Here is a 144,179-nt window from a genome sequence, read left to right as displayed (position 1 = left end):
TCTCAATAAAAATGACACAAACAAATCAGCTGGTCTAGATGGAATTCACCCCAAAACTCTGAAAATGTCGGCTTCATCGATCTCAGAGTCGTTGAAAGAAATATCTGTAGTATCACTTCCTGCAAATTTCCAGACTCATTGAAGTTAGCAAAAGTATTCGCAATTTATAAGATAAATGAAAAGAACGACCCATCCAACTAGTGACCTATATCTGTTATATCCGTTCTTTCAAAAAATATTGACAAACCTGTCAGCAAGCATATTTTCAGATATCTTGACAAGTACCAACTCATCCATAGATCACAATAGGAGGTCGTCGACAGAATTGTTCATGTTAAACTGCATTGACAAAATTTATAAACCAATGGTTACTAGCAATCAAATCAGGCGAACTTACTTGCGCAATCTTCGTTGATTTCAATAAAACATTACATCTGGTTAACCCTTCGGTGCTCATTAAAAATACTTTCAACCTACAAGTTTCCTTCAAATTCAGTTGCCTGGTTCACGTCGTATCTCATACCAGGTTGTTTGCACGGGTAAATATACTTATGAACCAAGTCATATCGCAAGTGGTGTTCCTCAAGGATTTATATTAGGGCCTCTTTTTTCCCTACTGTTTATCAATGACTTAGCCTTGTATTGAGCGTACTCTAACAAAGATAGTTTCGCTGACAACTCGACATTGCATTTATCTGGCAAATCTCTAGACTACGTTAAAATAAACTTCAAATCGACCTCAGCAATATATCAGTTTGGTGTCATCAAAACAAAATGCATATTAATACCTCTAAAACGAAACATATGACAATCAGAACAAGACAGCATATATCTGCTAGTATGGAATTACTTCTAGCTCAAAATGGCTTAGACGTGTCTATTGTTAAAAATAGCAAATTTCTTGGTATCTACATTGATCCACGTCTCAGAGAGAATGCATATATCGATCACCGTTGCGCAATGGTAGTAGATTTCTATATCCAAAGTCAAATGAACTTACTTTTCGTGATATATACAACCATACTACGGCTATATCACATAGAGAAACATATCCAATTATAATCTTCCAGAATTGATAAATTCCAGAAAAGGGCAGCCCTAATAATATTGAAACTTCCTGTTATGACTCCCTCGAATGTTTTTTTTTTTCACGCTTGCAATGCCTACCCATAAAAAAGTATTATTTATCTTAAAAGCATCATGGCATATAAGTCTTCGAACGATCTTTCTCCAGATTATATCTCTAACCCAATTTAGCTATGATCATCAAATACTGAGCCTAATCTCCGATCGACGACTAACAACGATCTCCAGATTCCGTGGTCGAAAACCAATCATTACAAAAGCTCATTTACTGTATCAGCACCTACTGTATGGAATTCAGTGTATGTATGTATATACATAGGTAATGGATGTACATATGTATATAACACAGTTCATATATGTACATGTTTCCCAGTATAGTCACACAAATTAATTCATGTTAAATATGTATGAATGATTCTGCGACGTTATCTGAGTATGTGCATGATTTATTTTCTTTTATTTCTTTAACATAACCAATTGTAAAAATTGAGGACCGCATGGCAGATGGGTCAGTCATGATCAAATATGTTATCCTCTATACAGAATGTTTATTATTATTATTATTATTATTATTATTATTATTATTCCCTTTTAATTTTGTCTATTCTAAACAAGATTTAAGTCAGTAAATGACAATTTTACTCCTCATAAAAGAGGAATAACTAATAACCAATTCGAAATATGACACTTGATCATTTTTCAAAAGAAAATGTAGATAGTACCTTATACTGTTCAACACTCGACAGGAAGGTGAGAGAAGTTTGCATGTTAACTGTCACTGTTTCTCGACTAGTATTATTTCAGTCATTATATCCTTCGTCGCAAGCATGCTTTCTACAAGCGAAACAACTCTTCAAACACATTATGTAAATCATGCAAGGTTTCTTTCCCTTGACCTACTAATTGCGGATTGGAATTTTACATCTCGAGGACTGCAGATCAGTAAATCTAGTTAGCGGACGGTGAAGCCCCACCCCACCCCGCCCCGCCCCGCCTAAAATAATTGATACTATGTTACACAATTAATGCATAACGTATACACGCATCAATTTCTCCAACACGGATTGCTGCCTACAGACATTTGCCAGAGGGCATAAGTATTCCCGTAAACGTTTTCCAGAAAACATAACAGCCTTTCTCTAGTGTTCCGGCAAATGTATGTCGAAGGCCTTAAAGCCTTTCCCGAGTGTTCCAGCAAATATAACAAAGGCCTAAAAGCGTTTCCCGAGTGTTCCAGCAAATGTAACGAAGGCCTAAAAGCCTTTCCCGAGTGTTCCAACAAATGTAACGAAGGCCTAAAAGCCTTTCCCGAGTGTTGCAGCAAATGTAACGAAGGCCTAAAAGCCTTTCCCGAGTGTTGCAGCAAATGTAACGAAGGCCTAAAAGCCTTTCCCGAGTGTTCCAGCAAATGTAACGAAGGCCTAAAAGCCTTTCTCGAGTGTTCCAGCAAATCTATGTCGCAGGCTTAAAAGCCTTCCTCGAGTGTTCCAGCAGATGTAACGAAGGCCTAAAAGCCTTCCCCGAGTGTTACAGCAAGCAAATGTATGTCGAAGGCCTAAAAGCCTTCCCCGAGTGTTCTAGCAAATGTATGTCGAAGGCCTAAAAGCCTTTCCCGAGTGTTCCAGCAAATGTAACGAAGGCCTACAAGCCTTCCCCGAGTGTTACAGCAAATGTATGTCGAAGGCCTAAAAGCCTTCCCCGGCTGTTCTAGCAAATGTATGTGGAAGGCCTAAAAGCCTTCCCCGGCTGTTCTAGCAAATGTATGTCGAAGGCCTAAAAGCCTTTCCCGAGTGTTGCAGCAAATGTTTGCATACAGCTGTGTGTGGTCATTATTCTCACATGACCAATTACCTAGTTGTTGTTGTTGATGTTGTTGTTGTTGTTGTTGTAATGGGATTTAACGCCATTTTTCACAAGATAGGTTATACATGGCGGCCATTTTAAATGGTGGAGGAAAAACCCGGGTAAACTCCGGATAGAACTACTGACCCAAGAGAAGCAACTGGCAAGCTGTCTCAGGTATCCACATTGGCCGAGCCTCTAATTACGTAGCAAGTAGTACATATATACGTTCGTATTAGGTTCATATTTTGGTGCGTTTACATCTCGTATAATATACACGAGAACATTAAAAATTAGTATACATATACTAAAGCTGGTGAAGTCATATTTTCTGTATCACCATTAGGTCTAAGAGCACTAAACATGAAATTTAAAAGTTACTAGACCATCAAGACCTAGTATGCGTCTTGGAAAAAATCTCATTTAGACCACTCATACATTTTGGAGTAACCGTCGCGTGGCTCTGACTAGGATGTCCTTGGGCTTTTTGGTCTTCCGTAGACGAATACAGGTTTGTTAGGGAGGATTAACTTCAGTGCGTCCGACGATTCTACGATGGGCCAGTGTTTCCCGATTAGTTTACCTACTTTGGGGTTGCCTGGACAAATGGTATCCTATCAGCCTTTTCCTTCTTTCCATATTTTAGTAGCTCATCGCGGTTTCTATGTTTAACCCTTTGGGTTGCCTCCGCAATCATGTCTTGGTCGTAGCCTCGGTAAATTCAATGTTTAGATAGCTCTTCAGACCTTTTAAGAAATGTTTCGTCGTCGGAGCAAATTATGCGTATCCTCAGTGCCTGACTATATGGGATGTTCCTACTGCAGTATTTTGGAGGAGATCTGGTTGGGAGGAGATGCTGGTGATTGTCGGTTGGTTTGAAGTAGATGTCTGTATGGAGTTTGTTTTCTACCAGTCTGGTAGTTATGTCCAAGAAGACGTACTTGAGCTGGAGATTTCTGCCGTGAATTTTATTGAGGGATGGAAGTTGTTTGCCTTTGATATGAAATCATCCAGACTTTCTCTTCCATGTTGCCACTTCATTTCTATATCATCGATAAAACGTACCCACTGGTATAGTGTAAGTTCAACCGATGCTAAAAGTTGACCGTCCAGTTTTCCCATAAAAATATTAGCATACGAAGGGGCCATTTTTGTACCCACTGCAGTTCCATTAATTTGGAGGTAGTTTAGTATTCAATGTCTATGTCAATACAAATATTTTCCAGTATCAGCAACAAGCTGAAATAAACTATTTGACACATAATATAGCTATAATGTTGAATTCCTGTAGAAACAGCCATGTAAAGTTTCGCAAACATAACCGTTTTTCTGTTTTATGTGGTTGTCTTGTTTATATTTCGTATTTGCCTTTGAAAAAGACTCATTAAAGAGTCGAAGACGCTCAGGCTAGCTAGATACTAGTTTCGCACTGTCAGTTGTCAGTTTATTGCGTTTATCTTAATCAATCCCTGACACACATGATCCCTTGCTGGATCCAGTGCATTTGAAAGGATTGTTATTAGCCGTATGATTTGTATTCTTTATATATATATATATATATATATATATATATATATATATATATATATATATATATATATATATATATATATATATATATATATATATATATTCATATATATATATATATAATTCTCCATTCATAATATGTTCATCAATACTATCGCTAAAAATGATCCAGAAAAGATATAAGATGAAAGTCAAACAAAATAACGACGAAAGATACACGTCATTTTGCAAGAATTTCATGGTTGAGAGGTTCATGAAAGAGGGAAAGAAATAACACTGCAGGTTTACGCCAAAAATTCGATCTAGAGGGCTGTCAGTAGAACAGCTATCAAAACAATTAAGGAAGATAATTTACATAAACATTGAAACGATTTAGAAAAATGACACATTTGAGGAAGCACATTTACCTATATCATCAGACCGATTCATGTACCCAGTACATAGAAGGACATTGACCTATGTGATCAGACCGACTGCTTTACACAGTACATAGAAGGACATTTACCTATGTGATCAGACCGAATGCTTTACACAGTACAAAGAAGGACATTTACCTATATGATCAGACTGACTGCTTTACACAGTACAAAGAAGGACATTTACCTATACAATGAGACAGAATGTTTTACACAATACAAAGAAGAACATTTACCTATGTGATCAGACTGACTGCTTTACACAGTACAAAGAAGGACATTTACCTATGTGATCAGACCGACTGCTTTGCACAGTACAAAGGACATTTACCTATGTGATCAGACAGACTGCTTTACACAGTACAAAGAAGGACAAATTACCTATGTGATCAGACCGAATGCTTTACACAGTACAAAGAAGGACATTTACCTATGTGATCAGACCGACTGCTTTACACAGTACAAAGAAGGACATTTACCTATGTGATCAGACCGAAAACTTTACACAGTACAAAGAAGGACAAATTACCTATGTGATCAGACCGACTGCTTTACACAGTACAAAAAAGGACATTTACTTATGTGATCAGACCGAATGCTTTACACAGTACAAAGAATGACATTTACATATGTGATCAGCAAAATTGCTTTACACAGTACAAAGAAGCAGCTGTACCACCAGTACTTGATTTACTGGAGTCAACCTGGCTTGGAAACGTGTATTCTAGCCAAGAAGTTCCGATGTCGCTTTCCATGACGTTGAAGTTGAGGTGTGCGACGCAGTATTATTTCTGGAAATCGGCAAAGTTTTTCACAGCTATTACCACCAGTTCGAAGTCTGAGTTGTTACCTTGAAATTATTAGCAAATATTCCCTTTGATCATACATCATGATTTAGGAAGGCAATATATTCTTATAAAATTTTTTATTCTGAAGGATTGTAATATGAAACCCTGTCCTTTCATAAGTCAAATTCAACAAATGTAGTTGCATCTCTGGGAAACTTATTGCAAATATTAAAATGTACAGTATCGAATACCTTATGAAGAAACGGGAGTATATTAGATCCCCGTCAGAATATGTTTATTTGTAGTGCATTAATTAAACAAGTTACTACTCCATAACCGTTTAGACTAGAGTCTTCGTACTCAGATATAGTATACTCCTAAACCAGTGGTCCTGAAAGTGGACGGTACCGTCCCCTTAGGGGCGGTCGGATTACCGGGGGTGGGGGGGGGGGGCGCTAATGCTGAAGAATGTTTGTTACGGGGTAAGGTAGAAGGGCGCTGAGGATAACCATGGGGACGGTGGCCCGAAAAAAGGTTGGGAACTACTGCCCTCAACCGTTTAGAATTGAGTCTTCGTACTCAGATATGATATACAGTATACTCGTAAACTGTCTTCATACCCAGATATAAAATACTGAGCTGGGTAGAACATGTAAGCGACAGTCTAAGAATTTCAGCAGCAGAGGGGGCGAACAGACCGACTTTGGAAGCGTCCAAAAACCGAAATAAGGCTTCTAACTAAAAATATTTCGAGCTGAATATTTGCTTGAAATAAATGATTGAGGATTCTCCGGTTAATTAGACCATTTATTTTCGTAAATTGCTTTTCTGATCTGAAAACTCGTGAAATTAAAATTACTATTACAAAAAACGAACTAACTTGAGGTCATGCCCTATTCTGCTGCTATAATTAAATCATTATGTTATAATAAAATGGTACATCCGGAATCTCATACTGCAAGGATAGCTCGAGAACGATTAGAAGCAATCAAAAAATTTCTTCCTGTTAGAGATTCATTCAGAAAAAAACTACAAGCGCAGCAGGAAGCACAAGTTGAGTACGAAGAAGACACTAAAAAACTATTTAAACCCGTCACTACAGCTACTGAAAAAGCTTCAGCGGCTGTTGAAAAAACTATATGGGGAGATATTGAGGATGATGAGAAGAGGAAAAGGGGTATTTTTCCAGTATTAGAACAAACTGCAGCGCAGACTGAAAAAATAGCAGCGAGAACCAAGAAAACAAAAAAGATTTTACGAGACCTTCCAACTGACATAGCTGCAGCTCAGCCTCCACCTGTCGATGAAGAAATACTTGAAAATATTGAAAAACTTCGTACTGAAGTCGCCGACGTGAGAAAAGAACTTGCACCTGAACCCAAACCAGTAGAAGAAAACGTAGAATTGATTGCAAGATTTAAGAAGGGGTTTGTTGAAGATATTAGAAATACTGAAAGAGAAAAATTACCCGAAGCAATATTATCTGGTATATTTAATAAATCTGGTATTTTAAAACCCCGTTATGAAAAAGTAATTGATGATAATCTTATTAAATGGATATATCGTGCATATTACAACAAAAAACAAGCCAGAGATAGTTATTTAAAATACAAAAATCTTGATAAAGAAGTAAAAAGACTTTATATAGAGAGACTGAAACAAAAACAACTCTCCCAGCAGGTACCTTCATATCAACTTCCTCCACCTCTGCAACAAATAGAACAACAACAATCTTCTTCACCGCAGAAAGAGATGATGTTGAAACCACCTAGAGAGAAAATAAAACAGGTGACAAAAAAAAAGTGAGGCAAAGAATAGAAGAAGAAATGAAGCAAAAAGCAAAAGAAGAATTGAAACAACAGGAGGAATTACGTTCACTGGGTGAAGAAAGAGATCCTGGTGATGATCCTCCTGGCGCTACTGGAAGTGGCTTAGGAGGTTGTCTTATTGCCTGTCCTAACAGTGTTCTTTCTGACGTGCAACGACTAGAAATACTAACTGGAGGAAAACGAGCTGGAAACAATTCTTCAGAAATTGTTAATGAAATATCTGATATTTGTCGAAGATTATTTCAAGGTGGCATTATGGATCTCAGCATTTATCGTTCCCTTATTTATGAAATTGCTGATGATTATCTCAGCGACTAAACAATTAATTAATCAGTATATAAAAATGATTATACACACTGCTCAACGTGGACCGATCATGGTCAGGGTAGTAAACTCACGACTGCCAAATTACAAAGTAATTTACGGAGATGGACTTGGTGATGTTGTTCAGGGTCTATTTAGAAGGATGGCTCCAAAAGCAATACCGATTGCAAAACAATTATGGATGAAGGCTATTGAGGTTGTTCGTGATAAAATTCCTGGCGCAATCGGTAAGCTTGCCAGTAAAGCGTTCTCGACTGTCAAGGACAGACTAGCTCGATTAGTACGAAGAAAACAGCAGCAACCAATGAAACTGGCCAGCACTGAGGTTATGCCAGCAAATGTCAGTAAAATAATAAATCAAGCCGCAAATCAAAAACTAGCGGAATTATCTGAAGAAGCAGAAAGAAATATAACAGCAAATTTAATAGCAGGAAGCGGTCTTCGTCGACGATGATAATTTTAGATCACGATTTGGAAAAATGATAATTACAATAAAATGTTTAAACGTATGTCCGACCCAGCATTTGACATGGATGCACCGGTCCTCAAAGATGAATCGGTACGTGATTATCAATTTTATTCCTATGACGCAAGACAACCAAATCAGCGGGGGAGAATCGAATTACAGGTTCAGGATACAAGTAGATATTTTTTACCCGCTGAGGCGCTTATTGAAGTAGAAGGTGGACTTTTAAAGGTGGATGATACTAACTACGACGTCAATGACCGAGTTGGTTTTGTCAACAACGGGATTATGGCACTGTTTGATAGCGCCACATACATGATTGATGGAAAAAATATTGAATCAATTCAGAAGGATGTCGATGTTGCTACAACAATAATTGGTCTAGCGAGATAATCTGATGATTACATAAGATCAGCCGGTCCAACAATGATGTTTGCTAAGGATATTATTGACAGCGCTGATAATGTTCAGTATATTAAGGTACGGTCACCAGTAGCTATTTCATCTGATCCACAACCAGATGATTTTGAACATGAAGCTAGACCAGGTGCTGCTTTTGATATTATAAAAAGTGTTAATGCGAATTACAACTTAGGATTTGCATTACACCGAGCAGTGTTGTCAGGAAATAATAGAAATTTTTCATGCGCAATTTCACTGTCTCACATCTTTGGATTTTGCAGAAATGTTAGAAAGGTCATCTTTGGAGCTAAACACACAGTTGTGCTCGTAAGAAAAGGTGATGATAATGATGCAGTCTGGCGAGGTGCTGGTGTTGCTGATGCTGGTAAAGTAAATATAACAAAACTTTCATTGTGGATGCCAGTAATGATTCCATCTATTGATGAACAACAAAAATTAATCTCTTTTATGGATCAAGGAGGTAAATCATTGCTATCATGGTTAACAGTAACTACAGATGCTACTCAAAGTTTTGTTAATGGTTTATTTACATGGAATATAGCATCACAGCAAGGTGTTTCTGCGCCACGACATATTTTTATTGCGCTACAAAATAATGTTCGGACGAATGATCAAGTACGTTTACATATGATATTTGACAACCTTGGAGTTAATGAAGTTTCCTTGCGGATAAATTGACATCAAGAACCAGCTGAGGATATATTGTTAAATTTTGGTCAAAATCACCTAGCGTGTGCATATCATAGTTTGATGTCATTCATGGGACGTGATCAAAACGTGGATACTGGGCTGCAAATATCACAGTTAGATTTTACAAAACCGTATCAGATTAATTATGTTTCACTGGAACATCTTGATTTATCCAAACAATCTGTCGTTGATATACACTTTTGAGCTCGTGTTACTAACCCTCCTCCTGATATACCTGGTCCACCCCTTATTCGCGGCGCCTACAGAGCAATCGCGTTTATACTCAGTGACAAAGCCATGTTACTTGAAGGTGGTAGTGGTCGAATGAGGGTCGTTGATGCACCAGTAGAAAATCTTTAATCATTATTTGGAGCGTAGCAAGTATTTATCATAAAATGCCATATCATCCCGTTAGTGTCAGTCTGACTCCTGGTCAGACTGAAAACCTTCAATCAAATTCAGCAAAAAACTGCGGAATGAAAATATCACTAAAGCGAGATCAGATCACGGGTGGTCAAAATATCATTATCAGAACGCCAGCTTAAACATTTCAACGGCGCTAAACAATCAAAAACAGGCGTCAAACTTAATCTCTCTGCGGGTGCGGTTAAAGACTCAATTAAAACCGGTGGTATTTTTCCACTTCTTGCGGCTATTCCAGCGTTAATAGCTGCTGCCGCTCCAGCCGCGTTAGGTGCTATTGGAACAGCTGCTGGAATGGCTCTAAAGAAAGCAACAGGAAATGGATATAAGAAAAAGCTTCCAGGATCACTTCGTTAGATGCTCCAGCATCAAATTTTGATTTGCTTGATGCTGCTAAACGATTAAAAATAAAAATCTTCAGAGGCGTTTATATGCGAGATCAATTACCGAAACAACCAAACAAACTAGAAACAGGTATTATTAATCTTGACTCGAATTCAGGACCTGGTACTCATTGGGTATCATACGCGGTTGATCCACGTGGAATCGTTTATTTTGATTCATATGGGTTAGCTCCACCCAGTGAATTTATCAAGTATGTTGCACCACATCACGCGCAAGTTTGGTATTCAACGCTACCCACACAAACAATGACAAATCCGCCAATATGCGGCCGTGAAGTAATTAATGTACTTAACGCTATATCAAAATCATCCAAACCGCCACATAAGGTCGTGCATGATTATACAAGAAACCGCTTAGTTTTAAACAGATCTTAGATTATAATGGTTGATATTTACGGAAGATCTTCTTCACGCGTTAAGAAAAAGTTCGGCGACTTTGATCTGTCGAAGTACGCGACTAAAGATGAACTCGCTGATATTATGAATCTTGCTAGAGTTGACCCAGATGATGTAGTTATTTTTCAGGATCGACATGGTAAAATAAAATCGAGCAATATCAAGTGGAATGATATAGCTCGACGAGTATTCGGTGCGGTCTCGGATAATATCCCTGTGTTTACTGACAGCGGCAGAATTAGGGATTCAAGTATATAGTTTACAACCATCAGAAATCAAATTACAACAAGTGTTGCTAATCGCGTGAAAAATACCGGTGACACAATGACGGGAGAACTCAGCATGAACGGGAATAAGATAGTACTTTTAAGAGATCCAACATCCGACGAAGACGCAGCAACAAAAAAATACGTCGACGTCAACTATGGCACCGTTGACGGTAAATTATCCACGTTGCGGGCCGAGTATGACGTTCACGTATGCGCTTTTGGAAGATTTCGAAGAAATTTTCAAAAAACCGATGAATCCATAGATAAATTCTTCGGCACTCCGCACGCCATTGACATAAAACTCGTTGATATCAAGACGAACATCGACACGATTAAACACAGCAAAACATCGTAGCGGGGATTCCTGAGATCGTTAATAAAACCAGTCTGATTAAAATTCCAGCCGGAATAACTCCCGGGTATATTACCAACATCGTATACACGGTATCATCGGGATTTGCAACCTGGTCGCAGCAAAATAAAACTATCAAATATACCGCAACAGTCACAGGCGTGTACAGGCTGTCTGTGTTTAGTGCTGCAAAATTTGAAATATTTACAACGTATCCATGGCGTCATTCAACTGATAAGTTTTCCGGGGTTGTATCTGTTATATTAAATAACGGAAACGAGGAAATATTTATTCTGGAAGCAGCTGATAAGAAATTAACCGCAACATCTTTCTGGTGGTGTTTGGAATTTGTAGCTGAAACACCTCAACTGGTTACTGCATAAAATATAATGGGTACCTCAATCGACGTTCAAAAATTTAGGTACAATCAAGCGCGTGAATGGCAGGCAGCGTTGAAAGATCGAGTCGAACAATATACAGTAAAAATAAAAAATTATCAACGACGATTAGTTATCATCAACGTTGTTGTTTCTTCGGTATCCGCTGTTGTTGCTGTAGCTGGAATAATATTATCCGCGGCAACAATGTTGGCACCAGTAGCTGTGACTATTTGTATTTCAGCTGCAACAACGATTGCAGGTGTGCTTAATATCATTGCCAAAAAATATGTACTTGCACGAATGAAAAATTATCCGATTACATGATAAAATTACACATAGCAACTGTCGCATACTTGAAGTTATCTTCGTTGTTATCAGCGAGTCTCAGTGATGGAATTATATCTGATTTTAAGTTTTCAGAGATGATTAAAATATACAACTGCGCTGGTATTAAAGGTACGGGTATTAATAATGACGGAATTACTCCAGCAGATCGTGACGAACACAACCCCGCACAAGACCACGATGATCTCGGTAAGCTCGATTAATCCTGAATTTAACATCAATTTTCCAACTGCAATTCGCGCAAATGAAATTGCACTAGCGCAATTACGAGTATACCATAGCTGGCCAAACATCAGATCGAGATCATTTAATGGTACACCAGCAAATAATTCACTTGTATTTGCTAATAAAAACAAACCAGATGGAACACCTGACTGGGTTGTTGTTGCAATACCAACTGGTAGTTATGAGATCGAACAAATCAATCATGAATTTGCTCGTAGAATAAAATCAATAACAGGAAAAGAAGCAAAAATATCGATTAATTTTCATGAGCCGACGCTATCTTCTGCAATCAAAATAAACTCGCCTGATTATGCCGTTGATATTTATCAGTCCACGATAAGATCCGTACTAGGTTGGCCGGATGTTCCCCCAGTGCATGAAGGACCACCAGAACCAAAATTAATTGAATTTCTCACGGACGAAGCCAAGTTTATAATAACTCCAAAATATCAAAGCAAACACCCATGGATCTAATAAATTACCATATAGATGGTGTTAGAGCTGTATTTACTGCACCTGATGGCACACAACTTCCTATGATGGTAGGAAGTAGCATGTACTATGTTAGTAATGAAAAAGCGTTTGTCAATGAAGAATTTATTGGTTTATTTTCCAGTACAATTAAGTCCGAGTATGAACGTGTATTCGGTAATCTACGAAATTTATTTTTTGATATAACACATCTTTATTCAGAAAATGCAAGACAACAGATTATTAAAACAATACAACATTTAAACCATGTTATATCAGATCTTAATTATATTAATAAAATTATTACTCTATCACTTACTATCAGCACTCCAAGAATGTCTGCGTTTACTGGTGGTGATGTTATTTATAGTGCTGAACCTCATATAACAGTTAAAAAATTATTTACTGATCATTATAAGATAACTGACGCGGATATACCAACGTTCATATTGCCAGGATTTTCCACAGACGAATTAAAAAGATCACTCAATGATCTTATCGCGAGAAACTTTCCTGAAATACTTGAAGCGTGGAGAAAAATAGTTCCACCAGCAACTGTTCTTAGATATAATAATGATCCACACGGCGGTGGCAGACACGTATCTCCGGGAATCGTTAATATAACATCGACAATCGCGGTTAATCTAGTTTTTGACGTAATCGAAGGCAGTTATCAAATAGATCTTGGAAAATCAAATCAGGCTCAACAAGGATACATCCTATACACGTTCACACCACAAGTTCCTCTTGGGGATTTGATCGTGCAAGTACCAACCAATCCTGTTTATCTACGCACACATAATTAGTATTTGTCACGAATAAATTTCAAACTCACAGACCACATAGGACGATTAATTGACCTGCGTGGGGAGGAAATGATTGCCAATCTACATGTAAAATCATAGATTTCTGATCGTAGAAAGACTTTTATCGTAATGATTTCTGTCTTAAATACTTTTATCGTAATGATTTTTGATCATAGATCTTTGATCAGAAATATTTTATTTTATTTTATTGTATCATAGCTCTTTGATCATAATATTTTATTTTATTTTATCAAAGATCTTTGATCTTAACATTCCAACATTTGTTATTTTTAGTCGATTTGTCAAATTACAATTTTTCGTCAGGTCAAACCTCGAGCGGTTCTCTAATTGATTTATCGATAAATCGTTAAAAATCCTCATTTTTTCGAAAATTACCAGAAAAATTAACAAAATCGCATGAAAAATCTCATTTTTTGAGCTAATTTTACTGATTTGACCTGATGATATTGGAAAATTCATCAATTTTCCTTAACAAATCGACTAGAAATAAAAAATGTTGAAATATTTTATTTTTTTCTGAAAATTTGATCATTTTACATAGTTCTGAGTACCAACTAGCCCATCAAAATTACGAAATTGATTGGTTTGCATGATTCTGAGTACCAACTAGCCCATCAATTTCAGAAAAAATAAAATATTTCAAAATAAATATATAATATTTCAGAAAAAATAAAATATAATTTCAGAAAAATAAAATATTTCAGAATAAATATAATTTCAGAAAAAATAAGATGTTTCAGAATAAATATAATTTCAGAATAAATATAATCTTACAATAAATATAATCTCAGAATAAATATAATATTTCTGATCAAAGATCTACACGTGGTCAGCGTTGACAGGGGCCCCAGTTACCGAAACTTTCATTTTCATTTTCACCAGAATTATTTTGTACTACTTCGTCAACTAGGTTACTCGTTAACATAATTTTTCTTAATAGTCTTATGCGAGTACTAATTGTTTTTATGCCTCGTACTCGTGGGATAACTCCAATCTAATTTTTTCTGCGGCAGAGAAAGGAACGAATTCATTCACCTGATTATCTTCTACAGTAGCTAGCGACCGGAACATCGCCGCCAGAATCCGTTTCATGAACTTGCATTCAGATGATAGTGTGTGTATTCCTTGGTTTTTACGTTCTTGTAAAATTTCAAAATCAGAAACTATTTTTTCAGGATTTAGTTCATCGGATATATTAATTCCATCTTTTTCCAATTTTTTAATAGCAACAATTACATCATTAATATTTTCGTAGTTCATTATTTAGTATATATATATATTAAAAATAAAAAAATATTTCCCCTATGAACATCTATTCGAGACTTTTAGCAAGTTCAGGAAGGGGTACAATATGAATGAATGAACCTATATTTGAGTCTTTTAGCAGGTTCAGTAAGTATGCAATGAATGAAATCTTAATTAAGGACAGTACAACCCAGAACTCGTAGCTTGCCATCGCATTCTACCAAGTTCAACGGGCACACGAAAAACAACCCCCATGAGAGCCCCTAACCCGTCAAACAACGGTCTAAAGGCCCAAGAGGGAGGACGGCACAAACATATATTCAATGAATGAACCTCTATTCGAGTCTTTTAGCAGGTTCAGTATCCAATGAAATGAATGAATGAAATGAAATGAATGAATGAATGAAATGAAATGAATGAAATGAGGCCATTTTCTACGCTCAACAGAACACCCCCCAATAATCGGCCCGTAGGTGATACAAAACATGTATCAACCACCAGTGATATGTGGTTGGAGGGTTCTTTTGAGCGTAGGGGGGCTGGCGGCGCCCCAATTCATTATAAAAATCGCTAATATGCGCAACCACCGACGGTTGTCAGTCATGGGATTCGATCCTGCGGCCTTGAGCATCACGGCCAGATGCGTTACCAAGTGAGCTATCGAATTCATCTAACCATATATGTTTCAAATGTTATTATATAGCTACAGATCGGTTTAAATATTTCTGCATTAAAACAGCGGTTCTGAATAGAATGTAAATTTCTGTATTATAAACAGCGGTTCTGAATAGATTGTAAATTTCTGTATTAAAACAGCGGTTCTGAATAGATTGTAAATTTCTGTATTATAAACAGCGGTTCAGAATAGATTGTAAATTTCTGTATTATAAACAGCGTGTTCTGAATAGATTGTAAATACTTGTGCATTAAAAACAGCGTGTTCTGCCAAGATTTCTTGTAATATCTTGCACTAACAGCGTGTTCTGTACTACCACGGCACCATCAAACGTTTTACCACCTACAGATCGGTTTAAATATTTCTGTATTTCTGAACAGATTGTAAATATCTGCATTAAAAACAGCGTGTTGTGCCTCGATTTCTCATAACAGGTTTAAAAATAGCTCGCTATATTGTATGATGTGAAATACGTTTATTTTTCTATTTTGTAAGTTAGAAACCATAAATATCTTTCTTTGGTATAATTAATTACGACATAGATGATTAATTAACCAATTACGACCATAAAAAATCGGAAATCTACGAAGAAAACTATATATTACAAAAGTAATCTCCCTTTTGCATAATCAAAAATTCAGTAGTATAACAATGAGGCTTTCTGACAAAAAAGGATAAATGGTCACAAAATGGTTAATAAATATAGTTCGAGGTAGTGATGATAGTTTATCTCATTAACAATATTGGAAGGTGATTTTCGGCTTATATTTCTTGGAAAAAGTGGATTTATATATATATTTTCCGCGACAAATTGTACTGAAGGCGGATTAATATCAAAATATTTCGCAGCCGCGTTCATCGATTGAAATATAATTTCTTCGCCAGTTTCTATGTTTGTAGATTTTACCGCCCTCCTTACAATTGTTTTACATTTCCCAGTATTACCACGTGTATTATTCTCGCTCTGTGTAACAGCTCGAAGATTGGATAAACTATTGCCAATCACAAGACAGTCTTTGATCAACCCGTTGTGACACTCGTATGTGAAACGATGACAGAGATAAGTTTTCTTTCCAACAGTAAACAATAGATAACCATGATTATTATATAACCAACTGGTATTTTTTTCTGACAATTTCTGATCATACCATTAATATTTGATTCGTAGTTTGTTATTATAGGATGTGGAATAAATTTATTTTGCTCCATTATACAACAATATTATTTGTTTAAATGATAATTTGTCTGAAAACTTAGTTAGATAATCCTCCACGGATTTTATAGCTCCGTCACTGACGTTATTTTTTTTGTCATAATATCTTTTAAGCTCTCTGTATCGTTTACCACCACAACACGCACACAACTGTGTTTTCCCTCGCACTCCAGCACCACATCGCAGACATGGTATTGGTCCTAATCTTCCACGGTGAACGTTTTGTATGTGTTGTCCACAAACTTCCTTTTTACAGGATTTATTACAACGAGTCAATGAACCCACCATGAGCCATTTGCATTGAGACATTGTATACATAATATTTTAATTTAGATATTTGCTTGAAATATAATATGAAAGAATTCGATAGATTATCCCGAATAAAGCCCCTGAGCGGAGATAAATTTAATCTCGACAGAATATCTCCTAACCTGCCGATGCAAGATCTGGTTGATCCGAAAAACAAAGGTTTGATTAATAAAATTCACGACACCAAGAAAGAATTTCACACAGATGGTGCATCTCATGTCTGGTCAACGTTCAAGATTATACGCAACAACGATATCATCGACGCTGTGATGAACGACAAACGAGCAGCAATTATCATTAACTATCTTGATAATCGCAAATATCTTTTCAGAATAAAATTTGTCGTGTTGACAGAAACAGATGATTGGATTATCCGTGACAAATATGATCCTGTCCACGGCAATAAAAAACTGTCGTACTAAGTAGAGATTCCAAACCAGGTCTATTGACAGGTATTGACAAACCGTATTATGAACGAGCATATCCTGTGACAGCGGTTATTTATGGAATCTATGTGATAAATGAAAAACCCAGCGTTGATAAACTGGCGCCGATGAAATTTTCAAAAATAAATTGTGTAACTGAACGAGTAACAGAACATTTTACCGTTTCGACTCGTGGAAACGGTCTAACGGATAAAAGACGTAAAATAATAAACACATGGGGAGAAATGGTTAAAGATACCGGTGCGTCTATCAAAGATATCGCTGAGTTAGAAAAAAGATTAAAATTTCCAATAACCTTAGCGACGATAACAGGAGAGATTTTGTATGAATCAAAATATAGATCAAAAGGAGCTTCGATCGAAATTATTGGTCATAACGCACACGCGTGGACTAACGCAGTAACAATATTTCCAAGAGATCGAACTGTTAAAATTTACCGCGGAGACATGTTTGATTTTATTAACGAAATAAGTAAAAACGATGCTGTGTCAGTATGGTTATTTCAGTCTTGCGTGGAAGAAAAAAATCAATTTGATCAGTTTGTGAGACCAAATGGTGTTATTTATCGAACAGATCTTCTTCACGAGAAAATGAAAAATCTTGCACTGCAATATACTGATGATACTGACGAACTATTGAGCAACTGTTTTACTGTTCGTGGAAACCAACTCGGTTCGACTTTCTCAATGACATAATACTGAGTTGTGTCGAATATGGACACGGCGGACTATGGAATACTAAATACAATCACAGAGATGTTATTTCAGTTGACATGGTCGCGTGTTATCCCGGAAGTTTTCTTGGATACGGAGATTGTTCTGTGTATTTTGAGCGATTCGGTCATCCGACGCACGAAATGACGCGAGTATCGATAAATGGACCATTACCGGATTTTGACCTGACTGGATTTGCTCGTATCGAGTCATTCGAAATGTTTAAAGGACGTCATCCAATTTGTTATGTTTGGTTTGGAAAACATTTTTCAGAAAAAAATGTGGACACCAATAGTGTTATTACGGTATATGCTTGATTGTGCGATATTAATATCGCTGACGATCAGCGAAGCAATTATATCATATCGAAAACAAACCAAAGCTGGGTTACCACAACAAAAGGAGTATTCTGATGAAACTGATTCAAAAGATCTTGGTAGAAAAAATAATCGGCAAGTTTACCCAAGGAGGAGCATATGATCACAGACGACATTGTACAAGATTGATTATGGATGATGCTGAGTTAGATTTTATAATAGCTGATACAACGAATAGAAATACGTTTATAAGTCGAGAAACAGCTTTCTTGTCAAATGGAAATAAACTAGGTACAATTGTGAGCTACATGGACGGTGAGTCACCGCAGTATACTCATTTAAGATCTTCAATGTTAGCGTACGTTTCAATAAACCTATTATCGGTGATAAATAAGGTTTCTACACTCGCTGTCAGAGTCGCTACTGATTCGTTTTATATAAGTAAAAAATATTCAATACTGTTAGAAAGATTAAACATAGGCACTTATGCATCGTGGGGTTAATGGAGAATAAAAAGGGAATATATGCTCGATTATTCCGAATCCGCTGATGTTGCGGTTAAAGATATTTACTGTAAAAAATATCAAACATTAAAACTATCGTCGACAACTTCGTTGTTACCATCGATATACGATCCAATAACTAGACACAAAACGGTTTATCTAAATGGACCTGACGGTTCTGGTAAAACCACTCGAGCTATCGAACTATTTCAGAATTCAGATATGATTGTGCTAACACCTACACACAGACTCGCGCAAGAAATGAAACAACGCGGAGTACAATCATGTACTTATCACAGCTTTTTCCGATGGAAGGGTGATGCATGGACATCTTTAAGGATGGGCGAGAAATATATTCCAAGGATTATAATATGGGATGAAATATGCACTGTACCGCTAGAAACATTAAAAATATTTCTTGATTGGTTATTAACAAGAAATACTGCTGTGATAATGTGCGGCGATCACGGTCAAACACCACCCGTACCTGGACCATCTCCACATGAGAGGCTGAAAAATGTTGTTGACCACTTCGAAGAAGTATCTGATGATCATAGAGCAATGATGCAACGTTGAAGGAATTAAAAAAATTAATCAGACTACAACCGAATAAAATTCAGTGTGAAGTAATGCGCGAGATAATTTCAGAAACACCCATGAAAGACTTTTTGCGCGCGTGGAGACCAAACGATTTGATAGTTGCAAGTAGAAAGATAGTTCGTGATACACTTCAACGGGAGTTGTTTCAGTTACAATGAGAAAAGTTTCCAATGTTGCCAGTTCCGTTATGTTATCCACCAGCAGATACGGGACGGCAAAATATTGACGTAGATATACCAGGACAGGGGAAACAGAATCTTGTATTGAATGATATTGTTGCAGTTGATGTTGATGTTGTTGAAGATGCTCTACGTGCTGATAAATCCCCGTGGACGCTTGGATACGCGATGACGATTCATTCATCTCGGGGATTAACTATTACTGATACAGTTGTTTGGATCGTTGATGATCGTATCGAATGGTCGAACTTAGTTTATCTTGCAGTGTCTCGAGTTAGAAAAATATCTCAATTGAGACGAATCGTCATGGACTCGTCAGTGATTAGTGATGATATTGACGAATGTCAAAGCGATATAATAAGAAAAAAATTATCTGGTTATAAACAGTGTGATAAAAAAAACACACGCGATTTTGATCTTGATGCTGATTTTATTAATGCGCTGAAACAACAACAGAATAATCATTGTGCAAGTTGTAATTGTATAATGTTATGGCGGTATCTAAAAAATGATTCAAGACAATTTACCGTAGATAGAAAAATAATAATCTTGGTCATACACGAGAAAATATCATGTTGACCTGTCTTGAATGTAATCAACGTAACGGAGCTAGTTAAGTGATTTGGATGGTAATTGTGTGTTATCGGGAATTACTTGTAATTGTTCACGTACAAATCCACGTTGAGGAGCAGTTGAATCCAGTCTGTAGATTGCGGGTCTACCTGAGGATCTTGTCACGGTGGATATCTTATGTGTGGTAATACTCCAAATCGGATCAGTCGCTCTTTTTTCACAGCCTTCAAGTTCACCGGGCTCATATAAATACCTGCCAGTGATACTACCTAATAATGGTTGCGCTGAAAAATCACGTCTTTGTATTGGTATGTGCGCGCTTGCAATTGCATTAATAGGTTTCATGTTGGTTGTTCGAGTAATCTCATTATTTAATGCAGTTATCACATTTGGTAATCTTGCCACCCATTCACGAGATCTTTTATCCTGAATCAATTCCTTCGCGTATTGATATCCAAATAACCGCTCAGCAAGTGTTCGATTAAATCGTTCAACAATTGTCTGATCACGATGAATTGCAGTATGTCCTCGTCGTATTTTGGTATTATGTTGCTTCATTAACGATGATACTGAACCAAAAAATTCCTTGCCAGGATCAACTTGTAGCAGCTGTGGCCTTCGCAGACCACCTCGTTGATAAATTCGTTTCAACGCATCGGCTACCTCAGTTGCTGTCTTTGTTGACAGCGGTTCTGCATCTTTATATCTACTTGCAACATCAACAACAGTTAGCGCGTATTTATACGTTTTTCTACGTACAGTATCATGTGGCAAAAGCAGAATATCAGCTTGATGAACTTCATTAGGAACACTGACACTGAAATGTGCAAATCGAATTTGCTTAGGTGGTGGTAGGTAAATTTGCCATATTGCCTGTTTGGATAGCCACGCTTTAGCAGTAGAATGTTTAACCGCTGCTGCATCAGCAAGTTCACTAATTGCTGCTTTACCCTTCCAGTATCCAATTGGTGAATAATAAATCGATTCCATTTATATATTACCAGCCCCTAGTGCTAATTTACCTTTCATCGCGGATCTTACTAACCAATTAGCTAATTTTTCTTTGATATTTTTATTTTTTTATAGAATCTAGCGCATGAATTAATTTCACATCTGCAATATGCGTATGTTGTAGATCATTGCTTTTATATGCAACATCATGAGCATGACATGCTTTATCAATAGCGTTTATTGGTTCCTCGCCTGGTTTTGGTTGATCCTGATTATCAAGTCTAATATCGAGTCGAGTACCAGGACCGCAATAATTATATCCTGGTAGGTGTTTTTCTCCTGGGTATTTAGCCCACGGAGTCCCGGGTAATTTTGTTAATTTTGCTGCAATATCACCCCCGTGTTGCTATTTTTTTAACGCTGACTTTGTCCCTGAATTATCACTGGGAATAAATTTAAATTTCTTTGTACCACACCGCGTACACTTACCCGTAACCGCTGATCTGTTATTTTTTGTGGTAATAGTTGTTAGTGTATCCGTCGGGGTACGCATCCTGCACTTCACACAATATAAATCCATGGATATTTTATACAGCATGGATATAATTGATTTCTCAGCCACAAGAAAACGAGAACCTGTCAAGCACCATCCTGGGTTACCAAATTCAATTAGAATGATAATAATAGGACCATCTGGAAGTGGAAAGACACAGTTGTTATTCAATCTTATAATGAGATGGTTACAGTGGGATAAATTGTATTTGGTAGCCCCGTCAGTTGATGATCAACGATGTTATAATGTGCTCAAGGATTTTAATGAAAACGCGCAAATAGATAAAGATAACGATGTTATCGAGTTTATAACCGATATTGATGAAGCACCATCAGTTGATTCCATAGACGGATATATTAATAATTTGATTGTATACGACGATGTGATGCTGGATAAACAATCAAATCCAGCTAGAATATTTTCTCGAGGTAGACATAAAAACACCGATGTCATTTATGTTACTCAACGATACACACAAATACCAAAAGTGATCAGAGATAACTGTAATATTTTAGTTGTGTTTAATGGAGTTGATACACATACGTTGCGAAATATTCATCAAACCTGGTGCAGCGGTGACATGGATATAATTAAATTCAGAAATTTCTTTTCACGAGCGCAAGCTACTCCGCACGGGTTTATAACAATAAATTTGCACGATCCTAGAACAAGATATCGTATTGGACTTGATAAAATATTTGGATAAATTAATAGCAGCAGAGGATGACATGACCTCAAGTTGGTTCGTTTTTTGTAATAGTAATTTTAATTTCACGAGTTTTCAGATTAGAAAAGCAATTTACGAAAATAAATGGTCTAATTAACCGGAGAATCCTCAATCATTTATTTCAAGTAAATATTCAGGCTCGAAATATTTTTAGTTAGAAGCCTTATTTCGGTTTTTGGACGCTTCCAAAGTCGGTCTGTTCGCCCCCTCTGCTGCTATTTCTATCCATCGTATAAGCGATGACTTGGAGACTAGGCAGGTGGGAGAAGTTTGATATTAATTAGTGTAATTAGTGATTCCATGCTTGATATTAATTAGTGTAATTAGTGATTCCAATCTTGATATTAGTTAGTGTAATTAGTGATTCCATGCTTGACATTGATTAGTGTAATCAGTGATTCCAAACTTGACATTGATTAGTGTAATTAGTGATTCCAAGCTTGACATTGATTAGTGTAATTAGTGAGTCCAAGCTTGACATTGATTAGTGTAATTAGTGATTCCAAGCTTGACATTGATTAGTGTAATTAGTGATTCCATGCTTGACATTGATTAGTGTAATTAGTGATTCCATGCTTGACATTGATTAGTGTAATTAGTGATTCCGCGCTTGACATTGATTAGTGTAATTAGTGATTCCAAGCTTGAAATTGATTAGTGTAATTAGTGATTCCAAGCTGGACATTGATTAGTTTAATTAGTGATTCCAAAGTGTAATTAGAGATTCTAAGCTTAACATTATTTAGTGTAATTAGTGAATCCATGCTTGAAATTGATTAGTGTAATTAGCGATTCCAAAGTGTAATTAGAGATTCTAAGCTTAACATTATTTAGTGTAATTAGCGATTCCAAAGTGTAATTAGAGATTCTAAGCTTAACATTATTTAGTGTAATTAGCGATTCCAAAGTGTAATTAGAGATTCTAAGCTTAACATTATTTAGTGTAATTAGCGATTCCAAAGTGTAATTAGAGATTCTAAGCTTAACATTATTTAGTGTAATTAGCGATTCCAAAGTGTAATTAGAGATTCTAAGCTTAACATTATTTAGTGTAATTAGCGATTCCAAAGTGTAATTAGTGATTCCAAGCTTGACATTGATTAGCGTAATTAATGATTCCGCGCTTGACATTGATTAGTGTAATTAGTGATTCCAAGCTTGAAATTGATTAGTGTAATTAGTGATTCCAAGCTGGACATTGATTAGTTTAATTAGTGATTCCAAAGTGTAATTAGAGATTCTAAGCTTAACATTATTTAGTGTAATTAGTGAATCCATGCTTGAAATTGATTAGTGTAATTAGCGATTCCAAAGTGTAATTAGAGATTCTAAGCTTAACATTATTTAGTGTAATTAGCGATTCCAAAGTGTAATTAGTGATTCCAAGCTTGACATTGATTAGCGTAATTAATGATTCCGCGCTTGACATTGATTAGTGTAATTAGTGATTCCAAGCTTGAAATTGATTAGTGTAATTAGTGATTCCAAGCTGGACATTGATTAGTTTAATTAGTGATTCCAAAGTGTAATTAGAGATTCTAAGCTTAACATTATTTAGTGTAATTAGTGAATCCATGCTTGAAATTGATTAGTGTAATTAGCGATTCCAAAGTGTAATTAGAGATTCTAAGCTTAACATTATTTAGTATAATTAGTGAGTCCATGCTTGACATTGATTAGTGTAATTAGTGATTCCAAGCTTAACATTAATTAGTGTAATTAGTGATTAAAAGCTTGACATTAATTAGTGTAATTAGTGATTCCAAGTTTAACATTAATTAGTGTAATTAGTGATTCCAAACTTGATTTTGGTTTCGAGATATTAACATATAGGAAACTAAGACAACATGTTTATTTGAGAACCTGTCCTGAAATTGATAAAAGAATGCAGTATGGAAATACAACTGTTAATCTAGAATGACACTTAGATGTTATTTTCGTCCATAAATCGGGACTGTTGTAATTCGGCATCTTACTTGTACTCTCTTAAATTATGATTTAGCTGTAGTTGATCAAATCATTGAATACTTTGAAACTGAGTATGGATCTTACGATAACTATTTCCACGTCCTAATATCTTGCTCCCACAAGATATATAAATCACAGACTTTGCTGGTTCCAACGAAATGTGTTTGCACAAGAATACATTCCCAGACGCTCTATGTGGGAAAGATTGGAAACCTGTTCGCATTCACTTGTTGCGTTTTTATATTTACAATCCCCAGTTGATATGCATTTTCTGAAAATCAATCGTTTATCGTTCGACTTCATATGTTTCCGCAATTTAATTTTACGTCCTGTCAACCCATGATGATATGAGTACAACAGTTTGCAGGGAAAACGTAAAGACATACCGCATAAAAGTGTCGCCTTTATTATTATTCTAGCATTGTACCCGTTTTATCCAGAAGAAATACAAATAAAGTTGAGAAGGTGTACATGAAGTTTTATAGTCGTTAGAAACAACAGATCGTTCGCGAAATGATACTGTTACACGCACACGGGTATTTACTTGACCGAGCGGTTGTCAAACCCTGGCGCGATTCTCGCTAGAAGTCATAAGTTTCCCCGACTTTCCAAAGACTTCCATACAACCTCAGTTGTAAATCAGAAAGCCCGACGTGTCCATTCTATACCTAAATTTTCCTCTAATTATTGCAAGACCACAGATAAACTAAACTGCCAACTATCTATCAACCGTACATCTGCGTGTTTTGGCTTCATTATGTTTCCGTACCACCAACCGTTTACGCCTTAGAACATGTATGAGTACTCCTTAACAATGGGAACTATTTTAACTCCGCCACCTTAGGCCAGTCAATGTATGCTTTCCAGGCACATTTCGCCGATATAACTGCACCATATTCGCCCACATGGCGACATAAACGGTGTCTGTCAAGTCCCTTTTTATTTATTCCCTTGTGTAATTTACCGGTTTAATACCGTAAGTACTGTCCTTGCAGTCACGCTACCAATGTATACCACTAGATTTTAATATGTACTATTTTACGACAGGGACATTCATTCGGTTTTGGTCGGAATTCACTACTAGTGAACCTGGACATCATGGAAACACACTAACACTTCACTCCGTGACGTTTGCTCCTATTCATTAGCTCATTAGTTCGGGCCAGGAATATTTCCATGGCGCCGAATTCCAATAATCAAACAAGTAATCACACAAATCTAAGAATTGCTTAAAACGGGGCACTACAACCAAGTGCACATACTCTAAATTTACTACAATACATATTCGGACAAAATTAAAATCTATTCTGTCACCAATAAAACTATATTCGGACAAAAATACAAATATATTCGGACAGCAGAACAAATCTTTCTCGACAAAACGTTTTTCAAATCATAGCCGTATACTTTTAACGTAAAATTTCATTTAACTTGCAATCTTATAACTCATCAATAATTTAACATGACAGTTTCAACATCAACTAAACAAGTATCAGGAGATATTTTTCAAACACTGGAACACACAGCAAAATTTGACAGTTTTAGCTCATCTCTACGAAATAGAGAGTAAAACTAATATATTATCTCCCGCGTCTGTTTCTGCTTCGGTGTATAAACAAGTATAGCTTTGCTAAATATCAACCGTTCTTTCTTCATAGGACGAAGGCAACAGTTTGCAGTGGATTTTATAGCCCCCTCCCCATGGTGGAGGAGGCTAAAGGTGTTTACTTTGAACATGCGCATGCATTATTTGTTTATTCTATGTTAAATATTTGTGTTTAGCATAGCTTTTTCATCCCGTATAGATACCTGTTATACCCGAAATGATGAAACTTGGCGTGTGGATGCATTTTAATGAGTACTAGAGTCTCATCACAAAAATTAGTCACTATGACCTATATTTTATGCTTCTATGACTGATCAAATGTTGTGTATTAAGTTTATTTCTTAGATTCTGTTCAAGCCAAAATCAACAAACTTGATGATTTTATGTATATCTATTAATAAAACATCCTTACAACGCTTAGAAAAAAAACAAGTTCTCTGTGACCTATTTTTAACATTATATCTGGTTAAGTTAATTTGGTGTACTTAGCTCATGATCAAATAGATTTTGTAAACGTACGTTTATACTTGGAACCATGAACCATGATGAGGAGGTGCATGCTTACGACTACTACACCCTGTATACGTACATTTATACCTGGAATCATGAACCATGGGGGGGGGGGGTTGCATACTTACGACTACAACACCCTGTATACGTACGTTTTTAATTGGAACCATGAACCAAAGTGAGAGGGTGCATACTTGGACTACTTCACCCTGTATACATGCGTTTATACATGGAACCATGAACCATGGTGAGGGGGTGCATACTTACGACTACAACACCCTGTATAGGTACGTTGATGCTTGGAACTATGAACCATGGTGAGGGGTTGCATACTTACGACAACAACACCCTGTATACATGCGTTTATACATGGAACCATGAACCATGGTGAGGGGGTGCATACTTACGACTACTACACCCTGTATACGTATGTTTTACTTGGAACCATGGACCATGATGAGGGAGTGCATACTTACGACTACTACACCTTGTATACGTACGTTTATACTTGGAACCATGGGCCATAGTGAGGGGGTCCAGACTTATGACTACCACACCCTGTATACATACGTTTATACTTCGAACCATGAACCATGGTGAGAGGGTGCATATTTACGACTACTACACCCTGTATACATACGTTTATACTTGGAATCATGAACCATGATGTGGGGGTGCATACTTAACGACTACTACACCCTGTATACGTACGTTTATACTTGGAACCATGGGCCATAGTGAGGGAGTCCAGACTTATGACTACCACACCCTGTACACATACGTTTATACTTCGAACCATGAACCATGGTGAGAGGGTGCATATTTACGACTACTACACCCTGTATACGTACATTTATACTTGGAATCATGAACCATGATGTGGGGGAGCAGCAGAGAGGGTGAACAGACCATAGAATTCCGACAAAACAAATAAAACAAACAAATAAATCATCTCGTAGAAAGGTCCAGATTTTACAAATGAACTTTCCTTGAGATGTTTATTTTTGCAATGACTGATTGTGCTAATAAAACCTCAGTTTGAAATAGTAGCTGAAAAAATAAAGTACTCTACGTGTTTATTTATTTCTTGTTTATTTTTTTGACGACCAACGTTGGTAGGTACCCTCTCTGCTGCTCCTCTTTTGCTGATATTAATTAAATTATTATGTTATAATAAAAATGGTACATCCAGAATCTCATACTGCAAGAACAGCACGAGAACGATTAGAAACAATTAAAAAATTTCTTCCTGTCAAAGACTCATTTAGAAAAAATCTGCAAGCGCAGCAAGAAGCAAAAGTTGAGTATGAAGAGGACACTAAAAAACTATTTAAACCCGTCACTGCAGCTACTGAACAAGTTACAACTGTCATCAAAGAAGATCTTCTTCCGGTATCAAAAAAAATAGCAAGAAGAACTAAACAGACGAGGGAGATTTTACGAGACCTTCCAACTGGCATAGCTGCAGCTCAGCCTCCACCTGTTGGTGAGGAAATACTTGAACGTATTGGAGAACTTCGTACTGAAGTCGCCGATGTGAGAAAAAAACTTGCATCTGAACCCAAAACAGCAGAAGAAAGCTTAAGATTAATTGCAAGATTTAACGAAGGAGTTGTTGAGGAAATTAGAAAAACTGAAAGAGAGAAATTACCTGAGATGATATCAAAAAATATATCTAATAAATCTAATTTTTTAAAACCCTTTTATGGAAAAACAAATGATGATGATTTCATTAAATGGATATATCGCGTATATTACAATAAAAAACAAGCTAGAGGTCAAGAATTTAAAAGACTTAAAGAAGAAGTAGAAAGACTTAGAGGGAGACGGGAACAACCAGAACAAGGAGAGTCCTCCCAGTATCAGCTTCCTCCACCTCTGCAACAAATAGAACAACAACAACAATCTTCTTCGCCACAGCAAGGGTTGATGTCGAAAATTAAAAAGGCTAAAGAGTCACTTAAATCACCTTTCTCGAAGAAAATTTCTGCACCGAAAATGACATTTACACCGACAGGTTCACCACATGGATTTCAAGAAGGTGACTCACCCCCGGCCACCACTGAAGTACTTGCTCCGGTAATGCAACCACCAGTATTTAAAACACCTCAAGATGAACCTAAAACAGGACGTGGTTTATGTCCTGATAATATCATCAATGACGTATCACGGTTAGAAGTTCTCATAGGAGGAAAACGAGCTGGAAATAATTCACCAGAAATAACCAATGAAGCAGCTGATATTTGTCGGCGACTATTTCAAGGTGGTATCATGGATATCGGCGTTTACCGAGAACTTATTGATGAGCTCGTTGATGACTAGTTGTTAGATAAATGGTAAATAAAATAAGATGATTGTGCATGATAATCATCGTAAACCCACACAGGTTAGAGCGGTAAACTCACGATTACCAATCTATAGTGTTATTTACGGAGATGGACTTGGTGATGTCATTCGAGGATTATTCACGAGGATAGCTCCAAAAGTAGCACCTGTAGCAAAACAATTATCGATGAAGGCTATTGATATTGTTCGTGATAAAGCTCCGAGTGCAATTGTCAATGTTGCTGGTAAGGCGTTCTCGGCGATCAAAGAAAGATTATCACGATTATTGCGACGAAAACAACAACCACCGGTGAAACTGGCAAGTACTGAGGTGATGCCCTCAGACGTAAGTAAAATAATAAATCAGGCTGCAAATCAAAAACTAGCGGCGATATCTGAAGAGGCGGAAAAAAATATAACATCAAATTTAATAGCAGGAAGTGGTCTTCGTCGACGATGATCATCATTTGGAAAAATGGTAACTATAATAAAATGTTCAGGCGCGAATCAGACCCAGCATTTGATATGGAGGCACCTGTCCTTAAGTACGAGTCAGTACGTGATTATCAGTTTTATTCTTATGACGCAAGACAACCAAATCATCCGGGGAGAATCGAATTACAGGTTCATGATACAAGTAGATATTTCTTGCCCGCTGAAGCGTTTATTGAAGTAGAAGGTACACTTGTAAAGGATGATGATACGGCATATGGTGCCAATCTGCGTGTTGGTTTTGTCAACAACGGAATTATGGCGTTGTTTGATAGCGCCACATACATGATTGATGGAAAAAATATTGAATCAATTCAGAAGGATGTTGATGTTGCTACAACAATAATTGGTCTGGCGAGATATTCTGACGACTTTACAAGATCAGCTGGTCCAACAATGATGTTTGCTAAAGATATCACCGACAACGCCAACCATAATCAGTATATCAAGTTACTTTCAATACGGGATACTGCTGTTGTTAATCAGGCAGAAGGTGCCAACCCCGATCGTGAAGGTAGACCAGCTGCTGAATTTGAAATCATAAAAGATATTGCCCCGACTTACAACTTAGGGTTTGCAGCACGCCGGGCGGCGCTGTCGGGAGATAATAGAAATTTTTCGTGTGCAATTCCATTATCTCACATCTTTGGGTTTTGCAGAAATGTTAGAAAAGTCATCTTTGGAGCTAAACACACAATTGTGCTCGTAAGAAAAGGTAATGATAATGATGCAATCTGGCGAGGTGCTGGTGTTGCTGATGCTGGTAAAGTAGATATAACAAAACTTTCATTGTGGATGCCAGTAATGACTCCATCTATTACTGAGGAACAAAAATTACTATCTTTTATGGATCAAGGCGGTAAATCATTGCTATCATGGTTAACAGTAACCACAGATGCTGCTCAAAGCAATATTAATGGTTTATTTACATGGCATATAGCATCACAACAGGGTGTTTCTGCACCACGACATATTTTTATTGCACTACAAGATAATGCTCGGACGAATAATCAACAACGTTCACATATGATATTTGACAACCTTGGAGTTAGTGAAGTTTCTTTACGGATAAATGGACATCAAGAACCATCCGAGGATATACAACTAAATTATGCACAAAATCATGTAGCGCGCGCATATCATCGTTTAATGTCATTCATGGGACGTGATCAAAATATAGATACCGGGTTGCAAATATCACAACTAGATTTTAGAGGTCTATATCCGATTTATTATTTTTCACTAGAACATCTTGATTTATCCAAACAATCTGTCGTTGATATACACTTTCGAGCTCGTGTTAATGCCCTGCCAGAAATCGCGGCTGGTCCACCAATTGTTTATGGTCCTTACAAAGCGATCGCGGTCATACTTAGCGACAAGGCCATGTTACTTGAAGGTGGCAGTGGTCGAATGAGGGTTGTTGATGCACCGGTGGAAAATCTTTAATCGTGTTATTTAGAAAAATATATTTTATATAAAAATGTCGTATGGTCATGTTAATGTTACTCTGACCCCGGGTCAGGTAAAAAAGCTTCAATCAAAAACCGCCAACAAATGCGGAACTAAAATATCACTAAAACGAGATCAGATTGGTGGTGGTCCAAACAAATTATCGTTGACAAATAATCAGATTAAACATTTCAATAAAGCTCTGGAATCAAAAACTGGAGTTCAATTCCATCTCTCCCCGAGCGCCATCAAAGACATGGTTAAAACGGGTGGTATATTCCCATTTCTTGCGGCCATTCCGGCATTACTAGCTGCGGCTGCTCCAGCCTTAGCAAAAGCGGCCGCGTTAGGTGTTGCTGGAGGTGTTGCTGGAGCGGCGGGTAAAAAAATTTTCGAAAAAGTTACTGGTGGACGATATAACAAAAAAAAGAGACGCGGTCTAAGATTACCGGGATCTCGTTGGGGGAGAGGCCTAAGGCTTCCAGGGTCATTTCGTTAAACGTTCCATCATCAAATTTTGATTTACTTGATGCTGCTAAAAAATTAAAAATATCCGCCTTTAGAGGTGTTTTTATGCGAGATCAATTACCGAAACAACCAAACAAACTAGAAACAGGTATTATTAATCTTGACAAACGTTCCGGACCCGGTACTCATTGGGTATCATACGCGGTTGACCCGCGTGGAATTGTTTATTTTGATTCGTACGGGTTAGCTCCACCTGTTGAATTTATCAAGTATGTCGCACCACTCCATGCAACAACTAGAGGTTCCAAAGTTTGGTATTCAACGCTACCCACACAAACAATGACAGATCCGCCAATATGCGGCCGTGAAGTAATTAATGTACTCGACGCTATATCAAAATCATCCAGGCCGCCACATAAAGTCGTGCACGATTATACAAGCAACCGATTTGTTGCGCGTAAAGCATTTTAAACAACGGATCTTATTATAATGGTTGACATTTACGGAAGATCTTCTACTAGTAAGAAAATAAAATCCGACGTTGATCTGTCAAAGTATGCGACTAAAGATGACCTCGCTGATATTATGAACCTTGTTGGAGTTGACCCAGATGAAGTTGTTATTTTTCAAGATCGATATGGTAAACTAAAAACCAGCAATATCAAATGGAATGATATAGTCCGGCGAGTACTTGGTGCAGTTACGGATAATATTCCCGTGTTTACTGACGGTGGTAGAATCAGAGATTCAAGTATGTCACTTAAAACCATCAGAGATGAAATTGCAAAAAGTGTTGCTAATCGCGTGAGAAACACCGGTGACACGATGACAGGTGAACTCAACATGAGCGGGAACAAAATAGTAGCTGTAACAGCTCCAAAATCTGACAACGACGTCGCAAACAAACTATACGTCGACGACGTGGATGGAAAACTATCCACGCTACGGGCCGAATATGATGTTCACACGGGCGCGTTTACAAGGCTTCGAAGAAATTTTCAGAAAACCGATGATGCCATAAATAAGTTCTTTGGAAATCCTTCCGTCATCGATATAAAACTCGTTGATATCAAAAGTAACCTAGACACGATCAAACGAACACAACTAGACATCGTAGCGGGAATTCCTGAGATTATCAATAAAACCAATCTGATTAAAATTCAAGCTGAAATAACTCCCGGGCATATCACAAACATCGTATGCACGGTATCATCGGGATTTGCAACATGGTCAAAACAAAATAATACTATCAAATATACCGCAACAGTCACTGGCGTGTACAGGTTGTCCGTGTTCAGTGCTGCAAAATTTGAAATATTTACAACGTTTCCATGGCGTCATTCCACAGACAGGTTTTCTGGGGTTGTATCTGTTGTATTAAATAGCGGAGCCGAGGAAATATTTATTCTGGAAGCAGCTGATAAGAAATTAACCGCAACATCCTTCTGGTGGTGTTTGGAATTTGTAGCTGAAACACCTCAATTGGTTACTGCATAAAAATATATATGGACGGTGCACAATACAGATACAATCAAGCGCGTGAATGGCAGGCTGCGCTAAAAGATCAAGTCGATCAATATACAGTAAAAGTAAAAAAATATCGACGACGATTGGTTATCGTTGATGTGATTGTTTATTCAGTATCCGCTGTTGTTGCTGGAACCGGTGTAATATTATCAGCGTTGACAACGATGGCACCAGTAGCTGTAACTATCTGTATTTCAGCAGCAACAACTATTGCAGGTGTGCTTGGTATCATCACAAAAAAAATATGTACTTGTACGAACGAAAAATTATCCGATTACAAAATAAAATTACATACAGCGACGGTAGCATACTCGAAATTATCCTCGTTGTTATCAGCGAGTCTCAGTGATGGAATTATATCTGATTTCGAATTTTCAATGATGACCAAAATATACGATGAAGGTATCGGTATTAAAGATACAAGTATCAATAATGACAGAATTACTCCAGCAGATCGTGACCAACACAACTCCGCCAAAGATAACGATGATCTCGGTAAGTTCAATTAATCCTGAATTTAGTGTTAATTTTCCTATTGCAATTCCAGTAAAAGAAATAGCACTAGCACAATTACGAGTATATTACAGCTGGCCAAATATCAGATCAAAATCATTTAATGGTACACCAGCAAATAATTCGCTCGTATTTACTAACAAGAACAAACCCGATGGAACACCTGACTGGGTTGTTGTTGGAATACCAACCGGCAGTTACCAGATTGAAGAGATCGGTGAGGAATTTGCGCGTAGAATAAAATCAATAACGGGAAAGGAATCAAAAATATCAATAAACGTTCATGAGCCGACGTTGTCCTCGACGGTTGAAATAAACTCGCCTGATTATGCAGTTGATATTTATCAATCTTCAATCAGATCAGTGCTAGGATGGCCTGAAATATCACCACCGATAACACCGATACCATCTGAACCAACGAGGGGTGATTTTATCACAGATGAAGCAAAATTTATGATAGTTCCTGAATATAGAGGTAAATATCCATGGATCCAGACCGGTGGTCTTTCCGTGTTTACAATTACTCCTGATGGTGACGTTCCTAAAATAATAAATAATGTACGTAATGTTCATTCAGGTGCTAGAGTATATCCACTCGTAGATGAAGAATTTATTAAATCATATTCTGATCCTGTTAATTTTGAATTTAAACAATCAATCAACAAACTACGAAATTTCTTTACTGATAGCTACAGCGATGACGTAAAACAAAAAATCATTGAGACGATAAAACATCTAAATCAGGTCATATCAGATATTAGATACGTTAATAAAACTATCATTGTGAACATGGTTAGACACGGTGATGAAATTATTGATAATTATAAAGCTAAACCATGGTTTCTCAATCATTACAAAATAACTGAACAACAATTACCAACATTTGTAATACCGGGGATTGATGCTGGAGAACTAGTAAAATTATTAAACGATCTTATCGACGAAAACTTCCCTAAAATACTCGATGCATGGAAAAAACTAGCACCACCTCCAACTGTTCTTAGACATGATAATGATCCACACGGCGGCGGAAGGCACGTATCCCCGCGGATCGTTAATATAACACCGACGGTCGCGGTCAATCTGGTTTGTGACGTAATCGATGGCAGCTATCAAATAGATCTCGGAAGATCAAATCAGGCTCAACAAGGATACATCCTGTACACGTTCACACCACAAGTTCCCCCTGGAAATTTAATCGTGCAAGAACCAACTAATCCCGTGTATTTGCGGTGTCACAATAATATGTTAACACGAATCAATTTTAAACTCACAGACCACCTTAATCGCTTGATTGACATACGTGAAGAAGAGCTTGTAATAAATCTGTATGTGAAATCTTAAGGATTTCTGTCTAAGGACTTCCGTCGTAAGGACTTCCGTCGTAAGGATTTCTGTCGTAGATCTTCAGAATCAAATTCGATCAACTTAAAAAAATATTTTATTATTACTGGCACAAATTTGTGTTTGGTACAAATTAATCGGCCTAGGCAACTAAAAAAGCTAGTCGATGAAAGTAAAATTAAAATTTCTATCACAAAAAAAATAATATTTATTAATTTTCCTGATTTTTACTGAAATTGTACAAATTACTTGATTTTGACTACCAACTACCCCCTCAGAAACATAAAAATGCACGATCTACTTGATTTTGACTAAATAACTACCCCCTCAGAAACATAAAAATGCACGAACTACTTGATTTTGACTACCAACTACCCCGTCAAAATCAAGAAAGTTCTAACCTTGTCAAATTGTTCCTAACAAATTTTATTTATTATAAATTAATTTTATTTATTAATAATATTATTTTTACTGAGATTTTTTTTTTTTTTTACTAAAATACAACGAAATTGCTCAATTTTCCTGATTTTGACTACCAACTACCCCGTCAGAAATCAAGTAGTTCGTGCATTTTTCTTTGATTTTGACTACCAACTACCCCGTCAGAATCAAGTAGTTCGTGCATTTTTCTTGATTTTAGTTAAAAAAAATAAATTAATTCAGTAAATAAATAAATTAATTCAGAAATAAATAATTTGTAAAATTAAGAAATTTGCACAATTTTATGTTTTTGATGGGTAAATGGTAGTCAAAATTAAGAAATTTGTACAATTTTATGCTTTTGATGGGGTAAATGGTACTCAAATTAAGAAATTTGTACAATTTTATGCTTTTGATGGGGTAAATGGTAGTCAAAATTAAGAAATTTGTACAAATTTGTTAAATTTCAGTAAAAAAAAACAAATTACTAACCCATCAAATTCAGAATAATATTTCTGATCAAAGATCTCAGTCATCTTCAAAATCACTACTTTGGATCGTTTCACCAGTAACGAAGTTACCTTGGATCGTTTCACGATCTAACATTATTTTTCTTAATAGTCTTATGCGAGTACTAATCGTTTTCTTTGCCTCATACTCGTGGGATAATAACGACTTAATTCTTTCTACGGCGGTAGAAAGAGGAACGAACTCCTTCACATGATCATCTTCTACGGTAGCTAGCGACTGAAACATTGCCGATTGAATCCGTTTCATGAGCCTGTATTCAGATGATAGTGTGTGTGTCCCCATGGTTTTACGTTCTTGTAAAATCTCAAAATCAGAAACTATTTTTTCAGGATTAAGTTCATCAGATATATTAATTCCATCTTTTTTTAATTTTTTAATAGCGACAATTACATCATTGATATTTTCATGGTTCATTATATAATATATAAATCTTTAAAATAAAAAAAATATCCCAGAACACCTATCGAGTGTATTAGCGAGTTCGTCGGGATGTTTCAGGGACAGCACAGCCAAGAACTCGTAGCTTGCCACCGCAATCTACCAAGTTCATTAGGCAAATATTCCCTCTACGAGAGCCCCTAACCCGCCAAACAACGGTCTAGAGGCCCAAGAGGGAGGACGGCACAACCCTCATTAAACTCGTAGCTTGCCACCGCAATCTACCAAGTTTATAGGATATACATATAACATATAACTAACTAAGGACAGCACAGTCCTCATTAAACTCGTAGCTTGCCACCGCAATCTACCAAGTTTATCGGACATACATATAACATATATACAATGAAATGGTTATATACAATGAAATGGTTATATACAATGAAATGGTTATATACAATGAATGAAAAGCCCCTATCGAGTGTATTAGCGAGCTCAGATTATGAATGAAACGGTACTAACTAAGGACAGTACAAACATATACGCTCAGCAAAATCACACCCACAATAATTAATCCAGTGGGTGATACGAAAATATGTATCAACCACAAGTCAATATTGTGGTTGTGAATTTGCTGAGCGGAGGGGTTCTTGCGGTTCCCCCCACTATTATAAAAATCGCAATTATGCGCACCACCGACAAATTGTCAGCCATGGGGGTTTGATCCTGGACCGCGAGCGCCACAGTCCAATACCATACTGATCGAGCTATCAAACATTGTTACGAACATATGTTTCGGAAGTTAATATATAGCTAAGGAACCAATATTTACACTAAACAGCGGTTTCTGAATAATAACGGTTTCTGTATTTAACAGTTTCTGTATTTGTAGCGGTTTCTGTATTTATAACAGTTTCTGAATAATAACAGTTTCTGTATTTATAACAGTTTCTGAATAATAGTTTCTGTATTTATAACAGTTTCTGAATAATAGTTTCTGTATTTGTAGCTAGTTTCCTAAGCAGACCGAAAATCAATAATAACAGTGGCATTAATGCACCAGTCAAAGAACTTTCCAGAATTGTAAGTTCAGTGAACACACAACTGCAGGTCAATTACAATGAGTAACGGTTTCTGTTTACACACAGCTTCCTACGGATCAATAATATTATCATGTGTTGTATGATGGGGAAATATTTAAAAACCATAAATAATACTTATGAGTCTAATGAGTTAGGTTCGTCGGCACTATACGATGTAATTAGTTAAACTGACTAATTACGATCATAAAAAAACAACCATCTACGAAGAAAACTATATATTACAAAGTAATCTCCCTTATGTAATCAAAAATTCAGTAGTGTATGGAGGACCTACTGTGACATAAATTAAAAAATTAATTCAATGTGGTGATGATAGTTAATAATGTGGTGATGATAGTTAATAATGTGGTGATGATAGTTATTGATACTGAAATGTAATTTTCTGCTTATATTTTTTCGAAAAAGCTGTTTTATATATATTTTCTGCGACTTTTTGCACTGAAGACGAGTTAATATCAAAATATGTCGCAGCCGCGTTCATAGACTGAAACATAATTTCTTTACCGGTTTCTATGTTTGTAGAAATTACCGCCCTCTTTCCGATTGTCTTACATCTTCCTGTATTTCCACGTGTATTATTCTCGCTGTATGTGACAACACGAAGGTTGGATAAATTATTGTTTTGAGTGTCCCCGTCAATATGATCAATAACAAGACCGTCATTGATCATCCCATTATGACATTCATACGTAAATCTATGACAGAAATAATGTTTTTTCCCAACTGTAAATCTAAGATAACCATGATTATTAATATGACCAACTTGTCTCTTCAACTTGCAGTGTCTGATGATACCATTAATATTTGATTCATAGTTTGTTATGACAGGATGTGGGACAAATATATTTTGCTCCATTATAATAATATTATACGTTTAAATCATTGTTTGTCTGAAATCTTGATATATAATCCCTCACGGATTTTATAGCGTTTTCACCGCTATTATTTTTTTTGTCATAATATCTTTTAAGCTCTCTGAACCGTTTCCCGCCGCACTTCCTACATAATTCTGTCTTTCCTCGCACTCCAATACCACACCGTAGACATGGTATTGGTCCTAGACTTCCTCGTCGTATGTTTTGTGAGTGCATCCAACAAAATTCCTTTCTACAGGATTTGTTGCATCGATTTACTGAGCCGATCATCAACCATCTACATTGGGACATTGTATATATATATATATAATTTTCTTTATTTAAATATTTGTTTTAATTATATGAACGAGTTTGAGAGATTATCCCAAACTAGGCCTGTTAAGTATAAATTCAACCTTGACAGATTATCTCAATTGCCAGTACGAGATCTGGTTGATCCGAAAAATAAAAGTTTGATCTCGAAAATTCATGACGCCAAGAAAGAATTTTACACGGATGGTGCATCTCATACATGGTCAACGTTCAAGATTATACGCAACACTGTCACGGACGCCACAATGAACGACAAGCGAGCGGCAACTATCATTAACTACATCGCTGAATACGAGGGCAATCAAAAATATTTCTTCAGAGTAAAATTTATTGTATTAACAGAAACAGATAGTTGGATTATCCGTGACAAATATGATCCTGTCCTTGGTAATAATAAAACTATCATATTAAGTAAAAATTCCAGACCGGGTCTATTGACTGGTATTGATAAACCGTATTATGAACGAGCATATCCTGTAACGGCGGTTATTTATGGAATCTATGAGATAAATAAAAAACCCAACGTTGATAAACTAGCGCCGATGAAATTTTCAAGGTTAAATTGTGTGGCTGAACGAGTAATAGAACACTTTACAAACGCGATGCGTGGAAATGGATTAACTGATTTAAGGCGTGAAAAAATAAACTCGTGGGCTGATTCAGTTAAGGATACTGGTGCTACAATAAAAGATGTTGCTGAGTTAGGAAAAATATTAAAATTTCCAATAACTGTGGCGACAATAACGGGAGAAGTACTGTACCAGTCGAAATATAAATCGAAGGGAGCTCCAATAAATATTATCGATCATAACGCGCACGCATGGACTAACGCAGTAACAATATTTCCACGTGATCGAACTGTTAGATTTTACCCCACAGATATGTTTGATTTTATCAACGAAATAAGTAAAACCGATCCTGTATCGGTATGGTTATTCAAAAGTAATGAGGAGGGTGAATTTGATCAGTTTGTCAAACCGAACGGTGAAATATATCGCACAGAATCCCTCCATGACGAGATGAAAAATCTTGCGACGTTTTTACAGTGCAAGCACGCGGAAAATACTGACAAATTACTAACTAATTGTTTTACCGTTCCATCTGTTGCGGCTCATTTCGCCAGAGAACGAAATTCATGGAAACCAACACGATTTGATTTACTCGAGGACGTACGCGCAAGCTGCGTCGAATATGGACATGGCGGATTATGGAATACCAAATACAATTACAATGATGTTATTTCGGTTGATATGGTTGCATGTTATCCAGGAAGTTTTCTGGGATACGGAGATTGTTCTACGTACTTTGAAAGATTTGGTCACCCTACAAACGAGATGACGCGAGTGGCAATTAATGGACCATTACCTGATTTTGATCTGACTGGATTCGCCTGTATTGAGTCGTTCGAGTTTAACGAAAATCTTCACAAGATTTGTTATGTTTGGTTTGGCAGACATTTTTGTGAAAAACGTTGGGCACCTATAGTTTTGTTGCGATATATGCTAGATTGTATGATACTGACATCGTTGGTGGTCAGTGAGGCAATTATATCATATCATGCACAGACCAAAGTTTGGTTGCCCATGTCAGATTCTGAAGTTATCAGCGAGTTTAAGGATGATATTCCTAATAAACTCAAAACCGCAAAAGATCTCGGTAGAAAAATTATAGGTAAATTTACTCAAGGTGGTGCATATGATTATAAAAGACATCACGCACGATTAATTTTAGATGATGCCGAGTACGATTTTATAATCGCTGATACAACGGCGAAAAATATATTTGTAAATCGAGAGAGTGTTTATTTATCCGACGGAACAAAATTAGGTACGATCGTTAGTTACATAAATGACGTATCCCCGCAATATACTCATCTAAGATCTTCCATGTTGGCTTATGTTTCCATAAATTTATTATCGATGATTAATAGATTTCCTGAGACCGCAGTCAGAGTCGCAACGGACTCGTTTTATATTTCAAGTAAATATTTAGAACCTGTTATGAAATTTACAAGTAATGATGAACGATGGGGTTCGTGGAGAATAAAAAAGGAACTATTACACAATTACACAGAATCAGCAGATGTTCCAGTGAGAGATTTTTATCGTGAGGGTAATAAAATATCAGAAATGTCGAAGGCACCATCGTTGAGTGATCCAATAACCAGATATAAGACAGTATATCTCAATGGACCTGGTGGATGCGGCAAAACAACTCGAACGATTAATGTTTTTAGAAATTCAGATATAATCGTGCTGACACCCACACATAGACTCGCACGTGAGATGAAACAGCGGCAAGTACAATCGTGTACGTATCATAGTTTCTTCCGATGGCGCGGGGATACATGGACTCCTGAACGGATGGGAGAAAAATATATACCTAAAATAATTATTTGGGATGAGATATGCACGGTGTCATTGGATACATTAAAAATGTTTCTTGATTGGTTGTTGACGAAAAATACCGCCATAATAATGTGTGGCGATCATGGTCAACCTCCGCCTTTTGTTGGACCATCTCCACATGATTGGTTAAAAAATATCGTTGATTATTACGAAGAAATAGATGATGATCATAGAGCTCTTGATGCAAATTTGAAGGAGTTTAAAAAATTAATCAGATTACAATCAAACAAAATTCAGTGTGAAATATTACGTGGAGTGATCTCAGAGACATCAATGAGTGATTTTTTGAACTCATGGAGACCCACCGATTTGATCGTAGCAAGTAGAAAAATAATCAGAGACGCTTTACAACAACAGTTATTTCAGCTACATAAAGAACAATATTCAGAACTACCCGTACCGTTGTGTTATAGACCATCAGATACACGAAAACAGAATATTAATGTTGATATTCCAGGACAGACTGAGAATCAAAATCTCGTATTAAATGATATTGTCGCCGTTGATATCAGTGTGGTCGAAGATGCATTACGCGCTGACAAATCTCCATGGGTGTTGGGATACGCTATGACGATCCACTCGTCACAGGGATTAACTATTTCTGATACACGAGTCTGGATTGTAGACGATCGCATCGAGTGGTCAAATTTAGTTTATTTAGCGGTATCGAGGGTCAGAAATATATCTCAATTACGTAGAATCATAATTCCTGAAATCGTTGATAAATTTAACATCATCGATGATGATATATTAAGAAAAAAATTAATCGGATACAAACAATCTGACAAAAAAAATAAACGCGACTTTGATCTTGATGTTGAATTTATTATTGAGTTAAAACAGCAGCAGAACAATCATTGCGCATGTTGTAATTGTATAATGTTATGGCGGTATTCGAGTAATGATTCAAGACAATTTACCGTAGATAGAAAAGATAATAGTCGCGGTCATACACGAGAAAATACCATGTTAACCTGTCTTGAGTGTAATCGACGTCGGGGTACAGGCACCCTTGGCGCTAGCGCCTTGAGTGCTAGTTAAGTGATCGAAATCACCGAAGTGATCGCGGCGGTAGTTGTGTATCCGCGGAAATTATTTGTAGTTGTTCACGCGTAAATCCACGTTGAGGAGCAGCAGAATCTAATCTGTAGATTGCAGGTCTGGAAAAGCCTACATTTCTTCCAGTGGATCTTGTCACGGTAGATATTTTGTGTGTGGTAACACTCCAAATAGGATCAGTTGCTCTCGCGCTACCACCTTCAAGTTCACCAGGCTCATATAAATATCTGACTGTAACATCACCTAATATTTTTTGTTTTCCAGCATCTTTTCGTTGTGTTGGTATATTTTTTTTTGTGACCGCGCTAATGGGTTTCATGTTGGTTGTTCGTGTGATCTCATTATTTAATGCAGCTATCACGATTGGTAATCTTGCCACCCATTCGCGAGATCTTTTATCCTGAATAAATTCCCTCGCGTATTGATATCCAAATAACCGTTCAGCAAGTGTTCGATTAAATCGCTCAACAATTGCCTGATCACGGTGAATTGCAGTATGACCTCGTCGTATTTTGGTATTATGTTGTTTCATCAGCGATGATACTGGACCAAGAAATTCCTTACCAGGATCAACCTGTAGCAGCTGTGGCCATCGCAGACCACCTCGTGGTCCAAGTCTTCGTTGATAAATTCGTTCAAACGCATCGGCTACTTCAGATGATGTTTTCGCTGATAGCGGCTCTGCTTCTTTATATCTACTTGCAACATCAACTACGGTTAGCGCGTACTTGTACGTTTTTCCACGCACAGTATCATGCGGTAAAAACAGAATATCAGCTTGATGAACTTCATTAGGAACACTGACATCGAAATACGAGTACTGAATTTGTTTAGGACGTGGTAGATAAATTTGCCATATTGCTTGTTTAGATAACCACGTTTTAGCAGTAGAATGTTTAACCGATGCTGCATCAGCGAGTTTACCAATTGCTGCTTTGCCTCTCCAGTATCCTCTCGGTGAATAATAAATTGATTCCATTATTAATTACCAGCCCCAATCGCTAATTTACCTTTCATCGAGGATCTTACTAACCAATTAGCTAATGATTCTCTAATATTTTTATTTTTTATAGAATTTAATGAATGAATTAATTTTACATCTGCAATATGCCTATCTTGTAGATTTTTACTTTTATAAGCTACATCATGAACATGACAAGCTCGATCAATAGCATTTATTGGTTCCTCGCCTGGTTTTGGTTGATCTTGATCATCGAGCCTGATATCAAGTCTGGTACCAGGACCGCAATAATTATATCCTGGTAGATGTTTTTCTCCGCTGTATTTAGCCCATGGAGCACCTGGAAACTTTGACATCAAATTAGCAATATCACCACCGCGCTTATTAGGTAAAAACGAAAATTTCTTTCTACCGCATATAGAACATTTTCCACCGTACGCTATTTTTTTGTTTTTTGTTGTAACTGTAGCTAAATCAATAGTTGGAGTTTTAACTTTACAGCGTAAACAATATAAATTCATGTTATAATATATATGGATATAATTGATTTCTCAGCAACTCGGCAGCGAGAGCCAGTTAAGCATCATCCTGCGCTACCGAACTCCATCAGAATGATTATCATAGGACCATCTGGATCGGGTAAGACGCAATTATTACTTAATCTGATAATGAGATGGTTGAAATGGGATAAGTTGTATTTAGTAGCACCATCCGTTGATGATCAACGATGTTATGATGTACTTAAAGATTTCAATGAAAACGCGCGATTACTGGATGAGGATAATGATGTTATAGAGTTTATAACCGATATTGATGAAGCACCATCCGTAGATTCCATAGACGGATTTATTAATAATTTAGTTGTATACGACGATGTGATGCTAGATAAACAATCAAATCCAGCCAGAATATTTTCCCGAGGTAGACACAAAAATACAGACGTGATCTATGTTACTCAACGATATACACAAATACCAAAAGTGATCAGAGACAACTGCAACATTTTAGTTGTGTTTAATGGCGTAGACACACACACGTTGCGAAATATTCATCAAACTTGGTGTGGTGGTGACATGGATATAATTAAATTCAAAAATTTCTTCTCACGAGCGCAAGCTACCCCGCATGGATTTATAACAATAAATTTACATGATCCAAGAACAAGATATCGTGTGGGTATTGATAAAATATTTGGGTAACAGGGGTGATGATAAAATTAAATTGAATTAAACAGATATCATTAATATAATGAACAACTGTGCGTGGCTGCGTCAAGGAACAACAGATAAATGCAACAAAAGGTGCCGTGGAGAATATTGCAAGAAACATAATTATCTTATAAAGAAAAACCCTCATGCTGGTCCACGAAGATGTGTTGGATGTAACAACGGCGTTAGAGGATTATATCAGATTTGCAAAAATTGCGGTGGAGATCGATATCGAAGTTTGATGAACTATTACGGAAAAAGAAAGAACATAAATCCCAAAATAGAAAAACCACCATCAGAACTTGAATATTACTTGAAACATAGAACAAATTCCGAAGATTCAGATGAAGATGAAACAGATGAGGAAAAACGACAGCGAGAACGCGTTGAAAAATATTCATCAAACTTAGTATGGTGGTAAATTAATAGCAGCAGAGAGGGTACCTACCAACGTTGGTCGTCAAAAAAATAAACAAGAAATAAATAAACACGTAGAGTACTTTATTTTTTCAGCTACTATTTCAAACTGAGGTTTTATTAGCACAATCAGTCATTGCAAAAATAAACATCTCAAGGAAAGTTCATTTGTAAAATCTGGACCTTTCTACGAGATGATTTATTTGTTTGTTTTATTTGTTTTGTCGGAATTCTATGGTCTGTTCACCCTCTCTGCTGCTGGGGGTGCATACTTAAGACTACTACACCTTCAATGCAAAGTTACCCACTACGACTCAGAATGTTCAACCATAATGTCTTTTATTAAATTTTGTGTTTTAAGTTCTATTCTCGAACTCCGATCATGCTATAGTCATCAAATTATATGATTGTATAAATTTATATTAGTACCACATTCTTAGGACAACAAAAGACGTTCCAGTGATCAACAAGTCGCATCATATTGAAAGTTTACATTCACTTCACTTCCTAGTGTATTGTACATTCGGTACAAATACTTTTATGCTTGAAAACATGTCCGAGTGTCCTAAACGCTTCCACTCCGTGTGTATTGTTACACGCACACGGGTATTTACTTGACCGAGCGGTTGTCAAACCCTGGCGCGATTCTCGCTAGAAGTCATAAGTTTACCCCGACTTTCCAAAGACTTCCATACAATCTCAGTTGTAAATTAGAAAGCCCGACGTGTCCATTCTATACCTAAATTTTCCTCTAATTAATGTAAGACCACAGATAAACCAAACTGCCAACTATCTATCAACCGTACATCTGCGTGTTTTGGCTTCATTATATTTCCGTACCACCAACCGTTCACGCCTTAGAACATATATGAGTACTCCTTAACAATGGGAACTATTTTAACTCCGCCACCTTAGGCCAGTCAATGTATGCTTTCCAGGCACATTTCGCCGATACAACTGCACCATATTCGCCCGCATGGCGACATAAACGGTGTCTGCCAAGTCCCTTTTTATTTATTCCTTTTTATTTATTCCTTTGTGCAATTTACCGGTTTAATAACGTAAATACTGTCCTTGCAGTCACGCTACCAATGTATACCACTAGATTTTAATATGTACTATTTTACGACAGGGACATTCATTCGGTTTTGGTCGGAATTCACTACTAGTGAACCTGGACATCATGGAAACACACTAACACTTCACTCCGTGACGTTTGCTCCTATTAATTAGCTCATTAGTTCGGGCCAGGAATATTTCCATGGCGCCGAATTCCAATAATCAAACAAGTAATCACACAAATCTAAGAACTGCTTAAAACGGGGCGCTAGAACCAAGTGCACATACTCTAAATTTACTACAGTATATTAAGCAACGCCTTCTTTGAGACAGTATTGTTTAGCGATCCCTAGGTACTGGCTCGTGTTGGGGTTGAATGACATAAAATTATTGTTTCGTTAATAACCGAGATGGTACGAAAGGACCTCGGAATATTGGATCAGATCTGACTATGGGTGGTAATATTTTATAGGCTCAATGCCGACAATCCAAGTAGACAAAACATTGCTATATTTATAAAAACAACGAGACTCTCAGACTCTCTAATAGCCTAAAATAGTGAGAAAACATTTTTATTTCACTGCATAATAAACATGGCTGAAATGTACTGTTTTTAAATTATTGAGCTTAATGCATCACAGTACATCACACATTTCCCCGATCATTTGACGTTAGATGAAGTAAGGCTTTGAGGTCATCTAATTCAATTGTGAAAACTGTGTTAGTTAAATATTTGTTTTGTTAACTTTTTGATCTTTTGCAATAAGATTCCTGTTAATATGTCTGATTTTTAAAAAAAGAATATTATGATTATTGTGCATAAAGTACTTAAACGTTGATGTTATAAATCAGATTCTTGTATACCACGGATTCTTGTATACCACGGATTCTTCTATACCACAGAGCCTGTGTTATGTGGCTATACTATAGTCCCTGAGCAGGACTTAAATGTTTGGCCGATGGTACCACCCGGGGTGGGGTGGGGTGGGGGTGGAGTTGGGGGAATGAAGGCTTATTATGATTCTTGCTAATGCCTGAATCCATGGAGATGCAAAATAGGGGATAGTAGTGCACAACTCTTTGCTTTTTCTATGTTGCTTTTTCTATGTTACCATAACATTTTCAAACATATCCCCTGATTTCGCCGGTAGTTACATTTCTTACATTTCAACAACTGTGATGCTGAGTCTTTACATCAATCTCCTATCAAATATTGATTAGTTAAGTCAGAGTATTAAAATTATGGGCAGCGCTAGTTACAAAAAATGTGCGCTTACCAATGTAACAAATAGCCTTTTGAACTCTATTGCTATTGGTAGCTTTCTGAACTCGTTTGCTATTTGTAGCTTTCTGAACGCGTTTGCTTCTGTTAGCTTATTTTGCTATTGCTATTGGTATCTTATTTTGCTGTTGGTATTGGTATCTTATTTTGCTATTGGTATCTTATTTTATCTTATTTTGCTATTGGTATCTTATTCTGCTATTGGTATCTTATTTTGCTATTGCTATTGGTATCTCATGTTGCTATTGCTATTGGTATCATATTTTGCTTACTTTATCTTAACACAAAATTTGCAAGCTCTGACTGGTACTCAAATATTACTTGACGGTATTTTATTCACCATTTAAGCTCTGACTGGTACTAAACTATTACTTGGCAGGGTATTTTATTCCCCATTTACGCAATCTCATATGCTGATACCTTTTTCGTAAGGAATGGACTTATGGTCATCTAAACGTGTTTCTGGTGCTTCATCACACCAGTTACGTTGCATATTAGAGGAACAAATAATAATTGACTGGCCCCAACCATTTTCTTGCAATGAAGTGTACATTTATGTAATAAGTTTTACCCTTTTATAATATTGCCTTTCTTAAAGGAGATATCTAGACAGTGACTGACAGAAAGAATATTAATAAAAATATTGATGGGCTTGTATATTTGCTCAGAAATGAAATCTTTTTGCAGATTAAATATTTACCTGAAAATACAATGCAAAGGTAGAACAAAGAAAAGCCCTAGAATGAGCAGTAATGATGGAATGAATCTTGCAATGTGTAATACAACCATAATCACCATAATCATCATCATCATCATCATCATCATCATCATCTGACTCATTACCAGATGAAACGTCATCACCGTCTACTCCTGCTGCACCATTATCAGAGTAAAAAATGATATATTAGTGTACCTTTGTATCTTTGAAGGCCTGCAGTTCCTGTCCTTCCATCCAGTCTACTGTCAACTGTACTTCACATCCTGTCTTGTCCACTTGCCTTTCCAAGTTGGGCTAGGTCCTTCTACAGACACCTCTTTCATATGGTAGCCTGGCAATTGGCCCGTAGGGCATGTTTCTGTAAACATTCACTCCATGGAGGGTGGGGATAGCTGATATATCTCAACCTTACCTTTCTTTGAACAGAATCGGTGATAACTCAAATTTAGCTACATAGAGAATGTGCAGGTTTCATACGCCTCTATGTTGTCACTCAGGATTTTGAGGGCACTTGCTTTTACTCTGCATAAAGTTTGATGAGTTTGTTGCATTCGGAATATGCAAGCATGCCTATGAGTGCTCTACAAACTTGTGTGCCCAGTTTAGCTGCTATGTCCTAAATGTCAATGACTCTTGAGCTTGTTTTAGTGTCGGATTTTGGGACTCTGATGCAGTCATGAACACTACTGCTTGGTAGCAATCTTCCGCAGCATGTAGGAACAAAAGGGCCATCTGCATTCTCTTGTGTACTAATGCGATCATGTATTTATTCTCACAGGTTTAAAAGAGTACCTTATAATGATGTGTGTTTCTCAGTGTAATCTGCTTACTTCTGCTCATTCACCAATAATGAGACTTTGCTTGTTTTGTTTCTGACTTGGCTCAGAATGTTCTCTTCTTTTAGATCGTGAGGCTGTGGTGCTCTGCAGCTGAAGTCGAGGCGTTTCACCTAAGACTGTCCTTTCACTGTTATTTATAGATGTTTCCTGGTATGTGTCATACACCACATTAATTTTGGACTTAAACTTCCTACTTTCAGAGCCGTACCGAATAGACATGGCCACTTCACCAAATATAGATTGATCACCTCTCACTCTCTGAACAAGATTCATTCCATCAAACACAGTTACAGAATTTCTGGCAATTTTTCAGTTTGTGCTACATTGTCTTACGAGTATGTATCTAAAGCTAAAGTACATCCACTTACTGAAAGTTGCGGTCCTGTTCCATGATGCGAGCAAAGAGTAGTGTGGCTGCACACAGTTATGGTTCTCTCACTGCATTTGACCTCCTTCTTTTTACACATATTGCTGTTGGTTTTCAGATTGTTCCTTTTCAACGGGGTCAAGCAATTTCCTCATTCTTGGGTTGCTCTCAATCCTCTCAGATACGAGGTTTGCATGACTTTTCTACTTCGCTCATATGCATTCATGATATCATAGGCTATGTCCCGAGGAGCTGGTTTTGCAGTGGAGATAACAATGAGAGTATGTGTCCTAGGTTGATCCAGCTTTCGCATTTTCAATCTTTTTAACTCTTGCTTTGTGCAGATCTGCACGGTTTAAATTGACCATAATACATTACTTAATATACAGGTGTATCAAGAACATCTTACAAAAGTGAGTTGAGATATTTTGCTTTGCTGTAGTGTAAAAATCGAGTGTTTGGAAAATAATTTTAAGATACTGTCAAATTCAGAGGTTGCACATAGCAAACAAGTAAATATAACTGCATGTTGTTTGTCCACTGGCCAGTGCAGGTGCTTGACTAGCTAAGCTCTTAATTGGAATACCCTGACTTAACCAATACAGATGTTTTATGAGATTTACATGAAGTCCAGGCAATAGTTGTATAAAGCTAGCTACTGACAAATTCGGGGCCCCGAGTGGGCGAGTGGTCTAAAGCGCTCTCCATCACGGATCACTACCATCTCACCTCTGTCTGCGTAAGTTCGAGTCTCGGACTCGGCCAATGTGGATATTTGAGAAAGCTTGCCAGTATTTTCTCTTTGGTCGGTGGTTCTTTCCGGGCTTTTCCGGGTTTTTTCTCCGCCATTAATACTGGCCGCCATGTATAGCCTATATTGTGCTGAAAAATGGCGTTAAACCCTATAACAACAACAACTGACAAATTCTGGAATATAGCTCGAAATGTTGTGACAATACATGCAAGGCAGAAAGTTATGCACTGTTATCACCTATTTTTTATCCCTATGAATCTCGATCATGCAAAACATCATAATGAGCCTTCGTCCGCCCAGGTGGGGCCGACCACTTGATGTGGCTATTGTGCTATTATAATCCTTTACTAAATAGAGGAATCCTTTTAGTTAGAAGTACTTCATACTTAAATCTCTCTCTCTCTCTCTCTCTGCCGCGTTGGCTTGGTGGTTAGCAATCAGACTCGCAACCGAACGTGTGCGAGTTCAAATACAAAAAGTCACCTTTTAAAATCGGTTCTGAATATGCTTTCGATAGTATGAAAGCTACAAAATATGTCAAACGTTTCATTTTGGATGGAATTGTAACTAAATTTGGAAACCCATTGCAAACTTTCAAAAAGTACACAAACAAACAAGCAAAACCAACCTCCCAAATAATTCCAACATTTATAATCGAAATCATATTGAAAATCAGCTCTCTCTATCGTTTTATGATGGCTTCACAGTCCCGAGCTAATGATACTACTACTACTACTACTACTACTACTAATAATAATAATAATAATAATAACGTAATATCTAGCATACATTTAACATTGTATTATGACAGAAATAATCCGTGTTCAATATCAGCACGATAACAATAACGACTCTGTATTAGACACAAGCATTTTCAGTACAATGCTCACGTTTGTATCGGGTTTCTTCGCACCATTATATATCTTCATGACCCAAGTTACAGATTTATAACCTCTTCACCGTCATGTTAATGTCGGAACTCAAAATAGCTTCAACTGGATGATATCTAGTTTCAATATCGACATGAGACTCTGACAGTTCGTAAAAGTTAGACTGTATCATTCGTTTGATTGTTGGTTTTCTATTGCCCCCCCCCCCCCGGCCCCCCCCCCGGCCCCCCCCCCCCGGCCCGCCTTGTTTTTTTCGTTTGCCCAAAAGTTGATATATCTGAACAGAAAGAAAGAAGGGAGATCGATTATGTAAGGATTGTACCTGCATATCTGTCTAACTTGACGCTGGCGTTAAATTTCTTGAACAGGTTGCGATGAAACTGAACGTATTGTAAGATCACCCACTCTGTACTACAGCGTATATTCTGCCGTAAATCAAACTCTGCCAGGCAGACACTTAAAAAAGAAGTTAGGTTCTCAAAGAAAGGTGGTTGATTTACATACAAATAATGTATTTATACAAGCATTGGCTCCAAGTAATCGACGAAACTACTGTGTTTGTGGATGGATTATCTATATCTTGGTTTAACGAGGATAAAGGGGGGGGGGCATGGTAAATTAAATAAGTAAAACATGTTGAGAACGCTATTTAGCTTTTAAATTCTTGCACGTTATATGTTGAACAGCGCATGACAGAGAAAACTATCCAGCGATTAATTCTCTCTCTCTCTCTCTCTCAGAAAGGTGAAGAAACAATTAAGGATTGATGACAATCTAAGATACACAATTTGCGAAAGTTCATGAAATTTGTAAGAAACCAGCACTTATTTATTTAAGGTAAGAGTTTTGATATCTTTGGATTCGGTGTTTTAAAATAAAAATTGAGGCAGTCTTATTTTGATTGCTCCATGGGCGGATCACAATTTGATATACCAATAGTATTGGTATATCAATTTGATTAATGCCAAAACTTTAACTGCCGTGTGTTTTTTTTAATGTATGTGATAAGTGTTGCTTTATGTGTATGAGTATGTATGTGTGTCAAGAAGATAAATATGCATATTTTAAATGAAAGCGCAAAAATTAAACTGACCAGAAAGACTATAAGGAAGCTACCTAAAACATAATTCCACCATAACGAAAACTCAAAGATGGTTTTTCCCTTAAACGTTATTCATTTGCGAGACAGTGTCCGCAATTATAAAAAAACGTTTAAAGTAGATGAAAATAAATAATAATAATAATAATAATAATAATAATAAATAATAATAATAATAATAATATTATTATTATTATTATTATTATTATTATTATTATTATTGGCGCAGTTGATTGGCTTTGACTCAGTTTACAAAAATCTGGAATTTACCACATGAATGACTTTCTTAACAGATTCTCGCCAGCTGAGACCAATGGTGATTTTATTGAGTTTACGTATTCAAACTGTTTACATGTCAGATAAAACTAGAGAAGTGTCAATAAAGAAATTTGAGTGTGGACTTGACAGCCAAAATTGCCTGTGTTATCTCCAGAGAAGTCCCGATTAAAACTTCCTTGATTTTCTTCAATGTCAATAGAAGAAGTTTAACAAATTGGTTTATGAGTTGCTAAACATGCGCGTATAAAAAGGTTATGAAAGTAAAAAGACATTTATTTTTTGTATCCCAGTGTCAACTTTGTCACAAACTTAAATTCGTAGTTGGACTTATAAAACTAAATCTATCAGCGCATATAGGATACTATAGATTTAACTAGTTATTCAATTTAAAGTAGAATCGTCGGTCTTTGAAACCTTAAAGTCGAACCGAAAATCAACAGATCAATGATGAATTTCTACTCATTCATTAATCATAAATGACATATTAAAATAAAGATAAAAGTATTAATAGTCCCTGTTTTATAAATGTTATTAAAATAGTACACATTTTCATCGGAATCTTTTTTTTTTTTTTCCATTCCCCTCTCCCCCTGTCGTGCGTAAGCGACAAACTAAGCAAAAATCTGGAGTGAGAGGAAAACATTGCGTTGGACGAAAAGATTACAACTGAACTTGTACCAAGTAACCTACATTAATCTGGTTCGTGGTAACGGTATGTTTACGCTTTCCTTGGGATCTATATATAGTGTTCATAATATCAATTATACATAGTTTCAATAGCCAGTCGACATTAGGCCTACATGTTAAATTTGTCGGTTACGAGGCACACATACTGTAGCGTATTTAATAGTTTGTTCTTGTTGTTTCTTAATACTATTATAATGTTCTAAAAATCGATTAATAATTATTAAATATAAAAATGTCCAAATGGTCGCCCTCCCCGCTTTCTCTCTCTTTCTGGATTATTGGAGAGAGAGAGAGAGAGAGACAGAGACAGAGAGAGAACTTTATAGTCTTTAGAAATGTTAATTAAAGCAGAATAAAGACTTATATGAACTGTCAATATATTAAAATATTTTATTACATCTTGTTGGATTCGTCATTTCGCTTAGTTTCTATTCCACGCTAATTTCCATACGCCAGTACGTGAATTCCTGACAATTTAGATTCAGTGTACAAGAAGCTAACCGTGTTTGTAGTGCCATACTTTCTTCATAAAAGCCATATTTTATTTTTAAATCATGAGTGTGTCTTACATTGATTTAATAAATGTGAATAAAAATAGAAACTCAAAATGAAACCAATCAGCTTATCAATTTGCATATGTGATTGTGAACAACAAAAAAAAGGCGAAGAACTACATTTTGTAGATGACACACTCGCAGGGATGTGAGGAGTTCATTCATATGGTCAATACACAGTTGCTCAGAGCATAACGTAACTCCATTCAAAGGGCAAATATGTGTGTTTGTATGTGATATAAATAAAATATATGTATCGTATGTACGCTGTATCAATGATATACTCGTTATATAATTTTTTTATTGAAAGGAAACACGGCAAGCCTCGTTTTCTTTTAAAGAAAAATTTATATATCGCGTGGTATATCATTGATACAGCGTACATACTATATATATATATATATATATATATATATATATATATATATATATATATATATATATATATATATATATATATATATATATATATATATAATGTATAGAATATATAAATAATAATAATAATAATTAAAAAAAATATGGTAATACTATATTTTATTTTATTTATAAATAAATTCTTTACTCAAGCGAGAGCTATTAGTTTACCATCATTTCTTATAAATTCTTAAACGTTACTGATGTTTTCCTTATTCCATATCACGATTCTCATAAACGAGGCTGAAGTCCTTTTCCCCCGCGGTATCCTGGTTACAACTACTGAACAAGGAAGTTCAATAACAGTATTGACGGGTCTGGGTGTAGACAGTGATTGCCTGTACTCTGTTCCTTGTACACTATTGGAATCAGACAAAAATTTATTTGTATCATAGCGTTTGTGAAATATACTTACCACACGTGTCACCGTCATTCAAAAATACATATGGGATGGAAATAGGGATGTTGAATTTCGGACTAATCATTAGTTGGCTATTGAGCCAGACAGGTGAGTGGCCAAGTTTACATGTATGTAATGAGTGTTACTCAAACGTTGGCTGAAAAGTAGCAAGTTTTTAATATAAAATATTTAAGACATTTTGTTATATTATTTTATGACCAAAAGGTGTAAGTTTGATTTAGCCTTTGCAACAGCTCCATTGTTACTAAAGTTTGTCATTGTCTGCGAGTAATGTCCAATCTAAATGTCCAATCTAAATACGTCCCTTTGTGTCATTAGGAAAACATAAAGTAAAGAAACTCTTTTCTCACATTGGCCTTCTATTGCTAGCATAGTGCACGCAAAGTCGAAAAACTCCTCGATTTCCATCATCACTTTAACATTCGATCCCTGTAATTAAAATAATCGTTAACTGAAACACGTTTACGTACAAAAACAAGCAGTCGTTTAAGTTCATTGTACCACAAACAGGCCGTTTCGCACTGATCGACCTAGCCGAATATACGGCTTCTTTAGTCCAATATAAAAGTCGAAAAAAAAAAACGTTGTTGTAATTGCAAGTGTTTCAGTTGATCATCAACTAGAAGAGCTTATGGTCTTTCGTCCGTTGCCGTGATCGGTTAGCACAAATGTCTTATCGTTAATCCTCCTAAATTACTTCGGAGATTGCCTTGAGACTTTACACACACGTTCATCACACGGTCTAGTTCGTGCTAAATGGAAATAACATTCAATAAAGCTGCCAGTTGTTGTTGTTGTTGTTGTTGTTGTTTTGGGGCTTAACGCCATTTTTCAGCACACGATAGGCTATACATGGCGGCCAGTATTAATGGTGGAGGAAGAACCCGGGAAAACCCATAAAGCTGCCAGAGCGGCCATGTTGAGAATCTTGCTGATACTCCACTTGAATGGGTGGTCATATCAAATGGGGATTTTCGTTAAAAGCACTTTTTATTAAGCCTAATTGGTTCTAAATGAAAATGGAGCAGGATCCGACGTCCAACATGGCCGCCAAAGCAGCCATTTTACTACTCCTCCTCAAAGGAGAGTCATATTTGACGCGATGTTTTTCATCAGAAAACTTTTGTATGCTGTCTGGTTGGTCTGAAATGAAAATGATGCCCCTCGCACATCCAATATGACTGTCACTGTGGCCATGCTGATAATCTTTTTTTTTTGCCACTCATCCTAAATGGATGGTTGTATCAACAAGCGAGAGTGACGTCTTGTGATGTCCTGAATTAAAATCGTGCCAATAAGACTTCAAATATGGCCACCACAACGGCCATTTCGAATTCTTGATATTACTAATTCTCCTAAACGAATCATCATATCGGCATGGGGTTTTCACTGAAATATTTCTTTTGATATCTAGTCGGTGGTAAATGAAAATGGTCACAATCGGAATTACAATATGGCCAGCACAATGACCATCTGGAAAATCTTGTTATCGCTCCCAGATGTCTGGTCATATCTGACATCTTACTTTCAACAGAAGACATCTTGGATTGTCTAGTTGGTACTAACCCAGAATGGTGCGCATCTGATATCCAATATGGCCACTATCGCAGTCATGTTAAACATCTTGCTATTGTTATTCCTGTAAAATGAAAGCTGAGATTAACGTTGGGTCAGATCAACTAGGGCCAGATCAACTAGGGGTCAAATCAACGTGGGGTTTGCACCAGAAGTCATGTCTTATCGAGTCTTATAATGTACTCTTGGCCATGAATTAAAATAGTGCCTTTTTGAAAGTCTTGTTATTGATATTCATTTTAATTGGAAAGTCATTCTGAACTGTTGTCTTTTTAATTTTCATCAGAAAAGTAGTTATGGTGTCAAGTTATTCGTAAATTAAACTGACACAAATCGACTCTTAATAGAGACAGCATGGTAACAATTGTAAAAATATTGTTATTTTACTCGTCCAAAATGGATGGCTATATCAATATGAGGTTTTCAACAATAACCGCCTAATGATATTCAGTTAGATTTCAATTAATTTGGTGCCAATTGTAAATCCAGTATGGCTGCAACAAAGGATACCTTAAACATCTTGCTATCATTTCTTCACCTGCATGTGTGGTCATATTCATATCAGGTTTTCATCAAAAGATCTCTTATCATCCATGTTTAGTCCTGCGTGAAAATGGTGCCAATCGGACATCTGGTTTTCATCAAAAGATCTCTTATGATACATGTTTAGTCCTGCGTGAAAATGGTGGAAATCTGACATCCGGCATATCCACCACAGCAGCTAATTTGAAGATCTTACTACGGAAGGAAAGTTTTTACCATGAATTCAAGGAAATGCTATTCGCGCAGTAGAGCTTCAGTCTCGTCGAGGGACTCTTGTTTAAAGTTCATAATCTCATTTATATTTCTGAAGAACAAATGGATTCTAGATCAAAGCGCTGGATCGAGGGTTTTTGTTTTCTTCATTTTTGTGTCTGTATATAGTAATCTTATGGATATGAGTAGACGTTAATTTAAGCCTGTTCACATTTTTGTTATTACTGCGGCACACAATTCAGACGCTGTTTTTGTCCCATTACTATAGCCGTTTCAACCACTGTTCTTTAAAAATTAAAATGTGTTTAAGCGTCATAAACAGTTAACAATTTTTCAGCGTGAACCTAACATTTTACGTTCGGGAATCTTTCAGTGGGTGTTACATCAGAATTCGCTATACACTATTTTGAGTTCTCGTTTTTTTTTGTTTTTTTTTGTTAAATGTGAGACAAAGCATCTTTCATTATGAGTCAGTATAGAGGAGGGGATTCCACTTTCAGGCTTATATATGAGTGTCTGACGCAAAAGTTTGATCTCGAGGGTGGAACTATCCTATTCTACAGCGATGTATATGAAGGAATCTGTTATTCCCAAATTCCTTGCTTATACCGTACTTAAAGTAGCATGACATCATCATAAACTCTATTATTTAACAAGAGCATACAAGCTCGTTTTGCCATGACAACAGTGTCTTCGCGGAGCTGGGTTGAACTGCTCCTATAGGCTTTGTATTATGAGGGGCCTTGTGTAAAGTTGTACTTTCAAGCATCGTTATATGTATCCTCCATAGTTATAGTAACATTCAGGAGGTTTAATGGAATTACTAGTTTTATTTTTTTTTTAAACTAGTAACTCTTAAGGAATCTCAGATTACTGTCTTTCTGATTCTGATTATTTATTTGTTTTCATCTAGTTGTTCAGACTCATTACAATCGCAAACAGCTGTCGAACGAGATTCGCATGGCCGAGACAGAAGCCAAGTTTTTCCTTAGTCATGGAAACCGTGTGAAACGTAGCACAACGCCCTCATTTTGCTACGACATGTCAAAAGAGTCAACGTGTGAGTTGCGATCTTCCGAGTGCCGTGTAAGTATATGGCAAATATATTCGATGTCCACCGAATCGATGATAGCTGAGTGCTAAAACATTAATTTTCCCTTATTCCGTGCAATTACAAAGCAGTTTCCTATTGTTTCCAACTAATTAAGCTCGTCGTTAGGCGAAGAGACAACATAACAGACACAAAACAAATGTTAAACACAAACTTGGACTTTTAGATGCTTGAATTACAAGATAATCTACAACGAAGAATTTGATAATGGGGAGAAAAAAGTCAAATGAGAAAGTGTCTTGCAATTAGTAAACTGCATGTCTGTTTTGTGTCGTTGTTAGATTAGCAAACCTGTGAAACAATAATACAAAATATGGGGTGATTTCTGTAATTGCGCGTTAAACATACGGATAATTAAATTGTTTTGACCTTACAGGACCAGGACAAAAACGGAAACAATGTGTGGCGAAAATCATTACAATCAAACACCAGATACTGCAATATATACTAAATATATTTTATCTCGCTAAAGTTATGCGCGTAAGAGATAGTAAAGGAAATTTGCCATCAGAATGTTGCAGCGGGATATTACTGCTAATAATGTTATTACTAACTACTAATAATTCATATAACATGTTATGGAATGTGTACATGAGTAAATATTGTCGTAATAAATGTTTGCGGATGATGAACTGATATTTGATTGGAAGTTTGATACAACTGCATTGGGAAGGTTACATTTGTTTCATTTAGGCCATTATTCAGCGTGCATTTTCAGATAAAGACTCCAGTACTCTTCTTCACGTGTTTGTTCTACATTTATTCACGCAGCTATAGACTTAACTGAACTTACGCGATGTAATAGATCACTCCGCTTACCGAATTAGGTAATATGACGACCTGTTAACCTCTGACAAATATTCAGCATTTGACAAAGACCTATGTTTCAATTTCAGTGATAGTTTTATGTAAAATGATTCTCTTTATTCTTAGAAATGTAAAATCACCAAGTTAAGTGATACTGCAGTAGACAATACTTGCATATAGTGATAACTTATTTTATTTCAGTAAATCATTAAGATCAGTTTTAAGGCGGCTTGAGAAGATATTCATATTAATGAAAATTCACTTCAAAAGATGTTATTGTCTTTATTATACATTCGTATCTTTCTTAATAATAACTAACTCTTGTTTCGAGGTAAATGAATTAAAAATATAAATTGAATGTAGTTACTGTTTGAACTGTTGAACATAACCATTGTAAAGATCTACTATTCATGACATGAAGTTTTGATAAGCGATTTATGTCAGTGCAAACAACATGTAAATACATGCTTAATATATCTAAAAATATATAAACCACTGTTTTCGTATTACTCACCCTTATGTTGGTATGTAACAAAACTGACAGTAACTTTCCTTGGGTCGGTGGTTCTTACCGGGGCTATCCCGTGTTGTTCCTCTGCTAGTTAGATTGGCCGCCACGTATAGCCTGTCGGGTGCTGAAAAATGGCGTTAAACCCCGAACAGCAATGACAACAGGTTTAGTCCCTTTCTTCAGCTCAGTGACGAAAAGTAGTCACTCGAGTATCTGAAAGATCGAGAGAATGATATATTATTTTTGGCACAAACCAACATTAAAATGTACATTTTCAAACTTTAAAATGATGCAGACTCGGGTACAGTGCATCCTATAGAAGAACAAAAACGCACAAGGGCATATCTTAGCAGATAAGGCAGGGCTTCTTTTGGCAGTTGTATGTGTCTGAATCTGTAACCTCCTTTGAAGGTAACTAGGCAAGTAAAAGATTGTCTTTGCAAATTCTAGGTCAACGGTACCCAACCATAAGAACTTCTTGGAATACGCCCTTCAGAAGTTTGAAAGCTTCTATCTGGTGCCAATGTTTCTGAATGATCTGGATCATTGGGATAGAAAGTAACCATGCATTTGTTGGCCTTCTTGGTTTTATATTTCGAAAGGACTTTTCTATCGATGAGTTTACTTTTGTTGAATATCCATGTAGACATACTCTGCTGTAGTAGTTTTATGCTTTTGTTCATAGCCTATTCAATGTAGTCCGCTCTTCATCATCTCCTTCTAAGATGCACCATGAGATGTCCGATTATCTTTTAGAAATAGTTGGATTGGAGCATTTACATTTGGTCCAAATGCATAGTCTGTAATGTAAATTTTAATTACGTGATGGGGTGACAGCTGGTTGGGAGTAGATATTAGTGATGGTTAGTTGTTTTGCAATTCAGATTGGTTTCTACGTCAAACGCATAGAGGTTAGCTTGAGTATCTAAGAAGATACTGTACAGGTTTGATGACTCTGACTTCAATCTAATCGCAATATGAAATTCATTGGTGAATTCAAGGAATATTTTTAAATTGTCGCCTAAGGTGACCCAGTTTGAGTATATGTCGTCAATTAATCAGTACAAGTTTAGAAGTATGTTGGGTTTTTGGGTAGGTCTTTTTTAACCTTCCCATTAAGCTATTGGCGTACACATCCACCAAAATTGTAGATATATCATCTGTTTGTACTCGCCTACCTAGCTAACGTTTACTCTACCTTAATATTGACTTTAAAGCGGTTTTGTTCGTTGGCGTTTTATTAGACGTTCCGGCCTAATTTGATAACCTACTTCATAGTCTCGAAGCAGATCGCACTCAAGGTCGTCATGTCATCTGCGATGGAATATCATCCAGGACCGCAGTCTGATTTGTGTCTATGAAGGAGATTTTCCAGTGAACGGACTGATTCCTTACTACTAGCACATCATTAACTTCCTGTTACTATTTTATGTTTCTAAATGGAAATAAATATTTGCTTACCAACTCTAGGGAGTTGACTCGTTTTATTTTGCTTTTATTGTAACAATACTAGTGCACTAGTATAATTAACGATTATATGAACGCACATCGTCCAGTGATCGCGCATTACATGCTAACTAACTACAGAGAAGCTTTTACTTCATTTTTTTTATAGCTAGAAGGGTTCTTGGTGTTGATACAAAGACAATTAATGAGATCTGCAACGCAAGGCTGATAGAAAATAAGACAGGATGGATATTTGTCTCTGCGACTCCAGCTCCAGAACGATAACAGATTGTCTCTGACTATTACGACTCCGATAATAGTAGATATGCATTATTATAACCCGAGATCAACTAGGAAATAATTAACATCTGCCACTTGGTTACCAGAGATTTATACGATATATACTAGTCTATGTGCGAGTGTAGTAATGCCATCTTCCGGAGGGGGGGGGGGGCGAGTGGCTGATTGGTCTAAAGCGCTCACCGTTACGGATCACTGCCATCTAACCTCTGTCTGCGTGGGTTCGAGTCTCGGGCTCGGCCAATATGGTATCTGAGAAAGCTTGCCAGTAGCTTCTCGTGATACGGTGGTTCTTTCTGGGTTTTCCCGTATTCTTCCTCCACCCTTTATACTGGCCGCCATGTATAGCCTACCTTGTGCTGAAAAATGGCGTTAAACCATATCGCAACAACCATCTTCCGGCACAAATCGTTTAACATCATATCATCTCATTCCGATTTTGTTGACATTGAACGTATACAGTGTATGATTTGTTAATCGCGATGTCCATTCTCTGGTGTCTTTCCAAACATGCTTTCGTTCTTCTGCTTAAAAATGCCTTTTTGAAATCAGTCTTTGCTTCTGTACATCTGGCAGTATTGAAAACTATATACATTTCGACCCAAGGGCTCTGTTTAAACTTTATACAAAATGAAGCTCAATCAATCGCACTACGAGTTCAGTATAATACCTCAGACTTTTGTAGTGCATTGTATAACGACGTTCAATAAGATCTGGCACAAGTTTTTGGCACAGGAGTTCTTACTTCCATGTGTTCACGTATTATTTTGCTAGTTGGTTTCAGTATACCATCGCTGACCGTAATATTCTCAGGTGCTCGTTGATAATTGTTCTGCAGAGCATGAAGCTTTGCAGGGTACTCGATGTCTACTTCTAGTATGTATCCAGTGTGATCATCAGAATTTGGTGTTCGTTGTGTAAAACACTCGGGATTTATCCACGGGAATTCATCAAATGGCACTGACTGCGACATCTCCCAGCCATACAGGTTGTTATTTTCGAGAAAAACGATGTACTTTGACTCTTCGCATATACTATATTCAGGAAATGATTATTATGTGGTTTTGAGTTACTACTGCAATAACACCCGGGATACCTTTCTCGATAAATTCGAACATGTCCGCGTCTGTTAATAGCTCGAGTGTCATTCCACAGATTTTTAAAGCAGCTGCGTCCAATGACAATCCTACTGATAAATAAACTCACGTTGGGTCTAGCTCATAATGTTGCATACACACGTCTCGAACATTTTCTAGGATATTTGCAAGTAATAATATATCTGTGTCTTGTGGTAGAGATCGTGATACTTGGCAATGTTTTTCTTTTAAGCTTAAAATGTTTTGTCATGCGATATGCATGCTCGTAAACGGCGTCAGAATTTTTTTTCGCCGTCTGAGTACTGTAGAACAATTCTTGACCTAGTAGTTGTGTCTCTGAGAACGTGTCCCAGTCAGTGAACTACTCGTACAGATAAATGCCATTGCGAGTAATGTTATCAACTCTGTCATTGAACTCCTCTTTGGCATGCGGAAACTCTCTCGTGTTTATCACAAATTTATCCAGACTGGCGTTCATGAACTATAGGTTTTCAGAAAATCGCAAGTACACTAACGAAAATGACTTTTCCATGTTTTTTAAACACACTTCATCCTAAAAACACGTGATGATGAGATGACTATCACATCCTCTCAGATTGTGTAATACAACAGGAATAAACTCTGATCGTTGCAGTTTTAAACTACAGCCTCATGCGCAGTACCTCGGTATTTACCGGTGGAGAGATCGTGTTATATGACTCTTTCTGTACCATGACCTTGTCTCCATATGTGACACTTGACTGCGTTTGTATAATCGATATCGTCCTGTTTGGTCATTATACGCTTCTTCCAGCAACATGTCGATAAATCGTGTCAAATCCAGATGGGACATGCTTCTGGTATAGTCGTATTTAGGACTGTTTCTGATTGTAATCAGTCCCGGCTAATGTACTAGCAACGACTCGAAGTCTGTGTAAATGACACCAAGCACACGCGCTCTCCGTTTAACTTTTGTGAATTTGAGCTATGCACTCACCCTCTTCTGGTAGTAGAAGCATGTTTTGCATATAGTCATGTCTGTGTTGTTTTAAACGTATATGACCTGAATATCCATGTAGACACAGTCTGCTGTAGTAGTGTCTGTTCGTTAACCCTAAAAAGTTGGTAATCCAGCTGTATTGACCATTATTGGCTTCTCCGATACTAAGTAAATTGACATTACGATCAAATGCTTGTTTAGATGTTAAGAAATGATAGACTTTACCGAAGACATTCACTGAAATGTTAATGAGATTTTCAAACGCTTTTATGTGATTAAGCTGCACTGGAATAAACCTATTCCGGTGAAGTTTCAGGGATTAGAATATACTTAATCGGTTAGGACATTTTTGTTTTAGAATGATAAAACACTGATAATACTGCCCACGTGAAGCATTTATGTTCATTGTTTACACATTCGCACAGCTTGGGCTGTTTTTTATTCTCATTCGTCGGCAACTCAATACATTATTTACCGCGCCAATAATACCAACCACCACCCAACCCGATCTTTCTCTGGTATAATTCTCAATGTTTTCTTCGAGTACTCAGAACATGTTTTTAGCGCTATAATTCTTGTGCATGATTCTCTTCGCTTTGCTGACAAAAGAAGGTTCTCTTTCTACGCCATAAATTTTTGTAAGCAACACAGTGATCGCGATCATGTACTTGATTCGTGTATGCGCGTAGATGAGCATCAATAATTTGCCTTAGCCGTCACTGGAGCAAATACAGGAATAGCAACATCACATTGAAACTGACTGACTATCGATGAAACGCAGCTAATCATCAGGGACATAAAATCCACGTCTGTACATCCACACCTATCTATGTGAAACACCAAGAAGTCGAGTTTGGTTGGAGCCGCGTCGGGATACGCTTTCTTAAACTCAGATGCAGCTATTTCTCTGCAATCATCTCTTGTGCTCGAATCAATTTCCCTATTATCAATTTCCCCAGAAAACACATCAAAACGATCAGTGTTGAGCCTCTTGTTCTCGGGCACATCATAATTCTACTATATGCGATAATCACGTTTCACATTTTATTCATGTACAGTGAAAAATACTCACTGACCTTGTTCGTATTCTGCATGTCTAGCTTGATATTATCAACTATTTTATCTTGATCTCCCTCTAGCTACTCCAAAGGAAAAATATCATCCGGGTCCGCAGTTGTAATCATATCTCCACCAAGAGCTTCATCAAACTCAGACAGCGTTCGGTACTTGTCCAAATCCCCGTTACCTTGTCATAGCTTAGCCCAAAGCTGGCTTTGCTTCCTGCTTGACCAATGATCATGAAATGACAATCCGGAATACAACCCCATAAAGCAAACCGAAACGTGGTTTACTCACATGATCCAAGTCGAAGTAAACCATTGCATTCATTGCTTTAATTATATACAAAAACTATTATAGACATGAGTTCCTCAGCATTTGGCATTCTCAGTGTTGGTGAGTATGATACTGAAACAACATATACTGGTCACAAAGTAGACAGAACTGGTGACACGATGACATGCGATATCAACATAAGCAGAACGAACCATTAACATGTTAACTGCTGATGTTACTGATTTCACTACTGCCGCTACGTTGCATAACGTAAACGCTGCTGTTGCTACCAAGCTGTCGTTGTCTGGCGGAACAATGACAGGTGATCTCAACAGGAGCTTACAACGAGTCGTTAACATGTCAGCTGAAGATACCAGTGATGATACTGTTTATCTGCATCATGTAAAACCTGAAAGGTTGGCTGGCGGAACTACAATGGGTGATATCAACATGACAGGAAAAAATATTATAAATATTGTCGGAGATAGAAACTCACCAAATAATGGAGTTGAAATGTGCATAACAGCAAAATTATATGCGGATAACAAAATAACAAAGTCTGGTTGAAAATGATCTTAGGATGGGCGGATATTTTCTCTCTGGTTACAAAAAACAGTGTTGGTTGAAGGAACATCCTCAAAACAAGCCGTGAGTAATGCATAGCTTGATATCTCTGATATCTCTTGATAAACATAACAAGATATCAGATCTTGGTATAGGAGGGCACGTGTCATTGGCTGGGAATATTACATCAAATATGATCATGAGATCTCACCAGCTGACAAAGTAGGAAATGTGACATCAAGAACAATAGGCGTCGAAGAACATCTAAACTAAGAACGTTCAATTGCATTACGGTTAGTGTCTATGTATAGAAATCTTTATATCTACAAACTCAAGCGGGTACTTATTGTTCTTTTGGAGCTGCTGTCTACTGGGCTCATGTTCTGAGTGTTGACCAGGGTCAGATGATGCACGCTGTACTAGAAGGCATTAATATGAATGAGAGTATGTTAACTAACAACAACTGGATCACAGGCTTGCATACCAGAGACTCCTCTTGATTATTACGCTCCAAGTTAAAAACACGTAAAAGTCTACGCGATAAATAAAACTGGCGATATCATCTTTTGTAGTCTATGTCTCGGTCAGAATAAAACGATTGACTTTACAACAATCGTGTTCTGGCCACCGAGGCTGTTACAAAAGGATACGTAGATGCCAAGGGAGTAAGAAAGAATGTTGGTGTGATTCCAATTGTAACTGTCAGTAGCGGAAACAGCATTCCTTTTTTTAGTATCACCATCTTTTGTTTACTGCGGTAATTGTCGTAATTAGTGTTGTAAAGTCAATCGTTTATCTGGCTTTAACATATCTTACTGCATCAAACCCAGAAAACTAGTGGGCTACTTTAGGACAGAGCAATGATGTTTGGATTCAGATCCATACTCTTCATTCTGGAAGTCTCAACTACTAGCAACATTTCCTGAATTAGCAGGCTGGTGGTTGGTGGCATAAAACAAGCGTGTCAACGTGGACAACGTTATATGTAAACACAACACCAGTAGAATTTTTCTTACCAACACCACTTACAGCAGAAAAGTATAACGTCTACAGTCTTTTCTGTGTGACTGATACACCAACGAATGTTGGACTATCTTATTTTCACTTCCTCTCGCTGCATGACCTCGCGTGGCTTTAATCCTCTTGATTGTTATAACATGATAGAAATAGTGAGCAACGGACGTGGTATTGTGAAACTATTATTTGTTCATGAACATAGTGACGTACCAGAATCTTACGAAAACGCTAAACTGAAATCGGAACATTAAAAAAGCACGTTCGCTGGCAAAAAGAGATCTGGTCTAGTTTGAGGAAAATCCTGGTGAGGTCATCAAACGTTTTGTGTCAGTCGCGGTAAAATTAAGGCATGAGCAGCTACAGGATGCAATAGACAAGTTCACATCAATATCGGCAAGCAATACAGATCAAAGACATCATTAACTTCAGTGCACGAAGCAATAATTGCCAGAAAATGCTTTAAAAATTTCAGTGGGTTGCATAAACAGATAGCCAAGCGTGAGCGTGTATTCTTTGAGGAGACCGGGATCTAATATGAGACCATTGTTACGATCATGGAAGATAAAAGAAGAAACCCTGGTGTTGCTGCTTCTCACATGTCTTTTTCTACATGCTGAACTATCTATTGTACCACGATTGGCAATTTAGTTTTCTAAACTTCATTAACTAATAAATTTTGAGTTTAAATCTCTAACCACTTTCTTGGTATCCTAATAATAAATTCAAAGTAAAATGTACAAAATCTAAGACTTTGGTCTAATATTTTCCCTTGATATAGACCACCAGCCGCATAAAACTGTTTCATTGTATTCTGGTTTCAGAGGACCCATGTCTCTGCAAATGACTACACAAGTAGTGAAGTGGGTCACCCTATTTATCTATCTATCTATCTAAAGGCTTACCTTGCTGCTACATTATACTTAATGCAAATTGTTTTTAAATGAAAAAAAAATTGCTGCAACTTTGCATCTTAATTCAGTTTGCATCTAAATGTTAACCTTGGCTGTTTCGTTACACATAATACAGCCTATACGTTACACATAATACAGCCTATACGATACACATAATACAGCCTATACGTTACACATAATACAATCTATACGTTACATACAATACAGCCTATACGTTACGCATAATACAATCTATACGTTACACATAATACAATCTATACGTTACACACAATACAGCCTATACGTTACACATAATACAGCATATAGGTTACACATATTACAGCCTATACGTTACACATTATACAGCCTATAAGTTACACATAATACAGCCTATACGTTACACATAATACAGCCTATACGGACAAGTAAAATCTTAATACAAAATTCTTAGGTCCTGGGCCACTCATTCTGTTTTACTCAGATTAAACCGATTAACCAATTTCCATAGGGTTAGGGTTAGGGTTAACCCTTACCCTAACCCTAACCTCTAAACAGTTAACCCTGTTCTTATTCTCTGAGTTACTGGCCCTGAAAAACAGTTACAGCGAAATACAAGACCACAGACCTTCAAAAATTGCTGTTATGAAATATATCTTGGGTACTCATCTTACATTTTGTTTAGAAATCCTAGGCCAATGGACTTGGAATTTTATATTAAAAAAATCTAGACCATTGGGTATTAGGAAATTAGTTTCTAGCCTGCTTATTTAATGTGAATGTAGATTATTCAGTTACTTGGGTTATAAGTTCAAAATGTTATATCCTCTTCCTTAATATAAACTTTGTCATGCTTATTTTGTGCACACGATTGATTTGTATTTGTTATGATACTGGAGTTTTAGGGTGGCAATATAGATTCATTAAATACTCTTTTTGCTAGTGTAAATAGGCTTTTCTTTATTGGTTATAATTTATTTAAGAACTTATCTAGGTGTTTATTTTACAAATTGTTTCTTTAAACACCTACTTTGGTCTATCAATTCCTTAAGACAAAAAACCTAAAGTTTAATTGTCAAGTAACTTTTACAAATATTAATATGTCGTTGAAATAAGTTAAATAATAATAATAATAATAATAATAATAATAATAATAATAATAGTACTTTATTCAGTAATTTAGGCCACCGGACCATATTACAAAATGCAATACAAATAAATATAATGTGTGCCATGGTTTAAATAATTTAAATATGGTGTTCATCATTACTATAGATACATAATTTCCAATAATTCGCATTATTTTATAGATACTACTACCTCTGAGTATATTATTCACCATTCCTTTGAGTTATCAAAGACTGTCGAAGACAAAAAGCCAAATTGATACAGTAAAACAGATTTCTTATAATTAATAGTGTTATGACTCATGAGGTATACACATTATTACACAGACAGAAAGAGATAATAAATTTCATTGAAGTATTTCTTTCTTATATGGTCTTACGCTGGACACACACAAACAAAATGGAATTCATCTTCTACCAAATAAACATTTTTTCCCCCGGAATAATTCACAATGCCTATTATTTCTCTCAATCCTGCCATGCCTACCTGTTTCTATTTTTAGCGTATGCGATGAGCATCTAAATTTAGCATGTAATTTCCTAAGTAAATACGTTAATCCACATGGGAGGTATTTTCCGGTCCTAGTTCGGTTTTACACATGCTATAATACCCACATTTATGTGAGTTGTTAATATCAATTCGCCAGTTTTGAAGTGGTGAATCCTTAATTCTTTGCAAAAATAGTGAGAAAAATTATTTTTCGTCTCCAACATATTGATTTAGCCAAACATACCCAAAACCGAAACGAAATAAGTAAGAGTTTAACGTTGTTTTTTCTGAGTTTATCGTGATATAAACTGTCAATTGCCGATTCACACAGAAAATAATGCCCGGAGGGCGTTATGTAAGCTGTGTGAGTCGGCAACTGACAGTTTATACCACGATAAACTCAGAAAAAAACAACGTTAAACTCTTATAATTGAAATTTCAATTATTCGTTATGTTATTTTGTTTGCATCATTATAAAATAGAAATCTTAATTGAGCGTAGTAATAAATGTTTGGGGTTTTTCTGTTACGTAGCTGTATTTAGCACTTGGGATTGTCCTGCTTGATCGTAATAAGGTCATCATAATACCAGTCCTTCAAACCATGGAAGCCAAATTTATTCATTTTTTTTTTTTAAATATGTAAGAATGTTGTATCCCTTTAATGCTTACTTCGTGTCTGCCTTCACTGGCAGTGTTTATCTTTTGCTGTACACGTGGCTATAAGTGGGTATTCTTAGAAAAGTAGTTCTCCTTACAGTTCATACAGAAATGAACGCAAATCATTTTGATCACGTGGTAACATTCTGACCAGTGGAAATGTTACTTTCCTGTACCAGCTACTGCCATTGCAATTATCATATCTTTAACTTTGGTAACCCAGGTGACATGGTTAGTTTCATCTAATCTTTTCAACAAAAAATAACACAGAACTAAATTAAACTGGAAAAGAAAAATAAAGAGTAAAAACCTCTGAGATATTCTAAACTTAAAGCACTATTTGACACAACAGTCTGTTACACTTTATACAAACTGACCCTACAAAAAGTTTTCCACGCGGAAGGGTTGATGTTACTCGGATAACCAGACAGTCATATTATATTTGCAAGCATTTAAAAATGTAATAATGTTCACCTATATAAGATCTAAATCATATAAATATAGTAATTTGCAATGCAGGCCTCAGTGAAGAATTGTAAAAGTTATAACATGTCAAAGAAACACAAAAAACATTTTTAGTTGTACAGTACTCAATGTAACAATTTAATGGATATTTTCAACTAATCCCTTCACCTGAGTGCAATTAAACTACACAATTATAATAACTACTATAATCTATTAGATATACATCGATTGTACATACAACTGAAACGAGTGAAAAATGCAGGACAAAACTAAAACTGCAAGTTTTAAAATTCCATTAAAAATATATTCTTTATTTTCATTAGTTTTATATGCATCAAGACCAATACAACCTGTTGTCCGTGCGGAGAGAGCTGAATTGAACAGTATCATATTGCCAACCTTGTGATTTATGTGGAATAGCTACCTATTGTATCACTGTAATCCCATGAACATCATGTTAGGACATCCTAAACGACAACCAATAATATCATCGAGGGCTATCAAACATTCCGTATTGAAAGAACATTAATGGTCGATACTGATAATACCAAAGAGAATTACACAACATTCCTGAAATACATATTATGAAATTACTTATTTGCTTGTTAACATTTTACAATTTTTCCTCACATCTTTCACGGCATCTGCTTCTGTAAGTATTAATCCGCCAAAGTTTATATCGTCGTGTATCGTCACTGTCGTTCTTAATATCCATCTTAAGATAATAAAAATATTTGCAATTAACTGCTTATCCTAAATGAATCTTATAAGTATGCATAGATGAGATGAATATTGAATTTGATTGCAAGTAAGAGAACTATTCTAGTTGTGATGTGCGTTTCCGGCAGTGTGTGCGAACGCACAAGAGCATGAATCAAATTAAGAAAAGACAAATTTTAACGAAGTTACAAACTGATCCGGTATTAACAGTTGCATACTTTACAAGAGAGTACTTCGTTCAGTTCTAGTGACAGTCATGATTGCCCATAATCTAGAATATTAAAATAAATATAGCGCAACATGCGTAGTGACTGTGAATATGACACTTATTCATGTATAAATGTATGTTCTTTTCTATATTGAATTTTACGGTGTGTCGAATAGAGTTCATACTTTTAAGTACAATTGGTTATGCGCACATTGGTGGTTATTTATTGACATTTGTATGAATTTGTGATGATTTGCCATTTGTGTTGGTTTTTGTATGACATTTGAACAATGAACTGAATAAATTAGTAGTTATCGGTGGACTGTGTAAGTAGTGAAGTGGGTCACCCTAGGGACAATGGGAATTACCATACAGACACCTCTGGGTCACTCTGGGGACTATATAAATTTAACATGGAGAAAAATCGTGGGTCACTCTAGGGACAAGGGGAATTAGCATTACATGGGAATAGAGTTTGGGTCTGTCTAGGGACAAGGGGGATTGAACATGGGGAATAGAGTTTGGGTCTGTCTAGGGACAATGGGAATTGAACATGGGAATAGAGTTTGGGTCTGTCTAGGGACAATGGAATTTAACATGGGGAATAGAGTTTGGGCTTGTCTAGGGACAAGGGGAATTGAACATGGGGAATAGAGTTTGGGTTTGTCTAGGGACAAGGGGAATTGAACAGGGGAATAGATCGTGGGACTGTCTAGGGACAATGGGAAATTGAACATGGGGAATAGATCGTGGGACTGTCTAGGGACAATGGGAAATTTAACATTACGGAAACCCCTGGGGGATATAGCCTCAAGAGAATTTAACATATGGAAATTGAACATGGTGGGTCTGAATAGCGTCAAGGGGAATTGAACATGGTGGGACTGTCGAGGGACAATGATGGTAGAGGGTCAAACACAACAGAGACAGAGACATACACTAGTACAAGCCTGAGATTTATATATAAAGCATTACCAAGACCTGAAATCTTGCTGGGGTGTTCAAAAATTTGCATAATTGTAATGATGCTATAAATAGCTATAATCAAGGAAATGCTCAACGACAAAATGGATGTGACTAAAAGTAATGCTAAAATGACGAAATTGTCCCAGAATTTAAAGGAAAATAAACATATCCCCGAAAATTAAGTTACAATGGTTTAGACTAAAATGGATAAAATTAGTAACAACTTACAATATCAGCTTGTGTGACGATCGTGGATAAATACCTTTGTATCTATAATCAGCTGAAATTCCTATGAAATCCCACTATCTATTTATAGCTCCAACTTGTGGGTTTTTCCTTTGGAACTGTAGGTAGGTAGGTAGAGTGTATCTGATAGGGATAAAGTGAGTTTTATAGGGACAAACAGAGACCAATACACACACACACACACACACAACATACGCGCGCAGACACACGCACACTCACACGCACACACACACACAGAGGGAAGAGGAAAAACAAACCCCAAATATACTATCAACACAGAGGGGAGATAATAAAAACCCCAAATAAACTATCCACACAAACGTACGCGAACGCATACAAACCCCAAATATACTATCCACACTCGGGAGGAACAAAAAAGAAAACAACCAAAAATACGATCTACACAACGTACGCGAACACACACACACACACACACACACACACACACACACACTATAAAATGGATAAAATTAGTAACTACTTACAATATCAACTTCGGTGACGATCGTAGATAAATACCTATGTATCTATAATCAGCTGAAATTCCTATGAAATCCCACTATCTATTTATAGCTCCAACTTGTGGGTTATTCCTTTGGAAAATCCCACTATCTTTTTATAGCCTCAGCTTGAGTGACGTTCCTGTTTATGAATTCTAGTATATATGTATAGCTACAAAATGTGGAAATCCCCAAGTCGATATTTATAGTCTCGAAATTTCCAGCGTCAGTGAGGTCACTGTAATGAACACTAGGGGATAAATGGCAACAGTATTGCAAGTGGCTGACCTGAATACGCGCTACTGTAGGTAGGTAGGTAGAGTGTATCTGATAGGGATAAAGTGAGTTTTATAGGGACAAACAGAGACCAATACACACACACACACACACACACACACACACACACACACACACACACACGCACACACACACACACAGAGGGAAGAGGAAAAACAAACCCCAAATATACTATCAACACAGAAGGGAGATAATAAAAACCCCAAATAAACTATCCACACAAACGTACGCGAACGCATACAAACCCCAAATAAACTATCCACACAAACGTACGCGAACGCATACAAAGCCCAAACATACTATCAACACAAACGCACGCGAACGCATACAAACCCCAAATATACTATCCACACTCGGGAGGAAGAAGAAAAAAACAACCAAATATACGATCTACACAACGTACGCTAACACACACTCGCACACACACACACACACACACACACACACACACACACACATACACACACACACGCAGAACACAGAGGGAAGAAGAAAACCATTATACACTATCCACACGGAGTGAAGAAATAACCCTTTATATATATACTATCAACAGAGAGTGAAGAAAATAACCCATTATATTCCATGAACACAGAGTGAAGAAGAAAAAGTTTTTTGAAAGCACCTAAGCCCTCACCTGCAATGACCAACTCTGCCAAACACCTACACCCCACCCACCCCACTCCCAACACTGCAAAACCCATTTAATCCGTTATTTTATGGCATCAGTGTGTGCTTTAGAAAACATCAAGACACAAAATGATGGATGAATAGACTGATTATTGTTTACGGACTTGCATGCCTAAAGAGCGTGCGTGAAGGAAAACATCCTTCCATTTCAATTCTAACTAAAACATGATCCAGAGGGATAGAGAGGTGAAAGAGAACAATTTCATAAAGTGTGAGTAAAAACAAAACACGCCATCCTTATTATACAATGTCAAGACCAAGAGACACTTACGTTTTCTTTCTGGTCTATTCTCTTTTAGAAGGTAGTATGAAATTTCACATCAGGGCCAAAGCATCGGCTCACATTGTCAATTTTTCCATTTCCATGTCTTTACTGGCACAAGTTCTTCATCATCTTCAATTTCTTTTTCTTCTTCTGAATCCCTCTTCTCTGTTTCGTCTTGTTTTTGTTTCTTCTCTTTTTTCGTAGGGCACTCTGAATTCCAGTGTCCTTTCTCCTGACAACGATATTAGGTATCTTGACTTTTGTCTCTCTTTCTTAGACGAAGCAGGTATTCTGGAGACAAATACCCATTTACCTTTGCAGATATAGCAAACTTCATTAGCACACACTTTCGTATGACTCTCATCAAATCAACGACCAAAAGAGTAAGTTTTGTTGCCACTTTCGCCTGTGAATTATGCTTTCGTATGACTTTTAGCAAATATTTGACCAGCAAGTCGATCTGTGCTGACTCTTCCATCTTCTTGATCGTTTGAGAGTTAAATGAATACTCTGACGCTAAGACACTCTCCTTATATACATGGACCTGCTGCGTATGAAACCTAGTCAAATGTAATTTTGCAATAAGATGAAACGATTTCATTGAGGAAGTAAAAGGCAATGATGTACCGTATCGCCTCACACAAAACCTGAAGTGTTAGCTCAGATCCGTGTCAGCGATTTCGAAGACGACAGAGCTTTCATCAATGCTCTCCAATTATGCCACAAAACCACGAGTCCTGATTCACGCCAAAAGAAATTTCGTTCGGTCCATAAAAAATAGTGTCACATCTGAGAAACGCAAAAACGAACTTCCAGAAAACTGAGAACGACGGCTTACACCTACAACGTGAAATGTATGAGTTCAAGTAGTGCGTAAAACTTAGTCAAATTAAATTTTTATAGTCAAGACGAAACGATCTCTTTTCGAAGAAGAAAGCAGACACCAAGCGACAATGGCGATCCGTGTCACACAACACTTTTCAAAATGTATATGATCAGAGGTTTGTTCTAGCGATCTGCACGGTTAAATTAAATGCTGATGTATTTTGTAATAAGACGGACACAATTTCCATGGGATCGCCCATGGAACCATTGTTCGTGCATTAGTTTAATTTTTTAAACTATTTTTTTTATATAAATCGCCTATAGGATAGACCCAGTAAAGCATGGCCATTCTCGTCACTGTGTGAATAGCTACTCAAGTCAATTCGAAGTGAACGCGGTAAGAAAATAAGTATAGCCAATGAAATGGCTTACAACGGGTGATGCATTGTTTTGTTCTAGGACTGTGTGGCATAATAATCCCTATGTTCTTGCGTTGTTACCATTACAGTGCAGACAGACTGAAATGTGAACTTACAAGCCCTCTTTGTGTGTGTTGTACCATTTCTTCTTATCACATCAAAATACTGAGCGTCACAGTATTGGTTCGCGTTTTCAAGCTGACCATTTTTTTTATATCTCACTTAAACATTTTAACATAAACACTCACACTCACATCGGTAGAGTCAGAACAGATGTGTTACAGTATTGAGGGGCATGTTATCTTTTTTTTTCAAACTAATAAATTTGGGGTTTGTATGAAGTAAATAACCGAAAGTACAGAGAAACTCAAGGATGATGACCCAATATGTCTGTCTATTGATGCGTGTATTTACTTAAGAAGAAATATGACCTCTAAAACACAAAGAGATACGGCAAGCATGATTAGAATGAACATAACGATGTTTTCCTTCACGCCCGTGTAATTTAGAGCTTCAATCCTCTTTGAAGACAAACTTGGTCTCCTTTTGTAGGGCTTGAAATAATAAAAAACCTGAAGAAAGCTTAAGCACTTTGCTATAGATAATTTCATCAACAGACTAAACAACATAAATACCGTTACAACACTAGAAAGCTTTAAATCTTCTATCAAAAAGAAATGCATCAAAAAATTAAAGATTAACGATAACTAACCAATGAACCGAATTTAACAAAGGCAGTGACATGTGAAGAAATGGCTCTCACTTTGGAAAGGTAGGCGAATGTACTCTGTCATGCACCATCAACTTGAAAAAAAATTATAAACAGAGAGAAACCTGAATTCAAAATTCAGTTGTTTTTTTTTCTTCAAAATTGTTTCGTTTCTTTTTTCTTTTTTTGGAACAAATCTAAGCACTAATATAGAGTGGAAAAGGGAAAATGCACATACAAGCTTTGATATTTCTGAAAAAATGAGGGGATATTCCTAACGTTCATAACCACCTATGGACTTGGACTTGTCTGTGACTTATCCACAAAACAAGATGTACATATTTCTGGTCAAGCTGCAAGTGTGTGCGTGTTTTTGAAAATGGTAAAAATTGGATATACAATTTTCTCGTGACATTTATAATGTGAAGAGTCTGTGCAAGTGTCAAAAGCCAAAGTCATATAAGTTTTGTATTTTGTACGGCTTGTAAAGATTTCCACTTTAGAAAATGTGAAGTATCACAAGTTATTATCACAAACAGAAGTGGAACATAGGGGCTTGCAAGAAAGAAAATAACCCAGACAGTTGGTGTCATCAAAAGTGCTAGAGACGGTACCCGAACTTGCTTGCTTGCTTACTTGAATTAAAGTGATTTTCGCTCTAATGGAGCATATATCACTGGTTTAATAACGCACCGCGTGATTTTTAATTACTCCTGGGGAAGGAAAGAGAGCCTCATCTCCGAGGCTTTTATGTACTCACAGACTACTTTTAAATTTAGCCACTCAGGTGTAGGACTAACTAGTCCTTAACAACCTGACTGAAAGGCTTTAAACATGAGTGGGAATAGTCTCACCACACACTCATTTTTCTGTCCGAGCGTGGTAAAGGAGGAAAAAAGGTGCTCAAAAAGACAGCCATGGGTGTTAAGTACTCAACAAAACGCTAGCCCGTACTTATTTCAAATCAAGTCGTGTCACCAAAAAAAACGACGTTTACGACATCAAAGGCATTGTCAAACGCAGAAACCGTAAAGTGGGCAAACGACGTGTCAAAGAAGTCAAAGTACGTTGGAAAGGATATCCACTCAGTTTTGATTCTTGCATCGACGCTTCGCACTATAAAAAGAAGTGACCATCATGCCCTTTCACACAGATTCAGCTACTGCGATCACTCCTTCACCCAATTCTTCTCTGCAAGATTTACAAACACAACCCTTGTGGGTGTGGTATGGAAAACGTGTGCCTAAAACGCAAATCGTCTTTTTCTGCCAAACCTTCGTGGTGTATTGTGTCATCGGTGCAGCCATTGCCAATTTGAGTTTGCATCAAGGAGACAAACACTTGTGGACCATTGTATTGAGCAGTTACATCGGTTACCTGCTTCCTAATCCCTCCCTGAAATTCTCCTCGAACGGGAACAACGGGAACCTTGTGTCCAGTGTCAGTGCCAGTCACCACTCCAACAACAACCCCATTTTGGGCGGAGACACTCCTCTAACTTCCAGTATCGCCTCGGAGAGCCACAAAACTCTGGAATTATGAGCAATAACAACCAATTTTACTTAACCTTACCCAGTGACAGTTCCATGGAGGTGTTTCCCAAGAACACGTTGTGCTGTTACACGGCCAAATTACCTCAGACCATCCAGTTAGATCACGAAGCCCATTGGGAAGTGGCTTTAGTGGAAATAATTTACCCTACACAAATCAAAAACATCACTGAAAAGCAAAACATTTTTGAGGTGGAAATCCTGAATGCCCAATTGGAGGAAGAAATCAACAAAATCGGGTTTTTAGGGGACACAAGACCAGCCAACAATCCAGCCTTCATTATCTACACCTTGGAAATTCCTTCAGGTTATTATTTTAGTGGTGAACATTTGGTGGACACTATTGCGGACAGGTTCAACTTAGCCTTTGGCAAAGCACTGAACAGAGCCAAAAAAAGTGTGAAGATTGAGTACCATAAAGTGGCTCATCGTCTCGTGATCAAATTTCAAGATACGGACACATTGTCCCTCAGGTTCAATGGTAGTTTGTTTGAAATTTTGGGTGGACATCCAACAATGGTCGCAAACAATATGAGCCCCAAGATCAAAAGTAATATGGATTTTTACAGAGCTTTTGGAAACCCGGTAGAACTGAACCAAGGACTTAATTTGATCTTTGTATATTCCGATGTGGTGGAGTACAACGTGGTGGGACACACCTCTGTTCCGTTACTGCGTGTCATTCCTTTCAAAGTGGATAGTACCACAAACAATGACCAGGAAGGTGCAAACACTTATCACGTACACCGTGAATTTGTACACTATTTGCCCGTCAGTAAGTCGTATTTAGACACTGTCAACATTGCTATAAAAGGAGATCTGGAACAAAATATTCCATTCTCCAAAGGGAAAGTTACAGTGAAACTCGAAAACGGTTCTCTAACGAATTGTAAGTCAAGACAGCGAGGAGGGACATTTTCACCCTATAAAATCTGGCCAGATGCGTGTGGAATTTCAGTTTGCAGAAAATCTACGCGCAGATAATACGGTGAACGTCATCCTGTATGCTGAATTGGACAATACGATATAAACCAACAGTTTGAGAGAAGTCATTCTAGACTATTAGAAGTCATGGAAGACTTTTATCAATGTTTGTATAGTAGGGATTCTTTGGACATGGAATGTGAAGATCCTGAGGAAGGAGAACCCCAAGACAAAGACGAAGAAGTCATCATGATGAAGTCTAGATGGCCAGAACAAGAATCACATTTAGTTTTCTGTTATGCTATAGTCTTGACAGAAAAAAAATTAAGGAATTGATCAAGAAAGATGGCTATGGATGTCATAACGATCATCCCAGTGAAATTCAACACGATAAATGCCTGATGCTGAGTCAAGAAGAAAAATTGGACGAATATCTGGACGAAGCTTGGAGTCTCATCTCGGAAGAAGACGTGTTCAACAGTGGTATAAAGGCTTGCGTGAACATTATTGTCCTCCATTAACAACTCAAGAGATCCATCGCATCGAAGCTCTGTTGTATCAGAGTTGGGAGACAAGGCGAAGAAACGGTTACTTGTCGGACATTTTCAAGCAAAAAGTCAGGATCGAATTGATCACTTATCATTACCTGTGAAGAAGAAAAAAAACAAAAAATGGATACCTGAGAAGTTTATTACCTTTTGAACCAGTTTGTACACTGCTTCTTGGAATCCTGTCGTCTGTGCTAAAGATGAACTCCCTCATTGCACACCTCAAAACCATCAAGCTTATGTGATCAACACGGACGACAGTCATCTCCGAGGAACCCACTGGGTAGCCGTCTACTTTCCTCAAGAAGGATGTGTGGAATATTTTGATTCCTATGGACTGCCCCCTTTGGAAGACGATATCATTGACTTTATGAGAAGAAATGCTCAGACCACACGATTCAATAATGTGAAATAACAAGGCACATATTCCTTGGTGTGTGGACAGTACTGTGTGTATTTTCTGCATCATTGCAGCCTGGGCTATTCTTTAGAACATTTAGTGACTCATTTTGATCCTCGTCATTCTTCTAGAAACGATGTGAAAGTACATCGCTGGTTTTGTGACCAGTATGCTGATCTTTTGTCTCTAACTAGGAAACGTAGTGTCCATCAATGGCCTAATAACTTCCAACAGTGGAAATCACAATTTCATTCACAACGTTGTCAGCCCTGTTTAAAGTAGAGTGTGAATTGAAAAAAAATGTTTGGTATTTGAAAAAAATGTTTGATGTTATAGTGTTGGATTATTGTTAAAAAAATGTTAGAGTTCTTTGTTAGTATGAATTAAAAAAAATGTTGTGTTTTGAAGAAAAAAATGCCTTTGTGGTTTGTTTGGCTATAGGAATCTTGATTCATGCTCTTTGACTTCTCTCTATCCCTCCCATAACACTATTTGAACGTTCGGGCTCGAAAACCGTGTAGTAATGTTTTCCTTCACGTCCGCGCTTTGACTTTAAGAACCTGGGAAATTTCCAGTCTGCCCATCCATTGTTAACTCATCCTCCTACGAAGATGTCCTCCAAACTAGCTAAGCTAAACGAAGCCTACGTGAATTTGCATAGGGTCAGACACAGTCTGATACCGAAGCCACAAGAGATAGAAAATGTGAGAATGCTAAAAGTCACTGAAGACCTGAAAGAAGAGCTCTTCAAGGAGGAATTCAAGAAGGAGAAAGAAGATTGGATGGAGAAGTACAGACTTCATAAACGGCAGAGAGAGAGAAGCAACAGCAGCAGCATGAACCTGACAGAGGCTTTGTCAACAGTTGTATCGACACCAAAGAGTTCTTCTTCTCTTTTCCGAAGAAGCAGACCTTATCCTGTGAGAAAGCCTGTCGTCAGAGGAGGCCGCCATCTTATAACCTAAGCGACCGCCATAGCTTCAAGATCCAAACAAAAAAATTCAGGGCTACCCCATACTCTAGAAAAGAAATAACATTCCATTGCCTATGATATGTTAGTCAGTTAGAAGAAAAAATACAGAAGTGAGTCTATCAGCACATGATTTCTTTATCTTGGTTAGAAAGTGCGACTCTAAGTCCTTCGTTTCCGTCGCTTATCAAAATTTTAAAAATGGTAATGTTCTGTAAAAAAGTGAGTGAGTGTTTCTTTTAGGTCTGTGCGTTTTTGTTTTTTTGTTGGTGATAATATTGATAATGTAAGTTCGGGTACAACGAAATTAAAAGAATTAGGCGCAGAACTCGGTGTGGAGGGAAGAAATATACGCAACAGTAGCGGGAGCAAGAAATGCAGACCTAGCCAGTTAGCACTCCACCCACCTCGAGAACACAAATAACATCTAGTCAACAGCCGACTATACCTAACAAACAACCTGCCCCGGAAAGAGTGGTGGCAAAAACAAAGGGCCAATTATGTTAGACAAACGGTATGGCAAACTCAAATATAATTATCGGAGGCACTACGTTCTTTTCTGGGGCCCCGAGTGGCCGAGTGGTCTAAAGCGCTCTCCGTTACGGATCACTGTCATCTCACCTTTGTCTGCGTGGGTTCGAGTCTCGGATTCGGCTAATGTGGGTATGTGAGAAAGCTTGCCAGTAGCGTCTCGTGGGTCGGTGGTTCTTTCCGGGTTTTTCCTGGGTTCTTCCTCCACCATTAATACTGGCCGCCATGTATAGCCTATCGCGTGCTGAAAAATGGCGTCAAACCCTACAACAACAACAACGTTCTTTTCTCACTCCGATACTACAGGCAATCTCAGCTGAAAGAACAACCACAACAACAATAACAGCGACAGACACCATAGCATCGGATTTGAAACTATCTACCTCAACTAAAGAATTAGTATCAGAACCAGAAGAGGAAATTGAGGCGGTTGAGGAGGAGGAGGGGGACGCTGACACTCGTTGAGAAGTACACCGAAATGGGTCTAGATCAAGCATTGTATGACGTCAACAAAGCAGGGTAGTTTATTAGAGCCATACAATACGTTGCCTACAAATCTCTAGACACCTTTAAACCAAGACCTTCTCAATGAGGATTAGGGTCAGAGTTCTTCCCCAATTCTACAGACAAACCTACACTGGATACCCCCTCAGTCAGCTGGTAGAAGCCGCTGCTTACATTGCCGCCCATCATGGCTACGCATTTCCTGATATCAAGAATCATGAGACTAGGAGTGCGGGAAAGAACGTGAAAGCAAAAGAGAGACGTGTTACCTTCTAACAGAAAAAAACAGCCGTTTTTAGGGTTCCAAAAGATTGCTTTTTATTAACTAGGGAACCATATTTGGCTTGGTATCCCTCCTTGACTAAACTATTCTCGAAACAAACTTGACCCATTGGAACACCGCAACAAACTTAACTTTTTAAACCTAACAGTGACCAAACTGGTGTATGTCTCTTAGACATAATAATTTAAATAAGATCAGTATGGCTATTTTTATGTACACTAAGTACTAATATTAGATAGATATGTTAGGAAGTAGGAAATTTAACAGACTCATTAGATTTGAACTAATTGCACAAGTGGTTAACACATTATTGGTACTTTTTACTGTCCATTAGCAAAAACGGGACTTTATTTGAAATAAGTACGGGCTAGCGTTTTGTTGAGTACTTAACACCCATGGCTGTCTTTTTGAGCACCTTTTTTCCTCCTTTACCACGCTCGGACAGAAAAATGAGTGTGTGGTGAGACTATTCCCACTCATGTTTAAAGCCTTTCAGTCAGGTTGTTAAGGACTAGTTAGTCCTACACCTGAGTGGCTAAATTTAAAAGTAGTCTGTGAGTACATAAAAGCCTCGGAGATGAGGCTCTCTTTCCTTCCCCAGGAGTAATTAAAAATCACGCGGTGCGTTATTAAACAAGTGATATATGCTCCATTAGAGCGAAAATCACTTTAATTCAAGTAAGCAAGCAAGCAAGTTCGGGTACCGTCTCTAGCACTTTTGATGACACCAACTGTCTGGGTTATTTTCTTTCTTGCAAGCCCCTATGTTCCACTTCTGTTTGTGATAATAACTTGTGATACTTCACATTTTCTAAAGTGGAAATCTTTACAAGCCGTACAAAATACAAAACTTATATGACTTTGGCTTTTGACACTTGCACAGACTCTTCACATTATAAATGTCACGAGAAAATTGTATATCCAATTTTTACCATTTTCAAAAACACGCACACACTTGCAGCTTGACCAGAAATATGTACATCTTGTTTTGTGGATAAGTCACAGACAAGTCCAAGTCCATAGGTGGTTATGAACGTTAGGAATATCCCCTCATTTTTTCAGAAATATCAAAGCTTGTATGTGCATTTTCCCTTTTCCACTCTATATTAGTGCTTAGATTTGTTCCAAAAAAAGAAAAAAGAAACGAAACAATTTTGAAGAAAAAAAAACAACTGAATTTTGAATTCAGGTTTCTCTCTGTTTATAATTTTTTTTCAAGTTGATGGTGCATGACAGAGTACATTCGCCTACCTTTCCAAAGTGAGAGCCATTTCTTCACATGTCACTGCCTTTGTTAAATTCGGTTCATTGGTTAGTTATCGTTAATCTTTAATTTTTTGATGCATTTCTTTTTGATAGAAGATTTAAAGCTTTCTAGTGTTGTAACGGTATTTATGTTGTTTAGTCTGTTGATGAAATTATCTATAGCAAAGTGCTTAAGCTTTTTTCAGGTTTTTTATTATTTCAAGCCCTACAAAAGGAGACCAAGTTTGTCTTCAAAGAGGATTGAAGCTCTAAATTACACGGGCGTGAAGGAAAACATCGTTATGTTCATTCTAATCATGCTTGCCGTATCTCTTTGTGTTTTAGAGGTCATATTTCTTCTTAAGTAAATACACGCATCAATAGACAGACATATTGGGTCATCATCCTTGAGTTTCTCTGTACTTTCGGTTATTTACTTCATACAAACCCCAAATTTATTAGTTTGAAAAAAAAAGATAACATGCCCCTCAATACTGTAACACATCTGTTCTGACTCTACCGATGTGAGTGTGAGTGTTTATGTTAAAATGTTTAAGTGAGATATAAAAAAAATGGTCAGCTTGAAAACGCGAACCAATACTGTGACGCTCAGTATTTTGATGTGATAAGAAGAAATGGTACAACACACACAAAGAGGGCTTGTAAGTTCACATTTCAGTCTGTCTGCACTGTAATGGTAACAACGCAAGAACATAGGGATTATTATGCCACACAGTCCTAGAACAAAACAATGCATCACCCGTTGTAAGCCATTTCATTGGCTATACTTATTTTCTTACCGCGTTCACTTCGAATTGACTTGAGTAGCTATTCACACAGTGACGAGAATGGCCATGCTTTACTGGGTCTATCCTATAGGCGATTTATATAAAAAAAATAGTTTAAAAAATTAAACTAATGCACGAACAATGGTTCCATGGGCGATCCCATGGAAATTGTGTCCGTCTTATTACAAAATACATCAACATTTAATTTAACCGTGCAGATCGCTAGAACAAACCTCTGATCATATACATTTTGAAAAGTGTTGTGTGACACGGATCGCCATTGTCGCTTGGTGTCTGCTTTCTTCTTCGAAAAGAGATCGTTTCGTCTTGACTATAAAAATTTAATTTGACTAAGTTTTACGCACTACTTGAACTCATACATTTCACGTTGTAGGTGTAAGCCGTCGTTCTCAGTTTTCTGGAAGTTCGTTTTTGCGTTTCTCAGATGTGACACTATTTTTTATGGACCGAACGAAATTTCTTTTGGCGTGAATCAGGACTCATGGTTTTGTGGATTAATTGGAGAGCATTGATGAAAGCTCAGTTATGTCGTCTTCGAAATCGCTGACACGGATCTGAGCTAACACTTCAGGTTTTGTGTGAGGCGATACGGTACATCATTGCCTTTTACTTCCTCAATGAAATCGTTTCATCTTATTGCAAAATTACATTTGACTAGGTTTCATACGCAGCAGGTCCATGTATATAAGGAGAGTGTCTTAGCGTCAGAGTATTCATTCAACTCTCAAACGATCAAGAAGATGGAAGAGTCAGCACAGATCGACTTGCTGGTCAAATATTTGCTAAAAGTCATACGAAAGCATAATTCACAGGCGAAAGTGGCAACAAAACTTACTCTTTTGGTCGTTGATTTGATGAGAGTCATACGAAAGTGTGTGCTAATGAAGTTTGCTATATCTGCAAAGGTAAATGGGTATTTGTCTCCAGAATACCTGCTTCGTCTAAGAAAGAGAGAAAAGTCAAGATACCTAATATCGTTGTCAGGAGAAAGGACACTGGAATTCAGAGTGCCCTACGAAAAAAGAGAAGAAACAAAAACAAGACGAAACAGAGAAGAGGGATTCAGAAGAAGAAAAAGAAATTGAAGATGATGAAGAACTTGTGCCAGTAAAGACATGGAAATGGAAAAATTGACAATGTGAGCCGATGCTTTGGCCCTGATGTGAAATTTCATACTACCTTCTAAAAGAGAATAGACCAGAAAGAAAACGTAAGTGTCTCTTGGTCTTGACATTGTATAATAAGGATGGCGTGTTTTGTTTTTACTCACACTTTATGAAATTGTGCTCTTTCACCTCTCTATCCCTCTGGATCATGTTTTAGTTAGAATTGAAATGGAAGGATGTTTTCCTTCACGCACGCTCTTTAGGCATGCAAGTCCGTAAACAATAATCAGTCTATTCATCCATCATTTTGTGTCTTGATGTTTTCTAAAGCACACACTGATGCCATAAAATAACGGGTTAAATGGGTTTTGCAGTGTTGGGAGTGGGGTGGGTGGGGTGTAGGTGTTTGGCAGAGTTGGTCATTGCAGGTGAGGGCTTAGGTGCTTTCAAAAAACTTTTTCTTCTTCACTCTGTGTTGATGGAATATAATGGGTTATTTTCTTCACTCTCTGTTGATAGTATATATATAAAGGGTTATTTCTTCACTCCGTGTGGATAGTGTATAATGGTTTTCTTCTTCTTCCCTCTGTGGTGTGCGTGTGTGTGTGTGTGTGTGTGTGTGTGTGTGTGTGTGTGTGTTAGCGTACGTTGTGTAGATCGTATATTTGGTTGTTTTCTTCTTCCTCCTCCCGAGTGTGGATAGTATATTTGGGGTTTGTATGCGTTCGCGTACGTTTGTATGGATAGTATATTTGGGGTTTGTATGCGTATTCAGGTCAGCCACTTGCAACACTGTTGCCATTTATCCCCTAGTGTTCACTACAGTGTCGTCACTGACGCTGGAAATTTCGAGACTATAAATATCGACTTGGGGATTTCCACATTTTGTAGCTATACATATATACTAGAATTCATAAACAGGAACGTCACTCAAGCTGAGGCTATAAAAAGATAGTGGGATTTTCCAAAGGAATAACCCACAAGTTGGAGCTATAAATAGATAGTGGGATTTCATAGGAATTTCAGCTGATTATAGATACATAGGTATTTATCCACGATCGTCACCGAAGTTGATATTGTAAGTAATTACTAATTTTATCCATTTTATAGTGTGTGTGTGTGTGTGTGTGTGTGTGTGTTCGCGTACGTTGTGTAGATCGTATTTTTGGTTGTTTTCTTTTTTGTTCCTCCCGAGTGTGGATAGTATATTTGGGGTTTGTATGCGTTCGCGTACGTTTGTGTGGATAGTTTATTTGGGGTTTTTATTATCTCCCCTCTGTGTTGATAGTATATTTGGGGTTTGTTTTTCCTCTTCCCTCTGTGTGTGTGTGTGCGTGTGAGTGTGCGTGTGTCTGCGCGCGTATGTTGTGTGTGTGTGTGTGTGTGTGTGTGTGTATTGGTCTCTGTTTGTCCCTATAAAACTCACTTTATCCCTATCAGATACACTCTACCTACCTACCTACAGTAGCGCGTATTCAGGTCAGCCACTTGCAACACTGTTGCCATTTATCCCCTAGTGTTCACTACAGTGACGTCACTGACGCTGGAAATTTTGAGACTATAAATATCGACTTGGGGATTTTCACATTTTGTAGCTATACATATATACTAGAATTCATAAACAGGAACGTCACTCAAGCTGAGGCTATAAAAAGATAGTGGGATTTTCCAAAGGAATAACCCACAAGTTGGAGCTATAAATAGATAGTGGGATTTCATAGGAATTTCAGCTGATTATAGATACAAAGGTATTTATCCACGATCGTCACACAAGCTGATATTGTAAGTAGTTACTAATTTTATCCATTTTAGTCTAAACCATTGTAACTTAATTTTCGGGGATATGTTTATTTTCCTTTAACTTCTGGGACAATTTCGTCATTTTAGCGTTACTTTTAGTCACATCCATTTTGTCGTTGAGCATTTCCTTGATTATAGCTATTTATAGCATCATTACAATTATGCAAATTTTTGAACACCCCAGCTAGATTTCAGGTCTTGGTAATGCTTTATATATAAATCTCAGGCTTGTACTAGTGTATGTATGTCTCTGTCTCTGTTGTGTTTGACCCTCTACCATCATTGTCCCTCGACAGTCCCACCATGTTCAATTCCCCTTGATGCTATTCAGACCCACCATGTTCAATTTCCATATGTTAAATTCTCTTGAGGCTATATCCCCCAGGGGTTTCCGTAATGTTAAATTTCCCATTGTCCCTAGACAGTCCCACGATCTATTCCCCATGTTCAATTTCCCATTGTCCCTAGACAGTCCCACGATCTATTCCCCTGTTCAATTCCCCTTGTCCCTAGACAAACCCAAACTCTATTCCCCATGTTCAATTCCCTTTGTCCCTAGACAAGCCCAAACTCTATTCCCCATGTTAAATTCCATTGTCCCTAGACAGACCCAAACCCTATTCCCATGTTCAATTCCCATTGTCCCTAGACAGACCCAAACTCTATTCCCCATGTTCAATTCCCTTTGTCCCTAGACAGACCCAAACTCTATTCCCATGTAATGCTAATTCCCCTTGTCCCTAGAGTGACCCACGATTTTTCTCCATGTTAAATTTATATAGTCCCCAGAGTGACCCAGAGGTGTCTGTAATGGTAATTCCCATTGTCCCTAGGGTGACCCACTTCACTACTTACACAGTCCACCGATAACTACTAATTTATTCAGTTCATTGTTCAAATGTCATACAAAAACCAACACAAATGGCAAATCATCACAAATTCATACAAATGTCAATAAACAACCACCAATGTGCGCATAACCAATTGTACTTATAAGTATGAACTCTATTCGACACACCGTAAAATTCAATATAGAAAAGAACATACATTTATAAATGAATAAGTGTCATATTCACAGTCACTACGCATGTTGCGCTATATTTATTTTAATATTCTAGATTATGGACAATCATGACTGTCACTAGAACTGAACGAAGTACTCTCTTGTAAAGTATGCAACTGTTAATACCGGATCAGTTTGTAACTTCGTTAAAATTTGTCTTTTCTTAATTTGATTCATGCTCTTGTGCGTTCGCACACACTGCCGGAAACGCACATCACAACTAGAATAGTTCTCTTACTTGCAATCAAATTCAATATTCATCTCATCTATGCATACTTATAAGATTCATTTAGGATAAGCAGTTAATTGCAAATATTTTTATTATCTTAAGATGGATATTAAGAACGACAGTGACGATACACGACGATATAAACTTTGGCGGATTAATACTTACAGAAGCAGATGCCGTGAAAGATGTGAGGAAAAATTGTAAAATGTTAACAAGCAAATAAGTAATTTCATAATATGTATTTCAGGAATGTTGTGTAATTCTCTTTGGTATTATCAGTATCGACCATTAATGTTCTTTCAATACGGAATGTTTGATAGCCCTCGATGATATTATTGGTTGTCGTTTAGGATGTCCTAACATGATGTTCATGGGATTACAGTGATACAATAGGTAGCTATTCCACATAAATCACAAGGTTGGCAATATGATACTGTTCAATTCAGCTCTCTCCGCACGGACAACAGGTTGTATTGGTCTTGATGCATATAAAACTAATGAAAATAAAGAATATATTTTTAATGGAATTTTAAAACTTGCAGTTTTAGTTTTGTCCTGCATTTTTCACTCGTTTCAGTTGTATGTACAATCGATGTATATCTAATAGATTATAGTAGTTATTATAATTGTGTAGTTTAATTGCACTCAGGTGAAGGGATTAGTTGAAAATATCCATTAAATTGTTACATTGAGTACTGTACAACTAAAAATGTTTTTTGTGTTTCTTTGACATGTTATAACTTTTACAATTCTTCACTGAGGCCTGCATTGCAAATTACTATATTTATATGATTTAGATCTTATATAGGTGAACATTATTACATTTTTAAATGCTTGCAAATATAATATGACTGTCTGGTTATCCGAGTAACATCAACCCTTCCGCGTGGAAAACTTTTTGTAGGGTCAGTTTGTATAAAGTGTAACAGACTGTTGTGTCAAATAGTGCTTTAAGTTTAGAATATCTCAGAGGTTTTTACTCTTTATTTTTCTTTTCCAGTTTAATTTAGTTCTGTGTTATTTTTTGTTGAAAAGATTAGATGAAACTAACCATGTCACCTGGGTTACCAAAGTTAAAGATATGATAATTGCAATGGCAGTAGCTGGTACAGGAAAGTAACATTTCCACTGGTCAGAATGTAACCACGTGATCAAAATGATTTGCGTTCATTTCTGTATGAACTGTAAGGAGAACTACTTTTCTAAGAATACCCACTTATAGTGACGTGTACAGCAAAAGATAAACACTGCCAGTGAAGGCAGACACGAAGTAAGCATTAAAGGGATACAACATTCTTACATATTTAAAAAAAAAAATGAATAAATTTGGCTTCCATGGTTTGAAGGACTGGTATTATGATGACCTTATTACGATCAAGCAGGACAATCCCAAGTGCTAAATACAGCTACGTAACAGAAAAACCCCAAACATTTATTACTACGCTCAATTAAGATTTCTATTTTATAATGATGCAAACAAAATAACATAACGAATAATTGAAATTTCAATTATAAGAGTTTAACGTTGTTTTTTTCTGAGTTTATCGTGGTATAAACTGTCAGTTGCCGACTCACACAGCTTACATAACGCCCTCCGGGCATTATTTTCTGTGTGAATCGGCAATTGACAGTTTATATCACGATAAACTCAGAAAAAACAACGTTAAACTCTTACTTATTTCGTTTCGGTTTTGGGTATGTTTGGCTAAATCAATATGTTGGAGACGAAAAATAATTTTTCTCACTATTTTTGCAAAGAATTAAGGATTCACCACTTCAAAACTGGCGAATTGATATTAACAACTCACATAAATGTGGGTATTATAGCATGTGTAAAACCGAACTAGGACCGGAAAATACCTCCCATGTGGATTAACGTATTTACTTAGGAAATTACATGCTAAATTTAGATGCTCATCGCATACGCTAAAAATAGAAACAGGTAGGCATGGCAGGATTGAGAGAAATAATAGGCATTGTGAATTATTCCGGGGGAAAAAATGTTTATTTGGTAGAAGATGAATTCCATTTTGTTTGTGTGTGTCCAGCGTAAGACCATATAAGAAAGAAATACTTCAATGAAGTTTATTATCTCTTTCTGTCTGTATAATAATGTGTATACCTCATGAGTCATAACACTATTAATTATAAGAAATCTGTTTTACTGTATCAATTTGGCTTTTTGTCTTCGACAGTCTTTGATAACTCAAAGGAATGGTGAATAATATACTCAGAGGTAGTAGTATCTATAAAATAATGCGAATTATTGGAAATTATGTATCTATAGTAATGATGAACACCATATTTAAATTATTTAAACTATGGCACACATTATATTTATTTGTATTGCATTTTGTAATATGGTCCGGTGGCCTAAATTACTGAATAAAGTACTATTATTATTATTATTATTATTATTATTATTATTTAACTTATTTCAACGACATATTAATATTTGTAAAAGTTACTTGACAATTAAACTTTAGGTTTTTTGTCTTAAGGAATTGATAGACCAAAGTAGGTGTTTAAAGAAACAATTTGTAAAATAAACACCTAGTTAAGTTCTTAAATAAATTATAACCAATAAAGAAAAGCCTATTTACACTAGCAAAAAAGAGTATTTAATGAATCTATATTGCAACCCTAAAACTCCAGTATCATAACAAATACAAATCAATCATGTGCACAAAATAAGCATGACAAAGTTTATATTAAGGAAGAGGATATAACATTTTGAACTTATAACCCAAGTAACTGAATAATCTACATTCACATTAAATAAGCAGGCTAGAAACTAATTTCCTAATACCCAATGGTCTAGATTTTTTTAATATAAAATTCCAAGTCCATTGGCCTAGGATTTCTAAACAAAATGTAAGATGAGTACCCAAGATATATTTCATAACAGCAATTTTTGAAGGTCTGTGGTCTTGTATTTCGCTGTAATAACAACTGTTTTTCAGGACCAGTAACTTAGAGAATAAGAACAGGGTTAACTGTTTAGAGTGGATGGAAATTGGTTAATCGGTTTAATCTGAATAAAACAGAATGAGTGGCCCAGGACCTGAGAATTTTGTATTAAGATTTTACTTGTCCGTATAGGCTGTATTATGTGTAACGTATAGGCTGTATTATGTGTAACTTATAGGCTGTATTATGTGTAACGTATAGGCTGTATTATGTGTAACTTATAGGCTTTATAATGTGTAACCTATATGCTGTATTATGTGTAACGTATAGGCTGTATTGTGTGTAACGTATAGATTGTATTATGTGTAACGTATAGGGTGTATTATGTGTATCGTATAGGCTGTATTATGTTAACGTATAGGCTGTATTGTGTGTAACGTATAGATTGTATTATGTGTAACGTATAGATTGTATTATGTGTAACGTATAGGGTGTATTATGTGTATCGTATAGGCTGTATTATGTGTAACGAAACAGCCAAGGTTAACATTTAGATGCAAACTGAATTAAGATGCAAAGTTGCAGCAATTTTTTTTCATTTAAAAACAATTTGCATTAAGTATAATGTAGCAGCAAGGTAAGCCTTTAGATAGATAGATAGATAGATGGATCGATCGATCGATAGAGATAGATAGATAGATAGATAGATAGATTTACAGCAAAATAGTTGTATTGTGAGCAAAACTGAATGTTTCATTCCTATTCTTCTAATATCAGATTGCTCTTTGAGAAGTTATACAACTATATACATTAATCTTACCTTTCCTTTTTGTTAACATAAGAGTGTCTTCGGCCGAATCATGTACAGGGTAATAAACCATTTAGAGCAGGGCTGTTGCAAGACAATCAGATATTACGATCATGCAGCGTTCTGAATGATACCAGTCTTTACTTGAATGTCAAAATTTCAATTGATTTAAAATTTCTTATACTTATGATGAAATAAAATGTAGAATGTTAAGAACGATCTTACATTAAGATTTATGAGTGCTTTAGTTGGCATGAAATAATAATAATAATTTGCTGGTATACATCTGAATCATGTTCAAATAATGTTGACCTCAGCTGGTTTCGGTTGCAACTAGGATAAGTTTTCAAAAGAATCTTTTTACTTTTTGCTTTTATGTCTTGGCAAAATGTCCCACTGTCCCTTCTCTTCAGTTATACAACGATTGCATTTCGAACTTTTATGCTATTCCCCTTATATTTGTTTAGATAATCGAATATGCAGATGTTTAATAAGCAATAAAAAACGATTTATTGGGACAAACACGTGTGACAAGTCTGTCATATGCAGTCTGTTCAAAGTCAGACATCTATTTTTCAGTTTGTATTATGTATTTCTTCAATAACAAATGAATGTGATACAGCAGTTACAGGCGTTTAGTTTGTTCACTACACTAATGTTGTTTCTTTCCGGAGGTTTGGCCAATTTTAATGAATGTATCACTATATCGATCGGCAACTACATATATATATATATATATATATATATATATATATATATATATATATATATATATATATATATATATATATATATATATATATATATATATATATATATATATATCGTTGTAATTTCCCTAACGGCTTCACTTGCTTGTTTTAATTGAACTAGTGAAAGAAACAAAGAGAGGTAATCATTATTATTGAAATGACCATACATGGGATGAATATACTTTGTGTGGAATCGTACATAACAACTAAATTATGCAAAGCAGTTATAAACCAAGCCAGAAACGATACAAAAGACTGGAAAATACACACACAGACACAAGTAAACGTACACACAAGCAGCATGAAAATGCACATTTCCCCGTAAAGAATAATAATGTAACTAATGTTGGAACTAATTTCTAGGAGTCAAATATTTGCAGACGTTTTTTTTTCAACCTTCACTGCCTTTACCGTAATGTTTGTTCAGTTGTGTTTAGTTATCAAATGACTTTAAAAAAATCATAACCTTTTAATAAGTAAAATCGTGTTTCAAGCTTCTATTGTATGAAAACATAAATAAGATACGCACCGTCAGAAACAGTCTTTTATAGGTCGACTAGACTTTTAAAATGTATCAAGCAAAGTTTAGCAGGAATGTACCAAGTTTTTATGCGAATATGGAGTGCGTAGTAATCCCATATTGCACGTGTAAAATAGATTATTGAGGTTAGTTTCACGTACAATTATACTACAATATATGATATTTGTTTATTTAGTATTTTTTAAATGTTTTTATCCAAAATCTATTCACGTTTTAATGCTTACGTCACTGTTACTAAAATATATATTTCCAGATGATAAATTCTATTTTCTAGCGGCTTTCAATCGTCCTCATAAAATGTATCACAAAATGTATTACTGATGTTCCACTGATTTCATTGGCTACACATCATAGGTCCAAAGAGAGGTTTATCAACATTGCTAATTCACATTTCCTCATCAACGTATTAAGAATTTAAAATCGCTCAGCGTAAGAAAGCAATGAAAGTTAATGAAGATGCAGCAAGCTGCATACCATCCTCTAAGGGAGAGATGAAACCATTTGAAGCACAGCACACATGCATAACTTATATCGAAGGAGTTTGGTAAACTTGTGCTAGGACCATTAATTTGAAATTTCTTGATACCCCTACCTATTATATGAAATAATATTGTCGGGCTACGATCCTCGGAGGCACCTGCCTTGCACAAGAAAAGCCCCCACTGTAACCGAAAGTTGAAGCTGCATCAGTGAAGAGCTAAAAATCTGCAGCAAAAGAGACAAGGCAGAATAAAATTCCATTCCGCTGAACGAAACTCACTCCACATCTTTAGATCCAGTCTAGGCTCTTTATTTAGTTTCACATGATGTTATAATTCGGTGACGATTGTTGACAACGATATCAGATATAATGTGAAAGAAACGTCTGAGGCTACCATTCGACCTTCAAAATGTAAATAGATCCAAAAGACAAACCAATTCTCTCTTCATGCACAATTTCCTTTGCTGGAAAGCTTGCTGCTTTTGAGCTTATCACGTGGCAATATGGATTACATTTTGTGTGAGTCAGATATTATACCCAAGTCTTCTATAACTGGTGATGGCCACAGTGTCTTGTGAGGAACAGTTGGAATAGCTAACCTACTGAATATCAATGTAATTATTGTCATTGTTCATTTAGCTTAAAAATCAGGCGCATCAGTGGACAAAATCATCCAGCAAATTCAAGAAATGAGAAATGCCATGATTATATTTGTGGCATGCATGAAATCACTCTGGACAGTGTAACAAAACTCTTAGGACTACTTCAATTACCAAATACTAACTTAGTGTAGAGACTAACTTAGTGTAGAAAAAATATTTATCCCTCCACTTGACACCGTACAAAGGCCACAGTATCGTGAGTGTGGGAATGAACTTGAATCTATCAATAATATCAGTTTTGCACATATTAGCACCTGGTCCTAACTGTAACAGAATATGAATAGCGTCATCATGAGAGAGAATTTTTTTCTTTGCTGAGTAAGGCATTAAAACTGTTATGCTTGAGAGAACTGTGGGGTGCTGACAGATCTACCGCAAGTCTGCTCTTGCCAGAATATTTGCTTTGCACATCGCCAATGGCGCTCATACAGTACACCTGAAATGGTGGATTGTCAAAGGTTGTTGTGGTGCTCATTGTCCCGTAATAAATCAAACCTTTTTAACTTGTGATACAGCTGATACAAAAGTTTTACACCCAAATGAAGTAGTAAGCCAATGAGAAATTCAGTTGTGAAAACCTAAGCGGAGACCATTGATAAGATCACACACACACACATTCACACACTTTTTTTTCCTTCAAAATCAGGATGTCCCTGTTAAGTCTAAGCATGTGTATAAGTGTGGTTGCTTGGTATGTAAATGACTATTTCCCCGAGTCACGTGTAGTCATAGTTGTTTGTAGGCAGCTGTAACTGTGAATGTACTTTTTGCAAATCAAGCATAATAGCGTATTAGGACAGTAAGCTCTGAAACAATATTTACTTACTTGAAGTTATTGCATATTTATTTTCCTTAATGTAATAGTCTTTTCCGTCCCTGTCTATGCAATGTACTCTGTCTATACACCGATGTGCTTTATCTTGGCAGATTATTTGCTGTCTGTGGAGCAAGATTGAAGAAGTCTACAGCATTAGCAAAATTCCGGAACTGCTGGCAATCAACTACCTCATAAGCAGACAGGACATGTATTTGTAGCTTGGATCTATTCTTCTCCAATCTTCTTTAATGTTCATGGTACTGCATTATATAGCTGCATGCAAATTCTTTGTGATACACATAAAATGCAGGACTTTGGCACAGCACTCACCCTTGCTCCCGTCTCTGATTGGCTGATAGCTGATACCCGCATTGTGGGCGTGTCTGCTGAACAGATCTTGCATAATGGGCTTTGTAGAAAACCATTAGTTAAATAAACATCATATAATTGCATTAAATGCCTATTGATCGTTAGTCAAAGAAAGAGACAGTTTTTCTAAGTTTAATACATCTGCACTTCATTTTATTTAAAGCTAATTTGCATGAGCTACAATATCAGCTCATAAAAATTAGCTTTTAATCAAATTAATTGCAGATGTATTAAACTTGGAAAAACTGTGTCTTTCTGGTGTACGTTGTTGAGCACCTCTATGACAAAGCCACCAGTGCTGTTATCATCAATGGCAGCAGAGGAGATTGGTTTCGAACAACAGTTGGAGTCAGACAGGGATGTATATTGTCACCTACACTCTTCAACATTTTTCTGGAAATGGTCATGGAGCATGAAGTGCCAAGCGCACTGTCAGCAACGGAGGAAGAACTATCACCAACCTTCGTTTCGTAGATGATATTGATGGTTTAGCAGGAGATGAAAAATAGCTGCCTGACTTGGTTGAGTGCCTCGACACAACCTCCACAGCATATGGTATGGAGATTAGCGCAGAAAAAAAAATGACGACAAACAACACGACCTTTATTAGTGCAGAAATAAAGGTCAGTGGACAGAATCTGGAAAAAGCCATAAGCTTCAAGTACTTTGGATTAATTATCACAGATGAGGTCTCCAAACTAGAACAACTTTGCAGGATTGCCCAGACAACAGCAGCAATACCTTGGTTGAGACCAATATGGAAAGATACCAACAATGCATTTGGTTCCAAAATAAGGCTGATGTGCTCGATTGTCATATCCATCTTTCTGTATCCTTGTGAAACATAGACGCTCACATCAGATCTGCAAAGAAGGATTCAAACCTTCGAAATGAAATGCTACCGCAAGATTTTGAGCATCTCATACATTTACCTTGTAGCCAATGAAGAAGTCCACAACAGGATCCAACGAACCATCTGATCCTATGAAGACCTCTTGACCACTATAAAAAAGCGCAAACTACATTGGTACGGTCATGTCTCAAGATCAACTGGACTGGCAAAAACAATCTTGCGAAGCACAATGTGAGGGTGTAGAAGAAGAGACAGAAAAAAGTAGGAAGATAACATTAAGGAGTGGACAGGCATGGGATTTGGAGATTCCCCAAGGAAAGAACAGGGAAAGATGAAGAGAATTGGTTGTAAATTCAACTGTGGTTCCCCAACGACCTCTTGGGTTATGGGATTGATGATGATGATAATAATTTTTATAATTGAACTTTGGGAAATACTAATTTTCCATTAATCTGCGGACAAATAGGGATATTTTGCCAAATGTTTTTATGACCAGTATGCGTTATTATCTCAATGAACACTTCTAACATTTTGAAGTGCAAACATTTCATTAAGTACGGTTATTGTGAGTTCTCTCGCTTTTTGTTTTACAGACAGAGGAATTCAGGGAATACCTTTGCAGAAAAGGGATTAAAGCTTGTCCAGGTTATCTGATGTGTACTATAGATGCATATTCGAACTGGTGCCCAGCGCACTATAGTACACAATGTACCAGTAAGTTTTCTCGTCCACGAATAGACCCATTTAGTATATTCATGGCAGATATAATAGTTTCAAGAGAAATGAAGTTATGTTATGGATGAAACAGCTATAGAGACTATGTTGCACACTTGACGGCAATTACATTGAATATGCCTTTTTACTTGCATGCATGTATGTGTGCAGGTATGTATGTATGTATGTATGTATGTATGTATGTATGTATGTATGTATGTATGTATGCATATATGTATGTATGCATGTATGCATGTATGTATGTATGTATGTATGTATGTATGAACTCAAATCCATGTAAAAATTATTTTTTTACAAGTTTCCATTGTCTTAAAGAATAATCTACAATCATGGACAAAAGTTAGCTAAGTAATATGTTGTTCACAAAAACCCATACAATATACAACCATGGGCAAAGGTTAAGCACACAATGTATACATATATATAACACCACAAACATCATCATTATCGTCGCAATTATCATCATCGTCATCACCACCATCATCAAAAATAATACAAATAATATTGTATCAGTAGTAGTTATTTCTGTTTTATAGACTATAGAGCAACGGGTACGAACTGATTTGTAATCTTAAAATATATATATAACTTTCACACAATATTTCTGTAAAACATCAGGCACAGAGAAGAGAAGATAAAAGAATGAAGTTCCATTTATCATTTCAAAATTTCTTTTACAGATGTATGTGACACCCTTGTTCCAAGATGTAAGAATGGAGGAACGTGTATCAACATCTCGACAGGCGATTACCGGTGCATTTGTCCAGGGGGATTTAACGGCAAGGATTGTGCCAATGGTTAGTTATGACAGTTTCGCTTGTATGTGTATGTGATTGTATGCGCATAGTAGAACCAACAGTGAGATGGATCAAAGTAAAGTTGTGATCTCATACATATGTCACAATGATTCTTATACTTATGTCTCAATGATTCTCATACATATGGCACAATGATTCCCATACGTATGTCTCAATGATTCTCAAAATTATGTCTCAATGATTCTGAACGCAAATGTTGCATAGTTAACGGGAAATAAATGTGCGCAGCGACACACAACCCGTTTATTCCATGGTGATTGTAAGAACTTCTAGTTTCTAGTAAATATACTCTTTGAGAAAAGTGAATGTTGCAGTGTATTTGTGTATTTAGTGATCGTAGTTACATAATATAAATATGTATGACTTGTGTATTCAACATAGTACACATATATCACAGAGTACTGGACTTTTTCTTTAACACAGAGAGAATGTATGGTGGTGTTAAGGTGGCAATCTACAGTTGCATAGTTTGCAAAAGGTTAGATTTTTAAAGAAAAAAGAATTCCCCATGTTTTCATCGCTAGTTATACTGATTATTTAAACACGACCTTGCATATATTAGGTAGTTTTATAAATAAAAAAATTAGTGCATGATTGATGGGTGTAATATGGTTATACAGTATACAACTTGGCCATTCTCCAGATCAGCATCTATAAAAGAAAAGAGCTGCTGGCTTTGCTTGGTCAGTTTCACCTTCTTGACTTCAGAGGTAAATTGCAAAATTGTAAACGAACATGTAACTTCTTTTACATTGTATGTATTTGGTAACTTATTTATTTCACTTTCAGAGTCTGGTATTGTATTGTCTGGCAGATTTCGTTTTATTTCCTATTTCATCACTTAGTCGGTACAGTTTCCCATAGTATGTGTAGTTTCATATTTTTTATATCCCAACGTGTTACCTATCACTTTATATGATTCTGATTGGTCCAAAAAAGCCCATGAAAATTGTGTGCAGTATTCTACTTACTGATTGGCTGCTATCGTGGGAAAACATTTGAACCCCGCCTTCTGGAATTATTTGTTTTCAATGAATATTTTGGTGGCCATTTTTAGAGTCGACTCAAGAAAGGGAATTGTGGAAAAATGGTCTCGTCTCTCTGAATATGGCCAAGAAATCCCCACAGAGGTTTGTTCTGTCATGTATAACGATATCATCAAATGAAAACCCCTAGACAAGATCAACAAGTATTAAAACTAAGGGTATTGCTTAGTCGATAGTGGTGTATTCTGGGGGTTTTGCGGGGCGGTATATCAGTAACATAGAATCCACCTTATTTACAAGCGTAGTTTAAATGTTAACTTACAGATGTAAAAATACTCACCTCGGTTAACAGAATAATCTGGACATAAACCAGTCTACAAACTAACAGAAGAATCTGGACATAAACCGGTCTACAAACTAACAGAAGAATCTGGACATAAACCAGTCTACAAACTAACAGAAGAATCTGGACATAAACCAGTCTACAAACTAACAGAAGAATCTGGACATAAACCAGTCTACAAACTAACAGAAGAATCTGGACATAAACCGGTCTCCCAACTACAGAACTTTATCAACCCATAGCATAATTACGCGGTAAATATGTGATGCAAATCCGACTTAAAAATAAATTTGTTTACGTTTTCTGTACAATCTACTGTTCCCAATTAAATATCTAGTCACAAATACATTACAGTAAATACGGGAATATCTGCATCCAATAGTACTCTTGTCATATAAATATCGCAACAATGTAATGTTTAGTTGTGAAAGTGACATTTTAGGCTGAACATGAACTCTAACCGGTACGTTGTACCGTATCAAACAGTGTGAAATCACAGGCATTGTAAATTCTGTGTTGCAAAATGGTTTTTCTTTATAAAATGTTCTTCTGTTTATTCGGATGGACAATTGTTCTGTGATTTATGGTTTGTAAAACGAAGTATAATTTACTTCTACTAGTCAACTTTGTTTGGGACTATTTTTACGCACAACAAATGAAAGGTGCAACGTTTGTCAGAATGAACGAAATTATCCATTCTTCTTTCTATCTAAACAATTTCCACTGAAATAAAAACTGTGGTAAACTAATCTCAACTGGGTAATGATTTAATAATAAATTTATGAAATTCGTTGAATGATGTCCAGCTTTTGCTCGCAGAGGCTCGCAAAAGCTGCACTTCATTCAACTTGTTTAATAAATTAAGTATTAAGTCATTATCCATTTGTGATCATCTATTTGATAATTGTCAAAGATAGTGTACTTTAGACTAATTCAGGTTGATTTTCTGAGCACATTTGTGCGTGCGTATGTATGTGTGTGTGTGTGTGTGATTTGGATTTTTAAAGCAGCTTTGACAATTTTGTCAGTCATATAGGTACGATGTTAGCAGTGTGCCATTTTAAAGTGTTGTCTAGCACTGTGACATCATGTCGTAGACGCATAGCATCATGTCCCACCCAGTCACATTATCCTGACACCAGGCCGACCAGTCCTAACACTAACCTCTTAATGCCGAGCGCCTAGCAAGGTAGCAGTTAGTACCATTTGTATAACTCTTTGAAATAAGTCGGCCGGGGTTCGAACCTGCGACCTCCCGCATCCAAGGCGGACGCTCTAACCACTTGGCTACCGGAGCGGTCTTGAGCACATGGGAGGAGTCAGTCTGGTTATGTGTGTGCTTAGATCATGTACAATTTCCAAAAATACAATATCCAGAGAAATTTCGGCATGCAAGCAATATATTCACTTTATATTTCTTTCACTTAATGCAACAGTTTTAATTTAAGTTGACATCGCTCCTGTGTTCTAATACTTTTAATTTCGCCATAATTAAGGTCATTGCACACACAATACTACCATAATGCATATTGTTTATGTAAGAGCAAACAAAGCATAATTAGCTTATATTCATGTATATTATCAATGTTAATGTACATAATTAGCATATATTCATGCATATTATCAATGTTAATGTACATAATTAATTTTTCATGCATATTATCAATGTTAATGTACATAATTAATTTTCATGCATATTATCAATGTCAACGTACATAATTATTTTTTCATGCATGTTATCAATGTTAATGTACATAATTAATTTTTCATGCATATTATCAATGTTAATGAACATAATTATTCTTTCATGCATATTATCAATGTTAATGTACATAATTAGTTTATTTTCATGTATATTATCAATGTTAATGTACATAATTAGTTCATTTTCATGCATATTATCAATGTTAATGTACATAATTAATTTTTCATGCATATTATCAATGTTAATGTACATAATTATTCTTTCATGCATATTATCAATGTTAATGTGCATAATTAGTTTATTTTCATGTATATTATCAATGTTAATGTACATAATTAGTTCATTTTCATGCATATTATCAATGTTAATGTACATAATTAATTTTTCATGCATATTATCAATGTTAATGTACATAATTCATTTTGATGCATATTATCAATGTCAACGTACATAATTATTTTTTCATGCATATTATCAATGTTAATGTACATAATTTTTCATGCATATTATCAATGTTAATATACATAATTAAGTTTTCATGCATATTATCAATGTTAATGTACATAATTGTTTTTTCATGCACATTATCAATGTTAATGTACAAAATTAGTTTATTTTCATGTATATTATCAATGTTAATGTACATAATTAGTTTATTTTCATGTATATTATCAATGTTAATGTACATAATTAGTTTATTTTCATGTATATTATCAATGTTAATGTACATAATTAGTTTATTTTCATGTATATTATCAATGTTAATGTACATAATTATTTTTTTCATGCATATTATCAATGTTAATGTACATAATTATTTTTTCATGCATATTATCAATGTTAATGTTCATAATTATTTTTCATGCATATTATCAATGTTAATGTACATAATTAGTTTTCATGCATATTATCAATGTTAATGTACACAATTAGTTTATATTCATATATATTATCAATGTTAATGTACATAATTAATTTTTCATGCGTATTATCAATGTTAATGTACATAATTATTTTTTTATGCATATTATCAATGTTAATGTGCATAATTAGTTTATATTCATATATATTATCAATGTTAATGTACATAATTAGTTTATATTCATGTATATTATCAATGTTAATGTACATAATTAGTTTTTTAATGCATATTACCAATGTTAATGTACATAATTATTTTTCATGCATATTATCAATGTTAATGTACATAATTAATTTTTCATGCATATTATTAATGTTAATGTACATAATTAATTTTTCATGCATATTATCAATGTTAATGTACATAATTAGGTTTTCATGTATATTATCAATGTTAATGTACATAATTAACTTTTCATGCATATTATCAGTGTTAATGTACATAATTAATTTTTCATGCATATTATCAATGTTAATGTACATAATTAATTTTTCATGTATATTATCAATGTTAATGTACATAATTAATTTTCATGCATATTATCAATGTCAATGTACATAATTAGTTTTTCATGTATATTATCAATGTTAATGTACATAATTAGTTTTTTCATGTATATTATCAATGTTAATGTACATAATTAGTTTATTTCATGCACATTGTCAATTTTAATATACATAATTATTTTTTTTATGCATATTTTCAATGTTAATGTACATAATTAGTATATTTCATGCATATTGTCAATGTTAATGTACATAATTAGTTTTATATGCATATTATCAATGTTAATGTACTGTTTTGTTGAGAACATCACATATAGTGATATGGAGGGGAGAAAACGCAAACGATTTTTTATTTGTTTCAGGATGGTGCTCTAAAGTTCTGTATTTTGCATAGAGTTAGAATTTTAAGGAAAAATGTTTTCCTCTCTGGTTGCATTGGCTTTTTAGACAAAAACCTTGTACATCTTCGGTATTGTGAAAAGAAGTTTTGATTTGCTTTATTTTGGTGCATGATTGATGAGTGTTATGTGGGTCATACATTATTCAGCTTGGCCTTACTCCAGATAGGCTTCTATAAAAAAAATAAAAACTGCTCACTCCGCTTGGTCATTTTCACTTCCTGGACTTCAGAGGTAAATTGTCAACTAGTATTACCTAGTCTGGCAAAATTCGTTTTTCCCTTTCGTAATAACTGCTAACAACAGTGTACTTTAGACTAATTCAGGTTGAGTTTTTGAGCACATGGGAGCTGTCATGTTATTTATCTGTGTGCTTAGATCACATACAATTTCCACAAGTACAATATCCAAACAAATTTCAGCCACAGTACATGAAAGTAACATTGAGGTATTCCAACATTCTCTCAGTTGTGCCTGTTGCAAATGCAAACAACTTCACGTTACACTTGGCACTCTCTCACAAGTTCATACTATATGTGGAGCGCACACAATAATTGTTTTGATTATATTCTATGATGTATTGTGCAAGTCATATTATTCTAGTTTCAAAGCCAATTAAATTTACTAGAGAGTAGAAGCGTTTCTTTGCTAATAAATGTTCACCTTCTTAACACTAAAATGAAAACGTACTGGAAAGTAATAAAACTGAAGAGTTAAATTTTTCGATTGTAGGTATTCTAAGACATGCCTTTTAGAAAATCCCTCCCATTTATTTTCTTTTACTAATGTTTTATAACCAGACAATCCCCAAATGTCACATCGATTAAGCATTCACGTTTTTTAAAGGTATAGGATTAAAATCTATCTTGACAGTCCTTTATAATGTACTAAGATCCAATAAATTAATATGAAACATTCAAACCAAGTAAGATTTTATCATTACCTATTTTGTTATCTATCCAAGCTTATGTATGCCAAGAACTTTCAAAAGGACATGGCCATCATACCACAATCAAACTAGGTCATGATAAAGCAAACACTCCATGCATTGTCCCTTCCTATATTGACTCACTTTTCTTGAAATTTGTGATCTTTTACAGCTCATTTCTGGAAGATTATGATGCAGGATAAACATAATATATATCATCATGACCTACATATTGCTTTCTTGTTTTAGATATAGACGAATGTTTAAGTCAACCATGTCAGCCGAACCATTATTGCGAAAACCTTTTTGGGAATTACAGTTGCAATTGCCAAAACGGATTAGGCGGAGAGAACTGTGATTTAGGTAAGTTTGCCTGACAGTTAAGCTCTGTAATAACTTTGTAAAAATTTTCGCATTTTTACAGTGCCCTTTTTATATACTTTTCTTCGAAATAAACTGCATTAGTTTTTCCTAAAATTATTTAGTTGGTTACTGTGGCAACATTTTTGACTCGGTATGTTTACCTATCAATATAAATATCTTTCCGCTGCGCAAGAAAGCATGCTGTGCATTACATGAAAGTGTTAAAGAGTCCATTTTCGACTGTTATTATTATTAGTATATCATCGCAACAAAACCAAAAATAAAAGCGAACTGCGATGCATTCGTTTCGAAAAGGCATTCCAGTACAATTACCACATCCTGGAAGTAGCAGATTGTACCACTCAATGAATCTGTTTGAACCCTGTTGCATCCATAAAACATGAAAGGCGGCGATATATGGCCAGTATCTGTAATATTATTCGGGATTAAGATCAAACGTTTTCAATCATTTAGCGAATGTTGTCGTACTGAAGTCAATGAAAAAGGAAAATTGATTTTGTAAAATTATCATTCTATCTGTACAATGCCTTCAATACAGTGTATAGATGCTTGATATAATCAATTTGTTCAACTCCAACTTTTATTTTTCTAATCCTTTTTAAGAATGTTTTTATGGGAATATTTTAGCATATAATTATGCATAGCACCATATTCTTTTATTAACGTCATCCTTGGCATTAGCCAACCGGAAGTCGATTTTTCTTCATGTTCACGTACGATTTAGTTGGCGCTCTACAATTTCCTACTTGCATAGGGTTAGATTTAAAGAAAAAGAATTCTGCAGGTTTTCTTCACTAGTTATTTAAAAAGATCTTATATATCTTAGGTATTGTTGTAAAAAACTTGTAATTTCCTTTATTTTGTTGTATGATTGATGGGAGTAATTTGGGTTATAGAGCAAACAGCTCGGCCTTACTTCAGATTTGCACTTATCAAAAAATCGCATGTTCCGCTAGGTCACACTCTTTTACAGAATTTCAGAGGTAGATTGTGAAAAAAAGAGCTGATAACATTATTACATTTTATATATTTGATAATTCGTTCTTTCGTTTTCAGAAACTAATATTGTCTGTTTTGGAAAAATCTGTGTCCCTATTTTAATAAATACTTTAAATATATTAAACTAATTCATGGTAATTTTTCGAGCACAGGCAGCAGCAATTTTTGGGTAACTGTGTGCAATTTCCAAAAGTACAATATCCAGAAAATTTCAGCCAAAATATATGAAAGTAACTGAGAGGTATGCCAGAATTCTCTCCATTGTACATGTTGCAAATACAAAGAACTTCACCTTAAACCTCTCTCATAGGGAAGCCCAGCCCACCCACCCCTACGCCCCATGACGAAAAGTGAACTATTTTAAAATGTACATTGCATTTTTTCAGCATAGCAACCAATGGTATGCTGAAAGACACGAACATGAAACTTGCCATAATTATTCCTGAGATATCACTGATATATTTAAAGTTTGAAAAGGGATGGAACTGATGCTGTCCATGGAGGACTAAATTAAAATTTTAAAATATTTGCTTAATTTTATAACACTAGTATATGGAAGAAAGCGAATTTGCTTTGTCATCATTTATATCCTAATTACATTACAAATGAATAAAAATAAAGATATTCACTATGTACTTCTTTTATTTACGGCAAAAGTTTTAAATTTAAGTTGACTTCTTTCCTGTGTTCAAAGGTTCTAATTTCCACATAATTATGGGCACTACTCACAAAATACTGCCTCAAGGCATATTGTGTAAGCAAGATCAAAATACTGCCTCAAGGCATATTGTGTAAGCAAGATCAAAATAAGCATAATTGGCTTATGGTAATGCATACTATCAATGTACGAGTAATAGATGTGATTTGGTTTATAGAGCACACACTTGGCCTTATTTCAGATATGTATCTATAATTTAAATAAACTGCTAGCTCTGCTTGATCATTTTCAATTCATAGATTACGGAGGTATATTGTCATAAAAGAGCTGATAATTTTAGTTTTTACATTTTATACATGTTGTAATTGATTCATTGCCTTTTCAGAAGCTGGTAATGTCTGTTTGGCACAATTCGTGTCCCTATTTTAATAAATGTTAAAGATAGAGTTCTTTAGAGTATTTCATGCTGATTTTTCAAGTACATGGGATTAGTCATTTTGATTAGCTGTATACTTAGATCAATTTTCAAAAGTGCAGTATCCAAAATAATTTTAAGCCATGGTACATGAAAGTAAAATAGAGGCTCCTATGTGTTCGAAAACTCAGTCTGAATTAGTGTAAAGTACAGTATCTTTAGCACTTATTAAAATAGGGAAAATAAATTCTTCCAGATTAGACAATACCCGCTTCTGAAGGTGCAACGAATGAATAATAAAATATATCAAATGTAAGAAAAAGTTATCGGCTTTTTGTTTACATTTGACCTCTGAAGTCCAGGAAGTAAAAATGGCCAAGCGGAGTTAGCAGTTTTTTGTTGCTAGGTAAGCATCTGAAGTAAGGCCAAACTCTATAACCCAAATTTCACCCATCACTCATACACCCGAGAAAAAGTTAATTAAAAGTTCATTTAAAAATACCTAAGATATGTAATGTTTTAAAAAGCCATATAACCACAGAGGAAACCCAGTGAAATTAAAAATAAAAAAATCTAACTCTATGCAAAACAAGAAACTCAAGAACGCCATCTAAGTCTGGAAACTTTACTCCGAACCGTAACTACAGGTTTGTACCTTTAAAACCAACGCAGTTCATGATCGGTACTGTATACAGGAATTCAAATGCTTTCTTTAAAATTGGTGTTTAATAGATTAAATATTTTTCGTTCCGCCATATTGTATTATTATTATTATTATTATTATTATTATTATTAATTACTGACAAATTTATTACAGCAAGATTTACTTCTTCCCTTGGATACTCTCTTTATGCGAAAAGAAACCGTACTTATTTAAAACAGATTGCTATCAAATTTTGTTTTGTTGCTATGAACGGCTTCTTTCCCTCATTTTACTGAATTTCGAATAAAGTTATTTAACTGATTTCCATTAAAATGAATTTAACGCTGACCATGGTAGCTGCGATACGCATATTGCTATTTTTTTTCTTCTTCTATATTTAAAGTTCGATATCATAAGTCTCGGCAAAAGCTATGACTTAAAAAACTTACAACGTTTTGCCACGCACACATTCAAAGCAGGGACGTCATGGGGAGGGGGGGGCAGGGGACATTTACCCCCCCCCCCCCATTTGCATATGCTTTAAAATGTAAAATTGCTGTTGCTTATATACGAAAATTAACAAAGCCCGTCAAGTTTTGCCCCCCCCCCCCATCAAGTTTTTTCCCCTCCCCTGAAAAAAAGTTAAAATGACGTCCCTGATTGAAAGCAATACTTGCTTAGATATAACACGGATTTGCTTGATTTGCCCAGTTGTCGGTATACAGACGACAGAGAATCACATAATCTGTATTCAAACAAGTGAGGATACCCATGCTCTTCAGTTCGTACACTTTCAGAATATGTCGCTGGCCTTAGACCGTTATGATCTCTGGGTCATCTACCTTATTACGTTGGTTCTACGTCTTCGTACATACACGTTTTCATGATTCCACCTTATTTCTCCTATCACATTTTGAAATTCAATTATAAACTAGAATGTGTATGGCGGCCCCATTGCGGTTTATTGTGACATATTGTGACGCCTGCCTCGTAGTACCGTTTAACACTATATGCCTTGTGATTTATCTCTTCAAGTAAAGAATGTCCGACTCCTTTTTGTCCTACGTATTGGGCAAAATCTAAGGTCATTGTGCAGAAATGATCTCAGCAAACGCATTCTGAATTGAGTATGAAGCAGCTATAAATGCACACGTCTTCTTTCTCAAGGTCGTATCGTTGTGGCAGTGGTGTTATCCTAACCAGATGACCCATAGTGAGGAGAATGCGGGAGACCCACCGCGTTCGTTACGTACCAATGTTACCGTCGTACTAACTGGATGCATGCAGAAACGTTTTCATGTGTGAAATGATAATATTAGCTCATATGTCAAACACGGAACTTTAAATAGACACGGAAGAGCCTAGCAACAAATAACAATATAACAACACTGGTCTACATTAAATTAACCTTAAAGGAAATAACAATTGTTCATAAAAAATAAGTAGTAAAACAAAATTTGGAGATAATAAATTAACTTAAAAAGAAATAAATTAAATCAGTATATCGAACGCTTACAAAAACGAGCAAATAATGTCCTTATACAGCAAAAAAGCACAAATTTTGACTTTAATCTGGTTTTAACAAATTTTTTTGAATTTTATAAGACGAAGAGAAGACGAATACTACAGGGAACTAAATCTTTCAAGAATTATTTTATACAATAAAAGAAAAACAAAAACAATACAGGAGAAAAGGAGAAGAGTTTTTTCCGTCTGCACAAATTAGAGATTATTGTCTTTGAACCGCAAATTTTGATGTTTGACCATGTTTGTGTGTACTTTATACTCAGCAAACTACTTATTATCGTTATTCTTACAAAATCGACGGGGGGACTGTGCTCTATTCCTTCCCATAAATCTGTTTAGTGGCGCCACCAGAAAAACAGACCAACCAACAAATAAAGGGGAACAAATTAAATTTTTGTTTGGGACACATGTTTCATGTCGAAACAGTCTTGTTCCTGCTCTACCACTTATGTGGATAATAATAATAATAATAATAATAATAATAATAATAAAGACTTTGTATAGTGCCTAATCTTTAGATGATCTAAGTGCTTTACAACATTAGACAACACCTATAACAAAAGAACATAGAATAATATGATTACAAAAAACAAACACCATGAAATTAGAAAACATAAAAACATGCTGAAAATATTTAAGGTAGGAAACATTATTAGGTCTTTAAATTTGTTCTTGCAGTCGAAATTGACCACTCTAGAATGGGATCAATGTGTCTTTGTGTCTACGTTCAGTGGGCAATTCATTGCACGTTGCTGGGCCCTGGTATGCAAAAGAACGTTGTCGATATGACTTCGTTTTCATAGTGGGAATAGTGGGAGCGTAAGTATCTTACTAGCGTTTACACATGGGTGAGGTCGGATAGGTATGTTGGACTGGAGTCCGTCAGTGAAACGTATCACAGAGAACAAATGTTTTGTTTGATTCTGGATCGAATGGATAGTCAGTGTTGGGTACAGAGCAGCTGGGAGGTGTGCTCTGATCGTAGTACTCTAAGGATGATTCTAGCAGCTGTGTTTTGAACTTTTTGAAGTTTCTGGAGTAGATATTGAGATGAAAAAGACATAGCTGAGTTACAATAGTCCTGTCTTGAACGTACTAATGAACACACAAGTGTTTTAGTGCATCAAATGAAAGATGTTTGCAAATGGAGCTGATGCGTATGCAGCCTTGCATATGTTATGACATGTTAGTGCAATGTGAGAGTACTGTCCAGAGTAACACATAGGTTTCCTACTGACAGTGTGAATGAGAAAGTTTTTGTGTTGTGATCAGAATGGCATCAGTTTTATCATCATTCATCTGTAGCTTGTTACATGTCATACATGATTTCACATCAGAAATGCACCTCTCTACACCTTGGATGGTAGCATCAACTTCAGTTGGTTGGCTAGATTTGTATATTAGGGTGTCGTCAGCGTACAATTGGTGAGACACTGGATGATGATCTATGACACTTGAGAGCGGCTGAGTGTATATAATGAAGAGAACAGGTCCAAGAACAGACCCCTGTGGAGCATCACAACATACATCAACTGGGCTGGAGTGTATTCCATTTCCGGACACAATTTGTGTCCTGTTGACCAAGTAGGACTTGAACCACAGTAAGGCTGTATCATGAATGCCAAATACATGCTGGAGACGGTGAAGTAATATATCATGGTCTATTGTGTCAAATGCTGCAGACAAATCAAGGAGGGTGAAGACTGTATTCAAAAAGCAGAGAGAATGTCATTAACTACTTTTAGAAGAGTAGTTTCAGTACTGTGGCAAGGGCTATATGCAGATTGTACATTGCTAAAAAGACTGTTTGTGTTCAGATGAGATATAAGTTGGGATAGAACAACTTTTTCTATGAATATTTTATATGAAAGGGAGATTAGAAACTGGGCGGTAGTTCTTTAAATCGTTATGGTCGAGAGTTGGTTTCTTCAACAGAAGCTTTACAATGGCAGTTTTGGAAAATGATGTGAATTCCTCGGATGAGAGAGAGGTATTAATAACATCAGGTAATGAAGACAATACTGGATCTAAGCACTCAAGCAGCAGTGATGTTGGAACGGGATCAAGTTCACGTGACTTTGGTGCACTCTTCATCACGATTGTACGTACTAAATCCATAGAGACAGGTTCAAATGCTGCTAATGGTTGCCGCTGAAATTCTGTATCCCAACTGTTTGGTGACGACGAGTCAATTGAAATTGTTTTGTCAAGCTTATCTATTATGGTTTGTACTTTGTCACGGAAGGAATTTGCAAATATGTCCGGAAGGTCGAGTGGAGAGAAGGTAGCTGGAAGTGGTGTATATTTGTTCCTTGACATTAGCTTGTTAATAATCTCGAAGAGCTCTTTGCAACTGGAACTTTCCATGATCTTAGTAGTGTAGTGGGCTGATTTCGCTGCATGGACTATATTTGTGACGTTCTTCTTAGCGGCTTCATAGATGTGCTTATGAACAGTGAGTCTGGTGGAAAGCCAAATCCTCTCAGCTTTACGTCGGTCTCTTTTGGCAGTGCGAAGCTGGTCCCTAACACTACTATACCATGGAGAACACTTTTGAAATGATACTCTACGCTTGGTGGCTAAGGCATGTTTGTCGAGCAATGAACGCAGGCAGTTATAGAGTTGTTCTGCTGTAGGAGGTATGCAAGTTGTTAGGTTTGCTTGGATGTCATGAACTAGTTTGGTTCTATTTATTACAAAGAGGTTTCTCTTAGTAGCAAATATAGGTGGAGGGTTAGGGACTAATACGTCAAGATGGCATACAATGCAGAGGTGATTGATTCAAGTTCGTGGGATACCAGGAAGGACCTTAGAATATTATCATCAGGTCTAAGAAGAATCCAGTCTAAAATGTGACCATATTTATGGGTGGGTTGGTTAACTGACTGTCTGAGGTTGAAAACATTAATGGAATCTAGGATAAGATATAGTTTAATAAAACTTAACCTATTTAAGTATATAATTCATTTGCAATTAATATTTAGAAAAAACAACTCATGGTTTTAGTAAGAACCAGAATAAACTGTTGCATTTTATTTGATTTAAAAAATGTCTAGTGTTACCTTTCTAGAACACTGCTCCCTCCTTTCCTTATTTTATTTTTAGGGGCATCAGGTGGGCGAATGGTCTGAGGCACTCGCCTTTACAGATCACTGACATCCCACCAATATCTGCGTTTGTTCTAGTCTCGGCTCAGTCATCGTTGATATGTTAGAAAGACTGCAATGGGTCCGAGGTTCTTCCTGGAGTTTTTCAGAGGTCTTTCTCCACCAAATGTACAAGCCATGAATAGCCTGTCATGTGCTGAAAATGGCGTTAAACCCACAAAAACCAAATATAGTTTATGTTTTATTTGGAAATTTCCTTTAAATACAAAATAACTATAAAATAAGTATTTGGTGAGCATATAATGAGAAGTTGTCTGTTTTGTTAATGTTTACGTAGGTGAAAAGCTATATATCGCATTGCTTCATATATAAGTTTTCATACATACGATAATAAATTCATGCGTTTAGATTATTTATTACTTGTTTGGGAATGATTTATTTTCTTTTTAAAAATATAAGTTCTGAAATTCGACATTCCTTTATCACTTATTCCTCTTGGTAGTCTTTCGAGGCGAGGAAGACAAGTTGTGCGATCTCATGGACGGTGGACGTACATGTGGCTCCAGAGTCCAAATTCCGATGATGCATACAGGCGGCTGCAGGTGTGGCATGGGACACCGATGGCTGGTATACAGCTCTGTGACGTCTCTCACGAGCTGCAGCAAGAAGCTGGCGGCTGTCAACCTCGAAGGTGGAAGAGGATTTTCTGGTTAGTACTCGCCAGAGGCTTCTGTCTGAGGCAGCGAGCTCGAACTGGTGGGGTTGAAGGTCTGTCCATTTGATGTGTTTCTTGAGATTGTATTTGTACCTCTTGCGAGGGCGGCCTCGGCTTCGGTTGCCCTGAGCTAGCTCGCCAAAGAACAGCTACTTTGCGATTCTGTTTTGATCCATGCTGATGACAAGGCCAGTGCAACGAAGCTGGGCCTGGCTTAGTTTGGCTTCGATGCTTATTGTGTTGGCTCTATCAAGGACTTCCTGGTTGGTAGGTCCTGCTACTTGATCCGCATAATGGATCTTAGGGAGCGCTGGTGGAATTGTTCCAACTGACCAATATGCCTTCGGTAGACAGTCCACGTTTCACAGCCATGCAAGAGAGACGTGAGGACAACTACATTGTACAGCTTCATCTTTGTTGACAGGCATATGTCTTTGTTCTGTAAGACCTTGGTTCGGGCTCGCCCGAGTGCTAGACTGACTTTTTGGATCCTCGCAGTGATATCTTTCTTCAGGGATCCATCACTGGATATTGTGCAGCCAAGGTATTTGAAATTATTTTAAGTTCCACGCATCCACTTATTAGTAGTATCATATACCTAAAAGAGTAACCTCCCTTGATTCGTGCAACTCCTCTGGTCTGGCAAGATGTTACATTAAAATCATGTGTTTGTTTCTACAAAACAGTAACCAAGTGATCGAAGTCACTTTCGTAAAGTATCGACTAAATAGCTACAGAAATGCCATTTAAAGCACAAAACAGTATTCAAGCATCGATGGAAATTCCAATGTTTGATTACGCTGTCACAAAAGAGCACTATATCAAGACTGGCGAAATAAAAGCCCAAACGTATATATAATTTTGTCCGGGGGCGTGGGGCTCAACAAATATACTGCCAGACTCAGGTACCAATATTTCAGCGAAAATGGCATGATCGTGTTTATAAACTTTAGTTTTTAGAATCAGTCTTTGAGGATAACATTTTGTGGCAGTCATGTTATTCATCATCAAGCCCAAGCCATGCCACGTATTCACAGATCCCATCGTTACAACTAAACACTAAAATAATCATCCGTTGTATTACATAATATTTTCTATATTTTTAAGAAATAGCCAGTCATATTTCGAAACATTCATCAACTACAATAACTGTAATTTGCAAATGATCTTGTATGCCAAGTAATTTTTATCTATTTTGATAACTTTGTTTACTTGGTTATATTTGAAAGCTCAAGAGTTTGTTGTATAGAGAACCTGAATTTTTCAAACAATTATGTATGTTTAAAGCAATGTGAAATAACCGGCAAAACTGTTATACCTTGAGAGAGTGCAGTGAATATCACTGAAAGATCATTATTATTTCTCATCACAGATAGATGCAAGATGGGTCCAGTAGATATAGTTTTTCTTGTCGACTCTTCGGTAAGTCAGGGTAAAGACAACTTCAGCAAACAGTTGGACTTCATCAAGGAATTTATAAAATCGGTCTACGTCGGAGAGACTTTCTTCCGGGTCAGCGTGATAACCTTCTCGTTTGATGCTAGAGTACAATTCAACTTCACCAAATATTTAGAAAACGAAACTTTGCTTGACGCCATAGATCGAATCCATTACAACCCCGGGGTTACCAACACTGGTCGTGCCCTACGAACTGCGCGGGAGGAAGTGCTCCCAAGCAACAGAACAGATGTTACGAAACGCGTTATCATTCTAACTGATAGTTTGTTCTCCAACAAAAGTGACACGATAATGCAGGCAAGGTTATTGAAGGATGCCGGTGTAACTATTGTGGCCATAGGGATTGGTTCTGATGTTGCGCATGCGGAGCTGTTGGAAATAGCAAGTGACTACAGCGACGTCCACACTGTATCCACCTTTGATGGGCTGTACAGCATTCAAGATAAGATTGAGAGATGCGTGTATGAAGGTATGAAGTTTGAATAAATAACTAAAAACGTTTCCATATATGTACACAAGTTAAAAATTGGTTACACTAGGGCTCAGAGTCAAATAATCTTGGGTAGAATACCCACTGTTCCAATGCCCATTTGAAAATCAGAATTTTAGCTCGTACATAAATGTTTTGCCAATATATTTATTTTTAAATATAGCTGTACATTTGTCAAAATTTAAATGAATAAAAACATAAAAATATCCATGTGGTAAAGAATCAAAGACAAAGTCTTGTCATCACTGACATACATGACTACATGTGGTAGACTAGCTTATTAGTATACATTTTCTTGAAGAAGTTATCCAGGCATCTGAAACTATGATTTCCTAAAATGTTTGTCTATACATACATACATATATATATATATATATATATATATATATATATATATATATATATATATATATATATATATATATATATATATATATATATATATATATATATATATATGCATGTGTGCGTGTGTGTTCAAGAAATACCATGTGAAAAAGATAACAAATGAACTATCGAACAGTTTAGAATGGTCAAAAGGAAATTTATGGTAGCTGAAAGAGTTTTCAGTGAGACTGAAATCTGCATGTGAAGAGTTTAGAATGGTATCGGATTAACTGTTGCGGGAATAACTTCCGGTGTAGTTGTAACTTTGTCATTGAGACAAGATAACCGGATTGGATTTCGGATTTACAACAGAACACTTTTGATGGTGATACAAATACAATGTTTAATAACGAACGACTTGATTGAGCAATTAATTATGATTATTATGTTTGTGTATATGATCCAAATATTGGATAAATTAACATAAAACGCACGGACTTAAGAATGAAAATACAAATAAATGACCTTACACAGTACAATGACAAGGAGTGAATGATTCACAGTGATTTCACAACGAAAAGATTGATGTGTTTTACTCAAAAAATAAAACAAATTTAGTATTTTACTCATGTAGTTAAATGTATTCACTCAAATAGTGAAATTATGTAAACAAAAGGGACAGATATACAAATTGTCTTTACAATCCCCAAAACACACTGAGCTTTACAAACCCCAAAAATTAGCCTACGGCTAAAAGATTACATGTATGGAGTAACACACTCCGTCACCAGCACACTCGGGTACCAGTCACACTAGCCAATCATGCCGTTAGTATTCAAAGTTGGTCAGTGAAGCAGTCAGCGCCCACCAATCTCGGCCGGCAACGCCCGATTACCTACTGCTCGACCAGCGACACCGTTTATTCAGCTCTAAGGTTGCTATGGTTCAGCTTCACAGCTGCTATGGTCGACTTCTGTGGTACCACGTCGACTCTGATCACTCCGACAACTCGGATCCCTCCGGTCACTCGGGTCGGCTGAAAATACATCTAACACTTTGTACTATGCATGACACGGGCATATACGATTAAACGTAATGACGTTATGTACGGTAAGTTATACTGATTACATTGTCAGCACAATAATTACAAAGCAAACAGGTTCAGAAGTAAACCTAACCTACGCTACTAAGCGTTACTTAAAAATGCAACTGAAAAAGGGGAAAAGAGATCACGCAGGAGCTAGAAAATACAGATAGATAAGCAACGTTATCAGAAAAAGCATCAAAAAGGCGAAGCAATCCTGGATAGAAAGACAATGCGGCAAATTCGATGGCAGTCTGAGTAGAAATAACAACAACATTGCGTATCAACTGGTGAAATATCTTACAACCCATAAACAAGGGACAACTACTATCACCCAAGACACATAGAGGAAAATGCCTCACAGAATATCAAGAGATCCTCACACGATGGACAGAATATTTCTCAGAATTGTACAATCATAAGACCCAAGGAGATCCAGCAGTACTCAATTACCCTCAGGCAGAAGAAATTGATGACAACCCCATTCTTCGTGACGAAGTAGAAATTGCAATTAAGCCACTAAAGAAGGAAAGTCAGCTGGCGTTGACAACATACCGAAGTTGACAACAGAATGGAGTTGACAACATACTGGAGTTGACTTCATACAGCAGAGCTCGTACTAGCAGGAGGAGAAGAGATAGTCACAGTTCTGACAACAATCTGCAACAAGATATGGCAGAGAGGAGAATGTCTCACCACATGGACTCTATCCTTGGTCATCATATTCCTCAAGAAAGGATACTACAGCTATGCCAAAACTACGGAACCATCAGTACGATCAGTTATCCGAGCAAAGTCATGCTGAAGATAATTCTCAACAGTCTAAAGCCTCCAGCAGAGGAAAATATTGCTGAACAGCATGCATTCTTTCGAGCAGGAATGGGCACCATATAACAAATCTTCAATCTCAGACTCCTTTGCGAGATATACATTCAGCATCAGCAGAATCTATACCACGTCTTAATAGATTTATAAAAGGCCTTTGATAGGGTATGGCATGCGGCCTTATGGGCAACTATGAGTCAATGCATCATCAGCTCAGACCTAGTGCAAGTTGTTGAACACCTCTATGACAAAGCAACCAGTGCTGTCCTCATCAGTAGTAGAAGAGGAGATTAGTTTCGAACAACAGTTGGAGTCAGACATGAATGTATACTGTTTCCTACACTCTTCAACATTTTCCTGGAAAGTATCATGGAGGATGCCTTGCATGACCAAATGGCACAGTCAGCATCGGAGGAAGAACAATCACCAAATTGCGCTTCCCAGATGATATTGATGGTTTAGCAGGAGATGAAAAAGAACTGGCTGACTTGGTTGAGCGCCTTGACACAACCTCCACAGCATACCGCATGGAGATTAGCGCCGAAAAAGAAATGATGACAAACAACACCAACTTCATCGGTGCAGAAAGAAAGGTCAGTGGACAGAAGCTGAAAGAAGTCAGAAACCTCAAGTACTTGGGACTATTTATCACAAATGAGGGCCGCAAACCAGATCTGCTTTGCAGGATTGCCCAGACAACAGCAGTAATACCAAGGTTGAGAACAATATGGAAAAATACCAACATTGCTTTTGGTTCCAAAATAAGACTGATGGGCTCAATTGTCATATCCGTCTTTCTCTATGCTTGTGAAACATGGACGCCCACATAAGATCTACAAAGAAGGATTCAAACCTTCGCAATGAGGTGCTACCGCAATATCTTGTGCATCTCATACATTGACCATGTAACCAACGAAGACGTCCACAACAGGTTCCAACGAGCCATCAGATCCTATGAAGACCTCTTGACCACTGTAAAAAAGCGTAAACTGGAGTGATATGGTCATGTCTCAAGATCATCTGGACTGGCAAAAACAATCTTGCGAGGCACAGTGAGGGTGTAGAAGAAGAGTCAGGCAGGAAAAGAGGTGGGAAGACAGCATTCAAGAGTGGACAGGCATGTGATTCGGAGATTCCCAAAGGGCAGTAAAGAACATGGAAAGATGGAGAGAATTGGTTGTAGAGTCAACTGTGGTTCCCCAATGACTTCTTAGGTTAAGGGGTTGATGATGATGATGTACATCTCGCCAAAATTAGATGAGTAAAGTCTACAAAATTACCAGACTGGTTTACATTGACTGAGTGAGGACAAAGGCAAATGGAATACTGCCATCAAATTCTATAAGCGGGAGCTGCAGTGCCGCAGTGGTTCGCGTGCAGGTCTCGCGACTGAAAGGTTAAGAGTTAAAAGAATTACCAACGGACCAGCCTATTCCAGCTACTCTGGTGCGTCTTTGGGCAGGGCGCTTTTCTCAAATTGGCCATAAAGCACATCAAACAAACCAAACTACACTGTATGTTTTACTCAAAACCACACAGGAATAAGTCACATCAACAAAAGCAATCTAACCTTCGATGAAAATTATTTTCTTTTGCGCTAAACATAGCTTCGTCTCACCAAAACTAAATGAGTAAAGCGTACAACATTGCCTCATTGGTTCATTCTGTAATAGTCAAATACAATGACAAGGGTAATACTTTTATATGAAAAAGAATCAACCAAGTACACGATTTGTAGAAATAAATTAGAAGCTATTGAATTTACACGAAATCACTTGCCTAAGGAAATCCCTAAACGAAAGCTATTTTATAATAAAATCAAACTTCTCTGCAATCAAATTAAACATTCTTCAAAACTGAGCTCATAAAGTGTTCCCAAAAAATATAACTTGGATGAAAGTATGACTGAATTACTCTTGATACACAAAAACTCTATATTTTCCGTGCAAACGTTGGCAAATAACTTAGCATCCGCCATTCGATAAACTTTAAGTCTTATGAACTAACTGAATTGTTTGATGGAAAAATACGGTAAAACATAAAACTTATTAATCCCTATAAAAAGAGAATGATATCAATACTTACCAAACTGAATTGTTCACCACCAAATTTTCGGTCACAGCTGTAATTGGCCGCAAGTTATCAAAGTTGAAAGATGATTTTTCATCACCAGCTTAATTAGCAAAATCATTACCACTTGTGTTGTTCCTGATGATTAGAAATAGACAAAAGTTGTCCCCATCTTTACGGGCTGTGCTAGGTTTAATCCCATTAATTATGTACTGTTCAAATGAACTAAATTTTGAACAAGAAATCAAACACTACATGCATGTCAATTTCATCTCGACAAAACCTTGTTCAAAATATTGTTATGGAGCGTTAAATACAAAAAAACTTAACAGTGGTATCATTACATTGATTACCTCTATTTGACAATGTCAACAAAATTAACTCTGTTAACCCACTCATAAATCTTGTAAGAAGTTTGGTACATGCTGAATAATCTTGACCTTTCATACTCACTATAAATGTTTATCTCACCACCTTTGCCCAAATAGTTCTCATCAGTTTCTTCAATTTGTATATGTGATATCTTGATGATTTCATCTCTCCACCATCAGGAACATGTTATAGTCTCTTGAAACGCCTATTATAAAGCACATTGTGTTAGTCCCAGTACTCTATAATAATGAACAGGGTCCAGTATGTAATTCTTTACCCAGTCAGTCTTAAATTCAGCTAAAATGTAATATATAATCAATGTATCATTTTCACATAATATAAGTGTTTCTAGGCTGAAACATTCCTTGAAATACTGAACATAATGTTTTAATGTTAATTTGAATACGCTGTATTACTGGTATATATGTTGTGTCACACTTTTCATCTCCATTCATGTATTAGCATGGTAAACGTCTTTAATCACATATTTCAGCTAGCGTGTATAGAAAACATGTTAGTGTCTCTGTAAAAAGTTCATCATTTAAAATTGCATTGACTGTCCTACGAATCTAAAGCTGTCTGCAAACATAATCGTGTTTTTAACTGTATGTATTGTTCTGCTTTCATGAACTTATGAAGTTCTTGCTGAACTAAATATATTTCTCAGATCTCTTCAGCTTTATTAGTTTTAATGAATATGACTGCCATAACTTGACAAGTAATGACAATGATATGCGTTTGATTGTGCCTCCGGTACTTGTATGTCTCTTGTTCGGTCATTTATTATGGTCTATTGACATGATTACTTCTTGTTTTTAACATATATTCCACAACTTGAAAGAAACACTTAACATATTTAATTTGTTTTATGAATTTATTTTATTAACTTTTCTACACAAGATTTTCTTATATGAAACCATTCAGGCAAACCTTTGTATGAGCGTTTGATATATATGCATTATGTTAAATATTGAACTCTGTCAGACACCCAAGTACTTTTGATTGTTTTCTGTCCGAATTCTGAATGTTAATTGTCAAGCGAACCTTCAATAACGTCATCCATTTCAGTTTTATTCAATATATTTAGAAATAATGCCTTGTAGAAAATATTTAAATACTTTCTTCACTCTATCAACTGGGTATGCCCAACTGCATATAGAACTAAACTGTTTAATTTTCTACTGAAGCTCTTTGAATATTGCCCACTGTCAATGAAAAATGCTTCATCCGAAATGATATATTCGCTTACATTCCTTTGAAATGATATTTAAGTCCTAGTGATCATTCAGTTTAAGTTTTTACTTAATTTGATACGCATGAATTTTTGTATGGTTGGAAGACATATTAAATTTGGCTGTAATTTCATATACTACATTTTTGGTCTTGTTTCAGTAAGTATAAAAGTGGTAGTTGGGGATTAATTTAATTAGATATATTTCAAAATATTAAACAATTTTATGTTTTATATAATTATCAATATTTCAGTTTATTTAACTGTTCATTTTGAAATGCGAAAGTAAATGTATTTTTATCTTTGCAACATGCAATACATTTGCATTCGACCTTTGGCAAAAACATCGTCAAAAAGCCAAGCCTAGTGGTCAAGTGATTATTTTACTTTCCCAGCATTCAAAAGAACAAGTTTATTCCTCCGCGCTGCATTTCAATTCACCATACCTAAGGAAATCTCACCAAGTCACTAAGGTACCCAGCTGAGTAAATGTTCATCTATCCCTTGCACCACTAAACGATTCAGGCCATGACGACTACGGAAGTTTCCTTTTTCCAGATGTAATGAGCACATCAATTATATGCTGTTGTTATGATTAATTAATGCATACACGTGTGATTGTTTCTTAATTGTTTAAATAATTAGTGATTCTGAAACTTGTATGTACCTTTTTACAGCCTTGATATGGCCAACATTGTGTTTATGATTTTAAGCCGGACAGGATGGATGGTGGCATAGTCATACGATATGCTCGTAACAGCCTTTCAGTAAACTGGCCAAGTTTAATAATTTCACAATTTTGGTTTTGCGCTTTGCTCTTAACCAAAAGATTTAACACTTGCAAGATAGAGATCTTTAAGTCATAACTCTTAAAAATGTTGTAATATACTCAAACAATAATTATTCAAATATTATTTAGACTAATGGTTTCAGCTTTGTAAAGGTTTTGCAATCTTTAGGTCATCTTCTTATAAAATGCCAGTTTCTTGTATCAAGACAGAACCTGTTGCTAAATGTTACGGTAATCATCGCAGCCATATTAATAACCGATACAATTAAAGCCAGAAAGAAAAAATAAAGGCAGAAAAGTAATAATAGTAAGTAGATAAAGGTAAATGAACTAAGACAAAACGGTTATCTGAGAATTAATTATTATTATAGTTGGATCGTTTACATCTAATATTTGTCTCGGTCAAAACACTTTATCTATGTTATTCAGTTGCTAATGTTGTCTTCCCTTCATTCATCATCAGCGTCATATTGTGATTCTGTATTATTATTTTCATTATTATTATTCTAATACTTTGTGTTTCTCACAGACACGCTCACTCCGGACTTCTGCCGCATCTTTAGACGCTTTGTAAATTTATACACTTTGGAGAGAAGGATGTTAGAGTGGAACGGAATAAAGTTATATTCCTCATCACCTGAGGGTTGCAGAATCACGTTTTCACACTATAATAGCAGCTACCCTGATGGAAATAAAATTTGTTTTTACATCGCTAATTTTATGGGACATTTAGGCACATATCTTCAGCTGTTTGTCTTCGATGGCTGGTTATCAGGGGACAAATACAAAGAAAAGGTAAGGTTGTCTTAAAAGGGGTGTTTTTGTAATTATACCTTCCTTTTATTTTTGCTCTATTCTTGACTGGCTTTATTGCTTAAAATAAATGTGTAATTCCGTATTGGCGTGTACTTTTAGCTCCATACAGGAAAGGCTTCCTCTCATAGAAGAATTATGTGCCGGGGACGCACGATGTAGATAGAACCGTGTGTCCGACAAACTTTTGACTTTTTTGTTAATTTAATTCAAAGGGAAGGTTGAGCATAATAAAAGAATGGTGTACCTAGACGCACGATGTAAAGAGGCATCCTTACCCGACAATAATATATTTGTAACTATGATATGTTTCATTTAACCGCTCACTGAATACTTGGTGAAAGAGCTGCCGGTGAGTGAATGAATCGTGCACTACAGTGGTTTTCAAATAAAATATGATGTAAAACAATGAATATTGTATTCAAATAATTAATTTAAGCTATTCCTTTGCCTTCCCTCTCAAATCAGTCATGTAATTTTATGACCCCATTGTGTAATTGTTATGTTAAGGAAGATAGAGGGAATATTGGGTCAAGCTAAAGAGTAGCGTGGAAAACATACACATATCATTTTGATGACCCCACATCTACTGATCAGTACTGACTAACCAATATACCATTTGACTGACCATCACTCACACCTACTAGACAATACACATGTTACTGCAAATCACCCACAAATTTTAACCAACTAGAAGGGAATGAATGCAACTTATACCCAAATATACAATTACCCTGCAAAGGTAAAAAAAAGTTGACATTCAAACCTACTTACCAACACGCCCTTTGACAGACTATCACTTAGTATATAGGAACCAACGAAAACGTAGGAATATGTACACATTATATAAACAAACATACCTGCTCTCCTATCAAACACTAAAGATTATGAGTGATTCCTTATTATGCACACAAACATTGTTTTAAATATTAGGAGTGATAACACAGGCACAAACACATATGAGAAAGTTATAGTGAAATGAGATAATTGAAAAAGGCACACACTATGCACACAAACATGCTGATATGCTATCATCCAAAGAACGTAGACAAAAACGAAGACAAACCACTTCAGTGGACGTTACACAAGAGAAGAAATTAACATTGTGTATTTGAATAATAGTTGTTTACTGCTATACATTATTGCTAAGCTCCTTCCAAAAGCGAATCATATGGCTGGAGTTATTTTGGTAGTTCATGTGCTATTTAAATATTTGTCCATGATCTCTGTTAATTTAGTAGAATTGCCAAATCAATTTGTAGGGTAGATTTCAAACTGTCATGGGCGAAAGAAAGTCCCAAATAATCTTGAGTCATTTCAACTTAGCCAAACACATACGCATCGAAGTCAGTGATCGATATGACCAATTTCTCTTTGTGGAACTTTGGACCAAGCGTTCTTGAATCGGACAGTGCAAGTATAAGTGTAAAGTGTCTTTACAAATTTCTTGATGTCAACTTCCTCGTTTTCTCTGCAGTAAATTCGGACTCTTTAAATTTCAACCTAAAAGTGTAAGCAGTAGTTCTAAACTTTCTGAAAGGCACGTTGAGAGTGATTTTGAATATGAAAAGTCCCCAGAGGCTACCGAATGATTTTCTTTTTAAAATCCACTTTGCTCTAGGGAGAAAGAAAATTATTATATTGGATATATGAATCTATTAGTTCCTCTTCAAGTATGAGGTAACAGGGTAACGAGAATACCCTCTGTGTCTGTCTGTCTGTCTGTCTCTCTCTCTCTCTCTCTCTCTCTCTCTCTCTCTCTCTCTCTCTCTCAGAGTACCCCTAAGTAAGAGGATACACTAGTTGGGTTTCAAAACCTATGAAGTGGAAGAGTCACGAAAGATTACAAATCTAGTCAGAGATTTAGAGAGCCATTCGAAAATACACTTAATACAAGACTTCCGGAGAGACTCTATTCTAAAGACGAAACTGACGATACGTTATATGTTGTCAGGAGAAATGACACAAGGCTACATCATATCCCAAGAAAGTGAAAAAAGGAGAAAAATAAAATTCCAGAAGAGGAAGAAGAAATAAAAGAAACCCTTTCTCCAGCAAAGAAATTCTAAGGAAGACAAGGAAAACTAAAACAAGAATAGAACCCATTCCAGTAAAGAAATTCAAAAAGGCAAGGCAGTAGAAAAAAGAAAACAAATATGGATTTTTGAGACGTCTTCTGAAATTTAAGAAAATATATCTAAAATGTAAGTGTACCTATGTCTTTATTTGTGTGTATTTTATTATTAAAAATATACTCAAACAGACGTAAACACGCACTCTTTATAATGGAAGGATGTATTTGGCTTGATTTAGCAATGTTCTAAAAATATGTGGATATCCCTTTAAATGACAGTTGGGTTTCGGAAAATAATAACAGACTTTTCAGCTCCGTTTTGACAGTATATAACTATCGTTGTGTGCATAGTGTGTTAACACTCATACCATCTAACATCCTTCGCTTCATTTGTCATAGCATACAAGGATGTTTGCGTATAGAGTGTGTGCATATTTCAATCCTTTTTTCTTTCATTTCACATGAATCAAAGTGGGAGTAGGAGGTTGTAGTTTTCTTTATGAAGGGTGGTAGGGACTTTATAAGGGAATGGGGAGATTTGTTGGTTTGCTAGTTGTTTAACTTCATTTTTATCCCACTATTTATACATAATAAGCATTGTGTCAGTAACTCTAGGTGCTGACAATAGATGAAGGGGTGAGTTCAGACGGTGTATTGATTAATAGGTAGTAGAATTGCATTGAGCCCCCTCTCTTTAGCTCTCAGAAAAGCATAAAAATTATATCACAAGCATTGATTTCCGCTAATAAAATGTTGGCAATCAATTGTCCAGACATGCAACCGGTGTAACAATCGGTGGTTATGTTTAAAACTGGCAAAACACATTCTCTATTGAATTTTACTGTCGGCTATTATTACAAAGTAAGTACAGAAAAGAGTAAAAAAAAAAAAAAACAAGATTTGTAAAATTCAACAACTAATGCATTTCCCTACAATACAAAGTGCAAATTTAAAAGGAACTTTTGTCAATAAAATCCTAAATAGTCCTAAAACTTCAATCACAAGTGCAAAAGAATATCCTTTGAACGCACATAAAATCTGATTATTTGAACACACATAAAATCTGATTACACTAAACTGATGATACGATATGGAATGAGTATTTCTGTCTATCAGAACCGTTATCTAAAAAACGTAGACACGATTACAGAGCCAGGGAGGGTCAAAAGTTCTTTATCCCATCAGATTCAGAACCAAATTCACTTTTAGAACATGCTAGAATCTATCCAAATTCCTCAACAACTACTTCTGGAACCCAGCATATGCAAACATGCTTACTTCCAAGTAATTCTGATCTTAAAATATAAACTAAAGTCATAGACAATAATTATCAATATAATATATTTCGTATAAAAAGGATGTGATTAGTCAGGTCGGCCTCTACCCTCAATTCCTAAATAAGGACACCTACACAATATAGATATACATAATACCTCCCCTAATAAGGAAACATAAAGATGTACGCAATACAGTTTATTGTACATATTAACAGTACATAAGATGATATCGTATCAATAGCACACAAAACAAAGCAATATGGTACTTCTATACAGCTGAAAGTGCATCTGCAATCAGATTATATTTGCCCTGTATGTGCCTAATGTCGAAGTTGTCGTTTTGCATACATCCGAATCCCCATCAACAATCTCTAAATTCGTTTTTTATTTTGATAGTGAACGTATGTGGGTTGTGATCACTGAAAACAATGATCGGAGAAGGAGCTCAATTTCATACACTTCAAAGTGTTGCAAGGACAATATCAAAGCCAAACATTCCTTCTCGATTGTGGAATAACTTCGCGGGTGCTTGTTTATGTTTTATTAAACTAACACACTTGATGATACATACCAATTTTGTCTTCCTGAATCAAGACCATACATCACTTGCTTCAACATAATTTCAAATGCTTGACTGAAATCGGGAGCTAAAATAACTAGTGCATTGGTGCAATACTAAGTATAGCCTTTAATTTATCCAAAGCTTCCTGAATTTCTCACACCAATGCAATTTGGTTTGTTACTCAACAAACTGTTCAGAAGATTAGTAATTATGGAAAAACTTCAACAAACTTTCTCATAATATATAGCCCATACCCAAAGCTCATTAGTTGCTCACCGTTAAGTTTATCTTATCTTGCATCGCAAAATCTTTTAGGTTTCTGAAGAAAAAATCATTCGCAAAATCATGCTCAATATCTTTAATTTTTTTCGTAGAGTATCCAATACGTTTGCAAACTGTCTCCACAATAACACCACTATTGGTAGGCGAAATTGTCTACACCTGCGGTGGCAGTGATTTTGTCGCTATTAGCAGTGTCCACATTTACATTTCCGAAGAGTTAGTAATTGCATTTACATTGGAGTAATGGGCTACGAAGTTTACATGAGACGAAATAATTATATTTTACTGCATCATTTTAGCCATACTAACTCGCGTTCAAGGCGTTGACCTAGTTCGGCAAGCAACATCTTAAATGCCCATTATGATACTACTGCATGATAGCAGGCCCTACCGAAGATACATTGTTGGTTATATTACGCTGGGTTAAAGGATGTGACGAATAGGGGTATGTACTATTGACAATAATGGATCCCCATTAGCATCTAAAGTCATAAAATTAGAACAAATAAAAGTACACGAGGAAATAGAGATGCTGATAATAGCGGACACAAATTAACCCACGGAACAATCGGTAGGATAAGCGGATATGATGTAAAATGGAGAAAAAAATAAAAGGAATGACATTTTATGCTGACAAGTATGATAAAACAGATCGAAGAGTTGACAATATGGATCAACATAATTCAGACCCAAACAAGCATAGCTGGAAAGTGTTGAAATTACACACGCTCGTCTTAATGTCGATTACTCTAACAGTGTAAATTACTGTATGTAGGAGTTGTTACGACTCTATGGTCATAAACTAAGTAACAGAAAAAAGAAAAACAGACAAGTTTTGTTAAACTTAACAAATAATTTCAATATCAAAGTTATAAATGAAAATATGAGAGGAACTTACTGAATTATGATGTAAATCCAAAATAATCCTGATAAGTATTATTAAAAAATAAATCAAATGAAAAGTTCCGTACAAATTTCAGAACCGGAAATGTACTGGTCCAGCAAGAACAGTGAGGTTGTCAAAATTAAGTTGTCCAGAACTCCCTTGTATAATTCACAATATATCCAGAAAAAATATTGTAATCAAATTATCACAACTTAAATTAGCCATCTCCCTTCATGATACAGCTATTACAACAATTTTTAACATGACAACATAATAAGGAAACCTGATTTGGGGAGAGAGAGGGGGGGCAGGCACAATGGCAGTAATCACGATTTGAGTAATTTCTTGAAATCGTCCATGATGTAAAATTCTATATTTTTCATTTGCATCACCCTTTCACCAAAGGATTAAATCTAAGCTAATACACAATGAACGTAAATTTCTCATCAACTCATTTCGTTGTATGTTGTACATGGGGCGGAACATGACAAAGAGCATGGTGGTTTCGATCCCATCATGTGACCACAAAGGAGTGTGTGTGTGTGTGAGAGAGAGAGAGAGAGAGAGAGAGAGAGAGAGAGAGAGAGAGAGAGATTTGGATTTTTAACGTAGCTTTAACATTTTTTCAGTCATATCGCTACGATGTCTGCAGTGATGTCTAGCACTGGGGCATGATGCCGCAGACATGTAGTATGATGTCCCACCCAGTCACATTATCCTGACACCAGGCCGACCAGTCCTAACACTAACCTCTTAATGCTGAGCGCCAAGCGAGGCAGCTTTAGTACCATTTTTGTAAGTCTTTGGTATTACTCGGCCGGGGATAGAACCCACGACCTCCCGCATCCGAGGCGGACGCTCTAACCACTAGGCTACCGGAGCGGTTCCACAAAGGAGTGTCAGCAAGCTGAATACGGTAAAGATCAGCTTTTAATGAACTTACATTGTGCCATAACCTAGTATGGATAATATCCAGTGTTTGATTAATAAAACCTGACATTTCGCTAAATACGATATTTGGTAATAAACACTTTTTCAAAGCACTTTAAGACAAAGTAAACTAAAAAGAAAATTTGGTAGAATTTAGCCTGTAACTGCAAAGAGCCGTATTGTTTGAACATCGAAGGTTATAATTTGTTTGTTCTGACAGGAGTGAGGGAGAAATTCAGTTTTATAGTCTTAGAGTTTGGCTCGTTTTAATATTGAAGAGTGTTAGTAAAATTATCTTTTTCTTCTAGACTGCAAACTTTCCCACCTGTTTCAAAATAGAGAGATTACCCACAAGTGTATTTTGGAAGTTCTGTAACTATTATTGGCGTATTGAGCTGTGGTTTTTCCAATTTTTTTTAATCAAACAACGAGTAAACTACACTTGCATATTCCAAGATAAGCCTGATATACATTATTTACAGCTTTGGTAAAATTTGCCTATTTAGCGTTTGGTTTAGTTTCCGTAGGTGAGCTATTCGAAATAATGCGTTTTTAAAACACTACAAATGTTAAAAGTCCATTTGATGAAAGTATTGTGATGAGAATCATCATAGCTAAGTTCGATATTATATTTTCAAAAAAACACCACGTTCATGATTATTTGTTACGTTTTTGTTCGTGAAAAACATAGCAACTGGGTTTTTTCTTCATTACACTTTAAGAGTAATTGCTTGTACCAGTTATGCCATTTTATTAGATAAATATTCATGACAGGCTCTATTTCAGCACAATAAGGGGGTGAATAAAGCAGAGATGAGCCATCTGAAAAAGACTAGTAAGAGAAGAGCTCATACCAACGGCAATATCGTTTACACAGATCAAAAACAAGAGTGGCCCAAGCACGGATCCTTGCGGCACACCATCATTTATAATCGTGAATAAATATTGTGTATAACTTAGCAAAATTTCAAGCCTTGTATCAGATTACGTGAAACACCGTATTCCTTCAATTTAAATAATAAGTCTCACTGCAATACGCAATCGAAAGCTTTTGATAGATCACAAAATACCAAAAAATATTGAAATTGTTCTAATGAACTGTAAATACTATGATAAATTTCATTAAGTTGAAAAACAATGGAGTGACCAGGGAGGAATACTCATTGATACTTATAAAAAAGACGGTTTGTGCGAAGGTAAGTATATACATATTTTACAATGCATCTTTCAAAGATTTTTTGCCACACAGCTAAGTAGAGAGATTAGTCTATAATGACAATCTCGTGTGAATCACCTATTTTAGGAAATCGAAGAATGTCCGCATGTTTTCATGTATCTGGAAATTTGTTTTACTTCCAAGTATGGACTACAAAGGAGTGCTAGTGGTGCTGCTATTGTTTCACTAACGCCTTTAATCATTCTATGACTTACACCGTGGGGCCCAGCGGCTTTATTGACAGAAATGGAATTAATAATATCTGTAATTAATAATATCTTTAATGTCTTTAATTTAATTTCTTTTTCAAGGCATTATTTCTAAATAGTTTAGGGTATCAGAAGATCTTTACTAACATGTTTACAAATAATTTTATTAGTAGTAACTATAAACACATACTTAAGCAATTATTTATGTATCCAACGAACTGTTATGCTCTTAAATACCTTGTAATAGTCCATATGCACGTATGCCAAATACAGCTATAGACTTTCGCAACAATTTACAGTCAGGAATGCAAATTTAAAACATTTGACAAAATCATGTAACAGGAAGAAATATAAATAACAAATCCCCTCATAAGAAAATCATAGACTTTTATCGATATTAATCAAACACACAAATGATAATAATAATAATGAAATTACACAGGAAGATTATAATGAATGTACAAACATACATATAAAATGAAACAATGTCGAACCCCTAAACACCTGAAAGTGCATCTGCGATTAAATGCTCTTTTCCCTTGATATGCCGAGTGTCTATGTCTTTTGCTTATTTAATATTTTTGGAGAAATAGCACACTTGATTATACATGCCATTTTTATCTTCCTGAATGAATACGCCACAAGCGTCTACATCACTTGTATCAATAGAGATTTTAAATGGTTGAATGCACTTTAATTATAGACTTTAACATATCGAACGCCTCCTAACATTTTTCAGACCAATAAAACCTGGTCTTCGTACTCAATAAATTAGCCAGGGGCTCAGCAATTATATATAAATAATTGAGCAAATCCAGCCATACCCCAAAGTCGCATCAGTTGCTTTACACTGATAGGAACATGGAGATAGCTTTAACCTTAGCTTCTACAAGCTAGACTTGACTATGTCACTCAGCATGTCCTAAAATGTGACACAAGCTCAGCAAAACTCACTTTTACTTAAATTAATTGTCAAATTTGCCTCACTCATCCAACAAAGAGGTTCTGGATAGTTTCTATGTGATTTTTCCAGGAAGTGCTGTGTATATTGATGTTGTCGATGTACGCATCACAGCCATCTATACCAGACGCTATCATCTTCATTTAGCGCTGGAATGCTGAGGGAGAATTATTCTCACCAAATATCATCATTAGTATTGATGGAGTCCATCTGGAGTTACAAAAGTCGAAATTTCGTTTCTTCTATCCGTATATGGAATCTGCCAGAATCCTATTAACAGGTCAAACATGGTTACATATTTTGCATTTCCAATTCTGTCAATACAGTCATCAATTCTTGGTATCGGAAAAGAGTTTGTTTTGGTGATAATTTTCACTTTTCCGTAGTCAGTGCACATACAGAAAGTGTTATCTGGTTTCGGCAGAAGAATATACGGCGAACGTCAGTTACTTTTGCTTGGTTCAATAAAGTTATTCTCTAACAAATATTCAGTTTCATTTTTCAAGCATTCTTGCTTGAGGGGATTCATCCTGTGCGGGTGCTGACTTACAGCCTTTGAAACTACAATTTCAACGTCATGGTATATTTTGTTTGTTCGAGTTGGAACGTTTTGGAACAAGTGCTCATACTCACATATTAACTGCTTTAACTATGGCTATAGATGTGAAAGTTTAATATTTCTGAATTCTGAAGATCCACTACAATCAGGGTATACATCATCAGTATGTGAGAAATGTACAACAGAATGTATTGAAGGATCTACAAAGCTATCTCGATCAACATACTCCTTTAACATATTTGCATAGCTGGTGTCGGAGTTATTTCACTTGCACCTCCCAGGAGTGTTTATATAATTTATAAGGACCATAATAGTTATCGAGAAGAAGTCCTGGCAAGAGAGAACTTTATCACCTGGCTCAATAGTTAATTCTTCGGTAACTTTTGTCTGCCTTAATTAGACTCTTGAGTGTCAGACTAGTATCTTGCTACTTCACAACCAGAGATGAAATCAATTATATTAGTACCTAAATCCTCTGCTAAAAGAAGTGTTTTTTTCTTTCTTTTAACGTTCCCGGTAGTCAATGGATAATATATACTAAAACTGGTCAGTTGACGAACAAAACAATATCTACAATATTTGGAAATGTTACTTTTAATTTGCGGCCAATAAAACGTGTGTGAGATCTAGTGGTAAAGTCTAATTGACTTCTAAATGACCAGCCGAATAGGTTTCATGGGCAATACTAAGAATATCCTGCCTATACGACTTAAGAACAACGCTTTGACAGCTCACTGACTCCTCGTCAGCAGCGGGTACTTCAGGTCATCTCCAGTTTCTCACAGGGACCCCACTGTTTAAAAAATAGCAGGTCGGTAGAACTGCGGAATCAGCCTCGCTAATAGCCCTCTGAAACAAACAGGAGATCTCAGGATATTTTTCTTTTTCGACATGTGAGTGTCGTTTGTCACTCTAATTAGAAATAAGAGAATGAGTGGTTAAGAAAGGAGCCCAATGATCAATACGTTTTGATTGATCGGTAAAAATAGCTAATGTAACCTCATCCCTAGCCTGACCAATACATGTGTCAGCAAAAAGAATAATTTTATGATCAGCATTATTGTCAAGTGCTCTTATGCCATAGCTCTAGTAACTGCACATTCAGAATATAAATCGGGGATTTCATTTTCACTGGATCAACTTTTTAGTCCAAACAAGGCTTATCAGTTACACTAACCACAACCTTTTCTCCAGCTAAGTCATTGCCTACCAGCAAATGAATACACTCAATGGGCAAATTCACATCCAATAGTAAATGGTTCTGAAACTAAGTCTGATGACAAATTAACATTATAGAGTGGAATTTGAAAAAAGCTGCACCCTACTCCCTGACGACGAGCACTTTCAGAAGAAGAAGACTAAGACAAAAGCAAAATACCTGATAACAAAATATCTGAGAATACTCCCTTAATATTTTAATAGGGATATAATTGGCTGAATCACAAACAAGTGATATAGAATCTTTCGACATGAATAGTTCATAATTCTCCATAACCAGTTCAAACTAGGTTATGTTTGACTCAACAAATGTATTGTATCCAATACATGACTATGACCTTGACCTGTGAGAAAGAAGAGCATTTGCATTAGCTCTAACTTTATTTTGCTGCTTACTTTTGTAACTTAAAACAACCAGAAATAATGCGCACTATTTTCTTAAAGTAAGTGCACGTAGGAAGAGATAATAATTTCTGATCAGTCTTATCAGACGTTTGAATGTTATAAATTGTGCCATATTGAAATTTGTAAGTACTTGCTTCAGACTGAGTTAGTTTCTTACTAACCATCTGCTGAGGAAAACTTATTGACAAACGAAACTTTGTGAGTCAAGGAATATTCGTCAATTGTACGAAAAGTGTTTTCTAAAGTGTCTACTCATCAGAATAAATCTTGACGTCACTGTGCAGCAGTTCTTGAACTCTTCGATCAATGAGTTGTCTTAGTTTTTCATAACTGTCATCAATCTTTTTAGATGCACACCATCTGTCAAATAGTTATTTTTCCCTTGCAAACTCGACATATTGCTGAATTTGGAAGAGGGGTTTAACCAAGGTCACTACTATCCGGTTGTACGTCATCATTTCAATCGCCACTTTGTGGGACAGGTACAACTAAATTGACAAAATGATTAACAGGGATATCTCTATTAACATAATCCTTAAGCATATTTACATGGCTGGTGACGAAGTTATTTCTGTTTAAGCTTCCAGGAGTGTTTGTATAATTTAAATCACTTTCCTTTAACTTTATAAAGACCATAATATCGAACCTAAAAAAGATTTTTTGAAGTATTGGCAAGAGAGACAGAACTTTGTGGCCAGGTTTAAAGGTTCTTACCTTTGTAGTTTTTACTGCCTTAATTTCAGTTTTGAGTGAGTAGACATAATATTATGTGCTGCTTATTATTTGTTTCTTATTTATTGAATACAATACCTTTGTTGGGTCAAACAAAGTCAAATAATAAAAAATAAGAATATAAAGGTCCTCTTTTGTGCACAAACCATCCCACACGTTTTAGTTATGGCATCAAAAGCCAACACATTGGTAGGCCCTTCTTCACTCTTATTATCGTAATAATTGTAATGGTGTAAACAAATATGAATATAGAACTAAATGATCATTCTTGGGTATTTATCAATGTGTAATTTTTTTTTTAATTTATTCACAAAGTAAATAATGTTCAAAGGCATTCATGTTAACTACCCAACCATGCTCACTTGATCCTTATAATCAAAGAATTTCTTCCTTTAGGTCATCATGTCAGAGGATTTCATCAACAAAGTATTCGATTTCAGATAGCTTAGAGTTTACTTTCATTAGCCTCTTCACTTCACAAAAATGCATACCCACGTCTTCCCTAACAAGAGTCGTCGAATTTTTATATAGCATTATAGAGCATAATTATTTCGTTTTGGAAAGTGAATTGTATGTGCCATGTACAACCTTTTCCCGTATTTCACAACTATTCGTATAATACAACATCGAAATAGCCATTATGCAATACATTTATATCACTTGTTCGAGGAAACATTAAAATGTGCTGAATAAACAAAGAGCATAAGGATAGGAAAACAAAATGTCAACAATCTACAGCTATAAAACAGATTGCACGTTACTGGTTTAGTCACAATCTTCAGTTGTGATCATATCGTTACTAATCTGATCGAGTTTGCTTATTCAGCATTCTATGATCATATCGTGACTAATCTGATCGAGTTTGCTTATTCAGCATACTGTGATCATATCGTTACTAATCTGGTCGAGTTTGCTTATTCAGCATACTGTGATCATATCGTGACTAATCTGACCGAGTTTGCTTATTCAGCATACTGTGATCATATCGTTACTAATCTGATCGAGTTTGCTTATTCAGCATACTGTGATCATATCGTGACTGATCTGACCGAGTTTGCTTATTCAGCATACTGTGATCATATCGTGACTAATCTGATCGAGTTTGCTTATTCAGCATACTGTGATCATATCGTGACTGATCTGACCGAGTTTGCTTATTCAGCATACTGTGATCATATCGTTACTAATCTGATCGAGTTTGCTTATTCAGCATACTGTGATCATATCGTGACTAATCTGACCGAGTTTGCTCACTCTCAGGATAATTAATGTTCCATTCCAAATGATGTGCGGAAAAGTCGGGGGAAAAAAGGCAGCGGGTTTCAAAGGCTTACCACCATTGAGACGGCAAAATGTAATAGAGATTTCTTTTTCGAATTTGCCATTTGTCTTGAATCAGACGGTGACTGTGTTTCTTCTTTGTTCTTTCTCTTTGCATTCACTTGCTGGAGCCTAGACGCGTGACATCAAAGGTTTCAATCTTCGCTCCTGTTCCGATCAGTTTTATCATGATTCATCTGCAGCTTGCTATATGTCATCCTTGACTTCCCATCGGAAATGTACCTCCTACGCGTTCGTTGGCAGCCTCAGCGTCAGTTGCCAGCTAGATTTGTATATTTGAGTGTCTTCATAGCACAATTGGTGAGAAACCGGATGTCAATCTATGACACTTGAAAGATCCGCTAATTAATAATGAGGTTGGTGGAAAGCCGAATATTCTCAGGATTACGGCGTTCTCTTTTAGCAGTGTGAATTGGTCCTTAACACTACTATGTCATGAAGAACACTTTTGAATTGAAGCTCTACAGATTTGTTATTTCTGCGAAAGAATCATCTCTATTATGAACATAAAACAGAAAGTTAAAATTAAAAGGCAGATTTAGTAAGAATGAATATAAACATCTTGCGGGCCTCGTGCAATCACACCTTTAGCACTTCGCGAAGGCCGCTACAGGTTTCCGAGTTTTACAGTAAGTTCCATATCTCGAAACCATGGTTATGAAGCATAAATAGATTGTTACACTGTACTTAAACAATGAATTTAAATACAAAATAAAACATATTTTGGTCATATTCAACATTATCAAAGTATTTTTGTCAAAGTTAGAGAACATTAATATACAAGCACATTTTAAAGAATAAAATACCCTGGTAACTCAGATAGTATACGTGGAAATAGGCCGGTCTAACATTTCTGAAAATTTGGGTCAACAACAATATTACCGACTTGAAATTTCAACGTTTTTGATTATTTTTTTCTTCAGATCTTCACAAATAATTTTACCTCTCCCTCTGAGTACTGCTATGACAGAGTGCCAGCCGGCTTTATTCTATATACACCAGACGACCAAAGAGGCACCGGGTATTTAAGGATATATGTAACGATCGAAACAATAAAGAAGATTCCAGGTTTGTTAATTAAAAGCTTATTATAATACTCTAACCTACACAAAGTATTTCTGACAGAGATGCTCCATGCAGTTCTTTTCTATTTGTTTGGAAATTGTGTGTGCAAAGTTTTTTTTCCCTCGAACTAGCTGAGACGATTAGTAGTAGTAGTAGTAGTAGTAGTATTGTTTTATTATGCCAAACGATGAATGGTCACTGGCTTTGAGTTTTTGGAAGACATTGTAGAATTTAGAAGATAAGACAAGTACCTATATACATCCATTTCCTTTTATGTGATCACTTATAGACGTCCAAACCAGCAAAAAGCACAAGTCTTATCAATTGTTAGAGCTTCGTGGCTTTATTTCTTTTCATTTTGTTTTCTTCTCAATTTGAGTTTGCACTTGCTATTTAATTAAAACAAAGTTGTCTTATCTACATCATTTGTAAGGTAACAAATGCAATTACAATAAAGTGTCCGCTTTAATTTTCAGAAGAAGCACACACGAATTATATCCCATACATATTAGGAGGAGTAGGTGCATTCGTATTGATTGTAGCATGTATCGTAAACGATTGCAACGCAAGCAAAACCTGCGAATGTCTGTTCACGGCAGCCTTGTTCCTTATCCTCTTCCCATTTCTTATCATATATGGATGCATATATGGATGCAGCATAACTAGCAATAAGAAAAGCTCAAGGGTGTTAACACAAACTGAAGAAAACCGTGATGCAGCTGGATCATTAGGATGCTGTAGATTTCGATCCCAAAATCAGCAACAAACAACACCAGAAATTGAAATATCAGCTTTATCAGTCATATCCAACCAAGCCTCTAGTTATGCAGTGGCTGACGCTGAGACAGGCGCATCTTCCAGTGATGAACAATCAGGTGGGTGGTACAAATATGACTAGTTCACGTCAGTGGCAGCGCAAGGGTTCGAAACCCACAGTGATCATGCTCTTACTTTGCCACAGAGATAGGTTTTATGTAAGCTAACACACACACACACACACTCGCATACACACACATACAAACACACACACACACACACACACTCGCATACACACACACTTACAAACACACACACACACAGAAGTATTGTGAAGAATTGCCCTCATTACTCTAAAGTGAAGGTGAAGTACTAACTACAGAATACACAACAAAAAAAACATTATACTGCCTACCCCTTTGGCCGGGTGCTTGGGTGTACTGGCCCCCTCCATCCAACCTATCTTATGCAGCCAATATTTAACATGGGATTTCTTATGTATTCAAAGTCGAAGCGATTTCTCCCAGTCACATTTTCTGGCAGCAGATGTAAAGCAAGTACAAGATATAAAATATAAATTATAAAATCAATAACCAAATTTAGATAGATTTCTACCTGAAAGGTATCGAGTTCCAATCTCTTTCAAAGCGTGATGTCATTAATCCTCAACCAGTTCCCAAAAGTGTCTCCATCACATATTACATTAAGGGTGGTCGTGTTTAAATGGTACGTGTATCAAGGCAAGGGTGGGAATGTGTATAGATGCGTTAGTGGAATTAGCTGCATTTTAGTTCTTGAGATATTTATTTACATGCATTGCATGATTACAATAATAAATTAACTGTCCACCTTATAATGTCCAGAACAAACTCGAACTAAAGTTTCACATAGGCAGCACACTCTGTTCGGTATCATTTCAGCATGGCCATTGTCTTCATTTCGTAACATATTAAAACTCATTCATATTAAATTAATACCACTGAAGCATGGGTATCACTTCTAAAATAAACACCACAACTCTATTTCAAACTGAAATTACTGACTTACTATTAGAAGTAACGAACTAACTAGCTTACTTACAAACTCACTGCCTATATAATTCCTTCTGGCTTATATCTAACTTTATGTTGCCAGTTTCATAGTGGCATTTACTGATTGACATATTACAACTTTAAAATAATATTATATATTGGTCAACTCATCGTTAATATGCTCTATATGAGTTTTGTCCCTTGCTACCTTCACATATTCAAAATTATCATCATCTTATTTTTCTACAATATTTTGCGGCGAGACTCAATAAACGAATGTTGTCCTACCACCAGAAAACATCTTCGTTGTTTTAATGAAACGTGGCTTATATTACAAATGGTGATTCTATATTTGAAGTATTTATTCTTTTTTGTTCTCCTTTATATGTTAGTTTTATATTTCTTTCATAGAATGTTAGCATATGTACCGTTAATATCTTATATCCTGACACGATGGACAGAATACTGCTCAGAATTGTACAATCATAAGACCTAAGGGGATCCACCAGTACTAAATTTGCTTCCAGGCAGAAGAAATCGATGACAAACCCATTCTCCGCCAGGAAGAAGAGACTGCAGTTAGGTCACTGAAGAAGGGAAAGTAAGCTGTAGTTGACAACATACTGGAGTTGACAATATACTGGAGTTGACAACATACTTGAGTTAACACTATACTGGATTTGACAACATAATGGAGTTGATAATATATGGGAGTTGACAACATACTGGAGCTGACAACATACTGGAGTTGACAACATACCTGCAGAGCTCATGCTAGCGGAGCAGAAAAGATAGTCACTGTCCTAGCAACAATCTGCAACAAGATCTGGAAGACAGGAGAATGGCCCACAAGAAGAACTCAGTCTATGGTCATCGTGCTCCCAAAGAAAGATACTCTACATCTAATTCAAAACCAAAGAACCATCCATCTGATCAGCCACCCGAGCAAAGTCATGCTGAAGATAATTCTCAACAGACTAAAGCCTCAAGCAGAGAATACTATTGCTGAAGAGCAGGCAGGCTTCCGAGCAGGAAGGAACACCACAGAACAAATCTTCAGTCTCAGGCTCCTTTGCAATATATTCAGCATCAGCAAAATCTATACCACATCTTCGTTGGCTTCAAGAAAGCCTTTGACATGGTATGATATGCAGCCTTATGGGCAAATATGAGGCAATACAACATTCGCTTAGCCCTATTGAACGCTTCTATGACAAAGCCAGCAGTGGTGGCTTTATCAATCGCAGCACAAAGGATCATGGGTGATGCCTTGGAAAACCACGAGGGCACTGTCAGCAATCACCAACTTTTGCTTCACATATGATATGGCAGGAGATGAACAAGAACTGGCTGACTTGATTGAGCGCAATGAAAGAACCTCAACACATACTGTATGAAGATAAGTGCCGAAAAGACCAAACTGATGACAAACAAATAAGAAGATATAAACTAGAAACAGTCACAAGCTCCAAATCCTTGGGATCAATCATCACAGATGAGGTCTCCAAACCAGATTTACTTTCCATAGTTGCCTCATTAGATTGTTGGGACACCACATATGATTTCTCCACTATTCTCCACCATGATTTCTCCACAATAATGAGGCTGAGACCAATATGTAAGGACAATAGCATTGCTCTTGGTTTAAAAAAAATAAAACTGATGTGCTCTATTGTTATATCCATTTATCTGTATGCTTATAAAACATGGATGCTCAAACAAGATCTACAAAGCATGATTAAAGCCTTCGGAATCAGAAGATCTTGGGCATCTCATATGTTGACAATGTAACCAATAAGGAGGTCCACAACAAGATCCAACGAGCCATCTGACCCTACGAAGATCTACTGACCACTATGAAGAAAACTCAAAAAGTAGTGGAACGGACATACATCGAGATCATGTGAACTGGTAAAAATAATCTTGCAAGGCACAGTGAGAGGGTGCAGAAGAAGAGGTCGACAGTAAATGAGGTGGGTAGACACTATTAAAGAATGGACAGACATGGGGTTTGGAGATACCCAAAGGGCAGTGGAGAACAGGGAAAGATGGATAAAATTGGTGGAGAAATCGTATGTGGTGCCCTAACAAGCTCTAGGTTTACGGGGCTGCTGCTGCTGATGATGATGATGAGGATGATGATAATGTTAGTATTTCATATTTACGCTTGTTTAGACGGGTTAGGTTATCTGAAGTTTTCTGCAATTCCTTATATTTTATATTTTTCTATTTTATTTGTTATCTTGCAGTACTCCATGTGTACGTTTATTTGAAATGGTTTGTCATCAATAAGACTTTTTCTGTTCCTCCAAGTCTTTTTCTTCACGTGTTTAAAACGTTATTTATTAACAGTACCATACAAACACAATGAATTCCTAACTCGTATTCAGTAAATACATATACATCTTTTACTGTATCTCGAAAAATTATATATTGTGTCATTTCAGAACTTCCATATAACTCGAGCCTGGGGAGCGTAATGAGCGTCGAGGTATCCAGTGATGAAGTCCGTGATGATAAAACAAACTGCCCTTGCTTATCCATTCATCTTTTTCATAAAGTTACTCGAACTGGTAATAACTAGGCTGGATACTTTCGAAACCAAGGCATTGCTTAATCAAAGTTATGCAGTAGAGAAAAGCACAAAAGAATACGCACACAATATTTAAAAGACATAGCCATACAATATTGCTTATTCTTACCACATATACAAGGATTCGGCCAATGTTGGTATGTGAGAGCTTCCAGTAGCTTCTCGTGGGTCGGTGGTTGTTCCCGGGGTTTTCCCAGGTTCCTCCTCCACCATTAATACTGGCCGCCATGCATAGCCTATCATGTGCTGAAAAATGGCGTTAAACCCCCACAACAACATATACAGAAACGATCCTTAGATTCAGAAAAACGGAAAGTACACTGTTCTTTTCAGTACTCAATAATGACTTTTATCTATCTTCTCAACCAGGGACATTATAGTGAAATAGAGAGGGGTATTCTAGGGAAAACAGTCTTGATTTCCTTGCCGTAATGAAATGGTGATATCATTCCATGGAGAAACCAGAAGCCTGTGTACCTCATACTATGAGAGAACTTATGGCAGAAGTTTAACATTGCGATTTTAAAGAGGTCATGATTATTCCATAATCAATACCGTCATCCAACTTCTTCTCAAGAAAATTGTTCCAGCCATTTCATTCGTAAAAGAAAGAATGTCTTTGTAGCACCTGATTAATTGTTCACATTCAAACCTCTCACAAAGTGATTTCAAGTGACATTTAGAACGTTTAATTTAAAGAGTTTGTGCTTAATATACCCTGAAGAGCAACCACTACATTTACGGACTGGGTGGATTTTGTGTTTGTTCGTGTTGAAACAACCGTGTCGGACCGAAGAGATGGCTAAGATTCTCGCTAATTAGGCACATGAAGATAACGTTAATTGATACTTTCTTTTCTATTTTTTATTTTTGTTGTTGTTAGTGGTGTTGGTGGAGGTGGAATTTGCAAATAATTGTTACAAAATGCGGATTGATTTGACCACATCAACAATACTTAAAGGACTTGTACGTTTCTTTAATTTGCACTATTTGGGAATTATTTTAAACTTATTAATGTCCAATTTTCAGTTAACTACATTTCTACTTAAAACATTTGTAACGGAATCCTTTCTATTACGAATATAAAGAAGAATTATTCTTACTCACTTATGGTTTTCCTATTCCTGCTGCTTAACTGGGAATAAAAGGAAGAGGTTATTTTTTTAAACCTCTGTTTCATTCTCTCTTAGGAAAACAAAATTAAGCTTAGTAGTGGAATATGTTGTCATTACTTACTACCTGTCAATATAACATAAATTCAAATGTCTGCAAATGTTTTATTTAGAAAATGTCAGTTGGGGACAGAAGGTTCAAGGCCGATCAAAGGATACATATTCTAACTATTTTAGAGGACTTGACAAATACTTAATCTGTTTACCCCCTTCTGTCTCTTTCTCTCTCTCTCTCTCTCTCTCTCTCTCTCTCTCTCTCTCTCTCTCTCTCATATATGCATAACTTTGATGTCAGAATCTTGCAATAAACCTTGGTTCCAGCCAACTTTTTCTTGGTTTGAGAATGTGGCAAATTTAACTCTTGCTTCTCAAGCTAAATAGATCACATTTGAACACAGTCTTGAGGTTACATTTCACCTCATCGCATTTAATATGAAGTGAATAAACGCTTCCTTAATACATCGAACCGGCACGATAAAATGTTTGAGGAATTTGTACAAAGCGCAATTTTTGGAACTGTAATTTAATTTTGTATAATTTTCATAAAGATGATGATTATTAGAATTTCTGTATTGCTAAATTCAAAATAGTACGTCTTTAATAACCTCTATGATTGTTAGAAATGTATCAAAACTAGATTGTATATCTTTAGTAGAGATTACTATTGTTCTGATATACTACGGCATTTGTACATAATACCAAATAATATATTACTGTGTTGCTTGTATATTCTAAGAAAGAAAGGTAACAAATACAGTACATACATAAGAAAAACGACTTACGCAAGCAACATTCCCAGCCATTGCCCTTAAAAGGCATAATGGGAAAACTGAATACAGAGTGTAAGTTTTGCACTGTATGCAGTTTTTGATGAGGCAAGTTATTATTGTTGGAAGCGGAACGCAAGATGGAGGGCTCTTTTTGGCTTACAAGAACACGTAAGTTGAAGCTGAGTGTTATAAGGCATGACCTATTAAAGACAAAGAGAATGTCTGTCAGTATAGGAAAAACTATATATATATATATATATATATATATATATATATATATATATATATATATATATATATATATATATATATATATATATATATATATATATATATATATCTGCACTCCGCTCTCAACAGCCTAGTCATAATTGCTACGTTGCAGACTTCAGGTTCTGACTTCCTTTTTCCAGGAAAGAAAGATGTAATTGATCTTAGTTTAGAGATTTCTCCAAGGAATCTTAATATATTGAGAAGAAACATATTTAGAAAATATTTCACTTTCGTTTGAAGCGTCTGTAATCTTTCATTATTATTCAATATTAATTTTTAAATATAGTGTGTCATGGATGGTTTAAATTTATTTAGAATTTTTGTTAATTTATAATTTATGATTGACTTTTATAGAAATGGTTTGCTACTAACTGCATGCTACATAATAATTTATTTAGAAACAAAAATAAAACTTTTCAAATTACGGAAAGTAATATGTTAGTTTTTTAGAACAAGCATTCGATAAAATGCTTTGATTGCAAATCTTTAAATAAATATAACAATTTTATTATGCATCCTAAAAGTATAATTTAATTTGATTTGTGTATAATTTTTCTATGTTGAGTGGTATTTGATTTCAATAAAGAATTTCTGCTTTGCAGACTTCAGGTTCTGACTTCCTTTTTCAAGTTCGAACTCAGTACCTTTCAGCACACTAGCAATGTAATATCCACATCACAGAAATGACACCGCCCGCAAAAAGGAGGTCAGAATGATGTCTTTCTCTTTTTCTTTCTATGTGGGAGTGATCTCATCAATAAATTGGGCATGACTAAAAGAACATCACTCATATAAACTGACTACAATAATGGGCAAAATGACCCGCTAACAATTCCCTTCGTCAAAGAACTCAGACTGGGTAAAGTTAGTCAATGTACTAAGTCTAGACTGGCGAACACCGTAAATTATAACTGAAGAATCAAATATTGCAACATTCTACTTCCTGGCAATATGTTTATAAATTGCCAATGAGTAGTCGCATGCGACGAGATAATTAAATATATGACCGACAAAAATTAACACACTACTATAAAGTATAAACCACATTTGGCTCTATGCATGAATTGAAACTAATGGATACGTTAGTACTAGGACTACATAAAAGTAAGACAATGTCTGTCCTTAAGTGGTTTTTTTTTCTCCTTTTCTCCATCATTTTCTCTTATTTTTTCACTCCACGTGTGGTAGTTAATAAGTATATGTCCAACCCCCATTTTACATTCCTCCACTCTGTCCAGTACAATATCTTTTCTAGGAAGCACCGGACTTGGATGACATGATCCAGTGCTTCCTTCAAACTTCCCACTCTGAAGTAAGGTGGGTTAATGAAGCCTCTTGACTTGTTGACTTCTTCTTCTATCATCCCTGCTATGATATCTCTTGCTGTCTTTAGGCCTTGAACTTGACTGGTTACCAAGTCTTTCATATCTCCATGCCTCCATTCCTCTTCTATTCTTCCTACAACATATTCTACATCCATTATCCAAAAATAGATGTCTCTCAATAGATTAAATAAAACTGATACTTGAGTTATTTTGTCTTAGTTATTCCTTAGAATGGTTCCAACATCAAACTTTGTGGGTTCTTATAGTGAAAGCGCGGACGTGATGGAAAACATCCCCCAAAACAAAATTGATCTTACCTAGATCATGACCAAACAACGCGCGGACGTGAAGGAAAACATCCCCTACTTTTCTCATTTCATATGATCTACTATCCACATACGTTAACCAGCAATCAACAAACCCCAAATCTACTATTTACACACGCAAATCATTAAAACGAAATCCATAATCTACTATCCACACAATCGTACGTGAACGGTTACAAAACCCAAGCTATACTCTCCACATACGCTAAGAAACAATAAACAAACCCATAATCTACTATTCACACAAACGTACGTGAGCGCTTACAAACACAAACACACAAACACAAACACAAACACATACCCTCACACTAGAAAAAAAAAAGTCAGTGTTTATATTTACACTACTCTACATACACACATTGGCAAATGGATTGTTATTTCTTTTCTAAAGGTTTGGGTAGACCTGAAAAGGGCTGTTCGTTTTTGAACTCCGGTGACACCTGGTTAATGATGGCACCTTCCAGACCTGGCACCACACACACATCTTCTTCCCCAGTCTCCTTTTACCTTTTTTCTTGGGAGTGCAGAGGCGGGATAAGTGGCTTCAGCACCCCAATCCTCTGTCTCTGGTATCTTGTAAGCCATCCTCTCTCCTATTTTCTTTTCCTCCTCTTCCCTCTGTCTTCTCTCCTCCTCTTCCTTCTTTATTCTTTCCTCTTCTACTATGGCCTCCGCGGCCAGTTCATTTAACAGGCGCCTGACATATTCCAGATGTATCTGGAGTTCAAGAAGTTTGCTTATTCTGGTATTCATTGTCTTGTTAACGAATGAACAGGGTAGCTAGACTGCCAAGCGAGTTTCAATTTATAGCGAAAGCGCGGACGTGAAGGAAAACATCCCCAAGACAAAAGTTATCTTACCTAGATCATAACCAAACAACGCGCGGACCTAAAAGAAACAATCACTCACTTTTTTATACTACCCATTACTAATTTAAAAATTTTGATTAATCACTTCAATATACTATCCACATACTCAAAGCAATCCAATCAAACCCCAAATCTTATCTCCCCACACGTGAAACAGCAAAAGGAAACCATCATCATAATCTACCATCCACACAAACGTACGTGAGCACTTACAAACGCACAATCCTATACACAAAGACATACACTCACATCACAAAAGAGTTAGTGTTTATATTCACACTACTCTATATACACACATTGGCAAATCGATTGTTATTTCTTTTCTAGAGTATTGAGTAGCCCTGAAAAGGGCTGTTTTTTGATTGCTATGGCAATCTTTTAGTTTCTAAGAATGCGTCGTCCTCTGAGGATAGACTTTCTGACGATAGGTCTGCTTCTTCGGAAAGAGAAGAAGAACTCTTTGGTGTCGATACGACAATCGACAAAGCCTCTGTCAGGTTCAGGTTCCTGATGCTGCTGCTGCTGCTGCTGCTGCTGTCTCTGAAGTCTGTACTTCTCTGTCCATTCTTCTTTCTCCCTGTTCACTTCTTCTCTGAAGAGCTCTTCTATCAGGTCTTCAGTGACTTTTAACATTCTCACATTCTCTATCTCTTCTGGCTTCGGTATCAGACTGTGTCTGACCCTATGCAAATTCACGTAGGCTTCGTTTAGCTTAGCTAGTTTGGAGCACATCTTCCTAGGAGGATGAGTCGACAATGGACGGTTAGACTGGAAACTACCCCGGTTCTTAAAGTCAAAGCGCGGACGTGAAGGAAAACATCCCTCTACGGTTTTCGAGCCGCAACGTTCAATGAGTGTCATGAGAGGGATAGTAAGAAGTCAAAGAGCATGAATCAACATTCTTATAGCCAAACAAAAGACAAAGGCATTTTTTTTTCAAAACACAACATTTTTTATTCAAAATCACTTAACACTAACCAACAACAACTCTAACATTTTTTAACAATAATCAAACAATATAACATCAAACATTTTTTTCAAATGACAAACATTTTTTTCAATTCACACTCTACTTTAAACAGGGCTGACAACGTCGTGAATGAAATTGTGATTTCCACTGTTGGAAGTCATTAGGCCATTGATGGACACTACGTTTCCTAGCTTGAGACAAAAGATAAGCATAATGGTCACAAAACCATCGATCTACTTTCACATCATTTCTAGAAGAAGAACGAGGAT

At 36.3% G+C, this 144,179-nt stretch overlaps 1 protein-coding gene across 1 annotated transcript; it reads left to right on the top strand.

Moving 5' to 3' along the window:
• Positions 1-53,673: 53,673 nt before the first annotated feature.
• On the top strand, positions 53,674-140,387 carry LOC149792454 (uncharacterized). Its single transcript, XM_089969391.1, has 10 exons — positions 53,674-53,821; positions 56,979-57,151; positions 95,453-95,573; positions 96,275-96,391; positions 102,450-102,563; positions 112,021-112,575; positions 119,825-120,090; positions 133,684-133,828; positions 134,302-134,700; positions 138,060-140,387. The coding sequence occupies exons 1-10, from the start codon at positions 53,764-53,766 to the stop codon at positions 138,194-138,196; spliced, it is 2,085 nt and encodes a 694-aa protein (XP_089825517.1). The 5' UTR covers positions 53,674-53,763; the 3' UTR covers positions 138,197-140,387.
• Positions 140,388-144,179: the final 3,792 nt, after the last annotated feature.

The sequence above is a fragment of the Sinohyriopsis cumingii genome, chromosome 9 (genome assembly GCF_028554795.1).
Source record: "Sinohyriopsis cumingii isolate HCF-2022 chromosome 9, ASM2855479v2, whole genome shotgun sequence".
NCBI lineage: Eukaryota > Metazoa > Mollusca > Bivalvia > Unionida > Unionidae > Sinohyriopsis > Sinohyriopsis cumingii.
This window is presented reverse-complemented; position numbering and strand designations above follow the sequence as displayed.

Excerpts from the sequence above, each read along its gene's own strand:
- LOC149792454 (XM_089969391.1), top strand. The coding sequence starts at position 53,764 with ATGGAAATAGGGATGTTGAATTTCGGACTAATCATTAGTTGGCTATTG. Across the intron at positions 95,574-96,274 it reads CTATAGTACACAATGTACCA|ATGTATGTGACACCCTTGTT; the intron begins GTAAGTTTTCTC and ends TTTCTTTTACAG. Across the intron at positions 112,576-119,824 it reads TGAGAGATGCGTGTATGAAG|ACACGCTCACTCCGGACTTC; the intron begins GTATGAAGTTTG and ends TGTTTCTCACAG.